Source organism: Sebastes umbrosus, chromosome 6, assembly GCF_015220745.1.
Source record: "Sebastes umbrosus isolate fSebUmb1 chromosome 6, fSebUmb1.pri, whole genome shotgun sequence".
NCBI classification, from domain to species: Eukaryota; Metazoa; Chordata; class Actinopteri; order Perciformes; family Sebastidae; genus Sebastes; species Sebastes umbrosus.
The window spans coordinates 17,049,544-17,193,722 of record NC_051274.1 but is presented as its reverse complement, the minus strand read 5'-3'; the positions used below and the strand labels follow the sequence as shown (position 1 = coordinate 17,193,722).

General features: G+C 41.0%; 5 protein-coding genes across 15 annotated transcripts in view; 1 reads left to right on the top strand and 4 right to left on the bottom strand.

Annotated features, from left to right (window-relative positions):
* The window catches only part of LOC119489529 (serine/threonine-protein kinase WNK2-like), a 49,160-nt gene extending 22,535 nt beyond the window's left edge, over positions 1–26,625 (bottom strand). For 7 of the 11 annotated variants that reach the window (XM_037772072.1, XM_037772078.1, XM_037772079.1 and 4 more), the window contains exons 1-10: positions 25,997–26,624; positions 24,805–25,634; positions 7,248–7,420; positions 6,824–7,044; positions 6,573–6,730; positions 4,715–4,803; positions 4,043–4,262; positions 1,652–1,928; positions 1,448–1,563; positions 193–1,104 (exon numbers count right to left, since the gene is read on the bottom strand). In XM_037772072.1, the coding sequence (XP_037628000.1) occupies positions 193–1,104; positions 1,448–1,563; positions 1,652–1,928; positions 4,043–4,262; positions 4,715–4,803; positions 6,573–6,730; positions 6,824–7,044; positions 7,248–7,420; positions 24,805–25,455 (2,817 nt within the window). In that variant the 5' untranslated portion in view covers positions 25,456–25,634; positions 25,997–26,624. Of the gene's footprint in view, positions 1–192; positions 1,105–1,447; positions 1,564–1,651; positions 1,929–4,042; positions 4,263–4,714; positions 4,804–6,572; positions 6,731–6,823; positions 7,045–7,247; positions 7,421–24,804; positions 25,635–25,996 lie in introns of all 11 variants that reach the window. The other 4 variants (XM_037772074.1, XM_037772073.1, XM_037772075.1 and 1 more) reach the window with 2 other exon arrangements.
* Positions 26,626–33,858: 7,233 nt separating this feature from the next.
* LOC119490413 (ninjurin-1-like) lies at positions 33,859–38,185 on the top strand. Its single transcript, XM_037773778.1, has 2 exons — positions 33,859–34,054; positions 38,043–38,185. Exons 1-2 carry the CDS (start codon positions 33,901–33,903, stop codon positions 38,183–38,185), a joined length of 297 nt encoding a protein of 98 aa, XP_037629706.1. The 5' UTR covers positions 33,859–33,900.
* Positions 38,186–40,179: 1,994 nt separating this feature from the next.
* LOC119490411 (caspase recruitment domain-containing protein 19-like) lies at positions 40,180–47,407 on the bottom strand. The gene is made up of 6 exons (XM_037773777.1): positions 47,250–47,407; positions 44,564–44,709; positions 44,236–44,392; positions 43,124–43,189; positions 41,467–41,532; positions 40,180–41,244 (listed from the first exon to the last, which is right to left on the bottom strand). The coding sequence occupies exons 1-6, from the start codon at positions 47,254–47,256 to the stop codon at positions 41,138–41,140; spliced, it is 549 nt and encodes a 182-aa protein (XP_037629705.1). The 5' UTR covers positions 47,257–47,407; the 3' UTR covers positions 40,180–41,137.
* A 785-nt stretch (positions 47,408–48,192) lies between these two features.
* On the bottom strand, positions 48,193–54,268 carry LOC119490410. Its single transcript, XM_037773775.1, has 5 exons — positions 53,808–54,268; positions 51,240–51,434; positions 50,359–50,506; positions 49,149–49,316; positions 48,193–49,039 (listed from the first exon to the last, which is right to left on the bottom strand). The coding sequence occupies exons 1-5, from the start codon at positions 53,881–53,883 to the stop codon at positions 48,709–48,711; spliced, it is 918 nt and encodes a 305-aa protein (XP_037629703.1). The 5' UTR covers positions 53,884–54,268; the 3' UTR covers positions 48,193–48,708.
* A 15,347-nt stretch (positions 54,269–69,615) lies between these two features.
* Positions 69,616–138,900, bottom strand: fgd (faciogenital dysplasia). Its single transcript, XM_037772304.1, is given in 21 exon segments — positions 69,616–70,977; positions 70,980–71,190; positions 72,235–72,375; positions 73,787–73,915; positions 74,089–74,190; positions 76,424–76,477; positions 76,946–77,050; positions 77,816–77,846; positions 78,318–78,397; positions 78,507–78,599; positions 78,714–78,860; positions 79,404–79,462; positions 81,765–81,903; positions 82,132–82,288; positions 83,271–83,407; positions 87,282–87,371; positions 91,183–91,786; positions 92,057–92,510; positions 94,849–94,923; positions 96,654–96,818; positions 138,550–138,900. Coding segments are annotated over 21 exon segments (3,096 nt in total). The 5' UTR covers positions 138,641–138,900; the 3' UTR covers positions 69,616–70,945.
* Positions 138,901–144,179: the final 5,279 nt, after the last annotated feature.

Genomic DNA, 144,179 nt, shown 5'->3' with positions numbered 1-144,179 from the left:
TTGTCCTCCGACAGGAGCAAGTGTATGATTTTTAAGAGGACAGTCGGCTCTGTAGGCCTATGCAGGCAGCAAGACTCAAGATCAGCTCCATGCAGAATAATGCTGTACCTCCTACAGGCTGGGAGCAATCAGTTAAGCAGGTGTTGGCCCCATATGGGAAACCAAAGCGACTTGTCTGCTAATGTGACCTACCACTCCCACAGCCCCGGTAACTTGCTGCTCTCTGGCACAGAGACTATCCTCGCAGTCCTGGAGGGATTCTTGGTCCCCAACCAAACCGCGACTCAGGAGATGACTCTTCAGGCTGCCGTCTCCGTCACTGCGGGCAGGCCTGTGGGCGGCTGAGGGGTGCAGCAAGGAGGCTTGGGTGGGCGTTGTGTGACAAGGCGCTGCTTTGCGGCTGATTATATTGAACAGGGACTGCTGCAGCAGTGAGAAATCGGCAAAATCGCTCAAACCTTTCAGCCGTCCATAACCAGGGGTGGTCATTGTTCCACCGGAGGACGGGTTTTGTCTAAAGTCATATGGACAATGGTGTGTTGGCATGGCAACAGAAGGACGGCGGTAGCCTCCTTCTCGTGACCTTAGAAGAAGCAAAGCGAGGCAGGCCTGGCACACGTGGCCTCTATTCATTGCAAAATGGTGGTTATGATGAGAAGTTAGACTACTGAGGTCAGAGTGTCTGCGTCCACTTGGCACAGGCAGGGTGAAGTTTTCACTGGAGGCCTCTGATGACGGTCTGATAATGGTGTCACTAAAGCGGCGGTACTCAGAAGGTGAAGAGACGGGGAAGACCTGCAGTACTGGCTGAGCACTCTGGGAGGGGAATCCATCCTTAGCCTCTGAGTGAAGCTCAGGGGGGCTGACCTCCAACTGGTTCTCTGGCACGTGGGGGGTGGGACTGATTGATCTCTGCGACTGAATGAGGGCATGGAGTTGAGCAATGTGGTTTGCACTGCTAGTGTCAATAACGGGGGCACTTCCTCTCCGGGTTGCAGCTCCTAAACGAGTCCTGAGCTCTGGGCTCCGTGTTGACCCCCATACTTCAACCTTTTCACAGGAGTGAGGTCGATCTGTTAGGAAAGGGCTACTGCTGCTCTGGCACTGATCGAGGAGCAACCCAGAAGCAAAACATATGTTACTCAAAATGAACAAATCATAACCAAAAAACTCTATGATGAGATGAGGACAAACAAACTTGCTTGCAACAACACATGAATGTATGAGAAAGACATATGTATGTAATGTGCATGACTGTGTTAATGAAGACTGATCTGCAAATGTAAAGAAATGTGTTGACTGTGCAGATTAACATTGTTTTTTTGGATACAGCGCCTGGATTCAGCCCCAAGGCCATTTGAGCAATGACTGCTTTCAAAGAGTGTGGGTATTTTAATAAATCCGAATGCATATTGTCCACCTGGGTGTGTATGCTCCTGATACAGACCTGCTGTGTTGCCATAGTAATAGGCTCCAGCAGGGACTGGTAGAGGACACTCTGCTGGCTGCTGTGGGAGTCTGAGTACACAGTGGAGCCCATGCCACTATCAAGCGTGCCGTCTGCTGCAGAGACACATAAATCATGCACTCATAAAAAAAGTCAAAGATTAATCTCATGTGTTTCTGAGTGGAGGAGAGCAGAGTCTCTTACACGTCACTGAGGTGACACTGGCTGGCAGGTTACGCATCCTGTTGTGCTGGTCTGCCTCTGCCTCTTCTGGTTCCAGCAAAGGCTGTCCTACATGTGCAACCCCAGCAGAGACGCCCTGAGATGGTGTCATCTGGACCCTGTGACCCCCTTCGCCTTGATCCACTGGAACTGCAGCAGACACGGTTCTCTCCCTCCTCCATTTGATCAGTGCCACGCGATCCCTGATCGACTTTCCCACGGTCTTAGCATCACTCTCGTGGAAGAAGCCAGACTCCACCTGACAAAGAAAAGGGAAGAGCATGACTTCCAGGATATTTTTAGCATGGAGCATGTGAGAGAAGAGAGAGCACATTGTGTGACGGAGGGAGGGAGAGAGAGAGGGCAAGAAAAGGAAGGAATAGAAAATCTATTTCAAGGGGATCAGAGCGGTGGGGAACTATTCCCTTTGTCAGCAGCTTGGTTCATTGTTCACAACTGTCTGGACTGTTACATCTGCAAATAACACATATGAAGACACAATGCATAGTGTTGACAAGCAAAAAAAAGGGGAGAAGACAACATAAATCCTTGTATAAATTGGCTACAGAGCTTTAGCTCCTTCCGTAATTACGATGACACAATTCAGCAGTACAAAACAATAGCTGACGCATAAAAATACAAGACAAGCAGTTATGTTGTGCATATCAAAACGAATGCTATTTAAATAAACCATGTTCATTCATCTAATGTTCAGCATAAAGTACAGTATGCATGGTATAAAATAGGATTTATAGTGGTAAACACACAGTAATTAGGCATCATAAGCACACAAGCCAGAATGAATGACCAAAAAAAAGGGAGATCCTGGCCCATCAATGGAGACAAATCATATCTCTGTTGCCTGTCTGTGGGGAAATGACTCATTACAGTGGATGAGGAGTGAGCTGACATGGAGGCATGCTGGCCATACCATCTCCTTGTTGGTCCACATGTCTGCTCTCATGCTCAAGGCGATTGTTACAGAGAGGCCTTACATTTTTTTTCCCCCAGCTTGACAGCCTGGTCAAGGCCAAAACAACACAGATACATGGAGGGACAGAGTGCAGACAAGAAAGAGGGGACGGGATGTGTGGGAGAGAGAGAGAGAGAGAGAGAGCAATGAACAACGAAAAGGAAGACTATTGTTTAAAAACCAAGAGGCAGATAAAGAGAAGGCCAGGAAAGCAGCTTCTCACTCACTGTCTCAGTGTCTCACTGTCATGGACCAGTTGCCAGAGTATTAAACAAAATACTCCTCTTCGTTAATAATCTGAGGGAGAGTAATCAATATACAACTGACACACCTCGATCCTTTACTCACACATGATGTACACTGTAGACTTCTTTGTGCAATATCTGATAACTCATTGCAGATGCTCCTCAGTCCTGATGCAATAGATGGGCCTAACATAAATCAGTTTCCAAGCAAGTTTGTCTGAGGCCACTTTGAATATCTCGCCAAGAGGACAATCCTGGAAAAAATTATCTTCTGTTTAACTAAAGACTTGGTCTCTCTAGTATTTCTGATGTACCCATTTCAGATTTTTCCCACCAAAATGTGTTTAAGGCTGTTAAAGAACAAAGCCTGGCAATGGCTACGTTTCTATTTTCAATCTGAAGTCAAGCTGTGTTAACTCAATCTCTCTTAATCCCAAACCCCAATAAATGATTTCATGGTGCTGCAGAATGTTAGAGGTGTGATATAAAGGCTTGAGGTTGGTAAAATCATGGCTCCAACAGAAGAGAAATCTTTTTCTGGTCTGGGATTTTATTGCAGGGCCTGTGGGTGCCTTATCTGATGGTGTTCACTGGAGAAAACCATGTAAACAAAAAGGAAAAAAACAAAACAAAACCGCAATCACTGTATTCCTGGAAGAGCAAAGTAAGTTATCACCAGCAATCTGCATTTGAGTGCATTCCCCAATGATGAGATATGAGTAATGCCAGCAGCTAGACATGCAAAGCGTTGACATAGCGGGGCCGGCCGAGTGTGCTTTTAATGCATGTTCACGCATGTGAGCGTGCCCCACTGGCTAGCTCACGGTCGCCGCACTGCACTGCTCTCATACGGTGGTTACAGCTGATAACACCGTCACCGACTGACAGCGCCGTCGCAGAATGGTAGCACCCACCCTCCGGTCCCTCCCCCCGAGGTTAGCACTGTTAGCACCAATAGCTACGAGCCCCCGGCTCAAGTATCGCCAAGTTGAGAGCCGTGCAGAACAATAGAAATGCTCCCAATCTCGCATTTAGCACCTTTAAGGTAGACGTCACAATGTAAAATAAAGAAGTACAAAAGACAAGTCACAGGATTCCACATATTTTACATGTATGAATAAGTTCTTCTTGCTATACCTTCAATTGTTCACTCACCATTTCTTGTGCCACAACCTCAGGGACCTCCTTCTCCAGGTCAAACGTGAACTCGATGGCTCCGCTCTCCTTGTACTTCCCTTTTAACTTCTTGTGGTCCTCCACCCACAGTTTCAGGGCTATCGAGTCCTTTTTCCCATCGTCCTCCTCAGCTAGCTCCACCCTAACGCCTGTGTCCTCAGCAAAGAAAGCATGGTTCAACAGATCTTTGATGGTGTACCTGGGAGAAGGAACACCAAAGCTCAAGACTCAGGCACAAATGGGTACTGCACACACTGCTGCCATATATCTGTAATGTACAGCAATTGCAGATAGTGTGTGTTGATAATGTAAGGTCATCTTGGCACAGTAATTACATCATACGTGGACATGAATTTGCTGCAGGGACAGAGCCTCTCACTGAAGTCACTCACTGAACCCAATCATGCTTCAATAAAAAAAGCCACTGGAAGCTAATTAAGGGTTATTTTCCCCTCTGTACACAAACTCATTATGTAACAGAAATTGAAAGACACCCTGCAGATATGGTGGGGGACTGCAGTGCTGCTGAGAGCCCAACTGTCAGTGCCACAGCAATGAAGCGGGGGAGGTGAGACAAGGCATGAAAGATGACAGGGCACCTTGTGGACCATATTGGCTGGACACTGGACGATGATGGGTCCAATCACTCACCGCTCCTCTTTCTTTTGGCAGATACACTCCCCAATAATCTCCTTGATTTCAGGATCCACGACCTTGTTGTAGCTGGCTGGCTTCACTCCCTGAGGAAAGGGAAATATAAACAAAATGCTGAGGACACGCCATGAAAGGATATTGTATTGATGAGAAATACTGACGAAGGAAAAACAAAGGGAAAGGGATGTTTTTGGGACCCCTAATCTGATCTTTTAAGTATCAGACACTCACACCCTGTAGGCTTGTCAACGTTGACAGAGTACGGCAGTTGTGGTCAGCTTGAATCCATGTCAGTTGCAATGGATTCCATAAGGCACTCAAAGAAACCTTCAAAATCGCTCCTGCAGCATAGTCAACTTCTCTTTATACGAGGGCTCAATATATTCACCAAATGATATCTTAACACACAGCGTGCATCTTAATCCTCCGACACGACCTTGGTCTGTTTTTTGTGTGTGTGTCTGTGTGCTGATTTGCGCATGTTAGAGCATCTCCTGCTCTTAAATTGGTCAGGAGAAGCAGCGGTCTGGAGTCTGCCCTGGTTCCTGATGTTGTTTTGTTAGTGAACTACAATTAGAACATTGTTGGCCTTAATTACTATGGTTCATAACATCATGAGCATATGGATGGACAGTGACAGCAGGAGTGGTTTGACAAGTTTCTATAGACATTTTCTTACTCTATTCCACTGTGAGTGTTTCATACTCAATAGATTTTGGTTATATAGAATTACTTTTTAAAATGGTAGCAATTTTGGTGATATACATTTTTCTTATCTCAGCACCATGATCTCACTTTCTGCATCCAATTTATAAAATATATGCATCCTCTGGATTAACAATCCTACCAATTATGCAGCCGCATGCTGTATGTGCTCCGGGAGTAGTTTAAAGCTATCAGGGTTTCTCTTTGATCAATCTCCTATTAATATCCTGCAGTGGTCCCTGCAGGGCACTCTAATATGCATACAGTAACAATGCAGAGAACAGTATCTAGAGACAGCTGCACTGATGCTGCCTGACCGTTATCATGGGTATAGAGGCCTTCTCTAACAGCAGGTAAATGAGGCATCTCTCAGATTCCCTCACTGCCAAGTCTCAAGCGTGGAAAATCAATACTCTTCATCAAATCAGGAAGACTATCATGACTTTAGACACCCCCTGATCTAAAAAACGTTTGCAGTATGTTTTCTTTGCAGAGACACACTCATTGAAATGAAATGGAATATAGCCCCTCAGGCTTTATCTAAAAAACAAAGGAGATTTGGCTCCCTCTGTGACTCCATATGGCTCATTAGATTCTCCACCCAAGTAACAGAGTAGAGCAGATCATGTACTCTAAATAAAATGCTGCATTTCTGCAATTAAAATCTCCCTGGACTTGTTATGTGGTGAAGCAGCTAAAAACATCCCTGACATCATAGCCCCCTATCTCACAGGTTCACTAAGCACGACTCTGAGTTATTACAAAAGCAGGGTCTCTTTTAGAAGACTGCGGCATAAACAAGATTGTTTTGCTGACAATTTTAGACACACATAGTTATACTGTATGTACGCTAGGAGAATGAGGAGGATATTTTTGTCAGTTTTGTTATTTATACTTGATATTCTTCTTTATTTAAATCATTGATAAATGTATGGTCTAAAAGTTGTTGTATACAGTGTGTGTGAAGACTAACGAAAAACTTGTGCATTCCCTGTTTTGTCTGTACAATAATAGCAAAATTCATATTATTATATTTTCAAAGCTGTTATCATTTTGGGCTACTGAGCTTACAGTATCTATGTTAACTTTGCAGCAAGTCAAACATTCATTTCTGAAACAAACTGGAAAAATGTACAGTATATGGACTCACGCTAGTGACTTTGCGGTATATCTGAGCAGCGTTCTGACACTCAGAGTAGGGGTATTCCGACGTGGCCATTTCTAGCATACACATGCCAAAGGCGTAGACATCCACAGCCTCATCATAGTGCTCTTCATACATCTCTGGAGCCATGAACTCTGGGGTGCCTGAGGAGAGAAGAGTGCCCAGTGGATATGTCATTTATCTCTTTACTGTAAGAACCATTAATCTGCAAGGTTTCATATTCTGAAGTCTCATACCTATGACGCTCTTAGCAAAGGAAGCCGCCTTGAGTGTTGCGAGTCCTAAATCCCCTATTTTGACCGAGCCTGTAGGTCCCGTGATGAAGATGTTGTCACATTTGAGGTCCCTATGGATGATGGGAGGGGTCCTGGTGTGGAGAAAGTGAAGGCCTTTCAGGATCTGTCTGCACCAGCTCCTCAGCACCTTTGGCTTCATTACTTTGAAACGTTTTAGATAGCTGTAGGAAGGAGAGGGAAACACATTACCTGACAAGATAGGATGACATTTCTTAGACACACTATAGAAATGGAAGAAGTGAAAAGGTCACTTTAACCTGTGCAAAAATCTGTCTATGGCATAAATAGTTATTTGAATGTGTGATGTTTTCTTATTTGTCAGAGGAGTTGTCTTCGTACAATATCTGCCTTCAAAAGTACTCACGTTTTTAGCGTCCCTGACGTCATGAGCTCCGTTACTAAAACAATGCACTTCTTCCCTTTAAGGGGCGACTCCCAGAAGTCATAGAAACGGACAATGTTGGGATGTTGAAGACCCTTCAACATCTCTGCCTCCTCCTTAAAGCGCTGACGTTCCACTTTGGACAGCTTGCGATCCTAGAGGAAAGACGACAGATGCAGCAGAGAGAAGTCTTGAATATGAAGCCCTAATGGTAAGATACTTATTATACTTATTAACATATTTGCTTCACAGGAACTGCCAGATGGAAGAGGCTTTCACCTTGAAGGCATTTCCCTGCACATTTTAAATTCATGCATCCAGTATGTTTTGGCAAGTGGGAAAGAGGGAGGGAGGTTAGTGTCAGTCTTTGAGCCATATATACATCTCTAATTGGACGATATGTGTATCAAACAGTTTGTGTGTTTGGGAAAAATCCAGATCAACGAGAGCTAGTTAACGCTAGCTGTTAGCTCTGTGCAGGACTGTGCTGCTTGGTGAACTCTCTCCTGCTGATTTCAACATGAGAAGGGCAATTGATTTACATTTTGATGTGTTCAAGCTCTATTCAGGAAAAATTGTTTATTGGGCAAAGGTTAATTCTAACATTATCATGATATTTTAAAATGTAATCTTGTAAAATGTATTTTTGGTGAGAAACTTGAATAATTTATTGTTTTACCTTTGTTTTTACTAAGGTATCAAATTGGTATCGAGAATTGTGGTATTGGTATCGACTACTAAATTTCTGGTATTGTGACATCCCTACCTCTCACTTGTTAGCTTTAATTTATCAAGAAATACAGAGGCTGTGGAAAGACACATGATTAAAGGGTGAGTGGGGGGGAGAATGACCCACACATTAACATGGTCACACCCACTACACACTGCAGCTAAAGGTTACATGTCATCGATCTCTTACATCTCTCTCTGTCTCCTTCACTTGCTTGCTCACTCTCTCATCCACTACCTTTTGCTCCTTTACCCCCTCCCCCCATATCTGCAATCCGTCTCTGCACCCCTAACACCAGCCACTCCCTTCTCCGTAACCAAACATCCCTCGCACACACAGAAACGCATCTTCAGTAAGTGCTCTCTATACCGTCGCTCTCTGGTTCTGTGTGAGGCTGACCCCGCTCTGAAAGCACCTTGCTCTAGGTAGTGCCAAGGGGTTCTTCACTGCGATTTCCGTTTTTGTTAAACCACCACAGCACGACTTATGTAACAAACGTACACTCAGCACTAAGCACGGAATGGAAGCACGACCCCACCCCTCACAGAGACGGACGACACCGGTGGTGGAATGCGATGAACACAACGTAGCGAGATCTAATCTATTTAATTATTCAACCACAGTGAACTCCCTGTGAGATGAAACTGCAGAACAAATACGAAATCAGCCTGAATAATCTAAATATTAACAATGAAGCAAGATGTGCTGTGATGCAATGTGTTGAGGAGTGAATTGATATGATGATAGAGCAGGGTGTGTGGGTGTGTGTGTGTGTGTGTGAATGTGGCATATTAGGTTTTGTGTGCAAGTGTGAGGGGGGGTGGGGATTTTCACTGCACTCTTCTAAAGTCCCATGAATAATTCAGTTCTGCAGAGAACCTTTTCTACTGAGCCGAGCTGAGCAGTGGAGGGCTGGGGCCGCCCAACTTAGGCTGGGTTATCCCCATGTGCTCTTTGCTGCACAAGAGCAGCACGTGGACTGAAGTTTACCTGAACCACAGGTCTAAAAGGAGGAAAGAGACAGACATCTTAAAGCAGATTTTAACCCCTGAGCACTGCAGCTCTCCTCCCTTCAGGCGACGCTCCTCTCCTCTCCTCACATTACCATTTTATCTTTCTCGCTCCCTCCTCCTCTCATCATCTCTGCGCTCATCTTTCAGGAATCCTGCTGCTATTCATAAATAACTCCCCTTACCCCCACCACAGAGTGTTCCCCAAGTCCCAATCACACTCCCCACACAGACACACACACACCTCCAGTCACTCTCCCACTTCTGTTTTCCCTCACAGCAGACATTGGGGCTTCTGCATAATTCAGAAGCCACATGTAGGCTCAGAGGTGTTGTGCACAGCATGGCGAGATACACAGACAGATACATATGCACACGGAGGCAGACACTAGAAGAATGCCACTCCCAAGACACACATACCAGACAAAGGATATCACGGTAAGCATCGGTATATGAGATTCGCTAATTGCTGCGTCGTTGCTGTGAGGGATGTGAGCTTTTAACCAGTGTGACTCATTATTACATTACAGTTGAAATCCGAACAGCGCTGCAAATAGATCATAATATTTGTGTGTGCATGTATGTTTTCAGAGTCTTATCAAGCCTGTACTGTACACATGGCTAAAGAAAAGGCTCAGCTGGAGTGTGGAGCCGCCCAGGCGAGGTTAAACACACACACACACAAACCCATACCGGGCCACAGGGACAGGAAAATAGATTGTGACATAAGCAGGAAGCGATCTATAAAGCGGTGCTCGATTCTGCTGCCACCCACTACATCTATGTGCTGGACCATATTAGTTCCACAGCTCTGGTGGCTTGTATAGCTACACAGACATATCAGACCAGGTAATGGATTATAACATTAGTCCTGGGAACTTTGCAGGCTAATATACCATGAAATTGCAAAACTATGTGTTCAAATCAAGTTCCTGGCGTAATGTCACATGTTCTCTTTAGTGCATGCAGTCCATTTAAAAGAGAGCGTCCTTATTGTGGAGAGATGGCTCAGTGACTTGAACACAGGCTTGCAGGAGATTGGAACGCAAATGGAATAAATCAAAACTAGAAGTTAACTACCTCTTTAAATTCCAAACGTGCTCTGTCCGCTGCAAAAGCAGCATGTTTCTCTCATAAACGCAATCCTAGATTTCTATTTGCCACAGTAGCCAAACTTCCCCAAAAGATGACGTATTTCTGTAGGCCAACCAGGACGTTAGCATCGAACTGGTTCCCTCGACAAAAAGCCAATAGGATTTTTACATTGGGTTTTGGATTATTGCAGAAAATAAGCTCTGTGGCAAACACACGTTTATGACACTTACACGTTTTGTTCAGCAAGATAATCTCCACAAATGAACACCACTTTTATGAGTTTTAAAGTGTGAATGCAAAGTAAAAGCTAATGTTAGACTATAAATTAACTAAACCACAGTCGAATGAGCGTGAGTATACATAACAAGGCTGGAAAGACGGACGAGTTGACGTCTTGTAGTCTCATTTAGCCACTTGTTAGCAACCGCCTTTTTTTTAAGATACATTAAGGCTTCAAAATTCATGAGTGGGATATTTACTAACGTATTTTATATCGTAGAACAAAACATTTAACGTTCTTAAGCTTGTGTTAACCCTAAACCTTATTTCAGGCATCTAACTAAAAACCTATTAAAAAAAACCATCGACTTCGAGAAGAGGGAACCGGAAGTGCTAAATTGCTAACTCATTTCCGGGTGTTAGGACTCATTCATGCACCACTCAGTACAGGGCTCCTGTCTGTCCCCAGAGGGAAAAAGAAGTCAGCTGGCCAATCCTTATCAGAAGCGAGAGTTAGGACAGAGGGTGCTGTACAGATTAAGTCCCGTGAAGCAAATTGTGATTTGTGATATTGGGCTGTATAAACGAAATTGACTTGACTACTTTACATGAGGATCTAAGGGTAGATACAATAAAGCTGTACGACTAGTTCCCAGTTACAGGTGCTAATTAGATTTTATATAAAAGGCTCTAGCTGTTTTCCTGTACCCTCTGTGGGCAGAGCATGGCACAAACACTGAGGCCACCTATGCTACAGAAGTTCAGAATGTACGGTATGTGCTGGTAGATGGCATCACTCCATGTAACTTACAATGCCAGCAAAATGAACATTTTGTTTTGTTAATCAGCACAATTCCTTGCCAAGTCTACTTTTAAGTACCAAAATTAATCTGGACACTTTGAGTTTCTAAAGTGCAACATACTGGATAAAGAAACTACCATGCCATTGGTGAACTTGGTGAACCTTTAATACATAAATATCTTAGATAATTGAGGAGTGTGATGTGGAAGCTAGTCTGTGTAATGTAGTCAGCCTTGCTAATCAAGCTTAATTACTGGCCTATTAAACTCATGCAGGGAGCAGAGAAAACACACATAACACAGCATAAAAATGTCAAACAATGAACATCCTTCATGTGAAAGTAGTTTGAGTATCCTGCTCTCCAACAGACACGAGCACTGACAGTAGAGAGCTCTGAAAGCATGTCAAATGATTTATCATTTAATTGGAAATTCTGCCATGAACAGAAGCATAAAATAACCAACTTGTTATGCTCAAACAATGTCACAAACACTAGTGAGTCAAAACATTGTTTCACTGACAACAGAATGACACAGCCCATTTTTCCTGCAGTGATTGCACTTTTTCCTGGATTAAAAAAAAGCAGTGAAGTGCCACGGGGATTGAGGTGGCTATATCAGGATGAGTGCCTACTATTGATTATCCACTAATAGAATCAGACTGCCCCTAGTGGGGGAGCTGCTGGGCTAAAGACTATTGAGGCAGGCCGCCTCTCTGGAGCATCAATCTAAGAAACATCTGACACACTCACACGAACACACACAAGATGATAGATGCTGATGGTGTTCTCAAACTGAAAAAAAACTTTATAAGTATAAATTCTGAAGCTGAAAACTTGTGGGTAGTGTATTATCAATAATATCTCCCACCTGTCCTCATACACGACATTCAGACACACACTAGCATCACCCACAAATTGCTTTAGATATGCAAAAAAGGTGAGTCATGACATTTATCAAGATGGATTCTTCATATCTCATAACTGAAATTACACACCCCAAATTAAGGGTGTGAATAATCTTACACAAGCCTTTAGTCTAGAGAGATACACACAGATCTTAGTAGGCTTAGAGCAGGTAGACAGACAATAACCACTTTTAATTAAATCAGTTTCACACTGTAAAATGTGGTATAAAACAGCCAAATGACTGCAACATAAAATTGATGACTGAATTATAAACGATTACAAATTTGAATCAGGGTTGTTAAATCACTTGTGATATTCTTAAATATGGGAAAAGCAAAAACTAAAATTTCCAAATTCTGTTGATTAGTCTCTTGTGTTAATGGAGCTTTACGAGAGGATGCCAGGTACCTTTTTTTCATCAAATAAAAGGTTGGTACTATCGCCTCTTTGTGCGTTGCTGTCTGTTGATTATTTTCTCAATTAATCGTTTGGTCTATAAAATCTCAGAAAACAGTGAAAAATGTCTATCCCAGTCTCTAAAAGTCCAAGAGGATGTCTTCAAATGTCTTGTTTTGTCAGATACTTAGTTTAATATGATATAAAACAAAGAAAAGCTGGAAATCTCCATTTTCGAGAGAATGAAAACAGCATTTTTGCATGAAATCTTACTTTAACGATTAATTGATTATCAAAAATAGTTGGTTATTTTTCTGTCAATCAACTAATCTATTAGTCGACTAATTGTTGTAGCTCTACAAATGATCAAAAACAATCTGCCCTATACGGCAAACATACGGGACTGGATCATTATTATCAACTCCAGAAAAGTCCACTCTATGATAAAATGAACAGTCTTTTACTTTTGTCTTAATGCATTGTAGTTAACACCCAACATAAAAGAGAAAAGCACAAAGGCAAAGATAACAAGATGTATTCTCTAATAAGAAACCATAGGACCATAATGTTTTTGGACATTGGCCAGGATGGGTCTATAAAATGACCAAGCAGCTGACCCAAGTCTCCATCTAGACACCATCCAGTCTGTCTAATCTAGTGCTTCTTATTCTCACAGTACCCCTGATGAGGCCAGAAGAGTTCACAGGTTCTTACTTAATATTCAGATCTCTAAGATCAGTCAACCAGTGAGATCCACAACCGTATGAGTAAACTTATTAAGAGAGCAACAGGTTTCAGCATTAGTCCTAATTATGGCAGTCAAATTACATGCTCCAAAAAAAATCAATTGTCAATTTAGTCTCTCTCCACAGCTTTGTGTTCCTAATTACAATTTCCTCTTTCCCCCATTAACTTGGCCTCGTCTTGATCCTTAGTTAACAAGGAGCAGATTAGCATCATTTGGGTTTAGCAACAATAGTGTGACAGCGATTTACTGTATGTTCAAATAACTTGTCAACAAGCTCTACTGTAAAACTTACTTATGTGTCACAACACTTGGCTAAAGAGATCAAGAAAGAATTTCACTCCAGGATTTACTTATAACACAAACTAAAACCAAACTCTGTTGAAATCATAAAGACATTTAAAGGTAAGCCTCACACACACAGAAACCACAGAGGCCTTAGTATAGCTTTTTAACACTGCAATGAAAAGGTTCAGTCACAATGATAATGTGATGCTTTATTGATCCATGCAGGATGATTCTCTTTACTGGAGGTCAGAATGATACAGAACACCATCCCTAAAAGCTGCGTCTTATTCACAGCTTAGACATTTCTATAATGAGGATGTTTGGAATAATTAAGGTTGCTAGGATTAAGGAGGTATGCAAAATTACTTGGCCACCCTGCCACCCTCTGCACCCATCCTAAATAACAAATGACTATTGCAGCACTGCTGCCGTGACAAAAGCTGGTGCAGGGCGAGCCATGAGCCAGCACACTGCCCACAGCTAGATGGTGTCCCATCAGTCATGACTGCGGGAGAATTTGACCAGCAGCTGTGCCAGTCACTCTGTTATCTCTATTTCACTGTTACCCTCACACACTACACCCAAGCTGTGTTAATTGGTACACTGGCACTCAGGGGGGCACATTTTAAACAAGGAAGAGCTGATGTGACTGCTGTAAGGCTAAAAGGAGAGAGTTATCACCAAACATTGTCAAGGAGGAGCCTGAAAGACAGGAACAATGTCGAATATGTGGGGAGACAGATAAGGAGAAGCTATGAGGAGGAGACGTATGACTGACACCACCACACCCCCAGCACCCTTAGTTAACAGGAAAGAAACAGGAAAACAAAAACGCATTATGTCACAGCTGCGATTATGACTAAAACTAACTATCAGCAGACTACAGTGAAGGTTTGCGTAGGTGTTTAAGTGTATAACTATGCGTCTGGCCGATTGTGACCGGGAGTGAGCCAATTTGGATTAGGCCACACAAACCTCCTATAAACCTCTTTCCTGTCACAGACTAACTGTGTAGGCTGACGAACAAACAGTTCTTTGACACCGAGATAAAGAAACAAAAATTTCTGATTACACACTTGCCTCCTCAATAGACTAAAGCTTCTTATGCAATGGCCATGACAACTGACTGATCTTTGTTTAGAGCATGATTAACGCTGGGTTTTTAGAGGTCAATGCTGATATTAATATGAGTTTTAAGAATCAGATGAGTCATCGGCTGACCTTAATTATCAAAGCTGACTGTAACGGAAAATATAAGATAACAGCAAATTTGAATTGGAAACTTTACTGGAATTTGGAAACTCAGTTCTAGAAATAACTAAACAAGTAAAGTCAAAATGTTACTGATGAGATAAAAATGGTATAAATATGTATAAAAAAGCAGCATAAAAATATATAAATAAATATATGTATATACTAACTGAATACATCTGCAACTAATAAAACTATTGATTAATCCGTCCATTATTTCTTTGATTAACCAAAAAATCATTTAGTCTATAAAAAGTCAGAAGATAGGTAAAAAAATTTGAAAATCATTTGGGCATTTCCCATAATAACCCAACGTGATGTCTTGCTTGTTTTGTACATCCAACAATCCAAAACCCAAATATATTCAATTTACACACATAACACATAACATAAACTAGAGAAAAGTGGAAAATCATTGCGTTTGAGAAGCTGGAACCATAGAATGTATGGCATATTTGCGATTTGATTTGAATAATCGATTAATCGCCTTATCTTTTCAGCACTAAAGCCAATATATACGGATAATACGGGCCTGTCTGTGTGTTAGCTGGGCTCCAATCTTAGACACACAGTGGAACAGAGAAAGAGACAGAGTGAGGAGTCCCACTGTGTCCTATTGGTTGTCGCAGAAAAACAGCAGAGAAAAGTTTACACTTTTATGAAATAAAACATTAACCTTCAGGGAAAAAGCAGCGGGATTATTTCACACAGCAAATAAGTGTGATTACTGTTTAGGCCGTAATCTTCTGACTAAATTGATTACAAGACAAGATGCCTGATCCCCAACCCAAAGTCCCCAAAACCTTCTGCGAGAAAATTGGTTTCGATCAGATGCACAGCAAACAGACCTGTTAACCTCCCTCTCCCTGCTAACAAGGTAAGTCACTGAGATTTAAAGTACCGTAAATAACACTGTTTTCCTTGATGCTCCTCTTCAGTAGTGCTGAAACTAGTTATATGAATGCTTATACAGCCAAGCTGCAAAAATCAAAATAGGCCATGTTTTCTTAACTTTTTCATTTCAAATTATCAAGACTTCATAGTAGACCTGAGGCCCGACAGCTGGTGGTGACATCTTCAAGACACACGTTCTGCACAGACACCAAACATCCATGCTTAATGGTAACACACAGATACTCGGACCCATTGTAAAAACCATAGAGTAGTTAATATGAATAGCTGTGGTGCTATGATACCCAGGGTGGCAATTTCACCCAGCTGCTTGAGTCAAATATTCACAAATGTGCTCAATGCCCAGCGAGGACTGGTGCAAGCCAGAAAGTGAGAGTGTGCAGGGTGGACAGTCTTTTTTCCCACATCACTGATGACAAGGATTGGAGCTGAGACAAGGCAGAGAAGAGTGGTGCGCTGGGTAGAAATGTCCTGAGACAAACTGGGCGGCCTGGTCTACCACCCCCTCCCTTGATCATTTCATCAGTCGCTGCAGTGTGGGGGCACAGGGCCAGAGAGACAGCCTTGATTCAGCACAAAACCCTAAACCAGACTAAACACCACACAGGCAAAACTCAAGCAAGGGTTTTTCCCCGCATGGAGAATTTAAAAGCAGTCTTCTCTTTTAATGTCCGAGGTACTGTTAACAAAACTTGTCCTGGTCATCAATAATAAAACCAATTTCAAGAATGCTGTGTTAAATGCATCAAATTGCCAACTGTACAGTAACTGCAACTTCTACTCCAAGGTTGTCATAGGTAAAAAGACAGCATAGCAGCAGGAGGATATGCTATCTTAACATTGCTGGCCAATAAAGTCATAATTCACTACATTAACAAGGTGCTGCCAAATTTGTCAAGTTTGACCGTAGACAGAATATAGGACAACTGCTGCAGGAGGACGGAGCCAATGATGAAGGGGAGAGTCAAAGTACTGGTGAAACAGACCAACTAGCAAACAGAAAGACAATATCCACAGTAGCTGCCCTTATGGAGGACCCACTGAAGTCCAACTCTACTTAATAATACACCACAGTTTAGAAGTTGATTCATATTTTGTTTTGTAAGAATCTGAATCTGCAAAGTAGCAAGTAACTAATATTATCAAATAAATGTATTAAAGTTAAAAGAACAATATGTCCCTCTGAGATACAGTGGAGTAGAAGTGGGCTATAAAGTTACATAAAATGGAAATACTCAAGTAAAGTACAAGTACCTCAAAATTGTACTTAAGTACAGTACTAGCCTAAATGTATTTAGCTACATTCCACCGCTGCTAGAGCACAACATTGTTTACAAGAGCACAAGGTTCTTCATAGATCTAGCCTCTTCATTTTGCTCTCAAAGTGCACCAGATTGATGCATTTAAATTTAAAATCCAACCAGTACAGTCTCATCAAATTCTGGATGGTACCACCTCCGCCTCATTTTGAGCCAGGAAAAACCCTGATCTGATTTTTTTTTTGGAGTCCTATTATATATAGGCTGTGCATATACAAGCTGTACAGCTACCTGTCTATATACTGTATTATAAACAGGACAGCCAGATGAACAGATCATTTTGCCTTTCTCCCTCATTTTTCTAATATTTTGCCAATGGTGCACATAATACAATAAACACCTTTCAGTACAAGTCAACCCAGTGCAACATCACCACTAACTACAGCCTTTAAAATGACCACGGGCTTGAATCAGCAACTCTCTGACGCAGATGAATATGATAAGATTCATAAAGTTAGGATTTACTCTGAATTTTCGGGTATTAAGTATATATTTCATGCAACATAGCAACTGCATGTGCTTCCTATCTAGGACCTGGTGCATTAACTTGTTTGTTTCAGTGTACTTTCCATAAAAATAAATAAACTAAGGTTCAGTAGGTAAGCCAGGGAAAACCTCTGCAAGCTCGCATACAGTGAAAACCCCTGGGGAGGTGCAAGACGTGTACAAATTGCACGTATAACCCAGCCACACAAACTTCACAATTTTAACAGTGATGATTAGCTCAACAGCAGAAAAAATTCAGAGAGAAACTCTGCTCATCTATCAAACAGTGATTGAACATAAGAGACTTTACATATAAAATGAGCTGTCAAAATAAGCGCTAACAGATTACAGTTAGTAAGGGCTACTGTGTGGCCATTTGTTTTTCACTCATTAGTATGTAAACAGCTTAGTGATGCAGAGGTCAACTAGAGTGCGTATTAAAAATAATTCTTGTGTTCTTACCACAGAGCCTACAGTAGGAGGCTTTAACAGGATACAGAGGTGCTCCAAATTCATTCATATATATAACCTGCTTAAATTCCAAAAGGGATTACTCGTCCTAATGAGCTGTTGAGACACTTTCTATTGCTGGGTGAGGAACGAGGGAGGTCAAAGGCCGTTTAAGCTAGTTACATTTTCCTGAGTTCAAAGTTGTATGTATGCCAGAGGTGTGTCTGGAGGTTGCTCAGTGAATCCTGGTATGATCACTGAAGACAATACGATAACAATCGATCAGATATGAAGGCACAGCAAGCATAATTACATATTTTTGGACACTTGATATAACTGAGAGCAGTATGTGTCAGCTTTAACAAAAGTCTGTTTTTAAGTCAAATTAATGGAGCACACAGGGATGCAAGAGGTCAGATTGCCGGTGCATTAATGGTTAACATGGTAATGTAGTAGAACAGAAACAATTGACAGAAATTTTAATCTGCAACTATTTTGATCAATAAGTAAACTGAAAAGCATTTGGTTTTGGACAGGGTGGACTGTTTCAGGCAAAAAAAGACATCTCATAACGTCACCAATGACTCTGGGAAAAGTCTCAAGTATGAAAACACATGCCAAATCCATCGGCAAGAGGAACAGTAGGCCCACACAGATCCTCAACAAAACTGACTGAAATACAGAACAGATATTTGCTTAACAACACTACAAACTGTGGCCTTAAAAGAGACAAAACAAACCATCCTACTAGCATTATGAGCTTCAACAACTGGATACTGGGCTACTGCAGTGTGCTGGAAGGTGTTTCTTTAATTATGTCCAACTCTGTATATTGAAGCTTTTCCTGCCAAGCATATCAAACTTATATAAGCGTTCTGAATTATGCATATTTTCTTACAAATAGCTATAACTGTCTGAATAAGTAAAACCTTGCTGGTGGGCTCTTCAACTTTAGTAAATGAGGAAGAGAACTTCCCGAATTTCACAACGCTCTAATTTTCAAACCAGTTTTACTGTAAGTGTGGTGTGTGCATGCTGGGGTTCCCACCAGCTGTTGCTAAATATATACAAAAATTGGTTGCACAAAGCATAAATTAGTTTAGATTAAAAGTGAGCAGTTTATGGAACATTATTCCCTGGCATCTTTCCCTTTTCGACAATGTGTGGGACTAAGGCCATGGTGTCAGACTAAACCAACATGCCAGGTTATATTGTTTTGTGTGAGCCCGTACAAAAATGTAAAACTGATAACATGACACTGACAAGTACGCTTTTTTAAAATCATAAATTTTTCTGATCTGTGCAAGAATGTTTAATAACGCTAACCAGCGTATGATTTAGATTCCATTAACTAGCCTCTTTCCAACAAGCCTGTTGGAGCGATACCACAGGCCACATTGCTGTGGCTCTAACAGGCCTGTCCTCCTTCCCTTTTCAGTTGGCTGAGTGACACGAGAGCTCAGGCATGCCTGAGGATCTGGCCGCTGGTTCTGGCTGCCCTTGCTTCCCTGGGCCACTTAAAGCCAAATGGGCTTTAACCAATGACCCACTTGAGCATCTCCAACTATGTTTTCCTTTTGCCATCTGAGCAGTCAAGAAGGAGTTGTTGTTGTTAGCACTATACATGATAATCCAAAGAGACAGACACAAACTATGCTCACATTACCATCCTTGTAGCATGGCTCAATCTAATCTGCCATTACTGCAAAATCCAGTGTTTGGAACCAAGACATTGACCTAGTGAGTCATGGTGTCATTTGCTGGGTCTGTTTGCTTCAAGGATGCCCAGATCTCCAGCAAACACTCACTGCCATAATATCATTGCCAGCTCTGCAGTCACAAGCCGAGAACCAGATCTAATCTACAGAACAACAAGCTCACTGCCAAATACCACAGAGAAGTCTGAACAAAGTCAGAAGTAAACTCTGTGTCTATGAGTGTGCGCCCACACAGCATTCAACACCAAGATAATAATCTATACACAGAGCCACAATTGGCAGAAACAGGAAGTTTCCAAAGTTGACAAAATAAATTCCAGTGAGCAATAATAAAATGAGACAAAGCAAACAGAAACACAAGAAGGGTTTCTTCTAGAAGAAAAAACTCCCAATAGGTATCTTTCTCTCAGATTAACAACCTTGCCTGTGCCAGGGCCATCTGTGTTATGCCAGCAGCCTGGCACGGAAAGAGATGTGGGGGAGATGGGGATGGGAGGAAAGGGGAAGGGGATAGAGAGAGAGAGAGGAGGGAGGAGGAAGAGAGACAGAAGGAATAAACACAGAACCAGATTAAAATTTCTAGGAAGAAAGCCATGTGACCACTGGAAGGAGGGAAAACAGTGGAAAATCACAGAGTCATATCTGCCTCCACAGAGAGCTCATCTGTCTTCCACCACAGTTAACTGAGCTAGGTAAAAAAGCCATTGTCTATATGCAACACAAGAGTGATGCATAGCACAGGCATCAAATCTTCACTATTTTGGGTGCAATCTTAAGACTAGTTGATACCCATACTGTACTTGCAGTATGTTATTGAATATGACTGAGAAGATCTGGTGTAATTGTGGGCAGCGTGAGTTCTTGGCTCAGACCACCAGTCTTTAAAGTGACTTCTTACATGACGCACAACAACATTAAGCATGCTGGTAAATCCCACTGGAGCAACAAACTCTAAAATTTCTCTTTAAGAAAGTCAATAAAACATCTCATTTGCTGCACATTCGCCGGCCGAACTTAGAAAACCTACTCTAATATAGGATGTGTTCAGTGCTAACCATCACACAATGAAGCAACTCTAAACCTTGTCTAAAAGGCTTAACATGAAATGGCTCTTTGATTGTGGCTTTGTGTACTAACATACACTGAAATATCCAAAATGACTGGAGCTGAAACAGTTAATCAACAGATTAATCAAATGTTGGCGATTACTCTTCTGTCAATTTGATAATCAATTAATTGTTTAAAGCTGGAGTGTGGGACTTTTACATATAAAATAACGCCTGTTGCATTCAAGCCCTTGCCAAACAAGTTCACACAATGCTGATTAAGCCCATCGCCGCCAGGGAAATGTTTGGTGTCTGTGGCGACTTTCCCGCACTAGTGATGCGTTATCCGTCAATCAGCCAGAGCTAAAGGTGTCAGGAAGGGAGGGTGCGGTGTGTTGGGGGGGGGGGAAGAAACATAGAGAGAAAACATAGCGATGGAGCAGCAGCTAGGAGTATGGCAGAAAATCCTAAGAAGCGTCCAAGAAAAGTTTCAGGAGTGGACGCTCAAGATAAAAAAGAATCTCTGTGTTCAGAGGAAGGATTAAAAAAAAAAGAAAGCAATCAACGGTGAGAACAAACACTACTGGGGGTGGGGGAAAATGTGGCAAGCTCATCTGCAGGCATACGTCTTAAGCATGTGTTGACAGTGTTCAATTATTCTCACTACCATAGACAAAAGTTCTAGCTTCTCAATTATGAATATTTGCTGTTTTTCTCGGTCTTTCATTTTAGCAAACTCAATTACTTTTCGGTTTTGGATTGCTCATCGGACAAAACAAGACACCTGACATAAGGCTTCATTTTATTCTCATTATCAATTAATCCATTGATTATTTTCTCAATTAATTGTTTGGTTTCTCAAACACCAGAGAAGGGTGAAAAATACCCATTACAATTTCTTAGAGCCCAAGTTTTGTCTGACCACCAGTCCAAAATCCATAGAGAATCAATTTACTGTAATGTAAGGGACAAGGAAAGGAAATCAACAAATCAATTAATCAGCAGATTACTCAATAATGAAAATAACCGTTAGTTGAAGCCCTTAAAGCTGGAGTAGGCAGGTTGGAGCAAATATGAAAATGATTAAAAAAAAGTTATTTTTATTAAATGGTCACTATATCTTGACAGTAGTGCATGAGACAGATAATCTGAAAAAAAATCATGTTCCTCTGTGTCTTCTGGTGCTCCTAATGGCATCTGCAAGATTTCACTGACTGGAGGTAAACAACCAATTAGAGCTGAGCTAGAGCCTGCCGTCTCTGAGCAGCTGTCAATCACTCGCGAACTCCGATCAAACGGTCAAACTAGGCAGCGCTGATCAAATATGAATCAATATTCTGTCACTATAATGCCTATTTCTCGCATAAAATGTTTTCAGAAACATCTTGTAGTGTACTGTTTAGCTGCAAAGTTTGTGACCCAGCTGCCATGTTGAGATCCGTTGAGGAAATACCAATCACTGCCCACCAGCCGGAGCACCTGAATATTGATTCATAGTTGATCAGCGCTGCCTAGTTTGACCGTTTGATCGGAGTTCGTGAGTGATTGACGGCTGCCTCCGTTCAATGAACAGCCAATAGGAACGCTCTCTCTGAAATGACCTGTGATTGGCCAAAGTCTCCCGTCACTGGCTAGATTTTTTAAAGCCTGACAACTGAGCCATGAGGAGGTGCAGAAGTCTAGTTATCTCTCAGAACACTTGAATAACAATATGCTGAAAGGTTATTATGGAATTTATGCCCAATGATGCCAAAAATATTCTGCCTACTGCCACATCAAAATTACAATTTCATAAGTTTTGTGTTTACAGATCTACCACACTTCATTTCTCTGACCTAATTCAGCACCACTCTAATAGTTTAATATTAAACAGCTTGTCATAAACCACTTAGAAGGTCCAACTCACTGGACAGTCAATTTTATAAAGGCGGGGTTAATCGACATGAGATCACAGGCAGTTCTTATCAACTGAGGAAGGCAGCACATGGGACCTTATTGACTCAGGCACACAAAGTCTCAATTAATGGTTCTGATCCGCTCAGCAAGCTAATGAACCGGAGAGCGCTCTGATGAAACACATCGATCGGCTGAGCATAGTATTTTGCTTATCCAACCGTTTTTAAGGAGGACTATGAGCTCAAAGCTACAATATATGAAAGAGCAACTAGATGAGAACATGAACGTGAGAAAGGAAGATTTGAATTGTGATTAACATCCGTTATTGACAGTCCACTAGAGGAAGTTTTAATGTGTCACTAGGGGAGAATAAAATAGAGTAAATTGCATCCTGTAGGACATCCTAATCATCCGCTGAGTCCAATTGCAGTTCAGTGTTGTCAAGTTGAAGGATTGCTCACCGCTACTATCAGCCTGCATGACATCATCACTCAAATGAAGTCATCATGTCAGCGCTACTCTATCTGTACGCATGCCTAGCCAATGGCATGTTATCTTCAAAGTCCTTTCCAGTGATGAGGTGTGTCACTGCCTTTTTGTCGGACAAAACAGGTTTCGTTCTTTCAGTGCATTCTTTAGTCACTGAGGTTACTGGCGTGGCGCAGCATGTTTTCAGTACCTTAGGAATTAGTATTCATTGAGGCCACAGGACCGCCACACGGTTCCCAGCATGCTACAGCGCACTTCAGCTGCTTCCTGTCTGCCTACCTCCTGTTGCACAGAGGGAGGGAGGCAGGGAGTAGCACGGCTCATAACATGCAGACACACTGCTGGGACAGAGCACGCACAAGCATCTCCTGCACTGTCCACTGTGTTCAAAACCATTACTGTACATTATCAGACGGGCAAATGACAGGATAAAAATATGAAGGATGGTAAACGTGTTCGAAATTAATCCTCAACTATTTTAATCTGAACGTTGAAAGAATAACAAATCACAGTAGAAGTTCTCTTTCTTTGAGGGGGCCAGTCATGCTTACTGTACTCCCCCTTAAGCCTCCTGGGAGACAGAGGCAGAGAGAGGTAATCCCTGCTGCAGTCTCCAAAGGACGGAAATAATTAGTTAATACCTTTGCACAGTCTAAGCTGGTGATTTTCCTGCGCCTGTGTAATGCAAGACAAGATAGACACTCCTTGTGCATTTGCAAAAACTGCTGATCGCCATTAGTGGTGGTATGCGTCTCCACGTCAGCAGCTAATGCTTGTTGTCAATCACTTCTCCTGTGTAAACCATTTAAAACTTAGTGGTAACCCATTTGCAACTTGGCGGACTCCCTCGCGGGGCTGATTGACAGCTCCCTGAAGACATCACCATTATGCTGAACGTCATGTGTGAACCTTCACCGACAGAGCGGGGAGCACAGAGAGGGGGCTTCCTGTGAGAGTCGGGCATTCCTCTACCAATATAAATCACTCATTGAAATGAAACTTGTGTATTTCTTGTAGAGAAGAATGTGAAGATAGTTATTACTATAATTGTGGCCCACGCCCATCTGCAAGAATAAGAACTAGAAAAAGGGTGGTATATGTTGCTGCTGAATATTAGGGATGCACCTATACCCTTTGCCTTTACCTATAGCACTTTGAATTGCATTTGACTTATTTGAAAGGTGCTATATAAATAAAGCTTGATTGATTGATTGATTGACTGATATACCGGATCGGATATCGGGCCGATATTGACTCAGATAGCTGGATCGGGTATTGGTGACAATGGGGCCGATCTATAAATTGAATTCTATTGTTTATATACTATATTCATTATATACGGGAATTCCTGTTTAAGTTTTGAACAATTTGTTGTTGACCTGAATCGTAATTCCTGTTAATTTTGAAGATTTTTACCAAGTTTGTGGTGTACTACTTATTATTTGAATAATACATAATAATTCAATAAATTCATATCTATGTATTTATTGGATACATTTTGTTTTACAAAGTTAGAAAGCAATATTTAAGTCCAGCCTGATGTTGCCTTACACATAAAAGATTCCAGTCACTTCCACACAGAGAGTCATACTGCTTATTAATTTAGTTTAATTTATTAACACTAGTATCGGATCGGTACTCGGTATCAGCCGACACCCAAAGCCCAAGTATCTCTATCCATATCGGGACTGAAAAAGTTGGATCGGTGCATCCCTACTGAATATACTTGGGGTGTCACATAGATAGATTGTAAATCAGCTGCACAGTTTTAGTACTTTACCTGCAGCTCACACCAGGCAACTTCTACCCAGGTCTCGGTATCCAGGCCCTTGTAGACCGTCTTGAAGGACCCTCTCCCCAGCTCTATGTCAAATTTGAGGAATCTTCCTCCCGGGGATGTGGAGACTGCTTTCATCTCCGCCTCCTCCTCGTTGTCCTCACTGGCTGCCTTGATAGCGGCTTTACCACCATCATTGCATGTAACAGTCAAAGCATCTCCACCTTTATCCTTCTCCTCATCGGCACTGGCGCTCTCTGTTGCACTGTCCTTTTGCCCACCTTGACTTTCAGTGCTGGAGCCCTCCTGTATCCCAGAACTAGTCCCCCGCGTCCTGTCCACTATTGTCCTCAGGTTTATGTTCAGGACCTTATTCCTGTTATCACACTCAGGTGCCTCAAAGGCCTGCTCGTCTGCGTCTGAGAACCACAGGCTCCTCCGGATGAATCTCTGATGCACATTCCTCTGATAGCTGGAGGAAGGGTATAAACTGGGGTCACTTCCGCCTCTCACTAATACTGAGTCCACATGATTGACATTTCCATCACCCATGGCCTCATACATGTTCATGGACAGTTCACACTGAGAGTCGGGTACAGGTGGATACTTCAGGAGCTGATCAGAGTTGTTTGAATTAGGCTCCTCTGGCTCCATAGTGGTGATTTTACAAGTTCAGTCACTTTGGTTTCCAGGTCATTCGTGCCATGGCCACAAACTTCCTGACATGCAGCAGATCTTTAGAGATGAATACCTGCAGCAACCACTCGGTGACGCAGTTTGCCAGCAGAGAGATGAACAGAGAGGATGGATGACAGACGAGATCTCATCAAGAGCTGCAAAAAAAGAAGAAATGTTGCCAGTTTAGTGGAACAAAAATCACACAATTTCAGGTGTGTAAGGCAATGTAGAAGCTATGTATTGGGTTTATACAAGTGTAAGTCATTTAAGTTTAAGTTGTCAATAAAAGCAAGTGGATTAAAACACAAAACCCACGAGTTTAAAAGCATATTAGCAGCAGAACATCAACCAGGTGAAGAGAAAACTAGCAAAGCTGCCTCTGACGACACAAGTTTAGTTCAGCAAATTCAAAAACTAGCTTGGTTTGTTGGTGCTAATTTACCATTAACACTCATTTAACAATAAGTTAGCTTATCTTCAAACATTTTATTACCTTAGAACAAAAGATGGGACTTACCTATTGTTGAAAAAGCGAAGAAAACCCGACTAAAACCACCTCAGTGTGTTAGATACACGACACAAACCTCGCTAACGTTAGCCCAACTGTCCACAGGCAGAAAGGTGGACTTTAAAAAAAAAAAAAAAAAACGCCCTTATCTGCATAATATCCCCATTTTCACCTACAAAACGACACTCAAATGACCACAAACAACTCAGTGATTGCTAAGTGAACACAGACAGCATATTGACGAGATAAAAAATGCTGAATATGTTGTATTTATCTCCTTTCAAGTCCTCCTTCGCATCCCTCCTCTTCGGGTTGCAGCAGCTAACGATGCAGACTCCTCTTCTCTCTGTGTGTGCAGGTTTCTGCTGGTTAATGCGGAGCCGCTTTAAAAGACTGACTGGAGAGATTTTAGTTTGCCTCCTCCACTCGGGCAATTAATTCACGCCGACAAACTGTTTTCGCTTGTCATCGTGTGTCTCTCTCCTTCATTATGGTTACAACGGTGTGAGGAGGCACACAAATGTGTTTCCCATTCAGCCTCGCTGTGGCTCCACCACGCCCCTGGTAACGACTGAGAGGACCGGACCGGCCAATCACACGGCACGCTGCCGGGACACCACACAGAAACAGTCATATACTGCTGCTGCACTGGTTTAAACATTACAAGAGGGACACCAGACTTTTTATAATCAATGTTATAGTGGATGATAAAGCAGTTAAATGATTATTCCTTGCAAAAGCCTGTTATATCATCTGTAAAACGCCCTATGCCAACTCATCCAATCACATGTCTCTCTCTGCCCCTCACTCAGAGCTCAACAGCCTGCTGCTGCACACTATCCCTATATAGATATATATATATAGATATATAAACTGGGGAAAAAAAGTTTGGAAACTTGTGTTTGGTGGATTATTTCTCTGTTGTTACAATGCTAATTGGCATTGTATTTTACATCGTTGGAAAGCCTGTTTATTTACCTTCACAATGATGTCCAACTTGTAAGGATCATGCATTTGTGGGATGAGCAGCACAGCTGATTATGTGGGTAGCGCCCAAGAAAAATTTGCCAAAATGCTGATCCCTCAAGTGTTGAATTGGGTTGAGGTCTGGACTCTTGGCAGGCCGTTCCATTCTCTCTACTCCCACATTGTGGAGGTAGTCTGTGATAACCCTGGCTCTGTGATAACCCTGGCTCGGTGATAACCCTGTCTCTGTGATAACCCTGGCTCTGTGATAACCCTGGCTCTGTGGGGGCAAGCGTTGTCATCTTAGAGGATGAAGTTAGGTCCAAGATTGTGGAGATATGGGATCGCCACTGGCTGCAGAATCTCATCCCGATATCTCACTGCAATGAGATGGCCTTCAATGATGACAAGCCTTGTTTTGTTAGTTAGCATTTTGGCAAATTTTTCTTGGGCGCTACCCACATAATCAGATGTGCTGCTCATCCCACAAATGCATGATCCTAACAAGTTGGACATCATTGTGAAGGTAAATAAACAGGCTTTCCAAACATGGAAAATACAATGCCAATTAGCATTGTAACAACAGAGAAATAATCGACCAAACACAAGTTTCCGAACTTTTATTTCCCAGTTTATATATATATACACTGTTGTCATGGCACATAATAGACAAACTGCGTGTGCATCTGCTACTGTCAGGTAGGCTGTGCATGCAGGCTTCTCTCCCCCTGTACAACAGGACACTTTGAAGCTCAGTTTCTCAGCGCTGCAGCCTGCAGCTGAGGTGCAGTACCATACACATGGGGAAAGGATGAGCAGCAGCAACAGGGTAAGTGGGACTGAGGTAAGACATTTGAAACCATGCTCTTTTTTTTTAAAGGGAAACAGGTAAATCGTGTGCTGTGCAACACTAACCTTTATATGTGACCATTTTTTTTAAGTAGAATAGATTGTGGGTTGCAAAATTACAACTGCAAGAAAATGAGAGAATGCAACATTTCTCTGCACCACCACAGGGTTTTTCATACATGCTTTCTTGCAAATAATTGCATCTAAATCCAAACATAGGAAACTCCAATAAGTGCCAAGCAAGTGCTCAAAGATGGACCTGGAAAACTGTATGGAATTCAAAACAGCAGTCAAGTTTTCAAGCTTACATTGTTAATTTTTTGTCTGTCAAGGCGGTGTTGATTCAACTTCGTGGTAATTTCCGCAGCCTTAGTTTGTGGTGTTGTTGCATTTTTGTGTAAGGTGATCATGTTGAAGTATCCACCCCCTGTGGTTTTTCTGCATTTTCATCTCTTCTCATATTGCATGTTGTCTATATGAGGGGTGGGGGGGACTTTACATAAACTTTGCAGAACAGAAATGATGCACATCCACACAGAAACAAGTCAATAAAAGAAAAACTTCACGTCTGTTTCAGGCATGCACGGTCAGATAACAGTCTGCTGAAGCATTGTTAGCACCTGAGTGACCTTATAAATAATGAATGCCCTCCTTTGTTTCCACTTCACTAGCCAAAACGCACACACGTAGTTTCACTTTTACATAATGTCATCCTACGTCAAGCCACAACGAGGGGTGTTTGTTGTGTTTTATGTGGCGATTAAAGTTGCCATTTGACACGTAATTACAATATATAGTAGTTCAGATGCAGTTTTACAGGGCAAGGAAATGGGCATTGCTATGTCATCTCCGCTGTCTTTATAGCATCATTTAATTTCAGATAGATGTTTAAGTGTGTGTTTGAGGAAGAAGGGAGGAGGAAGAGAGAGAGAGAGAGAGAGACCCTGGCAGCCAGAGACACTTCCTTGTGACTGTCAGAGCTCAGCCAACAGATGCAGAACCTAATACCCTTACGCTCAATAAAATGAGCAATTGGTCTCATTTACAATGTGTCTCGCACCAGTGTGAGTCAATAGGAATGGAATCAATCCATGGTGTGGCGCGAATATCGTATATATGCAGACTTTCCACAGGCTTTTAATACCTGTGCTGGTGTTGCACTGAAATCTGAGACCAATCTGATTCTGTCTCAGCTGTCAGTACAGTGCCAGCACATTCTTGAGCATGTCCTTTTTGCTAATCAGTAGGTTTTACACTTCTCTAGAATGAGAAAGTCCTACAGCGGGATAGACCACGCTATGAAACAGCCATGTTTTCTTTGCACTGTGTAAGGCTGTAAAACTAAAAGCCCTACAGAGAATCATGGAAATTAGATTTACAGCTGGGTCGATCCTCATATGGACGAGGGCCAGAGTTTGAGGTGAGCGAGAGAGGGAGGCTGCTGATAGGACGTGATGGATGGAAGGCAAAGAAGTGCTGATGTATCAGAAAAAAAGAAACAAAAGGAAGGGAAACACACACACATCCGTGCAGTTACAAATGCAAGTTCATTTGCTTTTTCATCGTGTTGCTGAACAGCAGCAAGTTCAATTAGCTAAATAATAAATGCAAGGTCTCACCATGTCTTAAGTGGCGTTTTGCTGCAAAAAGCTTTCTACATGTCAGATGCAAAGCAATAGTCATGACATACGCTCACAGTAAGTGACATGCAGGTATTTAGCTTAGCGGTAATCATTTAGTGTGACGATGTGGGAAATGGGGAAATATTTAGGATTAGACGTGCAAGTTGAATGAGTTCATTTCTTTTGCTTGGAAGTAAGCCAAAACTTTAGTTGGATTTTGAATACACAGGGTAAAACTGTGGTTCATCTCAGGAATATAGAAACTGCAGCCTTTCCAGAGGCACTGTACCTATAGCTATGAGGCAGACATAAAAATAGTTATTTATGATGGGAGACAACTATATTCACTGATGTGTGTTGTGGATGTAAAGAAGCAGTCTTTTATTTGTTTTTAAGACACTGCATAAATTGGCACCACTTTCCCCGATCTCTCCCTAAATGACCTCCAGGCCCTTTAGTGTTTCAGCCCAATTACCCTCCATTCCACTGTTAACAGTGACCATGCATTTTCAGTTTTTCTCAGTTAACTACCCACAAGGACAGTGGCTCCCAAACTGGACCCCCACAGCCTTATCAGATGAACATAAGTATCAGGAAAAACCTGCCATGTTCCACATATGGATCATTAACTGGATGTTATGCCAATGCTTAGTTTGCTTTGGTCAATTGTATTCGTACTATTAGCCTACTATTAGGAGTGGCAGAAGCTGGATGTTTCAACCACTTATTTATTATTTTAGCTAACTATTTCAACTGTTTATTGATATTCTTAGCTAATTATTTCATCCATTTATCCATTGCTTTTAGCTTACTGTTTCGACTTCTCTGCTCACTGTCTAACTAGTTTTTACACACTCTCAATTGCAGCATGTTAATGTGTTACAAATGAATTAGCATGATGGGCATCTTACTGGTTATTGTAAATGTACTTAAGATCAGCATCACAAAATTTGTAATCTTATTTGGCTGTTTATTTTCCTCCTAACAAAAACATGTATGCATATCTTTTAAAGATACAGTGTGTATGATTTAGTGATATCTAATGGTGAGGTTGCAGATTGCAACCAACTGAATACCCCTCCACTCACACCTCCCTTTCCAAGACTGCAGTAACGTGAGCTGCAGAGTGCAAAACTGATAACACTGTTCGCCACACTCAGAGGCCATCCTTACCATAATAACACTACTTTAGGAGCAACAGAAGTCAGACGGTGGCTGGCGGTACCACGGTTTTGCTCTCTACGGCTCACGTTACCGCAGTTTCACAAGCATGTCGGAGAACTACGGTGGCCTTCAGGTAACGTAAAAACGTGAAAGGCTCTCTCTAGAGCCAGTGTTTGGTTTGTCCGTTCTGGGCTACTGTAGATTCTTAGTTTCAGGTGATGATACACTAATGAAAACATAGTTATGAATATTATATTCCATTTCTGCCAATAGATCCCCTGAAATGTTACACACTGTTCCTTTAATCAAGTCATAATTTCTGTTGACATTTAGTTGAGTTAATGAGTTGAGCTTTCCTCGTACCCCCATCAGGAAAATGCAGAAGTACCTCTGGTTGGGAATAACTGCACTATGAGATTTTATTCCTCAGATTACTTTTAAAATCCTGTCAAGAAGATCTGTTTCATTACTCAATCTACACACATGACTGTGATTGTTCCTATTGTATCTGTTTTGTGTTCTTTGAACTGTGCTTTCACATTTTATGTAGGCCTATATATAACAAAAATATTATATTCAAACAATTTTAGAATAAGAAAATGTTCTATATTTCCTAGTTATGGTACAGGCAGTCCAGGTTGTTTGGGAGGTATATATTTATTTTCATTAATTGATTCATTCATCAATTTATAGAAATGTACCTGATCTTCTCAGTATAGCATTTTGGTCAACATTAATCATTCTTTCGATAAATGACTTACTTAACCATCTGATTTACTTTGAACCACGTTCTCTTAAACCCACATCCTGTAATATTAGTGACACCTGATCTGATTCTACGGAGAGGCAGATATGTTGAATATTATTATGTGAATCTATCTGCTGTTCCACACAGTGACGCATTGAGCTGACAGTTAAAACAGATTCAAACAACTTTTCTATCTCTCTCTTCCTAGTATATATACAATACTAAACTATATGTATATACGTCAAAAAAAGTTCTTTATTTGCTGGTGAATCTCTGAGAAAATCCATCTGTTGTGTTCCTAGACATACTGACTGCATGTTTCCAACCTGTGATCTCACAACAAGCATTATCTCACTGTTGACTCTGGGATAAAGGGCTGTCTCTGAAAAAGCCTCTGTCAGTGTTTGAGAGCAGATTGGCTGACCCTGACACGTCATGACAGTGTGCCATTTGGCACAAATCACAGTCACAAGGGCGCTACGCCACACCACGTTGCTTTTCCCGTGGAATGTAGGGAAACATGTTTTGAAGAGCTGTTTGATACCTTGTTATGAGTCTTACCACGGGGCATTATGGCTCCAAGTGAAAAAGATTTGGAAAACTCCCCATGGAGATGTTTTTTTTTTTTTTTGAAGGTTTGCTGGATGTTGTCGGGATGCGGTGTTCACATGCCAAATTATAAAATCTGAAATGATAGGTACGCTGCCAGATGAAGAACTTGGCCTGTGACACGTGTAATCCATGTCCTAAAAAGCGATGGCTTATTAAGAGAATTAAACATGGCTTGTCCAGTGGTTATCACAAGATTTAAAAAAAAACTCATCAAAATAATTACTGCACCCAGAGCTCTTCTCCAACCCCCAGGACCACACCTTCTGTACAGTTTGTACTTCCCCCTCATACATCAACTTAACCATGCCAGCTGACTGTTGTGGATCTCTTAAATACATTGTAATTCAGCTGTAACCGACCCATGTAGAAAATTAGAGGGTGCAGTTCTTCTTTCCTCTATCTCTGGAGCAGTGGGAAGACAGTTCCTACCAGCTCTGTGGTTTGGTTAATCCCTGACAAACTATGCTCTCTGCAGCTGCAGGTGGGGGGATGTTGTGAGAAAAAACGGAAGGCTTCAGTGTCAAGGACGAGACTGATTATTTTATGTTCGCAGAGAGTGCGCAGGTTTTGGCTTTGACGACTGAATGTTCAGTGATGATGCTCAGGTGTTAGCCAGGCATCACTGAAAGGTAGCTCCAAGTGGATTGTTCATTCAGCAGCAGTGCTCTGAAGGAACATGTATTTTCAATCATTTTAAAAATGAGTGATTTCTTATTCATCAACAAGCAGACTGTTTATGCAGCACCTGCTGGCCCAGTAGGGGAGAGCGGGGTCGGTTGGGACACTTTTGTATCGACACCAAATAACCTTCCATTACTCACAGACTACAGTAATGAAAATATTTAGGTCCCTGAACAGATACAGGTGTCTGATAACAATTCTTCAAGGTTTTTAGAGCTCAAACGCGAAAGGCACTATTTAATGTTAAAGTTAAATGTACAAGGAGTACATTTTCCCAAAATGTACTCCTTGTACTCCCTAGGTCGGTTGGGACACCTCGTTCTGGGCTAAAAGGATATCATTTAAATTTAAAAAAATTGCATAAATTGTTTAAATTTGAACACTTTATATCTACAATGTCACTTGTTCACAAATTGCTGAGATATGGAATTAACAAGGTAGAAACTATAAACAATACTGTCCCAACTGTCCCCGGGAGAGCAAACACAATTTAGACTCCTGTGCTAGCTACCAACAAAACTTCAGACAGCTAACACTAGCATCAACTGATATAGGCCAGCAAATAAGCTCTCCAAGACACTTAAAAGTATACTTTTTATAAATTGCAAAGTGGGCCAATTTAGTCAATTGTTACATCCATTAGTACATTGATATTATTACATAAAATATACTTGGGATTATACTTGACCTATACTAAATTTACTTCATAAAATAAACTTGAAGTATTCTTTTTTTGTAAGGGATGACCCATAACTCATATATCAGACACAATGCTTTGATTTGATAAAGTCAACAAATAGTGGAATAGAGGGCTCACAGCAACACATATGATATAATACACTCAGAGAACAAAAACATGTGCAGACTGAATGTGATCATTTCAAACCATAGAAGCCTTGGACACTGTGCATGCTGACTCGTTCATGTCAATGGTTCTGCTTTCAAAGGTCACTCCTCTGTAATGGCTGCTTGTTGTGCTAATTAGGTCAGAATGATAACCAGATCCTCACCATCAATGAACAGGAAGCACAAAATTACTCATCAGCATGCTGCCTTTTTCCTATACTGGGAGAAGAAAAACGCAGCACAGAAGCATGCCTTTCTGTTTATTTCCAAGCGTTCTTCTTTTAGGCGCTTTATCTCAAATCCATAAACATTATCTATGTTACTTTCTTCTCTCCCCCCAGGCCTCTCATCCAGATGTTGGGCCCAGCAGCCTGGCCCCTCTGAATATAAATCACTATGCCAATAAGAAGAGCGCAGCTGAGAGCATGCTGGATGTGGCTCTGCTGATGGCCAACGCCTCCCAGCTCAAGGCCGTGCTGGAGCAGGGGCCAAACTTCTCCCTTTACGCCCCCATCATCACCCTGATCAGCATCTCCCTCTGTCTGCAGGTCGCTGTCGGGGTCCTGCTCATCCTCATAGGTGAGAAAAGAAACAGCCCTTTTGGTATATATATCTGTCGACCTTCACCAGCCCTCTGTGTGTCCCTCAGCAAGATTCACCAATGTCAAGTCCACTGACTCTTGACAAACATCCCATTACCGGTTGGTCTCTAGCCGTAACCACGGCAACCAGGCCTGACACCAGGTCAGAGTTCACAAGGTTTTAGTGCTGCTGTCAGCACACGTGGGAGTTGAGGGAAAGAGGTTGCTTCGATTCTCTGCTGTGTACGTGCCTGTAAATGTGTCGATAAGTGTCAGCGCTCATGTCCATGTGCACATGTTGGAGTAAATAGAAAATAGACTAAATGTAAAAATGCCATTTATTCACACATCCAGAGATTTTGAAGATGTCTGCATTTAACAGCCACATGGAAAAACGGGTCCATTGAGAGGGGAAGATGAGTTAGGATGAGTTGAAGCGTTGTTGGTTAGACTGACTGACCAGCAGATCAGTGAACTTTAGCCAGGTCACACTGACTCATCTCAGCTCTGACAGCAGGAGTAAATAAAAGACTGTTTGCAGTGGTGAAATGTATCTAAGTACACTCAAAGTTCTGTACTTTAGTATAAATTCCAGGTACTTGTACTTTAATTGAGTATTTACATTATATGCAACTTTATACTTTACTCCACTACATCTTAGAGGGAAATATTCTACTTTTTACTCCACTACATTTATCTAAGTTTAGTTACTTTTCAGTTTACAATTTTCCATATCTGTCCTGTCCTGTGTGTGAAAACCATGTATCTCCAGATATGTTGTGTTCCTTTATGTGTTGAGAAAATTCTCCTACTTCTTCAGCTAAATAAACGATTTAAAACCCATCGTGGATCAGCTGGAAAAAATGCATCAAAGCTGAAACTAGGGCTGTTTTTCTGAGCTCATGAAAAGTTGACTTTTTAGAGATATGTGGTTCTTGCTGGACAGCGACGCTAAAAAACATATGATGAAGTTATAGACCATGATGCATTGCTGTAGATTAAATTACCCAACAGTATATAAAGAGTTAAAATTAGCACAATCTTAAACATCTACAGCAGTAAAATACAACATAGACATTAGTGCAGCAGTAATATTAATCCCAAAACATCATATATAAAAGTAAAACACTGACAGTGCACAATCAATACTTTTACTTTGCATACTTTACATTTTGCTGATAAGATTTACATACGTTTTACTTAAGTAAAGTTTTGAAAGTAGGACTTTTACCAGTGGAGTAATTTGACAGTAGGGTATTAGTACTTTTACATAATTAATGGATCTGAATACTTCTTCCACCACTGACTGTTTGTCAGTATCCTCTCCATATCTGAAATATAACCACCCTATGGTACATACTAACTTATCTCTTTTGTAATATATAATCGTAATAATCCAAAAAATAATGAATAAGATATTTTAGGCCATAATGTCATGAATGTTTGGTTGATTTTCCTTCTTACCTGAACCTCTCTTTCTATATATTTCTACAATAGAGGTATTCATTATTTACCAGGTTGTATGTTTGTCTGTGTTCACAAAACTCACAATAGCCGTAATCAATCATCATTATTATAATCAATCCAAATTAATTGTAAAATAAGATTTGCACATTTTTGTTTCTTGCATTGTGAAAGATCACGGGTCAGAAAGGGGGTCGGTCAGCATGTGAGAGTCATCATCACACTTTCATGAAGACCTGCCCCCTCTGACCCCCTCCATCCACCAAATCCTATGACTCCACCGGCCCCCCTCCATCGTCTCCTCCCCCAGAATATCAAACACATCTCATTCTCATCGCTCTTTTCATTCCTCCTCCTTCATTTCCTTTGGCTGTTCTGAACCCCGCTGCCCTCCCTGCTCCTCCCTCTCCCGTGGATCCAGCTCTGTCTAATGGAGCCAGTGGTGCGTGATGAGAGTGGCCTACATACCACCGACCCCCCAACCCCACTCTAACCCACCCCACACACACACACAACCAAGTGGGGTCCTTACACCGTTTAACCTTTGGTAACCTCCCACAGACACACACACACACACACATGGACACATGTGCCTGTAAAGTCACAGTTACTGTATACTCCCCACTCCCCTACACATTTCCCTGAAACTGACCTAATTTACCGTCATTCACAAGCCGATCCCCGTGATGATGAAGATGACAACCTTTATTAGTTGCTATGTCATTATCACAACATGGATTACTTGTTTTCTTTTATCATTTTGATTACATCAAGGTGCTAACAAAGCACAAATGAGGCAGGGAACACAAGCTTCCCTTGATCAGGTTACTCTTCCTTGTATTGTTCTTTCTGTTTATTTCCATGTGCTTTGAATCAAAAGCTTGTGTGTCTGTCTTAAGTGACTGAATCCACAGCAACAGACTGATGCCGAACATATAATAACAGGTATTTGGATGTTAAGTTGAAAATAAAGACACTAATGGCTCCACAGGTGAAAAAGTGATAAAACTATATTTTATCAGTCATACCTAAAAATAATCAAAACAACCAACAGACAGTTGTTGTTGTTGTATACCATACATGTGCACTACATCTCTGAAAACTAGAATGAGTTACGGTCAAAAACATGTTTTGTGAGGTCACAGTGACCTTTAACCTTTGACCACCAAAATGTATTCAGTTCGTCACTGAGTCCACGTGGACGTTTGTATCAAATTTGAAGAAATTTGTGTGGTATTTGTACTTTTACTTATGTAATGGATCTGAATACGTCTTCCTGTTTGTAATCTCCATACCTGAAATATGACCATCCTATGGTACATCTCTCTTGTAATCTCTCTTGAAATTGTCATAATTATCATATGAATTCTTGAGTTACGGCCAAAAACGTGTTTTGTGAGGTCACAGTGACCTTTGCATCAGTTCATCACTGAGTCCAAGTGGACGTTTGTGCCAAATCTGAAGAAATCCCTTCAAGGCGTTAATGAGATAACACATTCACGGACGGACATACGTAAGGACAATCCGATAACATAACGCCTCCGGCCACGATGGCGCATAATGACATTCGTCTTGTATGGTAAACATATAAGCACTAAATTGTACATGGAGTTTATTGTGTTTTGTTGACATTAGCTTTACCACTACTGATTGTTTGGGGTCACACAGATGTATAAAAATAGCAATAATAATTTCACAATCACCATTTTTCTTCTTTTCTTCTGACCTTATTAAAAGCAATAATTACAATGGTAACCCTTCCTTTTCCAACTGAGCTTGCACATTTGATGAATGTGACAAGAGGTCGAACTCCCTGTTGTAAACAAACTGTGATAAAACTCCAATAACAGAAATCCAAATTTGTGATTTGGGAGGGTAACAGCTACTGTCAACACAAATCACAAATATATAAAGCAGATGAATCCAGTGTATCTAACCAGGTTTTACAGCTGGAGTCTCTGAGACAGAAGTTATGCAACATCTGAAACATTTCATCAGATCAAAAAATCATGTTTATAAGCAATGCTCATAGAATTGGAAAAGTCATGAAGTATCAAGGTGATAAACAATGTTAAGTATATTTTTTGAACTACTAAAGAGGGCCAAAACATTAGTATTATATATTTTGTACAATATTTTTTTTACATACTGTCATGTTTGTTGTTCTGTTAGCTATTCATTAAAAAAAGCTTTATTTATTTGTGAAAATTAAATGTTATTCTGCACAAATGTTATTCAAAAAGTCGTCAAAGGAAAATAACAGATTGCAGAGCGAAAACTGAATCATGACTGCTTTATCCTCATATGTCCTTGTCAAAATTAAATATTTGATACTCTGCATTTTTTTGTGATTACTCATGGACATGAGAATTAAGTATATATAGATTTATGGTTGACAGTAAATCTGTGTATAATGAGTTGGCTTGAGTCCCAGAATCACGTAGACGGCTGGTGTTTGGTTAGACATCCACTGAGTGTGTGTTTGTGTTTTGTTTGATTGTATTTCCTTGTTTTGTCTGCAGTTCGATGGAACCTGAATGATGAGCAAAAGCACTGGAGGCTGAACATTATGGAAAACGTGGCCACAGGCCTGGTTTTTATCATAGTGGTAGTCAACGTCTTCATCACGGCCTTTGGAGTTCACAGGCCATTCCGCCGCGACTGACCAAGAACACACACACACACAGGTATTCTTTCTATTTCTGCTGCTCACATAGATCCTTTATGCTCAACTCTCTCTATACAAAGGTATTTATCTCCTGCTTTACTGTGCGGTTGTCTCCTATAGACATCTATGTAGTCAGCATGTTTTTGGGCCCTACCTGACCTACAAACACACTGACCTCTCCAGGCTCTCAGAGAAATTTCCAACTCACACAAAATCCGACTGTTCATTTACCAGAAAAGCATTGTCCTGCAGCAAACAAGAGAGAACCGGCAGTAGTGACAAAGAGGTCTGGTACATCAACAACACAACATTTGTTCCTAGTTGGACGAACAGGAAAGTGGAGACAACTGCAGTCACATGTGAGCTCACACTGTCTGTCTCTCCTGCTGCCCGAGAGTGACCCCGAGCACCGGCCAGACACAAATCCACAGTCGCACACACACACACACACACACACACACACACACACACACACGCACACACACACAGACAAATGCTGACAGCAGGACAGGCTTCAATTTTTAATAGCACTGATGACGTTCGAGCAAGATGTCATGGTTCTTTTCCAGACAGCTCGGATCAGGAGGTTTGACAGACAGAGCAGGGTGTGCCTCATCTGACACAAAGCTCCGTCTCACCTCCACAGCGTTCACCTTACCAACACATCTGCCCCCGACCACAGGCGTCATGCCGAACATTCAATTATAACAATGTTTGGTTATGCCATGACTCTCGGTGCTCTGAGCGAAGCTGGAGTGCGTCTGTGGTTCTCTGGACTGGCAGCAGCTGGTGAGTCAGAGTCAACACAGTACAGACCCCAGCAGAACCGCTTGTTAAAATGGAAGCCTTAATTAGACCCGTGTTCAAGCAATGTCAACGAAAACCCCAATTAGAGCCCTAGCAAATGCTCATTTAATACACTTCAGTGGTTTAACACAAGAACATAAAAGCAGTTTGAGCCTGTTTCACATAATCATCTGTGAAGAATATTCATGTTGCTATCTATAATTTCCTTCAACGCGATTGTGACAAAGCACCTTTCAGATGACAAGCCGACGTCACAATCTGATCCTTTTCCTCCTCCACAACTATCATCGGTAACCGTGGAAACAGCCAGACAAGGCGAGAGCCAGATTGATGACACACACAGCTCCACTCAGGGCAGATCTGTGGACTGATATAAATTATATATAAAATGTATGTGTTTGGCTCCTACACTGCTGGCTCCGTCTCAGTCCTGAAGTTGAATATGACTGGCTTTATGGGGGTCCGACATCAGAGGAGGCTGATGATCATCGAGGTCGTGCGCAGCAGGACTATTAATAGCTCCCTCGTGGGAATGTGGATGCCAGTATTCGAACTGAACAATAACCCTGGTGACACTTCCAACCCCCTTTAGCACCTCCCCATCCCTCCTCTCTCTCATCTGTTGCTCTCTCTTTGTAGAGAAGAAAGATGGGGAAAAGTGCTGCAAATCTCCTGAGATGAGACACCTGAGGTCTCCTCCCCCCCAGAGCTGTACCGTACAAACCATCATTTTCCCCACTGATTCATTACTTATACTGAATACTTGAAAGGGCTTCAAAATGATCCGCCCTGCACACAAGTCTTTCTTCAGCAGTTAACAGCGCTTAATGTAGCGTTTAATTAAGTTGACTCCATTCATTCAATCAATTTGATTGTCATTATTAATTAATGAGGGCTGTCTGTTGCTCCAGTTTGTCATTGTTATAGCACACCAGAACATTTTCCATCATCCTTGTGTTTCCCACTTTGGTGCACTGAATGAGGGAGCAGCACCCTCTAGTGTCTTTATGGATGCTGTTCAATCAAATGTTTAATCATCTCATCTCCATTTCATGTTCAAAGTGCCAGACACAAACCTATAGGACAGCTAATCACTGTGAATTTTGTATTTGATGCTGATTAATTGCTTACATTTCTGTGAATGGCTTTGTCACAGTAGATTAATAACACGATACAACTCCAGGTGATGTCAAAATGTGCTTTAATGGAGCAAAAACATTATTATAGTGCACTTTAGATTTTTCAAGAGTCTCTTTATCACAGTATTAGAAGGCACTGAAAGTGGGTGAGCGGGTGGAAATGTCTGTTGTGCGTATGAGAAACTGCACTGTAGTGTGTGTTTACGTGCACGGCACTGTTAAATTCAATTGAACCCTTACCAAAAAGAAGTGTATTCAAGTGTGTGGTGTAGTATACTTCTTTTAAACTTAAAATAAGAGAGTATACTTTCACTTTACTTTCTATGTACTTATCAGAGATCAGAAAAGTCTAAGTATTCTTGCCTTATAGGCCTACAGAGAGGTATACTTGGCTTGTAGTTGTGCTTACTTTTTGATAGAGTAGCCTATTAAAGTGTGTGCTACAGTACTTGGTTCCTGCACTCTAACACAGGTGTTTTCATGTATGTTGCCTATTTAGTTCAGGACAGTGTGTGTGTACAAACTGTGCTTGACTGACATCTCCCTTGCCCTCCTGTTGGTTTAGTTGTACCTTTTAGGGCAGGACAGCTTCTCCCTTTACTATTCGTATTAGCACATAGAGTTTGGTGACACGATGTAATAGCTCCGACCCAGCTTTAAGCTGAGCAGTCTAATCAGCCAGAGTGACTGAACACAGATGTTCATATTACGCTTCATTTTAGCTGATAATGTGATTGGAATTATTATTGTTCTGTACACGCAACAAATCCAGATAAGACTCATTAAAAAAAAATGTTTTCATGTAAAGAGATGTCAGCTTTGGGATTTCAAGACAGGATGACTTGCGTTGATGTCAGCTTCAGATTAAAAAACAAGTCAATTAGTGCTTACAAATTCATATAATTCTTAGCTCTCCAAGTGTGTACGAGTTTGGCACAGCAAAGTGGCACAGCGTGTTCTTCTCACAGGGATACTTCTTAATCATTTCAGCATCTTAACGGCCTCATTTTTTTTGCTTTCCAACCACAGCGTAGGAAATTAAAACATCTTTACTAAATCTTGCTGCAGAGCCATGAAGAAGCGGACCAGTGCCTCTCAGAGTCTCACCCTCTGTGGGCAGAAAGAGTGGCAATAAAGAGTTTTTGAGAAATATGGAGAGAGTGGTTTAGAAATGATAAAACACAAACACAGTGGAAATATGTTTTAAATGTGAAATAAAAGAGTAAGAAGGGGCTTTGGGTACTTTTGTACAGTGGTAATTCTTGATATTCAAAAGAGATTTCAATGCCCAAGGAAAGTCTGAACGCTTCTCCATCTTTCTGTATGACTCACCTCCGTAATAGTAGAGTATCGCGATACCGACTGCAAAACTGAAACAGCTCAGGAAGAACATTGGTCCTGCAGAAGGAAAGAGAAGAAATAAAGTTCTCATCAATATAAACATATGAATATCTGATCATTTCTTTGTATGACTCATGATCGGGAGTCACCACTGATGACCTATTACCCTTCTGACACACCTTTGACCCAGTGGATGCCCCCTGACTGTTCAGAGGAATGCAGGACAGGACAGAGGAAACCATTTTGGCCACGTGAGCTTAACTGACCCACAAAGCCAGAGCCCTGGATGTAATGGGATGATGAATGGGCCCACATTCAGATGCTGGGGGTTAAAAGGTTCAGCAGACAACTATGTTTGTTGAAGAACAAAGCTTAGTTGGGCTTAAGGGGCTTATCTGAGGATCAGAGAGGGGTACAGAGGAACCCTGACACACGCACACAAACTGTAAGACCACCACATTAAAAAAGAAAACACCCTATAGTCATGCTGCCAAATTAAACTTCTACAACTGCAGAGTAAAGGGCCATTAACTACAAATTATTATAACATTACACTACTGCCCACAATTTCCCAAAGTTTTAAATTGGTCTTACGAAAGACTTCCTACTTTTCAGGCAGCCACCGGTTTCTGTTCATGGATAAAAAAAGAAAATTTGCAAAGACTAGACACCTTTCTTAAACAGGTAATGCATCACAAGGCCCATTGTCTGACTATATTTGTATTCACTTATTTTATTGTATTTAAGTTGTAAAAATTGGATGCTATTTTATTGTTAATCACTAATTTTATTGTATTTAAGTTGTATAATTTTATTCTATTTTATTTTTATTTTATTAATCGCTTATTTTATTGTATTTAAGTTGTAAAATTGTGTTCTATTTTATTGTTATTTTATTAATCACTTATTTTATTGCATTTAAGTTGTAAAATTGTATTATATTTTATTGTTATTTTATTGATTACTTATTTCATTGTATTTAAGTTGTAAAATTGTATTCTACTTTATTTTTATTTTATTAATCACTTATTTTATTGTTTTACTACTATTACTTTTAATTAAATTTATAACATTTTTATAATGAATCAAATTGTTAAATTGCTGAATTATTTCATCTTTTCTGTTGTTCTCCTGGTACACATTTGTACTTTTTTTTATTTGTCTGTTTATTTTTCTAAGTTTGCACTAACCTGTATGAAAGGTGCTATTCAAATAAAGTTTTATTTTGAAAAAGAACATGAAAAATAGTATTACAGATTAGATCATCCAGGGCAATATATACATTGGGTTGGGTTACTTCCCCCATTTCCACAAAGAAAATCAATACACATGTCATTATTAAAGCCTTTACCACCTCATATAAACATACAACTCACATTGCCCATTTTTTTTGTCTTCCTCTAAAAGTTATGTAATCACATTTTAATGTAGTTGTGAATAGGGACATTCATGTTTGAGAGATGGCTGCTAACAGTTTTGCACTTATAAGCTCTGTTGTCATGGAACCAAATCAAATATACTGTAAATGAATGGAAAAAAAATCATGGATTGTACTTTATGTTGCACCAACACTTAAATAGTATATGTCTGCATATCAGAAACATAAAGCTCATATTATGCTCTACTGTACGGTGTTGATTAGACTTACCTCTGTCATTAAGCACAGCTCTCTCTGGGTGGATTGCAGTCTTAATCCATTTTGGATCGGCCACTTCTAGAACAGAGAGTGAAAATGGTTAATGGGTAAACCCCACACTTTAAATAACAGCCTGTGTCATGTCACATCCACTACTTGAACTGCAGTCCAGGCAGCACATTGGCTTCCGTCTGTATCTTGGGATAGGATAAGCCTACATAAGGCCAGACAGGGCTATTACACAGCAGGGGATCCACCGCTATGGGACACCGGGGAAGCTGCTAGTGACATCTGCCAAACCATCTCACTTAAAATATACTGGGTAAACTGTTCAACACAACTTTGAAAACGGGCGATATGCTTATCTCCTGACTGATTCAATACTATCAAGGTACGCGGGTGCTGATTTGATATGAATTGTGACTCTACAAGTATTGCGATTTGATATTACTATTTATTGTGATTTTTGTTAACTTTTTTAACACTAGACCATGGGAAAACGTTGCATCACACACTTTTAGGGACTTTTACGTTGGAATATCTCTAAATTGATACAGTAGAAATGTTTGATTTTCAGCATGTACTGTATGTTGTCAGAGATGTACTGAAGTCATATATATCAGCCATTGTCAGGAATGATGGCGCAATGTGTCGTTATAACACAAGCATTCAGAAATGCAGCTATTTCAAGGTACAAATACGGGACTTTTACTTGGGAATATATCTAAATTGATACAGTAAAATGCTTGATTTTGTGTCTGTATGTAGTCAGAGATGTCCTGAAGTCAAATATATCAGTCATTGTCAGGAATTATAGGTTGATTTTTAAAAGAATAAAGACATTTCCCTCACAAATTAGTGGTATTTTCTTTTTAATTTATAAGTGACAAGTAGCCATGTTTTATACTTCTGGTCAATATAATCCAATTAATCTTATTTCCATATATGTATTTTGTATATACCCTTTTGTTAACACCTTTTTTGTGAAAACAGGACATAATCACACATGTGCAAGACATTTCTGCATATCAAAAATATGTTGAGATGCGAGTGTGCGGGGTCACATCCCTGAGAATAGAGGGTTCCCACCTACTTGGCCACTAAAACCTGCTCAGTGTTGGTACCTCTCTGTATGATTCTGGTGGGCAGGTTGGAGTAGACGTCCTCAGCGTGGATGTGAAGCCCTCTGTAGAATTCAAGACATGCCTCCTTGCCCTTTCCATGCAGGTGCTTTAATAGATCAGCTAACCTCACCTTGGTGGGCACGCTCAGCTTCCTGAACTGCAGGGAGACACATGCTGAATCAAATCACTGCACACCTGGATACCTGCACACTGAGCTTCTGCTCCAAGACCAAATTCAGTTTAGCAGATTTCAAGTGTAAGGACATGATGACTGTTGAAACTGGATGTTTTGTTTGTTGGGACGGTGTCAAATGTTATCTGTAGTGACCCTGTGGGCCTCCTTGTCACTGAGTATCTGTGGGTGGATCCTGTTCAGCTGCAGCACCAGTCTGTCAACCAGTTCAGTGTCCATCCTCTGATCTGAGCACAGGAACTGGGCGTCCCTCTGGAGCTGCTCGTGGTCATCGTCAGTGTCTAGTCAAGAACGACACAAATGACAACATTAAAGACGAACAGAGTGTATCAAATAAAATGCACTCTACACTAAATGTACACTTTAATTCCTAAATTTATTTTCATAAAGGCATCAGTTAGAAACAAGGTTATGACCCTGTAAAATTAAAGCATGCTACAAAAGTCTAATTGACGGCCGGCAGATTTTATAAGTAGTTTTTTAGTAAGCTGGTCTTGGCATCAGTCCTGTTCTTAAAATAAAAGACTAAGAGGTTTATTCTCCTGTTTAGAAAGGTGAATACAGTTAAAACTGTCCATTTGGCAACACTTTATGTATGAACACCATGTTTACTGAGTGAGGATGTGCATAAATAACAGACGTGTTATATTAGAAAGCCTGTGAGGCCTGCAGCAAATACCAGTTTGGTAATATTCTTTGTTGACTGTTAAAGGTGCTCGTTCAACTTGATGGTCATTTCAGGCTGTATTTTGTAGACATTTTTAAACGATACAGCGCGTGATTTCACTATAAAATCACACAACTCACTGTTGATGTCCTCCCCAGATCACTAGATCAACACTGAGGTGTGAAGGAAGACTGGGGGCATTATGCCAAAAATGTGATGTGCAGCATAGAAGCAGATCTCCTCTTAGTGAGGGTTTACTCGTGAACATTGCTTATCTTTGCCTGTGCAGAAATGTGTATAACATCCGTCATTAGGATTTCTGAAAAATGTCCACATTACATAGGCAAATGTGTGTTCGCAACTGATCTTCAACAGTTAGTAGAGATGCAGCAAATATATTAAGTAGGTAAGAAACTAAAGAGTTAAGGGGAGACATCCCAGGCAAAAAGATCATTTTCATGCACTTTCAGACTAGTGGAAAGAAATTATCCAAAATACACATTTAGCTGTTTATTTTACTACTTTGTCTGTCTGCGTCTGCAGATTTCTCCAAAATTCAACAAAAGTTAGCATTAGATAATGCCTCATTTGCATATTCAAACATACAATTTTAAGAAAGCTTGATGTACAAAAAGTAATTGTCTTCATGTACCTAAGTAATCAAATTGGGAAATGTCATGGTGATATCTATTAGTTAGAAATGTTTATTCTATTCACCTGAGGTGTCTTCAAAATGTATGGAATCTTCCAATAAATATATTTAAATGCCGTTTTCTCAAAATATTTTTTTTCTCACTCTGAGCCAGAAATATCCACTTCAGTAGCACTTTCATACATCAAACTTTCCAGTTTCATTCCTATCTATATTCTGAAGGGTTTTTACAGAGTGGTTTGTTCATACAGTATATCATTCATAGCCTGATTTATAGACTAATTTATTCCTTGCGAAAAACATGGCAAAGTTTATTTATGCCTATGGACGGTATTTTCTGATTTATGTAGTGCTAAAAAGAGATGACATATCCAAAATTCCCTCTATAAAAACCATTGACTCCAATATAATTTATGTCAACAAAATGAATCAAGAATTTTGAACCTGGCTTCATACAATGGTCAGATTAGTGTTCTGAAAATGTATGCAAATTAGCACATATTTCATTATATATTGCCTCAGTTTGCATATTTAAACATAACATTTTCAGAAACTTTTTTTCATGGCGATATCTATTTAAGTTAAAAATGTTTACCCTATTCACCTGGAGCGTCTCCACTTGTTTGTCCTGTAACATTTATCGTAATTTAATCTCTGTAAAACTGACAAGAACTGCACTTTACTGTACGCCAACTGTCTATCAGTACTACTCTGGTGTAATTCACACTGTGCAATATCATTTTCCACTTGTGCAATTTTGTTAATAGTCTGTTTATTGTCAATACTGTATATACTGCTCCTTTTTTTATACTTCCTTCTATTTAAATGGTTCATATTTTGTTACACTTTGTTTAGCTCTTTTTTTTTACTGTGTTAGCTGATGCATCTTGTTTTTTGCACTATCCCCTTTGCTGCTGTACACTGCACATTTCCCCACTGCTGGACTAATAAAGGAATATCTTATCTTATCTTATCTTATGTTATGTTATGTTATGTTATTTTATCTTAATCTATTGGCTAGTTTTATTTTTCTTTATTCAATACAACTGACAACATCTTGTGTATAGGCAGAATATCTTGCTACAAACAAACAAACAAACAAGATGAAATAAAAGTGCCTCATCCTATAATGTCAGATTTAAGTCAGCTCTTTAAGAGACATTATTCTTAAAACCAAACTTCAGATTTAGATGTGACTGACAAGAGGAGCTTCATCATGCATATCTTAATTGGCTGCAAAGCTCTATTACATAACATCATGGAAATGCACCTGTCTATCAAACTGCTCATGGTTTATTTATACTCTGGATATCTCAACAGAAAAGTAGGTAGTAGTAATTAATTCATGTAGTCCTATCTGATCCCACATTGCTGTAGCAACAACTAAACTTATAGATTTGATGTAACAGGTGGCGCATCGACTCAGCACAGCGGGAGGTCAGCGCGCATTGATTTCAGTAAATGATGCAAAAACGAGCCATAACATGCTGTGATTCACAAACCTGTCATACTGACAAACAACGTGCTCTTTCCAGACCGACAGCCTCCCGGTGAAAACTTCCTGGTCCCCCCGGTGTGACGGTCTCTGTTGTCCCGTTACATCCGCACCACATGACCGCACCTCAGAGCCACATGGTGAGTATCAATCCGCAGACAGACAGAGACACAGTGGAGCAGACTGAGCTGATTAACAGACAGCAGCTATTGAAGCTTTCTCTTGCGATGAACACTCTACCAAAGAGGTGTCATCATTATCACTTTATTTTATTCCCCTGCTTCCATTTATACTGTCAATTAGCTCTGTCAATAATAATAATAATAATAATAATAATAATAATAACAACAATATAATAATAATAATAATAATAATATTAATAATAATGATAATGATAATAATAATATTAATATTAATGATAATAATAATAACAACAATAATAATAATAATAATAATAGTAATAATATAATATAATAATAATAATAACAGTAACAATAATAATAATGATAATAATATTAATATTAATGATAATAATAATAATAATAATAACAATAATGATAATAATAATAATAATAATAATAATAGTTATAATAATAATAATAATAATAATAGTTATAATAATAGATTATAGTAATAGTTATAATAATAGTTATAATAATAGATTATAGTAATAGTTATAATAATAGTTATAATAATAGATTATAGTAATAATAATAATAGTTATAATAATAGATTATAGTAATAGTTATAATAATAGTTATAATAATAATAATAATAATAATAGTAATAGTAATAATAATAATAATAATAAATAATAATAATAATAATAATTGTTGCCTTTTTCACCATTTCACTTGAAATCCCTAGGTGTGTATAAACAATAAACATTTGGTCCCTCAAAATGTACACTGTTGCACTCCTTCCACCCCAATATAGTCTCACTCATAATAATCAGTAGAAGTCTTTAATTTATTTACATTCTTTAAAAAAAAATTATATTTACATACTGGTGCCAGTGCTTTTCAGCTATACTCTCCTCCACCAACAAAAGGACTTTCCAGTTCCTCAGACAACTTCCTCAGCTGCCTACAGTGAGTTATCCCAATAAACACCTTAATTGTAAACTTTAACCAAAACATAACAATTTGATGGGCTTGTGAAAAGCTCAGTTTGAGGGCATGAAAGTCCCTGGACCTTTTAATAACAGGGAGTGACATCCAACAAGGCCGGTGTCCTCAAAGTGCAATGACTCCCCTTTTCCAACAGAGGGCAGTGTGCCATTACAGTTTACAAAAAGGCACATGTGTCTGTCAGATCAGTATGCCTATAGAGCCTTTATACTGTGCAGAGCTGCAGACATTATCATTTTCAACAAGATCAGGAATGTTCTTCTCGTAGTCCTCATCGTACCAGACCAGCATCTGGTCAGTAAACAGGGTATTCACCTCCTGTGTTATAATGCGTCCTCACACTGATATAATCCGAATGTTGAATTCTTTGGCAGGGTTCATACTCCTCGTGTTGGTCTCATCCGTGTTTGATGGCTTCACCCCTGAAAAAGTGCTCTGCTGTCCTCCATACTGCCACACCACACCAGGCCCTACTGCCGAGATCTGGACCAGGCCTGGGCTGGTGGTCTGACAGGAGGACTGAGGAGGTCCGCTGTATTCAGGTGGACCAGGGATCTGTGCAGACTCTGGGGTTCGGGGTAAGAGAAGCTGGTTGTAGTCGTAGCCGGGGAGATTAGACAGCGGAGGAGGGGGGCCGCATGGACCGTAGGCGTCCTGCTGGTGACATCTGTGGAGGAAAAGACAGGAAGTTGTTTCTTTAAAGTTTCTACTGGTGTGTTCAGGGACATTTGCTCCCCTTTTTTGACTATTTAAGCAAAATTCAGTCCACATCTCACCTGCACGGTCGCATGTTGTCACACATGGCCGGGTTACGGGTGTCCCACAGTGAAACCTTCTCCTGGCTGTTGTTGTTGTTGTTGTTCCTGCCTTTATGGTTGTAGCGAGACCTGTCGTCCTCCTGATGTTGGGCCTGCTCCTCCCACTGCCACATACTATCAGACTCCCTGTTTTAAAAAAAAAAAACACATTTAAACCTGCACGTCAGTATTTCAGTTTGTAAATGCATCGCAGGAAACTGACTGATAACTCTCTTCTTTGTTTCTTCGCCATTCTTTGCTTCGAGTGACAGAAAGTAGCTAAAGTACATTGCTAAAGTAAACACAATTTTGAGGTAGTTAACTTGAGTATTTCCATTTTATGTTACTTAATACTTCTACTTCATTCCATTTCAGAGAGGAATGTTGTAGTTTTTATTAAACTACATTTATTTGATAGCTACAAGCATTAGTTACTTTACAGATTTTGTATACTTTCAGTACATTTTGCTGATAATACTTAAGTACTCTTACATAAGTATTATCATCAAATAATTTGTTTTACCTCCAGTAGCTATGGAGCTATTTCGTTTGTCTCATGCACGAGGATGCACATGCATGTTCTGCCACTAGTTTCACACCAATCCACTGATCCACACGTAGCGGGAACTTGCCAATATATGCAGCAATGCACCAACAAAGGCAGGGAAGAAGAAGACTAACGGCTAGTAAACAATACTTAAAAATCAACTTTGCAAATGTTTTATTAGGAAGGAAATGCCTCCAACACCTTTGTTAGATACACTCACCTTTAGTTACTCACCTTTTGGTGAGTAACTTTAAAGGTGCAATGTGTCTACAAAGATCTGGTACAAATTTTTGTTTAAAACATCGTCCTGAAAAACATTCCAAATGGCGTCAACATTTGGTTTTGATGTGGCTGTTTTTGCAACTATGTTCTTGCTAAAACTGAGTTAAGCAAACTATAACATAAATGTAAATTTTTGCATATTCTTACCCTGCTTTTAGTTAGTAGTTGGCTTTTTTTTTTATCAACTGATGACTGTAAATGTAGATTGTATGGACCCAGTAGTAGAGCTGTAATGCTGCCCCCTATTTGTTTGGAGCGTGTGGCCAGGTATTACACAGTGCACCTTTAATGCTTTTAAATGAAGGACTTTCACTTGTAACAGAGTACTTTTACATTGTGGTATTGGTACTTTTAAGTCACCTCTCATGCTTTTTCCTTTCGTCCTCTTTGATGCAGTCGAGCAAACAGCAGGTGATGAAGGCCACGGACATGAAGAAGATGATGGCCGAGCTTACGATGGACGCCAGCACGGCCACACGGAAACCATAGTCCTCATATGGAGTCAGAGCTGGAGGGTGAGAGAAGAAGACTGTTGACGGATTTATCGACTTTATTTCCATGTCATGCACTCAAGGTATGAGACAGCTCCATTCATCACGCTGCAAAATCTATGTACAACAACTCCTTATCAGACTCTGCCACCTTTACAAATAAAGGCCGCTGTATCACAAGTCTTTCATTAACTGGAGGAGACTGGCAGCAATAAATTCGTTTTACATGCCAGCTCATCATGGAAAGGACAATAAAATATAAATTCCATTTTAATTTCTTTCAGTTTCACAGCGTCTTCTCTCCCATGATGACTGACCCTGAAACATAATTAAGATCCGGCTCTCACTTTTTTCCACTCACTCATCAAAAGAGCGGCTAACTGTGCACCTGCTTGAAATTATTCCTCTCTGCCTCCATTAGCATTAATATTCTCCTTTAATGAGCTTCATCCCCAAGCAAGGAATTATTTTCTCTCCAATGTGTCCTCACATAATTTAGAAGAATTCATTATTGCAAAGCCAAATCATACCTCAAGTGTCTTCATGTAACATTGCCCACAGCCACAGTGCCTATCACATAATGTTTAATATATATCCCATCTCCTCAGAATAATGAGCAGACAGTTCAGGGGAAGTTTTGCAGTCGCTGCAATTCTCCCAGTAAAAGCATTTGGAATATTTCGGTTCTAAATGAATGAGTGCCACTCATTCTATATTAACTGTCACATCAAGGTCTTAGTTCCTACTCACGTTTACAGTAGTTCTCCCCCACCCAGTGGGTGCTGTTGGTGTCCATGACGCACATCAGCTCACCTCCTACCAGTCTGTGTTTGGCGGGGCACTGCAGAGAAAGGACGGTGCCCACAGTGGTGCCGTTGCCCTGGATGATCCTCTGGGTGCCCAGGGCTGGCAGGGGCATGGGTCTGCATTGACCCTGGGTCTGACCTGTAAGAAAGAGCACTTGATGAATACATTTTACTTGGGCGGCTCACATGTCGATGTGTCCTTGAGCAAGACACTTAACCCCAAATTGCTCCCGAAGGCATAGCCACCGGTGAGTGAATGAGTATTTAGATTAGATCCTGATGGGCAAAGTTGGCACCTTAGCAGCCTCTGCCATCAGTGTATGAATGTGTGTGTGAATGGGTGAATGCTGACATGTAGTGTAAAACGCTTTGAGTGGTCGGAAGACTAGAAAAGCGCTATATAAATGCAAGTCCATTTACCATCCATTCAAGTCCCCACACTGACCAAGTACGGAGTGTGGACTGGTAGCTGGAGAGGTGCCAGTTCGCATCCTGGGCACTGCCAAAGGTGCCCTTGAGGAAGGCACCTAACACTGCTCCCCGGGCGTTGTATAGTAGTTGCCCACTGCTCCTAATATACTAGGATGGATTAAATCTAGTAGCTAAATTTCACTGTGTGCTGTGCTACATTTACATTGTGTGCATCAAAAACAGTGGCTGTGATTGAGTTATGTTGCAGATGTTAGATGTGTATTCATCACCAAAAGTTCAGCTAAAGTTTGAATTCATGTATAATTCATGTATCCTCAGAAGAAATGTGTTTTCACAGAGATGATCAGACAACTCAGAATTCACAAAACAACTATTCAGGGTGTGGACAACAAAGAAGAATGGAGCACTGCGGATGAGATTCAATGTGGGATGGGACAATCATTCCACTTGAGCTATCAGCGCTGAACCCCTGTAGGGCTGCATGACAAAACTCTGCCTCCCTGTAAACAGCCTGGTGCTGAGCTGCATCCAGTTCTAACAGTATCGAAGCAGGAAATGTGATAAATCATTAAACAAAAGGCCTGCGAGGCACACGGGCCATCTGGAGCCATGCTAAACAACCGGTTATCATACAGTTGCTGCTCGGCATATTACAGGAGGGGAGGTTTCTCTCTCTGTGTCTACTCAGTACGCCAGCAACCTACAAAATAAGAGTATCACTTCATCATGACACAAGCTGTGGGAATGCATATAAACACAATGACATCAAGTCGGTGATTTCCAACAAGGACTGGGAGGGATGATGTGATCAGGCGTCAGGGAAACCGGTTGTTAACTGAGGGGAACCTCCTAAGAAAACAATGGATTGTGGCATTGGAGAGATTTGGGATTGTTAAACATCCAAGAATGCGAGGAGGAGAAACATGTGGTGCACTTTTATCACCACAAGGGGTGCCGAATCACACCAGAAGTTCAGACAGACAGTCAGAAAGAAAGACATGAGGTTAAGTGAAGCCCATTTTCTTTTTAAAGAATTACCCACACTTCTGATTAAACTTTACTGTGACACTAGACCAGACTCAACTGGGATAAAATGCTCCCCTGAAGGCTATTAGCATTTATATTCAAGTTTATGTAATGACAAATAGAGAGCATCACTTTTATGTAACTTGTGTGCATGTGTCTGCGTGAGCTCCAGATGTTAAAGCCACCAGTGACCTCCCCTTTTTCACTTCCTCTTTCATAAAAAAAATTTAAATAAATTATGACATATGGAAGAAAGGTGTGCGTGCATGAAGTTCATTTAATTGAAATAATAATAATTTATCATGTTTTATTAATAATCACAATTTAATGGAATAAAAAAGGTTAATTTTCCCTTAAAAAAACAAACAAACCAGAGGACTCACTGTATGATGTAAATTGTATTTCTTAAGAAATGATCACACACCCATTAACAAAAGATACAAATCTGCAAATGCATTACATGATATACACCTTGACTATTAATCCTATAGAACAATTGTTGGGAAACTGCTGTCACAGCAAGTACTGTAAGTCCCTAAAGGGATATTACACAAGAGGAAATATATAGGTCTAGCTTTAAGGTAACACACAGTACATCTCTACAAAATGTACTTTGAATAAAAGACACAATTTACATATTACCCTCTCACAAAATATGTTTAAGTAAAATTCTAAAATAGCTACAGGCTTTTATGTTAATACTGGACCATAAGAGCAAATTTTCTAAGTCCCTGAAGGGATATTGCACAAGAGGAAATATAGGTCTAGCTTTAAGGTAACACACATTACATCTCTATAAAATGTGTAGTGATCTTTGAATAAAAGACACAACTTATATATTACCCTCTCACAAAATATGTATAAGTAAATATGTAAAATAAGTAAAATCCTAAAACAGCTACAAGCCTTTATGTTATTATACTGGACTATAAGAGCAAATTTGCTAAGTGCCTAAAAGAAATCCCCATCCCACACACATCCATACACACGCTCAACTCGAGTCTGCTCTAGACACCACACATGCACACATTTGCTTCGCTGTTTCTTGTCTTACCTGACTTATTCCGCTCATCTTTGTTTGTAAAAGCAGTCCTGGACACATCTGCTATTGAAGCTGTTGCAGCTGACATGGTTGTGACAGACAGACAGACAGACAGACAGACAGACGCACTCCTCGCTCCTGCTCTTTGGGTTGTGCGTAAAAGCTGCTGCGCAATGGTGCAACTGTGTGCCCGGTACCGAGTAAACAAGTCAGGATTCCGTGCGCCTCTGTCTGTCTACCGTCCACTGAGCAGCTTGTCATCCACAGAGTCCTCCTCCCACAATGATCTCTCCCTCACTGCAACATGAGGCTGTGGCTGCGGAGCGGATGAGAGCTGGAGAGGTCGAAGAGAGATGAAAGTGATCGGTCGAGACCTTGTCTACCAAATGCATCAATGACTTTGTGGATTACACACCAGGTCAGGTCAAGTTGGATATCAGAGCTGCTCTTATTGTGGGCAGGATGTCGCACCCCTGCTCTGAAACAGTCAGGATGTGGTGCTTGCTTCAGACACTTGATGAAAAAAAAAAAACATCAGTGATGTCAAACTCATCTGTAATAAGGAATATGAGGCCATTAAAGCAGCAGTGGGTAGAAATGGAGCAAATATGGTTAACAAAAAGTTATTTTTATAAAACGGTCACTATATCGTGACAGTAGTGCATGAGAGAGGTAATCTGAAAAAAAAAATAATGTGCCTCTGTGTCCCCGTTTCCTCTGGTGCTCCTATCAGAGCCGAGCTGGAGCCTGCTGTCTCTGAGCAGCTGTCAATCACTCGCAAACTCCGATCAAACGGTCAAACTAGGCAGCGCTGATCAAATATGAATTCTGTTACTGTAATGTCTATTTCTAGCATAAAATGTTTTCAGAAACATCTTGTAGTGTACTGTTTAGCTGTAAAATTAGAAAGTTTGTGATCTGTTGAGGAAATACCAAGCACCGCCCACCAGCCGGAGCACAGCCAATAGGAACGCTCTCTCTCTCTCTCCGAAATGACCTGTGGTTGGTCAAAGTCTGGTAGATTTTTTAAAACCTGAAAACAGAGCCATGAGGAGGTGCAGAAGTCTAGTTTTCTCTCAGAGCTCTTGAATTACAATATGCTGAAAGGTTATTATAGAATTTATGCCCAATGATGACAAAAAAAATTCTGCCTACTGCAGGTTTAAGAGATTCTGTTTGCCACTGCACAGCGTACAATCAGTATCCACATTTCTACAGCTAATGTTTGTACACACACACATCAAGTGTTTGAGAGAGTGAGTTCCTAATGGAAGAGAGCTGATTTATAAAGAGATTTGTTGCTTGATTGTGTCCAAACTGATATTCATCTTCGGCTTCAAAGTAAGATAAGATAAGATATACTTTATTGTCCCAAGGGGAAAATTCTGCTAGGGCAATAGTGCTGCACAGAGCTGCAATCAGCTTAAAACAATACTTAGCCAATAAGACATAACAGTAGTACACCAAGACACAGCAGATAAACATGTCAAATATTCCGCATTCCCTGAGAAGTAGGAGATACAGGATGCTCATTTAAATAATGCAGGCAAGTTGCAACAGTAGTGGAGCCAAATACAGAGTGATATTAGCAGTGCATGGGAAACATTTGACTGTACGATGTCAAAAGTGCTGTTTCCCTGTAAGTAACAAATGTTACCACACCTCTGTCTGATAACACGTCAGGCTGATTTTCACTTCTCTGTCTGTGTTTCCCTGTGACACAGTTTGGTTAGGCTTGTGGTGGTGAAGGTGATAACCGGTGACCTGGATAATATGAATCATCTAATTGCTCTGTTTTACTGACATGTTTTTTAACCTGTTCCACTCCCCTCCTCTTTTTCATAGACACATTTTTGTCTTTCTAGGGGGGGTACAGGGGGTCTTTAGGGGGAGATAGCAGGTCAACAGTAGATGTCACATAGAAGTGGTGTACATCATCTGAAAGCTGGGAACCTGAAGAGTAATTTGAGATGCAGCTCATCACTGTGTGTCAAGGTCTTCTAGTCATTAATCAAAAAATTTAGACAAATAATTAATTAATTAAAATAAATTGTTAGTGTATAAAGGGCTAAGAACATTATGATGGAAGTACATGATGGTCATTCCCATGCTCTATTATGTCTCATAAGTTGTGGCAGCAATGTTTGGGTTGATACCATTTGTTACACAGATTTGGTGCTAAATTTAAACATTTTTTACCACTTGAGAATTGATAAAAATGATCAATAATCCCTCCAAAATACCACATTAAGACACCAAGAGCTTGAGGAACACCATAGAAAAAGCCATGTTGTGATTTGGTATCATATGATTGGTATGATTGGATGGCAAGCACTTCTGTTCTCCCCCAGAAACCCCCTTATTGTCAATCTACCTAGGAAATCCATCCATCCTCTGAATGCTCTAGGTCTTATAGATTGTGACTGTAAAGTTTCATGAGGCTGTGATTATCCTAGAGGTCACAACAGGTCATTTTATACAGTGAGGTCAAGTTTAAAAAAATGGTTTCACTACAATGAAATGGCTACTATGGGGACTAACGTCATCACACATGAATACAGTTGGGCTCATTGGATCCACAAGAGTCTCAGTTTTACAGTCATACCCAATTTATGTAATTCCAAGACTGTTTAGGGACAAGAAATATTGAAACACCATTTTAGAAAAGGCAAAAATATTATAATAATTTATACTGCATGTAAAAAACTGCATGGTTTTTGCCCCAAACTGCATGTGATTATCATAAAGTGGGCATTTCTGTAAAGGGGAGACTCGTAGGTACCCATAGAACCCATTTTCATTCACATATCTTGAGGTCAGAGGTCAAGGGAGACCTGTGAAAATGGCCATGACCTCTACAACCTCTGAAAAAAGTAAAGTCGGCCGAGGAGTGACCCTCACGGAGTGGAAGAGGTTGAATGAGTTACCATGGGCAGTTGCCATGTGGAAATGTAATGATGATAAACAGCTATGAATGAAACAAAAGACAAAATACCTGGTCCATTATCTTTACTTTAACATTGAGAAAATCTATCTACACACACAAACATAATAGAACACAAGCAACACACAAACACTGCACACATAATGTGAAGGTTCCTGTTTTCACTCTGCATCCTCATCTAAAAGCAGCACTTCTCCCCGTGCTCAAGCTGCACTTTGGCCGGTCTCACGTCATTGAGAATTCTGGGCATGCATGAGACTGTTTCTGCTGTGGGTGATAAGTGTCTCCACAGGCGCAGCCCTGTTCACCTGAGCAAACCCCCACACACCACCTCAAACACACTGGGAGCCTCTGTTCAGACAGCAGTTTGCCTCATCACTCATGAATATATTAGCATAGCTGATTAGTGTTCATACTTGAGACTTAAGGACTATGTAAATGCTCAAGAGTTATGTTCAAGACTGTCCTGAAATGTGCTGCTTATTGTGCCCTCCGTGTTATTTATCAACACTGTTCTTTAGGATGCATTTATCGATAGAGAAAACGTGACAAGTTAGGAAGCCGAGTGTTACGGTTTCAAGGACAAACCTTAAAGGAACAGTGTGTAACATTTCAGGGGATCTATTAGAAGAAATGGAAAACAATATGTTTTCATTTGTGTCAACGTTGCAGATGTACAATAATTATTGCATTTGTGAGATCATTTTGCCCTCTGTACTACCACAAATAATGCCCAAAGTGCCATAATATACGATAATATGACCATTTTGTGATGGTTACCTTTAATAGTTGGTTTTTCGTCTGCACTGTCATTCATTTCCGGATGATCAATCTCTTCTCATGTGACCTCTTTCCAGCCAATTATGCTTGGTGTAGGCTATAATGTTGATGAACGTGACTCGCGAGCACGGCTGTCACTCTCTATCCCTCCGATCTTGTGATTTCATTTTTTGATAATAGGCTACAAAAATTGTCAGACTGATGGAGTTATGGACACATACCCCCTTCCACGTATCATAGCTAAGTTAGCTCGCTTTAAAGAAAAAACGATGCGGGTAGATTTAGAGGTTGGTCAAAAAATTGTTTAAATACATGTTTTGTAAAATTACATTAACATATTTTTGTTCTCGTGGTTATAACTCGCATATACTGTAGTTTAACATTTCACATCTGGCAATGCTGATTAGTGTAAAATCCCCTGAAACTAAGAATCATGTTTTTGTTAGCTTAGAATGAGTCTTTCATATCTACATAGGGAGCGGTTCCTCATTACAGAGTCTGCCATATTTCTACAGTAGCTCAGAACGGAAAAAAACAAACACTGGCTCTAAAGAGAGCATGTTTCATGTTTTATGTTACCTGAAGGCCATCGTAGTTCTCTGACACGCTTATGAAACTGCAGTAACATGAGCCGCAGAGTGCAAAACCGTGGTCCACCAGGCACTGTCTGACTTCTGTTGATCCTAAAGTAGTGTTATTATGGTAAGGATGGCGAACGGCGTTACCATGGTTTTGCACTCGGCAGCTCACATTACCGCAGTCTAGAAAAGGGAGGAGTGAGCGGAGGGGTCCACAGTTGGTTGCAGTCTGCAAACACACCACTAGCTGCCGCCAAATCCTACACACTGTACCTTTAATTGTTTCTAACTCTTCATCAGGAGACATGAAACAAGTCTAAAAAAAAAATTCTAAATTTGTGCAACTCTGAAAAACAGGCTCAAGTTCCCAGTGCTCCCAGATGTTGTTGAAAGTCAAATCCCTTAAATAAACTTTTTGTTAAATCAACAGCTGAGTGTCCACAGTTACACCACTTTGGATTCTACGAATTCAGTGTTCAAGGCTATGTTTAAATTACCTTCAGAGGAGGAAGGAGATAGAGAGGACGAGGACATTTTGAGAAATTAGTCTGCTTAAAGTGTTCGAGTTTTCTCTTGTAATTTAGAGACGGTTGCTACAGCAACAGTTAATGTGTTCTGGCATCGTCTCAGTGGGTACAGTTTGGGCTCTCAGTGCCTTCCACTTTATTCTCTGCCTGGGCTTGTGTGCTCTGTAATCTGTGCAGTTCAATAGACAACCAGGAGGCTTTCTAATGAAGCCCCGGGACAGTCAATGATGCCTCTTTTGCTGTGTTAAAACTGGATAAAGCTGATATTGAGTATATTGCTTACCGAGTGAAAAGCAGAAATGGACGTCGTAAGATTCATTTGACCAATAAGAAGATGCTCTACCGGCTGTTGCTGTTTTATTATTAACCTGATCTGACAGCGGAGACAGAGAGAAGGTGAGGCAGGTGAGAGTGGTCAGCTCGGCGTGTCCGCACTGCCCCTGACACAGTGTGACACAGCGGCTCCGCTGGGTGGGGAACCACTCCATCACACAGGTAATTAAGTAGAGCAGGAGGGACATCATCTCACACCGCCATCAACACTGCTGCTCCAACCAGGCCACATATGGCCGGAGGTCTGGGTGGAGGAGACTGAAAGTGCCCTCTCTGAAGTGCCCTTGGTTAGTTAGTTAGTTCCTAAAGTGTTAGGACAGTTAGATGTTGATGTTAATTGCTCGGCTGCGGTGCACCATCCATGAGGCAATTATTTTATTCAAAGGTTTCTTCTACACGGGCTGAAGAGCTTTATTGAGTGGGTCATCATAAACCTGCAAAATAAGCTCTATTTTCAACTGAAACATAAAGTTGTTTTAAAAAATAAATTACTTAAGGCTGAAATACTTTCCAGAAACCATTTAATGTTAGCACCATAGTCTCATTAAGGATGGACTGTCTCTGTCCTGCTGAGAAATGCATATGTTTGAACCCCTTGTTAAGTAAAGTAGAGACGACTTCCAAAATGACACCCACATTATCTCTCACTCTTTCTCACACACACCTGGCGATCTGTTCATAACATCATTATCGCTCCTTTCTCTGTTTCCTGTGTCTGTAATCTCTGAACAAGTTACTTGCTCAGGCTGGATTGTGGCCACCAACAACTGAGACCCTCCATAAATCTGCACCTCCACACACACACACACACACACACACACACACACACACACACACACACACACACACACGCTGGGAGAGAGCGGGGAAATAGAGGAGATGGGAAATGGGTGGCAGGAAAGAAGAATGAGACTTTAGGAGGAAATTGAGGTGATCAAGCATCTCTTTGCCACAGACGTGCACAGCTTGCAAGGCATGGGTTGCAGATGCACAGCATTTCTCACACAGCACAGAGGCTGAGGGACAGTATTACTGTGGCGGTGCAGGCAGGAGAAATGGAGTCAGTTATGGCATATACTTATTTTTGTGAGGGATTTGTTTAGTAAGGCAGATTGAATAGCAACCTTTGCTTAAATATCCATAAGTTTATATGATATAGAACTCCATTTCCAGCTGGTGATTGGATTTCATCACACAAGTGCATAATATTTGAAGCATTAAATGTAAGAGGCACTAAAATAAATAGCCTTTTGAGAAATTGAGCGGTTAGACTGACTTTGGCTTTTGGCACTGACACTAAAACAAGAGCCATGCCGGTGGCTCTGTGAGGCTGTAGGCTTACTTAGGCTTTGAGCTAAATGCTAATCTCAGTAGTGACAATGTTAAAGGAACAATGTGTAGGATCTGGCGTTATCTAGCAGTGAGGTTGCAGATTATAACTTCTCGCAAGCATGTAGGATTGGTGGCCGACGCAAAAACCCGAATGTCCCTATCTAGAGCCAGTCTTTGTAAGTGTGTGTGTGTGTATGTGGGAAGTGAGTGGTGAAGCTAGAGAGAGAGAGAGCGGCAGCGACGGCAGCGAGTAACGTTATCGACTCCAGCTGAAGAAGGAAAAGTTAACTTCCTCCAAAGCCACTCCCCCCAAATTATTAGATTAACAAGAAAAGTTATGAACGTATCATAATGAATGTAAACAACGAACATGGCTGTTGTTAGTACTCACAGCTGTCAAGCTAGTAGCTTGTAGAAGACTCCATTGACACGCAATAAATGCAATGATTGGACGGGTTTCTTACAGTCCTGCGACAGCCACAGATATCGATTTTACTCTTTTTTTCGTCAGAGCATTTGATATATTGATTGCTGTCGGGATGTAATGATATATTCAACAACATATTCAACAAATATAGCAAAAAATGTCTCCAAAATCTTTACCAACCCTACCTTTAACATGCTGATGTTTAGCAGGTATAACGTTTACTATGTTCACCTTTTAAGTTTGGGATATCAGCATGCTAACTGTAGCTGATATCTGATATTGTCAGATTGACAATTACTCTTCAAGTAACGCAAATTTCTGTCTACGTATATGTTTCTATTTGTCTTTTACGAAAAAAAAAAACACACAAGCACACAGGCTACAAAAATACTTTTCCTAAGAGTGAGGAGCATAAATTAATGTTCATTTGATGTGTTAATATCACACACGAAACAGCATTCTGACGGAGTGTAAGAGGATGTGGCATATAGGCTATTGTATGTGTGCAAAGTTTCTGTGTGCATGTCATCAAAGGTTACTATAATGTAGTTTTAGTTCCACTCCTTTTAATTTCATGTTCACTTCCAGTTTTCACTTCAGTTTAATTTATGAATAACGAATGAAGATGGAAGTTAGGATTGATTTGGTATTCAGTTGTCAGCCTGAATTCAAACAGTGGTGCTATGAGACAAATGCTAACATGCTGATGTTTAGCAGGTACGGTTACCATGGTGACAACACAATAATTCACCAAAGTTATTACAGTTCATTCTGACAGGAAGATGAATGTCATGTCATGTCATGTTGGATGGACTGACATGACATTCATCTTCCTGTCATGACATGACATGACATGACATGACATGACAGGAAGATGAACGTCATGTCAGTCCATCCAACAGTCATTTCACTCAAAAACACAAATGTCGACCCCATGATGGGACAAGAGAAAAAAATCAGGGGATCACAAAAATCAGTCAGATTCATCATCTAGGAACAATGAATGTCTGTACTAAAATCCATGGCATTCCTCCAATAGTTATTGTGATATTTAAATCTGGACCAAAGTGTTGGACCGACTGCCATTCCAATCCCTAAAGCCACACTGGTAGCATCGCTAAAAATGTAAATATTGTGAATAATGTATGACTTTAATGACCAATGAAGAGAAATTCTTATTTTTTGACACCCTTCACAGAGATATAGAGTGGCCAGTCAGCTGTTATATCACATTGCTGCAATACTTCCAGTTAAATATTCCTCCGACAGCCCTCCACCCAGAGGCTCAGTTCCTTTCAGCATCCCCCGTCACCAGAGAGGAAGAGCAGCAGACGAAGAGCAAAGAGGGAGAAAGTGGAGGAAAGCACGAAACATAGCAAGAGAGTTGCAACAGCTTCATTGTGTCACAGCTACCCTGCAGGTTCCTTAAGTGTTTGGACTTCCATGTGTGCCAAGCAGTGTTAATATGACTGGGGCAACCGGGGATGGTTCCCGCTGAGGTATTGACAGAGAGCTAACAGCGAGGCGCCCCGGCGGTGCTGAAGACAACAAATGAAAGATGAGAGAGTCTGGAGGGAGGCAGGAATGAATGTACTGAGAGAAAACAGGAGAGAGAGGAAAGTGATAAGGTGGCTCAGCCTCAACGTAGAAGGTGGGGAGGTGAGAGATTGTGAAAAATGGAAATCTCTGAGTTCAAGTGAGGGGGTAGTGCGCTACTGCAAATACAGGAAGCTGTATCACTCTTCGAGAGTTTTGCAAAGGAGAGACACACCAGAAAACAGAGAAACTCCACTGTGAAGTTCATCTACTTCTTATCTTGGGTCTGTCTCTCTGTATGTTCATCTTCCATCATTCACATGACCAAATTTACAAGCTACACCTTATTATCACCCGATTCGACTCTCATCAGGCCATTAAATAGGCGTTATCAGTCGCTATAAGCACCATAGATGTGGGTTATTAGGGGCCTACTACGCCCACTATGTTGTAAAAGTGACAGTGAAACTTAAAAGCAACACGTTCCAACACGTAAGAGTGAATGAAACGTCACTTTTTAAACACAAACAAAAATGTTTCTTTAGGTTTAGGCAACAAAACTACAGCTTCTTTAGGTTTAGGCAAGAAAAAACACGTAGTTAAGTTTAGGGACAAATATTGTCTTTTGGGTTAAAATAACTACGAACACAAAGACAACTACACTGCTCCTGTCATAATTACTATGGTCGCTAGAGGTCGCTGTTGTGTTCTTTTATACCTTCTTTCAGTGATCTACTATGTGAATAGATGATAAAACCTACTAGTGGGTGTAGTAGGCCCCTATTGGACCACATTTATGGTCCTTTTAGCGACTGATAACGCCTATTTAATAGCCTGACAACGGTTAATCGGCTGTTATTATCTAGGACATTTGAAGAACAGGGTCGCAGCAAACAGTACATAATGTCCACACAGACCTCTGGGTCCAGCAGAGCTTTCACTAAAACCTCTTCATGTTAAGTGTCCTCTCCAGGGTGAGTAATTGCTCCAGTATAGTGACTGCATGCGGCTCTATAATAAAAATGTGTTGTGTATCTTGGATAAACAGTGCCTTTCTAGGTTATATTTATGTATGTGCACATTGTGATTCTGTTTAGCTGCATTTCCCTTTACTTTTCATTTACATGCTGCTGCCAAATGACTCATTCTGAAATGATTGCTGTTATCTAAAATGATTTGTTGTTTCTTTCAGGGAGCTTTAGACACTGCCACATCACTCCACAATGTTCCACACAAGCTGATGAGATATTAGATGTTCTGTGTGTAATAAGATATTCAGGTGTGGTGTTTCACAACATCATTTGTTCAATGGCCCAGAGTAGACAGTGTTCAGTTATGGATGGTGTTTTCAGTCATTAGATGTGCTCATTTAGGCTGCAACATAATTAAAATAGTGCGAGTGCATCCAAGTTCACACTCGTTTGCATATCTGTCAGAATAAAAACAGGTGAGGAATAAATTAGATGTTATGTTTACTTGGGAGTGAATTGAGAAATAATGCTGCTTTCTCTAGAAGAATTTGAGGAATGGAGCTTTAGATAATGCAGCATCTCCGAGGCCATTCTGGTCATTCACTTAAATAGACCTCAAATCATGATCATCAAATCTATCTTAATGATTTCTAATTAGCATATAATGACAGGATGAGCAACCATCTCCAGTGGATGTGAACCTGAATGAGATTTATTTTGTCCCACCTCCACTCAGACTGTGAATGAGACAAAGATGTGAATGATGTTGTCTCTGGTGATTGATTGTCACTATTACAGCAATTCATCATCATCTGGTAAATCTCTGTCATGTACCTTTCGATTCTGTAATTACAAGTAGGACATTTTCCCCAGGGCGTCTTGTTGGACGTGTGTTTCAGCGAGGAGGAGGCTGGCGTTGTGACACGTTCACATTCTACCAAGAACAATGGTTATGAAATTTGATTTTGAGTAGCATTTAACCTTCAGAAAGTCATTTGTTTGATGAGCTATGAGAAAGAAAACTGCATCAACTTGCGTCGACCGCACCCAGGATATGAAACTCAGGGGGCAGGGGGACAAAACCTCATCTTATCTACAGAGCACAAAGCATGAACATGCCAGGAAACAGTTGCAACCACTTCCTTTGCAGTAATAGAGAAGTGTTCGCTTGCTTTCAGCATTTGTATGTTTGTGTTGCTGCATATATGATGGCTGACGGCAGCATGACACAACAGATTCTTACTATGATATGTATGGTAGGTATGTATGACCCATGGTTATCAAATGCATTTTTAACCAAGGATGAATGCTCCAAGTGGAAAATGAACCCAAACACTGAAATAAAATTGTTTGGATGGATGAAAAATTTAGACTTTGCTATTTAATACTACTGGTAATACAAAAAATGTACAGTTTGACCCGAGGGTGATGTCAGAGGAAAGGTGTATCTGCCGTACAGTGGTTGTAGAGGACACCTCAGATTCAGCTTGTCAGGCTCCGCTGTATACAGCCACACTTGCCTCACCTTTCATTAGTCTAAACTGTAATCAACTAAAAAGGTGATGATGTCAATCAGTGTTACTGCAGTCTTAACTTCTCAGCCTCCTTGGGCCGGTGGTTCTCAACCTTTCTGTATTATGACCCTTTAATGTGATACAAAGTTTTCTCATGTCACCACCTTACGGGTCCCATATGTCTATGTGTTGAGCTCTTCTCAGATTGCTTCCTTTTGATTGCTTTTAGAGGCCTGCAAAACTATCCAGTAGTATACAAAAAAACGAAACAAACAAAAACAAGATTCAAGAAAAGTCCGAAAAAATAACCAAAAATCAAAAAACTCTAGAACAGTTGTTCTCAGCCTGCGGGTCGGGACTGTTTATTACATTAGATCGCCTGTAGCAGTGATATAATTTGCCTCAAAATAGATTTTATTGAGTGTTTGTGAGAATCAAAGTGTGTCTGCAGATGAGTTTCTGAGGGGGATTTCTGGCGGGTCAGAGAGAAATGAAAAAGTCAAGAAACGCATCAAAAATCCACAGTACCAGGAGCACATTGGACAACGCCTAGGTGCTAGCTGTTCAAGCTAAACAAAACTGGGGGATCGCGACCGCCAACCTGCTTATTCTGGGGGGTCGTGACTTGAAAAGGTTGAGAACCACTGCTCTAGAAAATGCTAGTAATTGGAACTTGAGTTAAAGGTGCAGTGTGTAGGCTTTGGCGGCATCTAGTGGTGAGGTTGCAGATTGCAACCAACTAAAACTTCTCCTGTGTACCAAGCGTGTAGGAGAAGTATGTGAAAACAGGAATGGCTCCGTGAAAAACGGCTCATAAGGTAACAAAAACACAACAATTCTTATTTTCAGGTGATTATACACTAAAGAAAACATATTTATAAATATTATATTCCATTTCTGCCAATAGATCCCCCTAATTTTTACACACTGGTCCTTTAAGAATATTTCGTGAAACTATCCCTGCCTTACATTTGAAATGGGAAGTCGGAATTTCCAAGTTCCTAGTCGGAAATTTCAACTGGAACGTCCCCTGAAGTTGGATTTCCAACTCGGAAAGTCGGACGAACGTCACCAGCCCCGACCTCAAAATCCAAAAAAGGCTGCTCTGTGCATCAACAGTAATAAAACTGTAGTAAATACTGTTTATTAGCACTTCTGCCTTACTTTAGTCTCACTAAATCAGTCGTACACACAGTAGCCTACTATGTTACTTCTACCTGCGGACGTGTTGCTACGTTGTTTGTATGCACAAAATGTGACAAAATGTGACGTAATTCCCGGCTCCGACCTCCGATTTCTGAGGTAAATGGAACGCAGCATTAGTCCAAGATCAAAAATGAACTGTTTCCTTTTTCCTGTTTTGTTGATCATCTTTCAGCTTCTAATACTGACCTTGTAAATCCCCTGGGAGCTCCTGACCCCCTAAGATGGGAACCACTGCCCTAGGCTAAGGCTGTGCTTTGAGCTGAATGCTAACACGCTACTATTATCAGCCAAACAGCTACTCTTAGCATTAATCTCAGAGTACAGCTGAGGTTAATGGGTATTCAGTCATAGTTTTAGAGGTGTTGTTGGCACTACATAAAAAGTCAGGGTTCCTATGACTCATCCTCAAGGGACCAAGAACCGAATGTCATGTCTATCCATCAGTAGTTCTGTCACTCTGGACTAAAAGTGTTGGACCAACAGGCCAGTCAATCTGGACCGCTGGTGCTTGAGTGGCTAAAAAGAACTTAATAGAGTAGAAGAGAAGAGAAATTGGAGGCACTGGATGTGAAAGGCAGGTGGTAATAGGTTCTTCCTACTTTCCTCAAATAGATAGGTCAGCAGGGTGGTGCATTCAGAGATTTGGGAATGCAAAATGCAAATGTTTCTGGGCCACACAGATGCACACACACACACAAACAGCTGGTAAGAGGCTTACGCTCCAGCGGCATACGAAAGCTTTCCCATTAAAACCATTCCCCTCAGCTGTTGTGGGAGTGGTACAAGCCTCACAGAGTCGTGGACACAACCTGAAACCCTAAACAAATATAATCATGGGAGGTGTTCTGCTTTGCTTTGCTTTTACCCACAACTGTTCTGTAATACATTTCTAGCGACAATAACGGCTCGTCGGTTCAACAAACTATGCACTTTGTGCTCATTCAAAGAGGTCCGCGCCCTTGATGAATAGAGCCATTGAGGGAAGCCTTGGAGGTAAATTTTATATATTTACAGTTCCACTGTAACCTTGGTGGAGCTGTTACTGCAAACACACATAAAGAAGTGAAAGCAACAAAGAGAGGTGCGATGCGCGGTAAAAAGTAACTTCCTGCCACAAACTCAGGTTGTTAGCCTCAACTTTATTGTTGAGAAAAGAGCTGCTCGATATATTTTCAAAAGGAAATAGAAAGTCAAAGATTAGTTGGAAAGAAAAACACAGAGACTGGAGTTTTCTCGGAGAGGACTCTGGAGAGATGATGAAAGCTTATCTCAGCGTGGTCTCCGTCCTGCAGCAGACACAGTACCCACCCTGCTCCACTCTGTTACAGCATGTAAAATGACAGAAGGATGCAGTCAGCACTTTGCTCTCCAGCTCTACAGAGACACCAGCCTTCCAATTCATCATTTTGACACCCAGTGTTGACTCGCTAAATAAAGAAGTTACGGTTCACACAGCCTATCAATAGCTGTCCGCGCCTTTTTTTCCTGTAAATGTACATCAATAAGTTTATGTCTACAAGAACTGCAAAAACAAGGGTGATGACGACAAAGTGGAGACAAAACAGAGGGAGGGAGGATGAAACTGAATTAAATCAAGATGTAGAAAAATGGACAGCTTTTACACACACACACACACACACACACACACGCACACACACACACACACACACACACACACACACACACACACACACACACACATATCTGAGAGTTGAAATCAGCCATAACTCAAGAACCCAACCCTTTCAGTAAATCGGATATCCCTATAATTTATACTTTCCCTTTCTCAGTTTTGCATTGTCCTGTCTTTCGAGGGCTGCATAAATAAGTTTTGAAGTATCCAACCACTATACACTCTGCATACTATACATTGTTCAAACAAGCACGATATATACTGTACAGCTGTGGCTCCCTGGAGTCATTATCCTCTGACATGAGATAGAAAAAGCAGTAATGAGATGATGACCATGAAGGGATCGGCCTGTGTTCAGAGTTTCAGTGCTGTTCTCATGGTGACTGCTACAGTATACTGCTGCACACAGCAGTCAACGTGTGTACCTGACTTTATGTCCCACCATTGCTATATGGATCTGTTATTGTCCAGCAGTTTGAATCCATATTAAAACAGACAATTGCATGCCAACAAAAAAATTCACTGAGCCAAAGCAACTTAAAATTGCATGAAAAACAGTAAACAAGGAGGTGGAAAAACCTGAACTCTAAACTGAGAAATATTTTTCATTATCCATGCTAGTGGCATGACTCTAGGTGAAGGCAGTGTCTGTCTGTCAGTCAACCACTATTAGGTGGATTGCCATAAAATTTGGTGCACACATTCATTTCCCCCCAGGATGAAATGTAATCAATTTGATGATCCCCTAAAGTAACAGTGTGTATCATTTAGGGGGATCTAATAGCAGAAATGAAATATAATATTCATAACTATGTTTTCATTAGTGTATAATCACCTGAAACTAAGAATCATTGTGTTTTCGTTAGCTCCTAAAGTAGTTGTTCAGTTTTGCAATCTGCAGCTCACGTTACCGAAGTCTTAAGGGAGGGGTGAGAAGAGGGGTACTCAGTTGGTTGCTATCTGCAACCACACCACCAGCCATATCCTACACACTGCACCTTTAACTTTTAATGTAGCGCCACCATCGGGTCAAATTTTAGTTTTTGGAGAAACAATTTTGGAACAATATTCCCATCGGGTTTACTTTGTGTTTAGTGATAATTAGAAAAAATAAGCATGTATGTAAAACTATAGAATTGTCAAGGTGAACACACCTGCTAAACATCAGCTGATGTTAGCATTTATCTCAAAGCACCACTGTGCTTAAGTATAGCCTCACAGAGCCTCTAGCATGGCTGCAGACTCTTAGTCCTGTTTTTTAAATAAACATTGTTTTTGTTTTGTCCTCTGATATTACAGTGCAAAGTACAAAGAGAGTCAGGCAAAATACTGAATACCAAATTGTAGTGAAAACGAAGTGAAGTTAAAAGGAATGGAACTAAAACTACAGTATAGTATCCCTAGATGACACAAAAAAACTCATTTGCACACATACAATATACGCCACATGGTCATTAATCCTCTTACATCCCATCGGCTTATTAAATCAAATATCTGCTGGCAATATTTCATATGCTGTTTTGTGTGTTATATCAATACAAGATCAGTGGTGTCTGGAGTGAATGAGCATCAATTTATGCCTGTATGTGATTGGTCTTTCTCTCACTCTTTGAGAAAGTATAATATCTGTAGTGTGTGTTTTATAAAAAGACTAGGGTTGTCAAAGTTTTAACGCAAATTCGTTTTAACGCCACTAATTTCTTTAACACACTTAGCACACTGACAGCGTTGTTGCCTGTTGGGCTGCAAGTTTCTATTTGTCATTGTTTTGTGTTAATTGATTTCCAATAATACATGTATACATACAGTACAGTTGCGTAAAGCAAGCATATTTACCCACTCCCATGTTGATAAGAGTATTAAATACTTAACAAATCTCCCTTTAAGGTACATTTTGAACAGATAAAAATGTGTGATTGATTCCCAATTAATCATGGACAATCATGCGATTGATCACTATTAAATATTTTAATCGATTGACATACTAAAAAAGACAAACAGAAACATATCTGCACACAGTAACTCATGACACGTGAAGATCTTGTTGGACAGCGCGTACTGAATGAATCACATTGTCTGTTTATTGATGATATGCTTGACTGCTTTTCCACTGTGCACAATCCATGTTTAAAACACTCACTGTGGCTCACTTACAGTACGACAAGAATGAATCCTGGAGCATAAAAAGAGGGACAGGGGGCAGGATTTCAGAGCACGGTACATAAATATGATGAGTGAGTTTACATGCACAAAAAGATCCAAATGACAAGGTTTTTTTTGCTACTTTTGCTTAAAGGCTGGTGGCTGATAGGAGCAAGGGATGGGGGGCAAGGCAGAATTAACAGTTTTACAGTACAGTACTTGGTTTCCATCACATCACCAAAGGGGGAGAAAGCAGGCAGACGGTTGCTATGCTAAGAAAGAGAGAGAGAAGTATATGGAAATGATTTATTAAGCATGTGTGTACAAGTGGAGTTATTGAGGGACTGAACCTGCAGCACAGGGTCAGATTGAGGCCACTTGATCCCATTCTGGCTGTGTCCACTCATCTGGATGAGTCACAGACATGACAGAGTGGAAATGTGGTGGATCAAACTCAGATTAGAGGTCTCAGAGTCCAAGGACAATGACGGGAGGGAGTTATTACCTCTATAGATGAGAGAAGTATGAAGAGAGGGTCTGTAAGATGGGAGCTGACAGTGGGAGCATCAGGTGGCCAGCCACAAGCGTACACATCTCTGTGTCTTCTTAAGTTAAAATGTCTTTTTTTCTTGTTTTCTTACATCGCACTATAGTATACATACTGTACAATATATCCACTGAACTGCCCTTGTGTCCCCAGCAGGAGTGAAGAGAACAGAACAGAGGTTTCTTACACTAACGTTCAATACTTAATAAACACGGGAGGGGACTCGCACTCAAACATACATACTTTCGCACAAATGGAAAGACGGACACATAAGATTTAATGCTTCACAACACAGTCGCGTAATGTACAAGAAACTTCATCTTTTAAAAAAATCATACAGGAACCTTCTTCAGCTATATTACAAATAAAACATTTAGTCCTCTCCACCGTTTGAAAAACACTAAAATATCCGAACCACACATACATACATACAGTGGCGTTGGTGGCTTGATAGCAAAGTCCTTGTTATTCTGTGTGTTCAAGAGAGACAGGGAGATAAAAGAGAGACGTAGCTGTGTGGTCATGAGGAGAAGATTGAAGTGGCATAGGAAGGATTGAGTGGTCCTTTCAAAAGGGGGAAAAAACAAAAAGTGCCAAGGTAAAGTGAATTCAAGTAATGTGTGCTCTAAACACACGAGAAGGAGGGAGGGGGAGCGAGTCCTGTGGCTCCAACATGGCCGCTACTGTCTCTTCCTGTGTTCAGTCAGCCTCACGATGCGTCTGTGGGCGTTTCTCCACGGGTAGCTTTGGAGAGGACGTCCACCCACTTGGCCTGAAGTTCTACATCTTGGGCACTTAAGAGCACAGTTTGCTGGGCGTAACTGAGCCGGAACGCGTATTTGATGTCCGACTTCTCGCCTCCCGACGGCGGCAACACGCTCACTTCGAACCCAGGGAGAGGCACCATCCGCGCCCCCTTGGAGTCCTACGGAAATGAGCAAAATAGGTCAAACCAGAAGAAATCTGGTGGTGAGTTTCTCTTGAATAGAGAGGAAACATACTGTATATGCAGCAAGTGACAGCTTGTCTCTTCAGCTGGAGGAGAATATATCCCACCAGGCATGTATAATGCTCTCTCCCTTCCCCCTCTTTCTTTCTGTACAATCAGGAAATGCTTGTCCAACTCCCATTAATCCTAATCTTTGGAATGGCAGCTTTCTGCAGTGGGATTGGGATATTAGTCTTGGAAATGAAACCGGGTGAGGCTTTAACAGGCTCACTTCCCTTCTGTGCCATCCCCTATGAATGACAGAGAATCACAGTCTTTAGCAAAAAAGCCTTCCAAACATGATTGCTTTGAGGAATCGTGTAAACCACTAGTGAAATGCATCTCCTTTTGATGTTCTGAGCAGATTTACTGCTACAAACAGAGCCAAGATTTCAAGGAACGACTTTAAATCCAAAGAGTTGCTTCATGTGGTTGGTGCAAACTCGTCACACAGTGGAGCAGCGTCGCCGACAGCAGCAGCAGCAGCTATACCTGAGGTCAGACTCGGGACAACCAAATCCTCCTGGCCCAAATCTACAGAGCACAGACAGTGTGCAGACAACCTGGCGCAGGCAGGATTGGATAGATCGGACTTGCACATGCTCACTGATGTGCCCAGGCGCTATACTGTACATATGTCCTGCTTCGAAAGGAGGAAGCAGGCGGGACGTATAGAAAGGCCAGGTGTAGCAAGAGTTTATGACGCACACGGTTTATGTGGCCATGTGAGGGGAACTTGTGTGCAATGTTTATTGTCCCTTTATTTCTACAATGCTTACTTTAACAGGGGGAACACATGTTATATAATATATGTATTGTAAGTGATGACTATCGTAAGTAAAATAAATAAAGGGTAGATTATTTATACATAAAATATATAATCCCTAAATCTAATAAAAAAAAAAAAAAGGTGGGATATTTTGTAATGAACAGCTAGATCGTCATCCTATCTGCAGATGTGTGTGTGTGTTGACCTCGTACCTGTCCGCTGCTCTGCAGGTACAGCACCAGTGGCTCAGCCTTGGTGACAGCCACCCACATCTTGGACCAGCTCTTCCCTTTCTCCTGCACTTGAAGGTGGCCACATAGCAGGCAGTTGTCCCCCGTTAGAGATGTCTGTATCTAAAAAGATGATACGACAATATAGAAGTTTATATGTATATGTATATGTATATGTATATGTATATGTATATGTATGTATAAGAGGACAACCACTGTTATATCTGTATATATAAAACACCTAAGGTGTTATAAAATACTGTTTACTATTATCGATTTGGATAAGCTTGCAATTGAAATCCGTCTGAATCATATTTTGGGGATTTGAACTTGACGAGCAACTGACAGCGCAGATCTTCCGCTGTTCACCGTTACGTAACGACAATGTAGGACACAGTGAGATTTGTACATGGACAGGTGTTCAAGCTCCTGCTGCCTCTCGTCTAATCCCTGTATGGCCTACAGCTCCCTCATCTGGTCACTAATCTCACTGCAGATAGATGAGCTCTTTTGTCTCTTGTCACTGAGGCAAACCGCCTGAATGAACCGCCCGAATCCTAAACAATTTCTACAATATATATGAATAGTATGGTTGTCATCTTTTCAATATAACCAGAGTAGACTGTACTGTACATCCATCCACTAAAAGGAAATGTATAAAGAAATGTATAAAGAAAAGAATACAGAAATAAATAAGTTTAGGGAAATAAATAGGGGGGAAATGCAAAGGGAAAAATCCTGCAAGTACATAAATATATAAATAAATAGATACAATTTAATAACTAATAAATAAATCTAAAATAAAAAATAAATGCAAAAATAAATACATACATTTAAAAGTTAATACAAATAAATAAATAAAAGGGGAAATTAAATCGAAGAATAGATAGATAGGGGAAGTAATACAAAGATTAGAAAATTAAAACAGAAATATCAGTTTACGTCACGTTTTATCAAAAAAATGAATGCCTACATTTATTTTTAATATTATTTTTGTTTCATTTAATGGCATATTTATTTATTTATAGAGTCATTTATTTATTTTATTCTGGCAGGTTCTGTCCTCCATCCCCAACATCCCAGACAGACGGACAGACAGAGACACCTGAAGCCGCAGCTAGACTGTGGAGTCAGCGGAGACGACTGGTCATCCATAAGCTGAGATCTCATTATGATATTAGTCATCAAAGAGGGATTAGTTGATCTTTCAATGTGAGTCTGTGTTAATTCAGAAATGCACATGTACTGCATGTGTATAATGTGTGTTAATGTGTGTGTCCGCAATGATTTCAGACAACACAGTGACTTTAGTGTTCAAGAGAGAGAGTGGACTGGACTCAGTAAGTAAACTATTGTGTTTCCTTCTTTGTTGCCAGCAGTGCAGTCTGGCTGCTGAACCCTGGTTGACATTGACGGTTGGTTATACTGGGAAACGTGGTTCTAACTGAACTGGCATGAATCGAGGCAGAAAAATAAACTAGTATGCACATGCTGCTAAATGTGTGTGTGTTCTTGTTTTTGTTTGTGTCTTCACCTCAGGCACAGCTTTCCTTTTCTGTTCACTAACACCTCGAGTCTCAATGCTGAGGCTGGCTTCGAAACACTCCGGGCACACTCGGCTCGTTTTGTTGTCCAAGGTCTTTGAACACTTTGCACAGATGGCCTGCAGAAGGACAGAGAGAGAAAGAGACGGCATTGAGAAAGCTGCTCAGTTGCAAACAGTTAATTGTCCGAAAGATTTTTTCCACTTGTCCTTCCGACTTCTATCTCTCCATCCTTGCATTTTTACATCCTGCCAAACAATGCCCAAATGTCTTCTGTTCCATCTGTGCTCACCGCTGCGCAGGACTTGCAGTGGTGTTTGCGCTTTGTGAAGTTGAAGGTCTCGTTGCAGCCTTTACACGTTTGCTTCTCTTTCTCCTTTTTCCTGGAACTCTTCTGGAAAATGTAAAAAAACAAAAAACACACAGGAGTCATGTGTCAAGGTCTTCAGTCTGTTCGGTTTCAGCTCAACTGAAAGAATGTCTGACGGCTTCATTCTTTGTTTGTCTGGCTGCCTGTCTTTCATTTCTCCTTTCTATTAACAAAGACACAGACACAGTATCCCTCTCTTAAAGACAACTAAAATGGAGGTCAGACGGAGGTGTCCACAGGCTGTCAGATTGTTATTATAAATGCATTGTGGGATGAGGAGTTAAATTCATCTCCTTTTTTATACAGATAACAAGAGAGCCCTCTGTCTATTTGCAGCAGGCTGGTCAATGAGGACAAAACCTTTAATCATTTAAGCCCATTTATCAGCAAAACGTTCTTTTATTAAGAGCATGGTTACTCCAAAAAATGGACAGATGCACTGTTGCAGTTTTAAACTTTCTGTTTGACTTTAAAGCCTGTACACACCAGTGGTTAACCCGCACAGGCCTCTTCTCATCGTCTATCGCATATCGTCTTAGGTTTTGGATATCGTAATAGCATATGTGTTGTCTTTTCCTGTTTTTAAAGGCCACATTACAGTAAAGTGATGCACTTTTTCTGAACTTAAAAGACTGTTTTAGCTGTTCTATTATTTGTATTTTACACTTAGTCATTATATCCACATTACTGATTATTATTTACTAAAAAAAAAGTAAATTAAAGTGTAAATATTTTGTAAAAGCACCAATAGGCAACCCTACAATATCAATATTGAGGTATTTGGTCAAAAATATTGTGATATTTGATTTTTTCCTTGTTGCCCAGCCCTAATATAAACAAACAATATTTCCTGAGAAAGAAGTCAATCCCACCCGCTCTCTCAAACTGGCTAGACATCGGAGAGCCTCGCCGTTTTGTGTGTGTCAAAGTTTAGGCGAGTCAAATTCGTGTCTGTGCTCGATTGGCATCTCCCTCCCTCTTTTGTTAGTTTTATTGCGCGTTAAGGCGGGACAACTTATAATACACAGACTTGACGTCACATAATAGACCTTTTTCACAGCCGTCATTTTGACGAACACAGGTGTAATTGATGACATTAAAAATGGCCGCATTCCATTTCGATGAGCTTGTTCTTGGGTGGTGGTATTGTGCATGCTGACTCACTGTCATGGCTTACTAGGACACTTAATACCACTTAAGAGCCATCGTTAACTAAATTAGTTCCACCTGTGTTTTTCCTACTATGACACGTCAAAATGTCTGCTATGAAAAAGGTCTATTACCAGGACAGCTCTGCCCAACTCCACCCTGAGCAGAGGTCTAAGCAGCCGGGAGGATTGAAAACACCTGTCCTTTAAAACCATCATCAGGAGCAGGTAGAGTTACCAGGAATTAACAGCTAATTTATACCAGGTGTGCTAGCTGATTGCATCAGTTAGGATGATGATTAATACCACATATATGTACATCAACACAAATCAAACATCAAATCTCAACATCATGTCAACAACTTTAGTTCTTTAGAAGCTTTTGGATCTGTTCAAGGAAGATGTATATCTGCTAATAACATGTCTATCTTCTCTTTTCTCTATCATACAAACAGCAGTGTGGGCTTCATCAGACTGATGCAACTGAGCAATCAGCTGGCACACCTGCTACACCTTTACCTTTAGCTTTAAAACCAAAGCTTGGAACTGCAATACCTTTGTCCTATTTTGGAGTAACTCTACTTTACTTAAGAGTTGTTGTTTTCCCACTGCAATAAGACACTAACCCTGCCCGAAGGCTTCACGTTCAACATGTGGCAATTTGTTTGTGGTAATTTAATTAACTGCAAATTAGTTTGGTGCTGTGTGCACAGTTAAAGTACATAAACCAATAGGCACCTGAAGGCAACATCTGCATGATTACATAATCTTGAGACGCCATCTTTTAGAGTTAAAAATCTAGTTTTAAAGAAGTTTATTATTTCTGCATTTACATGGTGCATATTCCTGAATAAATTAGTGCTTAATCAAGTTACAAGCTTGTTACTAATGACTAACTAATACACACACAATACACAGATAATACACAGACAATGGGAGAAATGGGGCAGACAATAGGGGCCCATAACTAATTACTGCACTGGATTAACCCGGACCTGCTGCAGAGACGGTGTTCACTTGTTTATAGTAATTTATAATCTAATAACACACTGTGTAAATGAGTACTCATCCAAGCACAACCATATAAAGTATATATACTAGTATCTTACCCTTTCATGCAGTTTTTCACCATCTGAGTCAACGGATGCGTTGCACCAGGGACCCTGAGGAGAAGTAAAAACACATTTAGCACCAGCAGCTCCAGCCTGATGTCATACATCATCCCCACCACTAGGTGTCAGTGTAGACCCTCTGAATCAAGTCCTCTGGCTTGTGTCACGTTACGTTTGGCCAGCGTCCAGCTCCAGCCGGCCCAAAGTGGGTCAAAGCAGATCCATAAGAGTTTTGTATACACTTTGACTTGGGCCTTCCCTATTAGGTCATGAGAGAGTTCTGGGAGAGGAGACTCACAGACGCTACGTGTGCAACTGTCAGGGATGGAAAGACAGAGCTTCTTTATGTGTGTGTATGATACTACCACATCCGTAGATGGGAGAGCTGTTCAGGCAGACAAAGACCAGACTATGACAAACTTGTTTGGTGTACCACTCGTCTCCCGTGATTCATTGCACAGGATGACCCACTAATTGACTGATCAATGAGCTGATTGATTAAGGGAGAGTGAGACTGACCGGTGACTCAGGGGGGTGGTCATCTTCCCGGGAGAAGGAACTGTTGAAAGCTTTATTGAATGTCTCGCTGTTTTGTTTGTGCCGTTCGATAGTGGCCTGGATCACCTGAGAGTCAGAAGAGATTTAGAGGACAGAGGAGGAAGGATGGAAAGTGAGGGAAAAAGAAAAAAGAAGGGATAGATTATCAATCAGACACATTGAATGCATTTATTCTCACTATGCTATGCTAAATTGCAGGATTACAGCGTGATGTAAAAGTGTCTGATCTGATTTAATGTATCATACATTCTGTTACTTGTAGGAAGTGAAAAAATAAGATTTAGGGAGGTAGAAAGCCAACTTTCCTTTCCATGTCTGATTGGGGAGCAAAGACAGCGTGTGTGGCGTGCTGTCTGGCCAGACCATGCGCCAAACGAATGACATCACAGCTCCAAAAGCATCATGGTCCTACTGAGCCTCACAGCCAGTGTCTCACTCCAAGATCTTTTAAGTTTACATTCCACTGTCTTTTCTGAATGATCCCTCTATTCATCTCATCCCGTCTCTCATGCTTACACACAGACTGAAAACAAACCTCCCAAACCTCCTCTGTAACACTCCCACCCCCTCTTCCAACACGCAAAATGTTTTAATCAGCTTTACTGTGCTGTAATGGGCTAAATGAGCAATAATGAGGGGCTTTATTTTCGAATATAATTTCCAAACATACTGAATGAGTGTGGGGAGGAAATCTTTGCTAATTCTATTCTCTAATAACGCAGAACTAACAAAGGCACGGGTCCAAAATGCTGCATGTGTGCACAAGAGACCGTGTGCATAATGTGCGTGGGTGTACTACTATATCTATACGAGCATGTGTGTGATCCTTGCCTGAATCCAATCTTCTTTCTCCTCAGCTGTCCTGTAAAGCAAATAAAAGATCATGAGATTAGATTTATCTTAACAAAAAAAAACACAGACATCACAATGAAATGGCTTGGACTATTCAAATATTCACCTCAAACAATGCAAGAAGACATTATGAAATAAATAATCATAATCCGAACAAGCTTAGTTTACTTGCTAGGTAGGTAGCACGTGCAGCTTTATGAAAGTAAAAGAATGGATTGGTTACTGTGTCTGTCCATTTACAGAAACTAATTGGCTAATTGTGTGTCAAATCTCCCTTTAAGGTGCATTTTGAACAATTAAAAAATGTGTGATTAATTTGCGATTAATCGGGATTAAATATTTTAATCAATTGACAGCCCTACTTATTTATTATTATTATTATTTATTTAATACTGAACACTTTTGGGCTTCCATAGGAATCAACTGCATTTTAAACAGAAACAGCACATTTTCAAATGGCGGGGGATTCAGATGTCTTTACCTTGCTTGCAGCTCCAGTGAACGCTGCTTGCCATTGATGGCAAACGTGTGAGGAAGGTTCTGCTTCACTTTCTCCTGCACCTGAGGTCAAGAAACAGAGGAAATTGGATTTGAAGCCACCAGAATAAGTAAAAGGCTAGAGGAGAAGAAAACAAAAGACATCTAACAGAATGAGAAAGCGGAGCTGCACCTCCATGCCAGCGATGTCGATCCTCTCTCTGACACTGAACTTCTGTCCCATCAGTCTGAGTTTAGGCACGCAGTATAGCACCATATTGTTGAACTAGATCAGAGACAGATGATGCAGTTAATGAGAAGTACAGATAACAAGGCTCACATATACAAAAATCCTCCAGCAGTCTGACATTTCTCTAATTTAATACTTGAGTCCTCTCACCAAGTAGAGGTATCGGTCTTGTGCTGTTCCATTTTTGGCTGACATCTTCTTGATATGTCCTTCTTTGATGAGCTCATTGGCTGGGTTAATCATGTCCTCCTCTCCTCCGAGCCTCTCGTAAACCTCCAGCAGCTTGTGCATCTTCTCCTGAAAACACAAGACAACAGGAGGGTGAGGAAAGCAGAGGTAGAAAAGACAAGAAGACACTTGAGAGTGGGACGACAGATGGAGCTATAAGCCACACTTCCACCAGAGGGAGTTATTTTGTTATCAGGTAAGACTCTCATTCATTCATGGGTCTTCCAGCAAGGCAGGAAAGCAGGTATTATATTCCCTTATTGATTCATAAACACATTTAAGTTGTTTTTAAGGATGTAAGAAATATGAGTAAGATGGCCAGACAGAGGAAAGAGATGAAGAGGATGAAATAGTCAGGCTTCCGCAAGCTGTGAAACTCGAGGCAGGAAACGGCAACTTCCTGTCTGTACTAATTCAACTTGTTCACTCCCTCAGACGAACACTTGCAATGTTGCTGTACAGCATCATCAACTCTTTGAGTAATTGAGTAACACATTAGCTGTTTTTCATAAAGTTCAATGAGACTGAAACAAAAGAGTTTAGAAAGAGATGACGACAAAAAGAAAGAACAGAAGAGTGAAGCTTACTGTAGTGTTGAGTCAAAAGTCTTACCATTTTCCTGATTGCTGCATTGGAATGGTTTGCTGCTGTAGAGATGAGCTCCACTGCCTCTGTAACAAGCATTCACATAGACAAATGTAAGCATGTTAGCAAAAAAATACAGAATTAACAACGATAAGATCATGTTTGAGTAAAACTGAATCAAACTGCAGATATAAATCAATCTCTCTCTCTTTTAACCACAAAAATAATGTGTCTGTTGCGCACTAAAAAATAAGAAGATGTCACACTAGCTATATTATATAAATGTAACAGGATCAAAGGCTTAACATGCACTGTCTTAACATTAAACACACTGCCTGCATTAGGCTGGCTTTTAGCCAGCGGAGAGCCTTGCAAGCACCTGAGTCAGCCATCTTAATCATGGACTACATAAACAGAAGAGACACACAGCCGAGGGAAATGAGGCCAAAACAACTGTGATGAACTGCTTTTCAACTCGAGTGGAGGAGAGAAATCCCCCTCCACAGACTCCAAACAACACCGTGTGGTGAGGTTAATGCTCAGGTAAATGGAAACACGGATGTGGGAGGACATCAGATCATGTAAAATGGAATTTTTTGGCATTAAGAGTGACGCATCGACGTGAAGTGTGTAATCTGTCTGTAACAGGCAGCAGATGAAACTACACACAGAGCGTCAACTGTGTAACAAGAGACACTGGAGCTGCTGGATGTCCTGCCATGATCTCCATGATAGATTAAATGATCCTGTTATCCTAATGAGGGCATTGTTGTCTCCACACAACAGATGAACTGTTTATCTTAAAGAAGAACAATTCATTTTGTTCTCTCATCACATCGATTCTTGTTGGTGTATGATGTGACTTTTGCTCGCTTGTGCAAGTCTCCTTGGATTTGAAAGGTCAGTTAGAGGAAGCCGTGAGTCAGCTTTACAGTCTATGTTTCCGACAGGGAACTGAAGATGTTATCTATACTCTTGCCAAAGCAACCAGACTCCATAGAAAAAACAGTCATTTTTACCACGCAGAACACAGAAGTTGTGAGTCTACCGCTGCCTCAATCGGTTAGTTTGTTTGTGTTATTGTGTGACTTTGGTTAGTTGGGATTCACCAAAGTCACACAATAACACAAGTAACCGATCGAGGCAGTGGTAGTCCAGCATCCTCCTGTAAAATTACAGTTTTTTTTCCAATGGGGTCTGGATGCTTTGGTGAGAACATAGATGGATACAACGGTTTCAGTTCCCCGTCGCAAAGGGCTGTCTGACGGCAAGGTAAAGCAGTGAAAATATTCTAAATATAGTGTACATTTAAAATTATATTGATTTTTTGGGTTGGGCCTTTCTTTTAGGTGGCTAAAATACGTTTTGCTGCCGGCCCCGTCCACAGCAGTACATTGCTTTGCTTCCGTGCGGTAACTCCTGTCTGCTTCTCTCAAGCTGGGGGCGACCTGACCGTCGGCTACTGTAGGTAACACACTGACTATGGATAAGTACCTCATACAAACCCACTTCAAAACACCCAAACTATCTCTTTAAGCCAGATTCTGTGGGCTCCTCATCCGTGATGAAGAAGCCAAGACATATTTTGTTTGTTGCAATTTTAAGAAAGTAAGTTTCTGAAATCAAATCTAATCTCTATCTAATCTGGAACATGTGACATATTAACTTCTATTGTTTATAGGTGTGTAATGACATTGTCTAATGTAGTACGATGCACAAATCCGAAAATGTGATGATAAACGTCACGGACAATCATGGAAACAATGAATCATGGTATCATGTAGGCTAAATCTTATCTCAACTAGCTCCTTATCAGTTTCACTCATTTTCCTCCAGAGCCGCTACTTTTTACTCCTCCTCCTCTTCCTGCTCTTCTACAGTTACAGAGCCACTTAACTCAGGATGAACACAAATGTTCATCTGTGCATTATCAACTCCAGTAGACGTGTCTTTGCTTCACCTGCGCTTTCTGGAATGTGAATCTGCATCGCTTCACCTACTTTCAGTTCTTTTAATTGACCTTTTTGTGTTCGTGCCACCTCTAATTATTGTCTCACTTTGGCAGCACACTCCTTTGCAATGGAAATCTTGTCAAACCAAGTTCAGACATTTGCTCCTTATCTTAATGAGGACTCTGTCATCTAGACATTGCTTATTCTTGTATTTAGGTTAGATAATGATTGACAAGATAATAGTTTTACAAGTCAATCATTCAACCAAATTGTTTTTGACAGATATGGTAACATGATATACATGACACCTACGCGTCATTCCTGTGGCACAGGTGAAGCAGAGGTAAAAACAGTTTGACAGGAAGACAGAAAACTGTTACTGGAAGAGTTCTCAGTCGTGACCGAGCAGTAAAAAACAGTGGGTATAATGTCTCACTCTCTGCGTCTTTTCGGTCAAGAGCGTCATCAGGCAGCTTCTTCAGGTAGTCTTTGAGCAACAGCTCATAGCGAGGAATCCTTTGGACCGGCTCCAGCATGTGGTGCTGCAACGTCAGGTTCCCACACACATCCTGTTTCTGTAAGGTTCAAACACAAAACAAAGATTTCAACTGATTGAAAAAATCTACTTCTAAAACCGGTTACGTATCAGAGAATACTCGTAATAAACAATGGTTAGATACATATGACAGGATTTTTTTTCCAGTACAGGCAGTTGTGCATGACAAAATTGAAAAATGGTTAAAAAAAAGCTTTGAAATCTACTGCTAATTAATGGACAAGGTATCCAATACGGAGACACCTACCTGTATATTGTGGACAGTACTCTTGAACACCGAAGACCGCTGTGTCCAGACGCTGACCAGTTCCATGGCTCGGTCAAAGTTCTTCACATATTCTCCGTACATCTTCATGAACGGAGCCAGTTTCTGGAGAATGTCTCCAATACGAGGCTTGGAGTCCCTAGAGACAACCCGAACAACAAACGGATTAATACAGTACAAGCAGGGTGTGATTTGCTGGGTGGATGGGGGGAGGGGTCTATTTTTTATATTGTCTCATATGAACCTTGGCGGGTTGAATGTACATCGGTAGATCCTCGCTCGTCTCCTGTATGAAATGGCTGTATCCTCACTGTCCTGCATTATTATAAACTATAGTAACCTGGTAATGGGTCAGCCATACACTCCCTCTTCCTCTTCTCACAATTCTCATGCTTTAGCTCTGTGTTGCTGACTGTGGCTGCTTCGACATACAGTATATTAATGTTCAAGTTTGCTTTTCTAAAATATATAGATGCAAACGCTACGAGTTACAGCTGAGGAGATACAATCCTCAAAACCTGTTTCCAACTTGGTGAAGTGAGGTTGGTTATAAAAGGTTTGCTTTAGCTGATTCAATTACATCTTTTCTCCTGACAATTCACAACCACAGGTTTACATGTTGAACAAGGGTTACACATCACCACAGATATAAGACAGGAAGCGTTGATGTTAATCTTTCTCCCTGAGGTGCACTTTTCTGACTGGTTGTGTGGTTGAGTGTACCAGTTTTGAAGTCTTTCTATCAGAGCCAATTCACTTTAATGAGTTCCAGAAAATAATGTGGGGAACCATCATGTGACAGGTGATTTCCCTAAACACATCTCTCTAGAGAAGTCATTATCTACCAAGGGTGGCTGATGTTGGCACAATAACACACTCGGGGCAAATTTAATGCTTACCGTGAAAAAAAAATACTCTGACACACAAAAAAACACACAACCTGGCAACCCGACACCACTGAAAACCTGACAATAATGCCCTCCACTGCCGTCCAGCTGTCGGAGTATTACAGCCAACACCAACTGCCTAACCGACCACAAACGGAGCCGAACCATCTTTACAATGACGTCACACTGATGCTGTTTGGAAAGCCGTTGAGCTGCCGGGTGTTTATTCCTCACCATTCTCCAGTGATGCGTGTCTTGAGCTCAGGCAACAGGAACTTGTCATGGAAGCAGTAGATGGAGGAGATGTTGGAGAAGATCCCTGTAATCACATCCTGAGGGATTCCAGCCTCTGTGAGCTTAGTGCAAAATACCTGCAGAGAAAAAAGACACACATATCTATACAAACACTCGTGCAACGGTTTCCAAAAAAAACAAATCTGGCTCCTATTCATGGAGCAGGCATGTAAACATGGACACAGAAGTTTCCATGTTGTTGTTTATCCACATAAACATCCATTTTCTCCAGCTTTCGCTTCTTAACTGTGACCAGCAGCAATGGGACACGCCTATAAGCTATAAACTTGACGGATAAATCACTTTGAGTTTAGTTTTGATCGTAAAACAACAGTTGACATTTATAATTGACATGTTAAAAAATGTTTGCGTGACCAACAGTCTAAAACCGAAAGATATGCAACTTACAATGATATAAAAAGCAGCAAATTGTGCTTGATAAATTACTTTAAGGGGCACTAATCAGTGGTGTAATGTAACGTACTTAAGTATTTTTTGGGATTATCTATACTTTACTTGAGTTTTTATATTTCTGTCAACTTTCACTTTTTTTCTCCACTACATTTCCTAAATAAAATGTATACTTTTACTCCGATACTTTTCCCCTAAGCATCTTTGTTACTTCGTTACTATTACAAGCAAGCATCTTTGGTGAATCAGTGGTCCTAGCTTGCAAGTCAGATCATTCACGTGACGGGCAAGTGCAAACCAAGTGCTCTCAAAGCCGTAGTTAAGTTTTGATTTCTGCTTAAGTCCAGGCAGGCTGTGACTACGAGAGAAGGTAAAAAACAGAATTTTGCTCTTTAAATCCTTTAAATTGTGGAGACCTCGTTTTTCTTAAAGTGTAATGTAACTTCCATTTTTTGAGGTGGTGTGCATGTAAAGAGGAACAATAAGGGCACGGTGACACATGCACGAATGCAAGCGAGTGACCATCAACTGCTGAGGTGATTTTCGAACTGAAAGTTCACCAAAGTGATCTGCATTTTGAAAGAAAAGATGCACATTTGGTTCACAACGGGAAGCAAATGTTTTTTGCACAGTCGCTCGCATAGAATGGAAGTAAACGGGAGGTGAATATCAATTTTGCGCATGTGTTACCGCCCTATACTGTAAACTTCATAAATCTCAAAATTCTCTCAAAAAAGAGCATTTACTTTTAATTTTACTTTCAATACTTACGTATATTCAATATCAGACAATTACTTTTGATACTGAAGTACAGTAAATATCAAACTCTTTAAGACTTTTACTGAGGTAATATTCTAACACTTGACTTTAACTTCTTCTAAAGTCATTTTCTGGTTAGATATCTGTACTTTTATAGTGTGGCTTTCAGGTACTTCATCCACCACTGGCACTAATACAGTTGTATCATGTCCTTTGTGGCTCTGGAGGAGCATTGTCAAGTTCGAGAAAATAACCCTGATGATGTCATAGTGATGTCATGAGGGTTATCTCAGCTTGGAGACAAATTTGTAACGGAAAACCTGCGTGTTAAAAACTGGAGATGCGTTGCTTGAAAGGCAGGGAGGATCTAATGAAGGAGTCTATGGGTTTGGTTGCATTATGGGAAATGTAGGAACCAATGTTTTTGGAGATTGAGGTCAGGATATCTCAGCCTTTGTGAGTCTCACAACGTTATGGAAGTGCAATACTAACTCATTTAAGTTATTAATCGATTATCAGAACTGTTAGTGATTCATTTTCTGTCAATGGGCTGGTAGAATTAATCCAGCAATTATTTCAGCACTATTACCATTTAATGTCAGCAGGGAATGAAATCTAATCTGGCAGAAGCACTCTGCTCAGGTTCAGTTAATGGAAATGATGCATCATTATAACATAACATACAGTAACCCCTGTGATACAGTGCTTCACCTATCACTTCCATCATCTGGTGCTTCTTCCCTGCCAGTCACAGCAAAGAACTGACACAATCGTTTCATGCGAAAGTGCCGTGACAAAAACAGGAAGCTATCTGTGAGAGTTCTCTGCCCTCAGTAGCAAATACACCGTGTCTGTTCTGTAATAGTGTGGCTGTGCATCTCTGTACCACATGAACTGAACATTGAGGAAGAAGACTCAACCACTGCGAGTAAATTCCCATCACAAACGTGAGAGAACACAAATAGAGGTCAAAATTAGGCTGAAAAATATATAACCCATTTATAAAAAGCAGAGATGATCAAACAAAAGAGCCAACAGAGCAGAGTGCAGGATCAGGTCATGACTTGTGAGAGTAAAGAAGATGGAAAGCTTGGTTTAAAGCACAATGAAAAGAGTTTATATGTGATGGCAATTAGGCATACATGCTCATGAGTCAATTTTTGTAAGTCCAAGTCAAGTCTCAAGTGTTTGAGCTAGAGTCTCTTATGGTTGTAATGAACATTTTATCATCTGCTGCATGCCATCCGGTCTGCTTAGATCACAGCATAGCTATATCTAAGGAATTAAAAGCATGTACTCTATCATCACTCCTTTGTGTATTAAAAAAACTTTAAAACGTTTTAGTTGTTTGGTATATGATCAGTTTTAACAGGTTATTGCAATGCAATATGGAAAAACACACACAATGAAAACGTTCCTGTCAAGTAAATAACTGTATTTTGCCCTTAAAAATGGATATAGACTAACATTACTCAGGGTAACAGGAACATATTGCTAACATTATTGTTGTTAATTAGATCAAACAAGGAATTTGAATATGTCAATTTTGGAAAATTATCATGGGCATTAGTGACTATTTCCTGGTATTTGATCAGGTATCGGAGACAATGGGGCCGTTCTAATCAATTCAATTCTATGTTTATATACTATAAACTACTACATACTGTAATTTGAATTCCTGTTTAAGTTTTGACTAATTTGTTGCTGCATTAAAAAGGTTTACACCTGAATTGTAATTCCTGATAATTTTGAAGGTTTTTTCCAAGTCGCTGATGCATGATTTATTATTTTATTAATAAATAACAATACAGTAAATGTATATCTATGTATTTATTTATTTATTTGTCAGGAAAGCAATGTTTAAATCAAGCCTGATGTTGCCTTGCACATAAAAGAATGATCCCAGTCACGTCCACAAAGAGAGGCACACATCTTATTAATTAAACACTAGTATTGGATCGGTACTCGATATCGGGACTGAAAAAGTTGGATTTGCGCATCTCTACACCAAGAGACTAATGGATTAATCGAGAAAATAATCTTGTGAATCAGAGCCTTGATAGAAGTTTAGCTCAGTGCTAAACATGGAGGCTACAATGATTAGCTAAATTGTCTTGAATGGCTGTCACCACAATTTAATCTCACATCCTTTTTTCAGTAGCGATTAATACATAAGAGTAAAAGAATCGGAGAAGTGCTGCTTAAAACTCTACTATAATGTGTGTATATTGTTTATAGTGCTATTCTTAAAATGTATGGTGCAGAATTATCCTTCAGTGACATCAAAACAGTTAAATCTGGGCATCATGATCGAGCCCAAACTGTGTTTTTAAAGAGCTTTCTAATTATAAATCCAGCTATGAGTCAGGAAACGCATCTTTAATCCACAGGATTTACATACAACGTGTCAAAGAGGGCACCGTGAGGGCATGACACCGCAACACACACACCAATATGTGATGCTTTATACAGTGGACACATACAGTGAGTGCACATGCTCTAGTCTGTGGTGACAAAGCTGTATTTATAAATATAAAACACACAAACAAGGAGTTTCTCACATGACCGTGCAAACGCTGCTCTGAGTAATCCAGTCAACAGAGGAAGGGGTTGTTGTTCAGTGGCTCACACACAGTGCCAGTTTTTAATCCAGCTCAGCCCTGATCTCAATCACTAAGACCACTGGCACACAGATTGAAATGTGGACCAGTGGCACCCAAAACACACTGTGTCACACTTACAGACACGCTAACGGAGAGAAACACGGAGGCACAACGTTACCTGGTCGAGGAGGTTGAGTCTTTTGACGTAGGCCTCTTCAGTCTGGAGAAGCTCTTTGGCGATGTTCAGGAGCTTCTGAGTCTCTGAGCACTGAGGGAAACAGACAGACATCAAGGATTACTGTACGTCTGAGGCATGAAAACAAAGATATATATAAACAGACACTCCATCATCGTGACGAAGGAAACCTTCCAGTTCTTCAGTATTAGAGATGAGTTTTAAGCATTGACAGAGTTCAAGGCAGACGGGCCACAAAGCGTTCTTTGAAAAAAGATTATATCAAGGCACTGACTTTTTTGTTGTATTAACTAAGTTAAACAAGCTCCACATCAACGCATTCATATTCATAATCACGCACAGTCAACCAAAACACACAATACACTGCAAAACTATCTTCCCTCCTTGACCTTTATGCTACTTCTTGCAGCAAAGTCTTTTTAAAATGAAATTATTTGGTGCCAAATATTTAAGGATTGTTGATACATCAGTGTAAAACAAGAATTATATAGGTCGGTTTGTTCGACTGAATTTAAATGTGTGCTGTAAAAATAATCACCAGCTTGTTTAGGGCAAATTTTTATCACTGAAATGATTTTGTTCAGCTGTACACTGTGGTCCATTTAAAGCTGTTGTCCCAAATATTTGAGGAAATCGTCACTTCATATTTGCTTTGTTGGCAGCTCGACATTTAATCCTCATTAGGTGAAAGGCTGTCTGCTCTCCTTTCATACAAAGGATTAATGAGGTCATAATGTGTGGTTAAGTTGATCACTTATCGCTGTCTTACTTCATTCATCTATTTTTTTTTGTTGATTCATTGTAGTTGTATCTATTTATAGCCTTGAATCCTTTGTATTTCTACACCTACAGTATGCATTTGTAATATAAAGCGCTTACAGCAATATGATGCACTTAGTTTTTTCAATTAAATGTGTGAACATAAACATATGGAGTCTGCTGTTTAACTGTAAAATATGTCTAATTTTTTCTTTTCTCTGTCATTGCTGTTGTCTGCACTGATAATACTGTTTAATTGGCATAAATTAATAAATAAAGTGTTCAAAAATGACAATGTTTGGGGAAAGGTGCACAATGGAGTCAATGTTAGCGAACATGAGCTTACTTACTGAAATGTATTTCTCTTGGTAATGTTAGTAAAGGTCAGTTATTTGTATGTAGACTTGTATGTAATACTATAAACAGTGTTTCATGCAGACGCCAATTATTTATTAACCAAACAAGGCTATATGTTAACCTCTTAGAGTTAGGGTTAAATGATGATCAACAATGTCTTGAAGGATGGTAAAAGTTTTTATAGAGAAAAAGGTAACGCCTGCACACTACTCCATTCCACAATATTCTTTTGACTAAGTTTCGATCCTACTTGTATCTTCATCAGGTCAAGGTAAATGGCTTTTTAGTCATCAAAAAGCTTCTTTATGTTTTCCAGTGTCACAAAAGTGAATAAAAGCAGTTGGCACATATTGCATTTTGATGACTATAAATCTTTTTACCATCATTCAAAACATTGTTGATCATCATTTAACCCTAACCCCCCTGTGGGAATAAGGCTGGCAATATTCTACATTTGTGTTCATTGTCAGCAAACCCTATGAAAAAACAAAACCAACAGTGTAATACTCCATCTCCCAGTACTTCCCATCATCCCCAGCATGTCTGTGGCTCTCAGCTTCAAGCCCATTCGTTCCAACCGAAGATGTAAATCCTCATAAATGGCCCAGTTTCATTTAAAAAAAGTAAATGAATAATTTATCAAAACAGCTGGGCACTCTAGTCCTTATGAAAAACAGGAGTAAATTGTGGATTTTATGCACTAGTGAGTATTTACAGCAGCAGGATGGTGTATGTGGGCTTGCCTCAGTGCCCACGCTCATTGTAATGAACAAACATGTCAGCCAGTGCAGAAGTAACAACAATATAGCTCTATGGTATAGAGAAATAACCTATATCAGGCTTTGTCTACACAGACAAGACAATACTTGTTAGTAGGATGAATTCATTATTGCTTTTTTGTTTTTTTTCCACGGGATGTCTTTACAATAAAGAAAAATATAACATATCAGCAGACTTATTATGGTTGAGGCAACAGTCAGCAGCATCCGGAGCAGATTACTGTAAACTGACGTTCACAAAGCTCTATTCTAGTCAGTGGTAACGTGTGAAACCGATGTGAAATGTTATTAGCTGAGGTGGTGAAAAGGAAGGTCTGTCTCTTTCTCTCATTATGATTTGTCGAAGCTGAGATGATGTTAAAAAAATGTATGATAAGAGATTAGAAATGATGTTGCTGATAAAGTTCATCCCAGTGACACGAAACACACTTTAGGGTCATGTAACACGTAGCCTGTTGCGACAATGTGGGTTTCACAACTGCTGTCGTCTCCTACGTAGTTACACAGCACAGATGGGAGGATTACTCTTTCACCACAGATCATGGACTTTCTGAAAATCTAGCATTACCAGAGATATTAACTAGGCTACCAAAAGTGAACCTCAAAATGTTCTTTGTTTTCAAAAAGAAAATTCTCTTAACCTCTTGCAACGCTTGAACGTCACTGACAAGTTGTGTCAACCCACATCCTCTACTGTGACGAGGTTGTCATTATAACGCCATCAACATGACAGCTGTAGTGCCACAAACATTCATGCGGACACATACACACATAACAACACACCCAGCTTCCTCTGCACAGCAGTGTTGGGATCAGGAAGCACTGGAGAGCGGAGATATACCTTTCCCCAAAAGACTATGGGTGTGGGCGGTCAGCAGAGGACGCATTCGTGTGAGCTTTGGGCGTGTTTTACCGCATTATAACAGTGCTACGAGAGACATCTTCAGCTAACACCCACAGTAGCAATGCTATTTAAATCTACATGACTGCCCTGAGTTTCTGCTAACATTTTCTATTTGTCTAGTTGATACATCACCTCCAGAATCTCTATTTCTTTAGTATGCTACTTTAAAGGGTAACTTCGGTATTTTTCAACCTGGATCCTATTTTCATGTTTTTGCAGCCGGCATTCGCTAAATGAGCTGTGTGTATCATTTTAGGGCAAGCGAAAGGTAAAGAAAAACGTTTAATTTCACTGTAGGGTCCTTTCCATAATGGTGTCAGACACTCATATTAACAATCTGAGCCTGTCAGTGGTAAAAACAAGCACTTATAGTGGACGTAAATTGACGGTACCAGGCTGCCCCCATTAGTTACTTAGACACAAAAACATGGGGAAAATAGAGTCGAGGTTGAAAAATACCAAAATTACCCTTTAAGACTTTACCCTGATGCTTTTATCAGGGACTTTGTGTCTCCAAAAAGGACACAAGATGTAGTATGTGCACTGCTTGAGGTATCAGTGTTGTTTACAATCAATAGTCAAACTGAAGGACAAGAGAAAAGTGAAACTTTAGCCCAGCTGTGGGGAGATATCCGTCTCTGGACTCTTTTATCTAGCAGCCATCACAAGCTCCTCTTACAGCTTTTGGACAGGTATTCATCCTTTTATGTAACGACGGAGCTGCTTTTAGATACAAGCCAGTCACTTGTGACCGGCAAACCGAGGCTGTAACAGTGTCTAACGTTTCATGCAGAAGTATTCTTTGAAACTGTTCACCCAGGCTGAGATAATAATAGACACAAGCTACTATTTTCCACTACATGAAAGGCAGTCTGACTGTCTGAGACGAAGCTTTTAAACTTTCAGGATGTGCTCAATTCGAACATGAAAATTCCTCAAAATCATGATGTAACATGAAATATAGATTAAAAAGTGTACCGCGGTGGGGGGGGTGGAGGTGCGGGAGGTTTATTCAGACTTTAAATTATGGTAGTTCAGGTTTATGGTTATGACTTGATGAGGCTTAAGCATGTGAGGTACTCACTTTGTGTGCCTCTGAGGGTGCTTCTGTCAGATAGCCAGTCTGTGTGTCTGTCAGAGAGTGGATTTCTCCACTGCTCCCCTCATCCAAGTCACTGTCCTCATCCTGCGTTGAGTCTCGCTTGTTGCCAAGGGTAACGCAGGACACGCTCTCCGTTTCAGTGACGCTGTCGTAATGGTCCTCCTCGTCGATGGCGTCCTCGTTGGGAAACACTTCCCCCTCTGCAGCGCATGACGGGCTGTCGATGCCACTGTCCCGGTTGGGAATCTTCCCGTTCTGCTCCGAAGAGTCCGGATTGTCTAGGAGCTCGTGGGAGGAGCCTTTCTCCTGCTCCATGTCGTCAAGGCAACCGACGCTGTTTGTCATGTCACATTCGTCCAACGGGGCGTCATCTGAGCCGTCGATGTGCACAGAAGCCAGAGAGGAAAGTTCGGACACGTCGTGAGTCCGTTCGGAGGTGCCAAGTGAAAGTTTGTCCACAGGGGAGGAGTCTCCTGCGACATCCGCCGTGGTGTCCTGGCCGCAGGAGGAAGTGATGTCAGACACAGTGTCCATTCTCAGACACAGGTGCAGCTGGGACCGTGGGAGCACCCCCAGGATGGGAACCCTGGGAAAATAAAATAACACTGTCACACCTGCTTTGATAAAAAATGTGTATCAATCATAGCCGAATGAAGAATCAATACACCTTTATACTGGAAAATAAATGAGAGGACAAAAGTCTTTTAGGTTTTCTTAAAGTTGATCCTCAAGCAATACAATTCAAGCAGACCACAAGAGAAACAGGTACAAGTTAACGTGATTAAACGTCTCTTTGTATGTTGACACACACATCAACACATTTCCAAACCATTACAGAGCAAAATATCGATCTTACTTTGAATTCTCGAACCTCTCGATGAGCAGCCCCACCTTCTGGGCCTCTTTCTGTGGCTGTGCTCCTGATATCGGCGGGGTTAAAGGGAGCTTCGGTGGCTGTGCTCTTGAGATCGGTGGGGTTAGAGGGACCTTCGGTGGCTGTGCTCTTGAGATCGGCGGGGTTAGAGGGAGCTTCGGTGGGTGTGCTCTTGAGATCGGCGGGGTTAGACAGAGCTTGGGTGTCTGTGCTCTTGAGATCGGCGGGGTTAGAGGGAGCTTCAGTGGATGTGCTCTTGAGATCGGCGGGGTTAGAGGGACCTTTGGTGGATGTGCTCTTGAGATCGGCGGGGTTAGACAGACCTTTGGTTTAGGCGGAGGAGGGGGAGCTGGCAGAGGCCTGGATGGCGGCGGAGGGATACTCTTAGGTTTCTTGTCTTGCCCAAGGGCGAGCAGGTGCGAAGGTTTAGGGGGCACTACAGATGCAGAAATCCAGAAGAGCAAGAGAGAAGCATTAGGCTGCAGACAGTAACAAAACCAATCAAGTGACACGTAGAAATCCGAGTGAGAAAACCTCCATGGCTGAGTGCATAAGTGAAGCCTGCTTGTTTCCTCTTAAAAAAAAAAAAATGAACAACCACAAACTCCAAAGGGAACAAAATACAGTCCAGGGTAGAAACAAATAGTAGCGCTGCAGAGCGAGTCTAACAATGAGATTCAGCTATCTGACAACTTCCTTATTTCAGAACAGGATGCTGAGATGAGCGTGTGCGTCAAGTCACCGCAGTTCAAGTTATGTTGAAAAAAAAAAAAAAGCAGACAGAAATGACAAAGCGGTCCTTAAAATGCACAATGCACTCATGCATGCCAGCACACTATGTGCTTACAATTTTACTGTCTAGTCGGTATATTTGCATATATTTGCGTTTTCAGAAATCTAGAGGTCTGAAACAAGGACATGTGATGATGTGTTACCACTGGTAATTTGAGCACTTCCTCTGTGTGTGTGTGTCACTGATACAAAAAAAAAAAGGTTTTCTTTACAAACATGAAATGATAAACTAAATGACAGGACTGGTCCATTTTCTCCTGAGAATGAAGGTGAAGATGTGACTCTGTGACATCTTCACCTTCATTGTTCTGTCACCTTCACCTTCTTTTGTCATATAAGCAGTTATATACTTTAACATGTTGTTTTCCAGGAACCTTTTGAGGGACTCAGGATCTCGCGGGACAGTATCTGCCATTTCACCAGAGGAACTTAGGTCCAATTTTAGTTCCTGCCGCCCCTGAAAAAATCCCTGCTCCAGAATTACTACTCTCTCAGGAGGAGATACAAGTGGAATAAAAAGGCTTTGGAGAGGAAGTTGGGAAACACTATAAGTATTAAAATGCGCTGTCATTATAAGGATTGTGCTTAGAAATAAGGTGCCTGGTCTATTTTGATAAAGGGTTTTATTTCCTCCTTAACAGAATACTTTCCTTTTTAAAAGCCTGTTTATATTACTGGTGGTTCATTTTGATATATTTTTTAAAATGGTACAAACACTAGTAAGGAACTATCTGGATGCAGCACTAGACGTGGCAATCACTGGAATTACACACAGGTGACAAATCAAAGGTCAAAGGTCAGAAGCACAGCAAATGCAGATGATCCCATACAGGGAATATCATTGTAAATTGATTATCGCTCAAAATATCTTTTGATATTGTTTTACCTCCAGAATCTCTATTTCATTAGTATGCCAGTATAGTTTAAGACTTAACCCTGATGCTTTATATCAAGAATTGTGTATCCAAAAAAGGGCACACTGACAGCTCATATAGGGCACAAGATAAAGTATGTGCACTGCTTGAGGTATCAGTGTTGTTTATAATCAATAGTCAAACTGAAGGACAAGAGAAGAGTGAAACTTTAGCTCTGCTGCGGGGAGATATCTGTCTTTGGACTTTTACACACGTAGGCAAAATTGTTGGTACCCTTTCGTTAAAGAAAGAAAAACCCACAATGGTCACTGAAATAACTTGAAACTGACAAAAGTAATAATAAATAAAAATTTACTGAAAATTAACTAATGAAAATAGAGACATTGCTTTTGAATTGTGGTTCAACAGTCAAAATAATTTGACCATAGGGACATATTAAACTAAGGTGTGTCCTGTAATTAGCATCACAGGTATCTTCAAACTTGTAATCAGTCAGTCTGCCTATTTAAAGGGTGAAAAGTAGTCACTGTGCTGCTTGGTATCATGGTGTGTACCACACTGAACATGGACCACAGAAAGCTAAGGAGAGAGTTGTCTCAGGAGATCAGAAAGAACATTATAGACAAGCATGTTAAAGGTAAAGGCTATAAGACCATCTCCAAGCAGCTTGATGTTCCTGTGACTACAGCTGCACATATTATTCAGAAGTTTAAGGTCCATGGGACTGTAGCCAACCTCCCTGGACGTGGCCGCAAGAGGAAAATTGATAACAAATTGAAGAGACAGATAATATGAATGGTAACCAAAGAGCCCAGAACAACTTCCAAAGAGATTAGAGGTGAACTCCAAGGTCAAGGTACATCAGTGTCAGATTGCACCATCCGTCACTGTTTGAGCCAAAGTGAACTTAATGAAAGATGACCAAGGAGGACACCAAATCATAAAAAAGCAAGACTGGAATTTCCCAAATGCATATTGACAAGCCACAAAGCTTCTGGGAGAATGTCCTTTGGACAGATGAGGCAAAACTGGAGCTTTTTGGCAAGTCACATCAGCTCTATGTTCACAGACGCAAAAATGAAGCATACAAAGAAAAGACCACTGTACCTAATGTGAAACATGGAGGAGGCTCGGTTATGTTATGGGGCTGCTTTGCTGCTTCTGGCACAGGGTCTCTTGAATCTGTGCAGGGTACAATGAAATCTCAAGACTATTAAGGCATTCTGGAGCGAAATGTGCTGCCCAGTGTCAGAAAGCTCTCAGTTGCAGGTCATGGGTCCTCAAACAGGATAATGACCAGAAACACAGCAAAAAACACCCAAGACTGGCTAAGAACAAAACATTGGACTATTCTGAAGTGGCCTTCTATGAGCCCTGATCTAAATCCTATTGAACATCTGTGGAAGGAGCTGAAACATGCTGTCTGGAGAAGGCACCCTTCAAACCTGAGACAGCCGGAGCAGTTTGCTCACAAGGAGTGGGCCAACATACCTGTCGACAGGTGCAGAAGTCTCATTGAGAGTTACAGAAATTGCTTGATTGCAGTGATTGCCTCAAAAGGTTGTGCAACAAAATATTAAGTTAAGGGTACCATCATTTTTGTCTAGGCCAGTTTCATTAGTTTGTTTTCTAAAATGATTCTTTTGAACCACAATTCAAAAACAATATCTGATTTTCATTAGTTCATTTTCAGTACATTTTTATTTATTATTACTTTTGTCAGTTTCGAGTTATTTCAGTGACCATTGTGGGTTTTTCTATTTTTAACGGAAGGGTACCAACAATTTTGCCTACGTGTGTATGTGCACTGCTTGAGGTATCAGTGTTGTTTATAGTCAATAGTCAAACTGAAGGACAAGAGAAAAGTGAAACTTTAGCTCAGCTGTGGGGAGATATCGGTCTTTGGACTTTTATCTAGCAGCCATCACAAACTCCTGTTACAGCTTTTGGATACAGGGCATATCACAAAACTGGCAACTTTGAATACGTCACCTTTAGGTCGTCACCTTTTACTGTAGAATATTTTCATGGGCATTTTTCACAAAAAAAAATACTTTTGTTTTGTTTTTGAGAAAACGATCATCAATTAGGCTGAATTTTCCTTTAATTTGTCACCCAACTGTATATGTTGAGATTAAAGCTGCAACAATTTGAAACAAAACAAAAATGCAAGTAATTTTTCATGCAAAAAATGTCAGAGAATGCTGCTTTCACCGTCTCAAATATGGAGATTACCTGCTTTTCTATATATCATATTAAAGTAATATGTTTGGGTTTTGGACTGACAAAACGAGACATTAAAGACATCACCTTGGACTTTGAGAAACTGGGACGGACATTTTCCCACTCTTTCTAAAATTTTAAATACTAAACAATTAATCGATTAATTGAGAAAATAATCGTTACATTAATAGATAATGAAAATAGTCGCTAGTTGAGATGCTAATCATGATCGAATGATCATGAATAACAACCCTGACAATACAGTATATAGTAAATAATGAGGATGATCATTCTTGCTATAATCCTGCAGCAAACTTTGAATAGTTGTGAGCCACTTAAATATCGGGGCCATGTCTGTAGTGTAATGTCCTACAATGTCTCTCAGTAAATCCCAAAACACAACACATGTTGTTCATATTTAGCATTCTTCAAATGATGCCCAAACATCAACACTGGGGAGCCGCTGGCCTGCTTTACAACAGCAGCTCTTTCAGAGGTGGCCTACTGAGCTGTGTGAGTGACAGAGTGAGGTCGGACAGCTGACATGTTATAGAAGAGTGTTTGTCAGAGCAGAATAAATGACAGTTCAATAACAGCAGTCTGATCTTGCTGCACCTTTCAATTACAGTGACCGCCCCAATGTCAAACCTGGCCTTGAAACGGGGCCACACTGTGTCACAATATTTTACCTTGAGGTTTCTGTGCGGTTGGCGGTCTGGGCAAGGTGGAGGACTGGGGCCGGGGTTTGACGGCAGGCCTGTCGTGACATGGTCTGGGGATCGGAATTTTCTTTACCAGCCGTGGAGAACATACGTACTCCACCGACTGGTACGGCAGAGAGGAGGCAGGGAGATCTGCAGAAAAGAGACAATATCAAGAATTGATCAATATGATGAGTTTCATCTAAGTACACATTCACGAGCCAGCGTAATCCTGCTACAGCGATGCAGTGGTGTGTGCAGCGATAGCGGCACTGTAGGTGAACGACCTTGAGCTCAGTGTGTGTTTCAGGATGTCGCCCTCGGACAGAGAGCTGTGGGACCAGAGAGGAGAAGAGAAGCTCTGCAGCATCGATCGTGACACCACGCCTCAGGCAGCAGACACCGAGCTGCATATTGGTTTCTCTCACGCCCTGTATCTGATTGACTAAATCTAATCTTCTCTGGACACTGTCTGTAAATAGATTGTGTGTGAGTGAGAGAGAGAGAGAGAGTGACAGAAAGTAGCTTGTGTGTGAGCCACATCAAAAACAAATCTCCATTTGGACAATTGCTTTTTTCCTGATTCTGATTGTGTCCTTTTGGAACCTGATTTTGATTTGATCAGTCCGACCTTTACTGTCTTCTGAAGAGCCTGGACTGTATTTCGTTTCATTCATTTTTATAATGATTTATACCTAAAAACACACAATTTAAAGACAGATTGGTTTTAAGTTAAAAGACTAAAACCAACCCCAAGCACTAAGCTCATTCAGATGTAAATATTAAACCTGTAATGACTGATATTTTGGCCACAACATTGAAATATCATCACATTTTCAGTTGATATGTTGACCTGAATTGTCAGCAAGCAGTTGTTTACACATCCAGCAGTCACTAAATCTATAGCTGCAACGATTAATGGATTAGCTATCAACTATTAAATTAATTTGCCAACTATTTTGATAATCAATTAATCAGTTTGAGTACATTTTTAAGAAAAGAAAAAAAGTCAAAATTCTCTGATTGCAGCTTCTTAAATGTGACTACTTTGTAGTTTCTTTACTCCTCTATGACGGTAAACTTAATATCTTTGAGTTGTTGACAAAACAAGACATTTGAGGACGTCATCTTGGGCTTTGGGAAACACTAATAGACATTAGTTGCAGCCCTAACTAAATCTGTACCCTAATTTGAGTAACGTAGCATGTACAGCATTTCTTGGGGACCATTTTCAGCTGCGGATTTGGTGCGCTAGTGATGATTTACGTCACTAGAACGGTGCATATAGGATCAACTCAAAATAAACTACAGTGCTCATGTTTATGGTAATAAAGGAGCATGCCAGATAGGAAATCTTAGAAGTCCATTCAAGGGGAGGGAAATCCAGCTTTTGCAACAATCACAATGCTTTGTGAGTGTCTGTATGTGCTCTAGAGCCACACACCTTGGCTGCCGTGGCAGTCGGTGTTTTTGGCAGTTATCTGATTTGTCTGTCCATTAGAACAAAGTGACGTCCCTCAGTAGATTATGTTAATAACTATGCAAACTACAGTCAAACACGTCTGTTTCTTCCGGCTCATGGATTCGTTCTAGTCACCCCGACTTTGTCTCAACTGGATTACAGCCCCGAAATTGCAGAGAGCCCCCACTAGAGCCCGGGCACATCTAATTTGGTGTTTTTCAGCCGTGCTGCAGGCAGAGGAAGGAGAGAAATCAGTCAGTAATGAGTCCTGTTACGCTGTCTGCCCCATGTGGCACACTGCAGGCTTTCCCTTTCCCACCATCTCTGCACCACAGAGAAATAAGAGTAGGCAGGGGGAAAAGATGAGGCTCTCACAACTCTATAGAGTACACAGATGAACAAAAATGTGTTTTTTCCCCTCAGAGGATCACAAATCCTACACTATGTAGGTTTTATAGTCACTCTGACTATCCTTGAATTGCCTTGCCATGGTCTGTGCTAATACTATCTGTAAATCAGACATGACTCGAGGGTTGAGTCAGAGGAAACGCTTGACCTATGATCAAGTGAACAGGCATGAAAAGCCAAATGGCTGCCTAGTGAAGAGCTATGTGACCCAAGACTGGCTGGGGGTCGCTCCTGGGAAAAACAAACAGCAGAGGAAAACGGAGGCATAGGGGCTGGTGGTACCTATGGAAACTCGGTGTAACCATGGTTACCTGAGAGCAAAACCTGGCCCTCATATGAAAACTGCCTAACACCAAACAGGAACTTGACGACACAGCAGAGAGAGAGGAGCTGACACTCACAGTTTCTCTTAATTAAAATCTCACAAGCCCAGGGAGAAAACGACACATCATACTTCCCCAGTAACCAAGAAATACACAGTGAAATGATCTCTAAACTGTGTCTAATCAAAAGGTATGTTGGTATTAAAGCTTATGTTAATGCAGAGTAGAAAAGAATATATAGTTGTGCAGTATGTTCTGAGAAAGGAGCTGGGTAATTACCTTGCCTCCAACCGGTCAGTTTCACATATCCAAAGTCCAAAGAACAAGTGAACGGAAAAATCTCCCACAAGACCCAGTCAATACCAAAACAAACCCTGCCCTTCCCGTTTGTGCGCGTGTGCAACTGAGACTATAGCCTTTGTGGCAAACTAAACACACACACCCTAAAAACTACTTCAAAGCTCAGTGCTACATTATGCCCAAACACACATTCAACTATCATTTCCCCAGGTGTGTCTGTTCACCTGCCAAACCTGATCCAAGCACCTCCTCCCAGAGCCAAAGTGACGTGCATGTGAGTCACTGTGGAGCCCAGCGATCCCAGCATACTCCTACAACTGAGCCACCGCACATAGCTTTTCCCATAAACACACAACTCACCAAAAAATGGCAATAACCAAAACAATGTTTGAAGTTCTGAGTCAGTCACCTAATTGATTTGGACTCTGAGGGATGCATCAGATGAGATTAACATTGTAATTGTGTAATTTCTAAGAAGGCTTTTGTGGAAACACACAGGAGATTTGGGCTCATTAATTTCCTCCGCTTATTTCCAGTTACCGAGGGACGGATGAATAGTACAATTAGACCAGAATTACACATCCGAGGACATTATCACCACCGCACCCAGTAAGGATATGGGTTACCATGACTACCTTTCCCAGTTTCAGCCATTATTAGTCACTGTATATCCCTTAATTTAAAAGACAAATAACCTTCCTATCTTACCTGTTCATTCATGTCTGTGATGCAACTCAGATGAGAACAGAACGAACGGGAAACGGAGACAATATTTTGGTTCGTAACCTGAAAGACTGCATTACAGTGTATTTCTTAACGTAGTCAAGGGCTGTTGTGTACCACTACTCTCAGAAATATTCAGATACTTTCAGGTATCTGACAGGGATATTTTTAGAATGTTTTCATTTTGTCTGAGTGAAAAGCACATGGCCTTGCCAAATGTCTGGTGACACTGTGATTCTGCTGTCACAAGAGAAACACCTGAGGAATGTCTCTCTTATGTCACTGTACATAACAGCAATGTGTTTGACTCTGAGTGTCAGTGTTTTCACCGCTTCTCCCTGAACCCCAACTTTTCGGAAATGACATAATAATAATAATCATTCTTAATACTTTCAACTTATCAGTCACATTATGAGGCTTGAGGTATTTTTGTTTGAAATGGCTGGGTATCATTTAAAAGTTTTGATGCTAGTGCCGATACCACACCTGAGTTTCAGTACAAATACCAAAACAATTCTTTTTTCTACTCCTTACATTAGATACAGAAAGACATTCATATCAGGATGAATTGTATATAACTTACTGTAATAACTTTGGTTAACTTTCCATCTAGCGTCTCGATACACTTCGCTCTACTTGTGTTTATTGCTGGTTAGCAAATGATAGTAAACTAACACAATAAACTAAGTTAGGCTATACCTGCTGAACATCAGCCTGGAAGAATTTTGCTTGAATAAAGATCAACATTTTTATTTAAATCAGGATTTATCTCATCAAGTAATAAGTAGACAAAGTATGAATTAATACTAGCTTTCAGTACTTGTTTTTGATACTCAGAGTTCTGTCAGAACCAAAACCGTACACATCTTTGATACCCAGCTATACTTGCAATAGGTTATTAGTAGGTTCTGCATTAAATAGTAATTTTTTGTCTAAATGAATATAAAGCATTCTGGGGAAAAGTGCGACCTGAAACAAATTAAACAATATCTAGAATTACTGCCTTAAGGTTGTACTGTATGCCTCCACCAACTGATCAAGTTGCAGTTTACATCCATGTCTGTCAAAAAGGTCATCATTTCATCCTGTTAAACGTTTGTGTGAAATTGTCATAATTAGCATATGAATTCTTGAGTTATGGCCAAAAACATGTTTTTTGAGGTCACAGTGTCCTTGACCTTTGACCAACAAAATCTCATCAGTTCATCCTCCGAGTCCGAGTGGACGTTAAAAACGCCAAATTTGAAGATATTCTCTCCAGATGTTCCTGAGGTATCACATTCACAAGAATGGGAGCGATGGACATAAATACAAATTGTTACAAAATATAACCTATTTCCTTAAAAAAATGGTCTTCAGTACAAACCCATAATTTGCGTCAAGATTTTCTTGCCTTTCATGGCCGTAGCTGATCGGACACAGGATCTGTTCTGTTTTTAAAAAGCATTTTGGAAGAAACTCTTCACTTGTCCTCTCTCCTTTTCTTTAAAACACCCAAGAGACACGCAGACTCAAACACACGTCCTCAAAAAGTGCAGAGAGCTAGCTGGCTGTCAGTCACCGTCAGCCCTGAGGCGACCCCCTCAGAGTCATTTATTACCCATCATCCCTTGAGTACAGCCCTGCTCTCGCCCCAGTGCTGTCTGGGAGACAGATCACTCAGATTCAGCAGAGTCTCCCCAGCCAGGCAGCCAGTCAATCAGGTCTCCTACCCGCCAACCAACCCCTGGTGAGGCTGAGCTGACAACCCCGCTCCCGTCACTTCAATCGCCCGCCGATTCCCAAGCAAGACCTGGCTGAATCCCAATGACATTCCTTCTGAGTATGGCACCTCATTATTCCCATATCACCATCATATACCCCAGTCTCTCTGCCTGCATTAGCCTGTACCTGCTCTGCTCCTCTCATTCAATCTGTGACCATGTCTCGTTCTCTCTAAACCATATTGATCCGTTTTCTCTAGTCTGTTACCCTGAAAGACTCAGTCAAAGACAGGCAGTCTCTCTCATCTAATGGCTCTTCGATTTATAAAGGCAATCGAGCCACAGAGCTTAAAAGGACAGGTTCACAATCAACACTGAAACATGTTTTTCTTGCTGTAATCATTCCTTCTGCTCACAGAACCACGACTGTGGATTTTGTTACCCCATTAGGAGGGGATTTTTTAATGGCCAGTATGAACAGGGGTACACTTGAAAAATGTTTACCTGTCATTTAACTCGTAAACTGTCAGACACACACACATATTGGGCTTGACTCACTCAATATTGTATTTAGACATGATGAGGAAAACAGAGCAACACAGGGTGAAGAGTAGAGAAAGCAAAACCAAAACAACAGCTAGGAGAGAGCAAAGATGACGGAGAGGTTAACAGCCACCATTAGTTTTAACAGCATGTCATCTCCTGCTCCATATCCACTCCTCTTCCCTCCCTGTGCAGCTTTGACCTTGACCTACTTTTCAGTTATCTCCCCTAAAAAACCTTGAGCAAGAAATCCACAGAAAAACACACACACACTTGAATACACGCTTTTGAAGTGCATCGAGGTATCAGAGCTAGTAGGGACAGAGAAATGGGAACGTCATACTGTTAAATAAAGTAAACTGAAAATTGAACAGGTTCCCAATCACACAAAAGGCAATGAAATGATCTACACAGCGCACAATACAAGCCCTATGCCTATGAACAAGCTACGCCTTTAACAACACCTTTCAAGCCTACAGGGTTTTGGGTGGAGCATCACTTTATAGGACCAGTGTGTAACAATTAGGGGGATCTATTGGCAGAAATGGAATATAATATTAATAAGTATGTTTTCTTTAGTGTATAATCACCTGAAAATAAGAATCGTTTTGTTTTCGTTACCTTAGAATGAGCTGTTTATATCTACATAGAGAGCAGGTCCCCTCTCCACGGCGTTCGCCATGTTTCTACGATACCGCCAGATCCTACACACTGGACATTTAAGAGGATCTATCCAAATGCACACACTGGGAGAGGAAATAGAGCTGAGAGCGGAAACACTGGTGTCAGTACAACAACAGCTGCTCCAGGATCTACAGTAGAGCAGATCCTCAATCTCTGACAATCAGCAGATTTCACTCATAGATGCTCTAACTCCCGCTTCACCACAGGGTTTATTAACACACACACACACACACACACACACACACACACACACACACACACATATATATAAAAGGATCAACAGCTATCCAATCATGTACAGAAGCATCTGGCCCCAGATTACAAATCTATATTCATCTATTTCTCATCATGCTCTGTTATCATAACCAATCAAACCCTCCGTTAGTGAGGAGCCTCCTGTAGAGACTATTTGTTGTGTTGTTTACGAATTAGTGGCGTCTTAAGTTTCACTAGTATCATGGCTTCCCATGGGCTGGGGGCAGAGGAGGGGGGGTAAGTCATCTTGTTAGGTCTGTCCTCTGCCTCTAAATCAGGTCAGTGGGCACAGCGGGCTCACTGACATGTCTCCCACACTAAGTGGGAGGATTTCTGCAGCTCCCACAGATTAGGACCTGCGATTTCAGGGGGGATGAGACGGGAAGTGCTGGAGAGGGTGAGGAGGCAGCAGATGGCTGGAAAAGTGTTGAAGAAAGTCATAGCCTGCTCTCATGGAAGCACAACACAAATAGAGAAAGGAAATGAGTGCAAAAATAGGGGGATAAGATAAAGTACAGTTGAGCGGTTTTGCTAGAAAGTCTGAAGCATGACAGCGATGAGTTGCGTGTCAGCAAACATACAGTAGTGAACGCTGTAATACAGTGGGGAGAAAATAGGCCCATCTGCTTTCAGTTCCTGTAATGATATGCTGTAACTGTGGAGAAAGCTAAACATGAGCACAGACTGACAAGTTAATATCAGAGTAGCATTGTTCTTGTGGATTCCCAAACTAAAACACTCTAGACAGGATTCTCCGTCACTGCGCCCCGAGAAACCCAAAGAAGAGGCTATTGCCATGGCAACAATGCTGATCTATATTGCTAATATAGTAGGTAGGTCATGGTGAGCTATAAAGAACCAAGTTTACGTTCAGTAGATGCACAGCTCTGACAAAAACAGACATTGGGTCTCATGCAGCAACATTCCTTTAAATTTCTTTTATATTTTCTGTTAAATAAGAGAAGTCAACTTCAGATGCACCAAATGTTCTTAACCATCCAAATCTGCTCTTACCAAGCTGTGCTGCATCATGAATCCCACTTGATTGTTAAATGGAGGCGTGTGTTCTATTGTTCATTATTAGCATAGGAAACGCCCCCAAAATACAATATAAGGGCAGGTGTTAGCATAGGTAATGCCCCCGTAACACAATATGAGGGCAGGTGTTGTGCCGTGTGCCCAAGAATTGTACAGATGCCACCAAAAAATGGTGTAAGAAGAAATAAAGAAATAAAGAAATAAAGAAAGACAGAAAGAAAGAAAGAACAAAGTAAACATGTGATTTTCCAGACCATCAGTACTGGTGTTTACAGGAAATTTGAAAAGCATTGAATAGTAGTATGTAAGCCTCGCAATATCACCCAAGGGTTTTTATAGTCTTAATTGGGATAATGGACCAATAGTGTTTCTTTGGCCCTCAAATTTAATAATACACTCATTATAATTACTCTGAAACATATAATAATCTAATTTGATTATATGTTATTCATGCATTTTTTTTATGTTACTCAAATGTTTCCTTGCGTTGGACAAACAATTTATGGACTATGAAAACAATAATTTTTTTCTTATCTTGGTAAGCGTGCTCTCAATCACACAAAATGTTCTCTTACCTAAGAGAGGAGCAAAAATAAGAAAACACTGGTGAATCCTAGAAATCAATGGGTACTAACTTAACAAGAACAAATCGTAGATATGAACAACATTTGTTGGTATATCGCTTCCTGCATTAGCCTGTGACTTGGCAAATTAGTAAATCAGGAAGCATCCTGGCTGTTGTCCATTAAATCTATAGCTGGAAGAAGAAACACCTCCCAGCACTTAGTCAGAGCCAGTAAATGTAACACACGCACATGAATATATTGCAGACATGCACATGACATGGGTCAAAGAGCAGGCTGTGTTCCCCAGGGAGGAGAAAAGCAGGGGGTGAGGTATGACACAGTCACTGACCTGAGACCTTCTTCCTACAGTGTGACTCAACGCCGTTTAACCCAGCTGTCAAATGCACAGCGGAAGTCATTACAGTAGAATTTACAGTAAGTAACACAATGATGTGAGGACGTGACAAGGGGGTGATTACTATTTCATATTCATCATCATCAGTCACATGACTTAATAGCATGGCTGCACACACAGTGGCGTCTCTAACTCACAGCCTCCCCCACAACCACAAATGCTTCAAGAAGGACTTTTATGAGGCAGAGTGCAGAGAAGTGAGCCTCTGTTTGTCTGGATGCAGCGCAGTGCAGTCGCCCAGAGCATTACTGTAAAGGAGAGCAGCCACAGATTGGCAATTAGGGCAACACACACACACACGGGAGAACAAGAGGGGGTTTACAAACCTGCCTGTGGAGATGACTGCCCAACTGTCCCAGAAACTACTGAAGCCTACTGTAGCAGCTCTCAATGGTGGCTTTCACTGTTAAAACCCAAATGGCCGTTTTGCACAACAATCAGGGCAGAGCTGAGCAGGAGCGTCCATCTTTTCCTCTCAGTGTACTTACACACCTTCACTAGCAAGGGAATATTTTAACTGCTACTGGTGCTGGAAAAAATACTCCAGCTCTTTCCATTCCCACTGGGGACGGGGGTGGGGGGTGGAGGTCTTAACAAACACAGGTCTGCTCCATGAGTCATCATCAGCACCCAAAGCCTGAAATAGCATTTTCAAAACAAATTTCAATCATTCCCTGTCCTAAGAAGGCCATATTGTAATGAGGATTATGCCGTTTAATCTTCTGGATCGAGGCTTGATCACTCTTCATACTGACTAAGGGTCTCTGAAGTGTGAAGGCATTGATTATTTTACCATATATTGATTGGTTGGATTAACCAATCATTGAGGTGGACAGGACCAGTTAAAAACCGGCCATGAGGTTGACTGCATGATTGATTCATTGCTGACTGATTGATGACTCAGACGCTGAATAATATTGAGTACAGTGCCTCCAGGACCAACCTCCACACCAACCTCCACATGCATGCAGACACACAAACACATGTATATGCATATAAACATGCACATGCATACATTTTGCTCTGCGGCTAAGCCTGCTCGCTTAACTTTATAGAAACCCATCCGCAGCACAGACCACAAAATTACTCTGACACTTAACTCGTGTCAACAACGTTGTTACCAACAGAAAAACATTCAGCAGCTACCAGATCATTCCCTTTCCCAAATAAAAAAGCAACCCACACTGAGAGAACATTTCACAGCCAACCAAATCACACCTCTCACGGCCACAATTACACCTCTGGAAAAGCCAATCTCCCCCAACAGATCAACAGAGGGAAGTGGTGTATGCAGAGCACGTACACTGAAACCAGCGTTTCCACTGAACATATACGCTTGTTTGTTGGAAAAAAGGCTGTTTATTGTTATGAGAGGAAAATGGGAAAATTTGAGGGAGGACAGGTTCCCTGTGGGTGTAGGTGTCTAGGGTTATAACTTTAAATCAATGAATAACCTATGGATAATTCAGTGTTTCACCTAAATACATTCCATAGCCCACCATCCAGCCGAAGGTACTGTATTACATTTACTACTGCATGTGAAAAACAAGAAAAAGGGTTAATACTGCTTGAACACAGCCGATTAGACGGCCTACTACACCCAATAGTAGGTTTTATCATCTATTCACATGGTAGATCACCGAACGAAGGAAAAATAACACCACCATAGTAATTATGACAGGAGCAGAAGTGGAAGTGGAAGTCAGGTGCTGTAGTATTGACAGCGTAAAGGGTTTGCGTCCCTTGTGAAACCAACAAAGTGTAGTTGTCTTTGTGTTAAGTTTCACTTTCACTTGTGAAACATGGATATCTTAAGCCAAAACACAATGTTGTTCCCTAAACTTAACTAGGTGGTTTTGTTGCCTAAACCTAAAGAAGCCTTTTTCTTTGTGTTCAAAATGTAACATTTCATGCAGTTTTACAACAGGTAGAATATGATCCATGTTTTGTATTTTTGCTTGATAAATAAAAGCTTAAACACCATCAAAAACTGTTGTCTATTCATTTTCTGTGCTGATATACAATGGACTCTTACACATATATACACACATATACATGTAAATGTATTTCTTTACGCCAATGATTTTCTTTTGCTGATGGAAAATGAGGAAGATTGCAATCTATGTTGGCATGTGTTGGTGAGTGTTGTAAAAAGTCGAGGCTTAACATAAATAAGAAAAAGGTTATGCAGTAGAAGAAGTAGTTATCAGTTTTAAGTCGGTGACAAACAACTTGAGTTTACAGATAAATATAAGTACAGTATATTGGTTTTCTAGATGAACGTATGTCACTTTAATGAAGTTTTGAATCGATTTCCAGTAGAAAATCGACTCATTTCATGACTATTTCAGCACTACGTCTTCTCACACACTGTCTCCCACAAAATTAAATTTCCATACAACTAATTTGCATTCTCAATTATGTTTCGAGGGAAACGTATTTTCTCCCGGATTACGGTCGCAGTTTTTAACAGTTTTAAACACGATTATCATTGTAAATTGAAACAAAACAAAACAAAACAAAAGCTACAAAACTAATGTATCTTCTGGGGGAAAGTCCGGTGTTAGTTTGACCCATCCAACACCCCTCCCTCACGCCCGTAGTGGACTTGCTCGCTTATTATACTTGTTATTATACCACATAACTTTCATTAACGTTCGCTGAATGCACTCAGCACCTGCTCTGCGCGTTGCTTGCTGTACTGCGTCACTTGCTGCAGCCATCCGCAGGATTTGTGATACGTCAAAGAAAAACGTAATCCGCAACAAAATACGTTTTCTTCTGAATGTAACTGAAAATGCACTTTAGTTGTATAGGAACGTAATTCTTAAGAAGCACGGCTGTTCTCCCACATCTTTCCACCACATGCATTCACCGTTTACAAACTTTATCCAAACTATAAAACTATACTTTGTCATTTCGGGCCTCCACTCTCAGAGCTGTGTCCTATAGGTGAGGTGGAAGGGTGCCCACCGCACCACCCTGCATCTGTTCCAGGCAGGATGGATGTCAGCATGCGGAGGGGAGTGTCTACAAGGCTGCTGACAGTCAAAGTGTCCCAGAGCGGCACAGCCCTGCCCAGCACAGGTCAGTTCAGTCCAGTCTGGTTGGTCTAATCCAGAAAGGGTGTAGATATAAAGGGCTGGGTGAGGAACCGGGGGTAACTCAGAGCCTCCTCCCTGTCACTGCTCCTCTGTGCTGATACACACTGGACTCCTACCAACATACACACAGAGACAAAAAGGTCACTGTGCACTCAACACCGCCGCGTCTTCTTTGACGTCAGAATCATTTTTAAATGTCACTTGGCTCCTGAATGGCAGCGTCAGCAATGGGAGCTCTCTCCGGCAAGGAGCATCGGAGGCATGCAGCTCCTGTCAGTCTGTCTAACAACTTGTGAACAAAGTGTTTGACACTCGTTCACAGGGCTGCACTTTCTTAGATGAGTCACTTTACTTTGAAAACTGAGACTACCTTTCAATGCCAATGAGGGAGAAGCTTAAATTAATGTGTGTAGGAATGGAAAGCTAAATCACTGACAGCTTGTCAAGATGAGGTTTGCGGAGGGCAGAATTAGCTAAGACATGAGAGCAAAAAGCCAAGACATACCAGGAAGCACACACACACACGTCACTGTACAACGAGCGGCCTGTTATAGAAGCCAGGTGTACACTAGACAGACTAATAAAGGCTCCCGTTTCCTCTCTAATGGCTCCAGTATTTCCCCTTACAGCAGCGCACTGCAGCGCTCTGAACCATGTTAGTGTACCCACACAGGAGACGGCAGGACTGCTAGAGCCCACTTCTTATACACCGACTGTAAGTCTAATATAGGATATGATATAGGATATAGGCTGGTGTCATTGCTCCAACCCAAAATAGAGACGCTGACCTACTGCCGCATCTACATTAAAATCTTCAGAGCTCCAGAGATTAAATCAAACAGTTCAACGTGATTGTGCTATAATCCAGCCGACCCTCTCAGCCTACATCAATTTACAGATAACAGCTTTTCTCCTTTGGGAATAAAATCTGCAATCATTACAATCCATTATGTGCTTCATACTTCAACGTGTAAGTCACACGCGCACAAGACATCACAGGATCCTTTTGTAATCTTTATGAATATTAAAATATAGATCCAATTAGTGATGCAAGCAACTAACCGTTATTTTCATTATTGATTAATCTGCTGTCAGAAAAAGGTTAAAAATACACTACCACAGACACTTCCTAAAGAGCAATGTGACGTCTTCAAATAGCCAAAACCAAAATATTTTCCTTTTACCATCACATAAGTCTAAGAAGAGAAGCAAATCCGCACATTTGAGAAGCTGGAACAGGGTAATTTATGGCATTTTTTGCACAAAAATAATACTTAAATGATTAATTGATTATTAAATAATCAATTTTCTGACAAATCTAGTAATTGACTAATTGTTCACCTCTAGATCCAAGCATGCAGATTTCATCAAAGTAAATTAGAGATTCACATTCAGCTTTCACACAACATGCTATACTATATACAGTTTTATAGAGCTTTATGAACAAGCTTTTTGTCTTAACTTCTCACAATTCTGTTTTTTTCCCCTGAATTTGTGTTGTGCTGTTCTCATCTATTACCACCAAGCAAATGTGCATTCACTGTCACCTCTCCTTCGCTGAGTCGAGAATAAAGGAAAGCCTTGACTGATGCTCTAAAGCAGTTTATCTTTTTCTGTGCCAAAGTCAACAAGCAGAAGCAGGAAACTAAAGTACCACAAAGGACCTTTACCTCTGTTACTAATGTAAGCTACAGTATATGGCTAATAGCAACACAAAGTTAGCTAACTTAACATAAAAATAAACACAAAATCCTTACAAACTCAATTTACACTCTTCCATTCAGACGTTATAATTACAAATCTCCATGAGCTCAAAGTTACCTTTCTATACCGTCAATACCTTTTTTTCAGTTATACTGTTTTATTACACGGCTTTGTTGAATACTCGATTCTGATTGGTCTTTTTACAGCGTTCTATGGTCTGTTGTGATGTCGAACTCTGGCGGACCGTTTTTGTGTCAAGTTATTGATTTCTTAAGTACGTAGCCGTGTAATAAGTGAAATAATGTACAGCTGGCGGGTCATTGTTGTGAAATAAAACCCTTCAGGGTAATGCAAGATCCTGAAGGGGTTTATTTCACAACAATGACCCGCCAGCTGTACATTATCCTTTACTTGTTACATCTGATTATAGTCCTTTCCAGTTTACAGGAAAGGACAAAATAAAAGAAAAAATAATAAAATATGCTTAAGAACTCAAAACACGTTTGTTCTACAGTCTACCTTGTTCACATCATCTTTCACATGACCAATGGCTAAAACATAGCCCTTGTTTAATCTCTTTATAATGAGCTGCAGAGAACCACAGTCGCCTGCAGCCGGCGGCTCTGCCCACCTGTCATCTGTCACCTGTGTTACCTGCAACAGATTGTCTCTCAAGGGGGTCTGAAGGTTGAGGGAAGGAATTATGGAAGAGGGCTTAATTAGAGGGCTGATCTTATTGCTGCTACTTTGTGAACATCAAGGATCCACCAGGGATGTATAGAAACTGCCCTGGTTCGAGAGCTGTTTCTATGCATCCCCTGGGGTGATGTGGCACAATAATGCTGCATTTGCCGCACAATTTATACTTTTTCTAAAGTGCTGCACAGCCACAGTTGGCCTAGTAAGTAAGTATTACAACACAAAAAATATACATCATATTTTTCCTTTCTCTCCCATTTCCATGTTTCCACATTTCCACATTTTTGCTGCCGAAAAACATCAGTCAAGCTTTGTGAACTACAAAACTGGGAGATCACTTAGAACAGCTTACTGTCCTGAAATTTACCATTTATGGTAGTTCCCCAGCTACTGCAAGCAGCTCCATGTGTGCACAGGTACTGAGTGACTTTCTACTTTACGAGGAGACATTAAAGTTCTCCCCTGAAGTGAATATGGCAGGAAAGGAAAAACATCCCTAAAGGAAAATAAATTTAGTCTGTTAGCTCGTGTGCACGAATGCATGCAGACAAGCACATAGACATAAAAACACATGCACACGTGTACATGCACTCACAATATGCCCTGCAGCAGAAATTCATTAAATATCTTGTTACTGGCCTCTGGAAGCCATCCCTCAGCCTCTCCAAAGCAGTAGGACACAACTACAAAGACAGTTCCAGCGTTTACACCGAAACCTTGGAAGCGTTTGAAGTGAGCAGCGGTTTTTAAAACGGGAGGTGACAATTATGGCCTCTCCTCCCTGAAGGAGGTCAAATTAAAAAAAGATGTTACTCATTGATTAAATCTGCCGAGGAGGGAGAGTGTTGCTTGTGAACGTTTTGTTTGCGTGTGATTTTTCTATCCCTCTCAAGTCTCTTAACAAAGACAACACACATGCTTCACTGGAGACGAGAGAGCTGCTAACACTTTCCGACTGCTTGCCCCGATCACACGGGGAAGTAAAGGACAAACAGGCATATGCACGCAAAGACGCCAAGGACACAGTAGAAAACAACACGCTTTGTGTCCTCTTACTGAATGTAAGCGAAAGTTCAAACAGAAAGTGTAACAGACAGCAACTGTGCTGCCTTCAGACGCCTGCAACACCGGTTAAAACAGTGGCAGCAGTGTCTTCTGATCATGAATTTATCACTTGACTTTTTCTTTTTGCTGATTCCTATAATTATCATGCCAACACCACCACAGGAAATGCCATCACCCGGTCTAAGTGGAGGAAGACCCCAGGTGCCCTGGGTAAAGAGGAAGTTGTGGGTGTAATTACCAGTACACTAATCGGGGGTGACTGTTAAACATGGTATCTGCATGTGTGTGTGTTTGTGTGTGGCTCGGTTAGGATCACCGCAAGTTCTCCAGCTTCTCTGACCGATATTATGGAGCACTTCCTTTCTCTTGATCCGACCGAGGAATGAAGAGAAAACCACCAGCGCGACTTTGAGTTTATATGTACAATAGGTGGACAAAATAATAGAAATACCATTAGAGAAAAGAAGGAAGTGTACAGCGCAATAAACTAATGACTCCCACAGAACTTCTACCCTCAAAGTAACAGACCCACCCCTGTATTAAATATTTGTGGACACTGTGGGATAAATACATCCTTTCCTTTGGCTTTCTCTAAAAGTAAACCTGTCCAGACGTTGGAAAAAGGGTGAAACATGACTCACTACTTTTTCCACTGCCCAGGGGTTCTAGGATTTTTGCCTCTCACACAAGGTTACTGTGTGAGTCTTTGTGTGTCGGCCTTGAGTAGAGGAGGTTTCTACACGGCAGCCGTACCATAAACGCCAACTTATGGTGTTTATGGCTTTTACTGACGGCTCACGATGGACTGTTTTTGTTGAGACTGTGCCACAGAGGTGCTGATTCAGTTAATTTTTCACTTTTGACTTAAGGTCACTACTCTTCGTTGCTGATTGTCTGTTTTAAGGCCTCTCACCTTTAGCAAATTAAATAACTTTGCACTTGTTGTTGTAAAGCAACAGTGATTTGAACACTTCTTTGAAAACTCAGATAAAAGCTAATGATTGTAAGACATTGGTAAACCGTACTGTTATCCTATTATAATTTGGCAGCGTAGCTTTTTTCCCATCTGTACTGTGGTTTTAGTTCTTTTTCATGTGGTGTTTCTGTGATTTTGTCCATCCTGTGTATATGTAAAATGACCCCACTTCAAGGACAGCGAGATTAGAATACAAGTACCAGCAGAGACTTGGATATTCAAAGGTCACACTTTAATTACACTTTAAATACATCCATCTAATTTGCACGATTATGTCGATATACGAGAACCCTGTTTCTACACTAATACTCCACCAATCTAAGAGGATCAGACCGCTCTGACGCCAGTGAAGCCTGGCGTGATCCAGGAAATGTAAGCAGCTGTACAGCTGTACAACACCGGCGTCGTACTACTGTATATGTGTCAGCCAGACCCTGTGGCTGCTTGGCTCAGCTCCATCGCATTGATCTGGGTCAAAAGGTCGTTGATTAGAGTCTCGCAGTCTCTCTAGGCAATGCCACAGTGTCTGCCACACACTCAGCCTCGGCTCGGCTCACACAGCTGCTGCCGGTCGTCATGGAAACACTCAGACTCCCCGCTCCTTAAGACAACTCCCTAGTCAGCTAAATTATAGTGTGCCAAAAAAAAATCCTAAGAGACTGAATACAAACATACCAGCGCTGAAGAACTGACAAAACACAGAAATTGTGGCTGCGCAACCGTTTAGGCTTTAAATCATCTTTGAAGTGGTTGTTATGCAGTCATGTAATGACATCATTGAACTAGTGGTGGTCATCACCGTGACACATATATTCAACAGCACCTCAGCCGCTCCTTTAGTGAGCATGGATTAACTTAATGTTGTAAAATTGTCAGAGGAAAATAGTGTGTTTTATTGGAGAGACAGCACAGGGGGCAATGAACTGAAAAAACATTGGCGCTGTTCGCTGCTCACTACGTTACTCACCACACATCACTTGTTCAAGGAGCCACAGGGCTCAGCTCTCACTCCCAATTACCCACCGTAGAGTAGATGAAAGAGAAAACCAAACAAACTAGAAGCAAAACACACGTCCCACTCAGAAATTCCCTGAAAAAACACTGCAGGGAATCTGAGAATCAAGGCAGCAGAAAATTGCCCCCAATGTACATCCTCAATAAAACATGCAGAGCGGCATGTATATTTCAGAGGGCAGTGAGAATTAGCCCACATTCAGCAGACAGCTGGAAGCCCACCCAAACATAACCCAGACAGAGGTTTGGTTTGGATAACATGCATTTTGCAAAGCAGCAGCACCTGCTACAGTACATACACTCAAACTAGAATACACATAAATCAAAGGCAGACCTGCAGGCAAGGCTCAAGTGTGCACATGTTTATATACATCTATGATTTAGAGACGATGGAGCGCCATTAGTAACTCACCAGCTAAACTCAGTTTGCCATCTGCTCTTTGATGTTTTCACTCTCTGTGTGAAATCTCTGTAGATCCTGTCGTCTCTTGCTGTGCGACACCGACATAAACACAAAAAGTCCGAGCCACGAGCAGGCTGTCTGAGGAGCCTGGATGTTTTAGTAGCGCTCTCAGGGAGACGGCATGTACTGTTACTACTCCTGTTCCCTCATCGACTCTCTCTACCCTCCACCACGCTGCCTCTCTCTCCTCCTCCTCCTCTTCTTTCCTCTTTCCTCCTCCCCTCTTCCTCCTCTTCCTCCTCCCCTCACCCTCTACAAACGCACTGTCGCTGCCCCCGAAAAAAAGGGCTCCCCCTGTCCTGTGCTCTCCCCGTCCTGATCCCCGCACCATTCAGAGCAGCGGACTAAACAATGCCTCCGCCGCCGCCGCTCTGAAAGAAAACCCAGGAGCAGTTCTCAGCCGGCAATAATGCTGCCCAACTGTCACCATGGAAACTAATGACGGGCCCGCTGGAGGGAGGAGGGAAAAAAAAGGGGAGATGGAGCGGGAGGGGAGAGTTAAGTGAGAGAGAGAGAAGAGTGGAGGAGGGAGAGAGGAAAAGAAGTGGCTGAATGAAAGATGGGGGAAGTGTGTGTAAGTATCAGAGGGTGTGCCTGCGCAGTTGTTGCATGAGTGTGTGTGTGTGTGTGTGTGAGGATATGAGTGAACTGGAGAGGAGGAGGGAGGGGAATTCTTCAGGTATTCTTGGAGGTGGAGAGGCCCTTTTAAGCCTGCAACTAATTATTCTCATTACCTATTAATTGTTTAGTCTATAAAACACGAGGAATTAGTGAACATTTCCAGCCAACGGGCCAAACACTGAAGCTATTTAATTTACAATAATGTAAAACACAGAAAGGGCAAGGCAAGGCAAGGCAAGGCAGCTTTATTTGTATAGCACATTTCAACAACAGGGCAATTCAAAGTGCTTTACAGAAACATTCAAGAACATTGCGACAAAATGCAAAAGAACATTAAGAAATAATTAAAACAGTTATAAAAACATAAAAACATTAAAACATTAAAGATTAGAAAATAAAAACAAGCTAAAAATAAAAGCTAGGATAGAAGCTAAAATTGCATAAAACTCAAAAGAGTAAAAGTTATAGTGCAGTGTCAGAATAAAAGGCACCCGCAAAGAGGAAAGTTTTAAGCTTTGTTTTAAAAGAAGTGAGAGTTGTAGCGGTCCTGCAGGTTTCTGGGAGCTTGTTCCAGATATTTGGTGCATAAAAACTGAATGCTGCTTCTGCATGTTTAGTTGTGACTCTGGGGACACTAAGCAGACCTGATCCAGATGACCTGAGAGGTCTGGATGGTTCATAACACAGCAGAAGATCAGAAATGTATTTTGGCCCTAAACCATTTAGTGCTTTGTAAACCAGCAGCAGTATTTTGAAATCAATTCTCTGAGAGACAGGCAGCCAGTGTAGAGACTTCAGAACTGGACTGATGTGATCCACTTTCTTGGTCTTAGTGAGGACTCTAGCAGCAGCGTTCTGAATCAGCTGCAGCTGTCTGATCGATTTTTTAGGAAGACCGGTAAAGACGCCGTTACAGTAGTCAAGTCGGCTGAAGATAAATGCATGTACTAGTTTTTCCAAATCCTGCTGAGACATCAGTCCTCTAATTCTTCTTATATTCTTCAGGTGATAGAAGGCTGTCTTTGTAATTGTCTTAATATGGCTGTTAAAGCTCAGGTCTGAGTCCATGACTACACCAAGGTTTCTGGCTTGGTCTGAGCTTTTAACATCACAGATTGTAGGTGAGCACTAACCTTTAATCTTTCTTTTTTGGCTCCAAAAACTACAACCTCAGTTTTGTCTTTGTTCAGCTGAAGAAAATTCTGGCACATCCAATTATTGACTTGTTCAATGCACTCACTCAGTGCTTGTATTGGACTGTAGTCTCCTGGTGATAGAGTTATGTAAATTTGTGTGTCGTCTGCATAGTTATGGTAATTTATTTTGTTGTTCTCAAAAATCTGACCCAGTGGGAGCATGTAGATGTTAAACAAAAGAGGCCCCAAGATGGAGCCTTGGGGAACTCCGCATGTGATTTTGTTCAGCTCAGATTTGCAATTACCTATAGACACAAAGAAGTCCCTGTCTTTTAGGTAGGATTTAAACCAGCTGAGTGCTATGCCAGAAATACCCACCCAGTTTTCCAGTCGGTCTAGTAATATATTATGGTCAACCGTGTCGAATGCAGCACTGAGATCCAGTAAAACTAAAACCGTAGTTCTACCACTGTCTGTGTTCAATCGGATGTCATTGAAGACCTTAACAAGAGCAGTCTCAGTGCTGTGGTTTCGTCGAAAACCTGACTGGAAGACATCAAAAGAGTTGTTTAGTGCCAGAAAGCTATTTAATTTTTGAAAAACTGTTTTTTCAATTATTTTAGACAAGAATGGAAGATTTGATATCGGTCTGTAATTATTTACTATTGATGAGTCCAGATTGTTCTTTTTGAGGAGTGGTTTGATGACAGCAGTTTTCAGGGCCTGTGGGAACACTCCTGAAACAAGAGATGCATTAACAATCTGTAAAAGCTCTGAGACCATACAATCTGATACTTTTTTGAAAAGGCCTGTTGGCAGAATGTCAAGGCAGCATGAGGAGGATTTTAGATGTTGTATGATTTCCTCCAGGTATGTCTGATTTATTGGATAAAACTGTGTCATGGTATTTGCACCAGGTTTAAGTGGACGCAGGGGAAACAAACATCCTGTACCTGCTATGGAGGAAGTGACTGCTTGTCTGATTTTGTGAATTTTTTCTGTAAAAAAGGAAGCAAATTCATTGCAGGCCCTGGAGGATAAAAGTTCAGAGGCTACTGACACAGGAGGGTTTGTTAGCCTGTCGACAGTAGCAAACAGGGCACGTGCATTGTTATTGTTTTTGGTGATGATGTCAGAGAAGAAGGACCGCCTTGCATTTTTCAGTTCTGAATTATAAATGCAAAGTCTCTCTTTATAGATGTCATAATGAACTTGTAGATTTGTTTTCCGCCACTGGCGTTCAGCTTTTCGACACTCTCTTTTTTCATTTCTTACCAACATGGTATTTCTCCATGGAGATTTTTTCTTACCAGAGACAATCTTCACCGTGGTGGGTGCAATGGTATCAATAACATTTGTCATTTTAGAATTGAAATTATCTACAAGCTCATTGACAGAGGTCCAGGGGAGGGTGGGTGTGGAAGAGAAAGCCTGAACAAATTGATCACTGGTATTTTCAGTGATATACCTTTTTGTGATTACCTCTGTCTTATCATTCCTGTGCACAGGAAGAGTACTCTCAAAGAATACACATGAATGATCAGACAGAGCAACATCCATCACTACAACCTTGGAAATGTTCAGGCCCTTTGATATGATTAAGTCCAAAGTGTGTCCCCTATTGTGTGTGGGCTCTGTCACATGCTGACTCATTCCATAGTTATCAAGAACCTGACACAGTTCTTTGGCCCCTCTGTCCTGTTGGTTGTCAACATGGATGTTAAAATCACCAACAATGACTACACAGTCAAAGTCAACACAAATTACAGACAGCAGTTCAGTAAAATCATCAAAAAAGTTTGCACAGTATTTAGGTGGCCTGTAGATATTGAGAAACAAAGCTCGAGAAGAGGAGTTCAGCTGAAGAGCGACATATTCAAAAGAAGCAAAATGTCCATAAGATATCTGTTTGCATTGGAGAGAATCATTAAACAATATGGCAACTCCACCTCCTTTCTTATGCATTCTAGCTTCGCTCATAAAACTAAAGTTGGGAGGAGTTGACTCGATAAGAACAGCTGCACTGTTATTTTGGTCTAACCAAGTTTCAGTTAAAAACATAAAATCAAGCTTGTGCTCAATAATAAAATCATTGATTAAAAAACTTTTTCCTGCCAAAGACCTGACGTTTAACAGGGCTAGCTTTAATGTGCTAGAAGCATTATTATTATTTTTTGGGACATGGTTTGGCTGGCAAGGAATCAATGCTAAATTTGATAAATTAGCACAATCAGTAAAAATCTTCCTGTTTCTTTGCAGATTCACCATTCTTTTTCTACTACTTATTAGAACTGAGATAGAAGAAGCTCTCATCACACAGGGCCCCAGCTTTTCCTGGAAACAGTCACGTGTATCATTAGCCTTGAAGCCTGGACCCAGCACATATCAATCTGTGCTTGCAACATTTTGTAAAGGAACATCCTTATCAGACTGCGGAGACAGAGGCTGATTCCATTGTGGAGGGGATGGAGGTGGTAGGTGTCGTGCTTGTGGAGATAGTGCCAAAGTTGTTCGAGGTCGACCTCGTGGGGGGATCATGGGAGAGAAAATGGGTGTAGGGCGGGGAGTAAGTTTAGTTCCAGCATTGACCAGCTCCTTCATGTGGTCAGTGAACTCCAAGAGGGGGGAGGAGGGAGAAAGGGTGATAAGCGAGGATGAGGACGCCTCCTCTTGTCTCTGCTGTATCCCAGGGCTGGCTTGTGGTGGGGGGTGAAATGATTCTCCTTGAGGTCCCCTGGCACATTGTGTTGTGTCTTCCTCCAGTGGTGATTCCTCTTGTCTCGCGTCCTTGGCAGAGGGAACAGATGAATGACGCAGTAAGTAGAATAGGTTGGAGTTGAACAATTTTACTCCTGACTTGTTTAGGCAGAGTCCATCTGCCTTGAAGAGATGTCTGCGGTCCCAAAAAAAGTTAAAATTGTCAATAAAATGCACTGAGTGGGATTTGCATGCTGTTGAAAGCCATGTGTTCAGTCCCAGCAACCTGCTGAATCTCTCGACTCCTCTTCTGATTGGCGGCAGGGGTCCACTGATAAACACCTGAGCATTCACAGAGCTGACCGTGTTTAGCAGACCAGTAAAGTCCCGTTTCAGCACTTCAGACTGTTGCTTCACAACATCATTCGACCCAATGTGCAATACCACATTTTTCACATTTGGGTGTGCAGTCACAATATCCAGGATTCTTTCTGCCAGATCAGAGACCATATCTTTGGGAAAACAGAGTACTTTGATGTCTTTACTCCACATGCTTTTCACATCTTTAACAGCAGCATCACCCACAATCAGAGTTTGAGTTTGAGGCCCAGTTGTTAGCTTTCCCTGTAGCCTTTTACCTTCAGAGTTGCTTTTGGTTCTTACCCTGCTGTGTGAAGAGTTGAGATTATCCAGGGCATCAGATCGAGATCCAGGGTCCTGCAACAGTGGAGCAAATCTGTTCTCCAGTTGCAAACTTCTTTGTTGGGGAGGTTTGTTACTCATCCTTCCTTTCACAGTTGTCCACGGTTGGACCTTACTTTGTACAGGGGTTGATGAGGCACTATGCTCGGATGCTAATGCAGGCCAGCCGGTCGCATCATATATCTGAGGGTGCTGGGTTCTGCCTGTAAGTTTTCCTCCCATTTCCCAGGGACATGATTTACGCTTTGGCTTTGCACCAAGAGCGTTCCAGGGAGGACTACTAGTCGATTTATTGCCCCCTTCTTGATTCTTGGTGGTCTTGTTGGTGCTAATTAGCTTTCTATTAGCCTGTTCCAGTTCACTGTTTTGAGTCAGTGGTAGAGTGGTTTCATTCCCACATAGTCCATTCACCTCCGCATTCACTTCGAGCCGGATAATCTTTGTTTCCAGCACTGCTATCTTCTGTAGAAGTTTGTAGTAGTCATCCGTGGAGAAGGGAGGCATCTTGCTGCTGATTAGCTTTAGCCAAGCACCTCGCTCCCGTTCACTATAGTACAGGCTTGTGCTGCTGATAGGCCACGCTCACAAAGTAAAACAGTTTTTAAAATAGTGGTAGCCTTCAGTTTCTTTCATAAATTAAACTCCCAGTGATTTGTAAGTATCCAGGACCCGTTTTCCAAAAATTTAGTAGCGAAAGATAAGCATAGCAATGATAAAAAGAAAGCAAAGCGAAGAGCAACTCAGCGAAGCGTCTGCACAGGAGGAAGAGCAGGAAGAAGAGTATTAGGGCAGCAAATTCTCACATTTAAGAAGCTGAAACTTGCAAATGTTAAGTATTTTTTTCAAGTCAGTTAATCAACTAACCTGTGGAAAGTAGTTCTCTAGAACTTTCCCGTAAATAATTTGGATTTCGAATGCGTAAATGATTATGTAAAACAGAGAAAAGCAACGCTTGATGGATTGCTCAAATGATTGTCCGTTTACCAAAATTTTTGTTCAAATATTCTTCTGTCAACTGACTAATCGACTGATTGTTTAACCACCAGTTCTTCCCTTAAAATAATTTGCGTTTCTAATGTGTAAATAATAAATGTTGTTATATCCCTCGGGGAGCCACTTTACCACGAGTCTCCGGGGAGTACATCCGTGTCTCTGTGCGACTTCCCCCCACAGACATGTGGATCACAAAAGCTGCCAGGATGACGCACCCAAGCTGCTCCAACCCTCTTCATATGCACATATAATTACAAAACCCCCCCCTCTCCATATCTCCCTGTGCACCCCCTCTTCCCACTCAATAGTTGGAGTGACATCGGCCTGAAAGACAGGCTGACATCGCCCGACACCGGCTCTGAACCCACAGACGAATGTCACTGATAACCATGGAAACACTGCTGGAATATCCCCAGTTCCTAAACGATAACAGGGCTTTAAAGCTGGGTGTGAGGAGAGGAGCGGAAGAGAGGGAGAATGTAACGGGGGGGATGGGTGGCTGTGTTCGATTTAGATTCAGGAAACGCAGGAGCTTTTAAATTTGAGAGTGCTTGGAAGTGGGTTAAAACGGGCCCCGATTGATCCTCTTGTCTTCGTGTTAAAGCAGCGACAACATAACAACATCCACCTCCAGCAACTCATTGTAGGCCACCTCTGGCTGAACTGATGGAAATCCTCAACACAGTGAATTATGCATCGTACTGGACGGGGGGAACAGGTGCTGCTCTCCACGGCAATAAAGCTCGCTGCTCAACCCGGCAGAGGTGAAATATTCTCACGAGGGGAAGACGAGATAGAGAATCGGTGCTGCAGCCACCCTGCAGGGCAATCCAAGAAAAATGGGGGGAAAACCAATTTCAAATAAGAATAGGAGCCTCGCCTTTGTGGGTTATCTAATGAGGCATGGTGCTCGTGCCCCCTCTTTACACCAAAGGAGGAATGCGAGCTGCGGGTTGGGAGGAATGTTGAACCTCTCGCCATCTTGTTCATCACGTTTTAGCTCATGTAAAGCAGAGATTGATGCTTTAAAAAAAGGCGCAGCTGGAAGTCTTTGATTTCCCGTATTATAGCCTGGAATAAGCCCGGAGATAGAGGTGCATTCACTGACGGCGACTAGACAGGAAACACGCTGGCCTGCATGGCACAGTTCTTCTGCCCTTCTGTCACCCTTTACCACTCTCACTAATTACAACAATGATCTCTTTCCATCTGTCCACAAAGAAGAAACTTGTGTGATTATTCTCAGTCCCTGTCACACACACAGACACGCCGCAATATTGACGACTAACACTAGTCTAAATCTTCCTCGCTCTACTAACCTAAGGAGGGCATCTGTCACACATCTGCCCGGTGGGATCACCAACTCCCTTCCATCCTGTCAGTTATACAGGGATGGAAAATACCACTCATTGCCTCATTTTTAACCTAAAAAAAGATGTTTCTTTCCATATTTAATGTGAAAAATAAAGGTCAGACAGTGAGGCCAACTAATCTTGTACCATCCCGTCTGTCTACTGAATTTATGAAATTGAAGCATATGATGATGCGGTTCATCACCCACCACGCAACAAACAAAGAGACATGAACAACAATGCTGTCAATAATATGCAAAACACTGCATCAACGCTGTTTGAATGCTTGCCAAAGTTCTGTCAACCAGCTTTCAAAGGACTCTTGATCTAGTCCCGGCCTACTGCAGGGACACCGAGGACGTAGCCCAGTTAGAGTCAGAGGGGACTTGGTACAGAAATCTGCATAAATAAACAAGTCTTTTTTTAAATAACTCAGATCAATCCGCGAGCTGATGCCATGATGGCACCCTTGGTTTGGCTGCCTCGGCACGCACCCTTCGGATGAAAGCCGGAAGCAGGACACTGGGCTGTTGTCATGGAGACAATTCACATTCCACAGCATGTTGACCCAACTCCAGGATTTTTCCAAAAAGCCCTCACACAGAAAGACAACACAGGCATGCATGCATATGAATAATTCCACACACTCAGCGCTCAGGCTGACACACACACACACACTAGACAGATATACACAAGCTGTGAAAATGAATAACTTTTACATTTACACGCGTCTCTGAAGGTCCTGGAGTGCCAGCAAGACACAACATTCAGACAATCCTCCGCAGAAGACAGAGGTCGGTCGAGGAAGGACACACAGCCGAGGTCTTCCACTGTTACTGACACACATTCATGTTGACTCGGATCGGCTTTCTCCGAGGGGAATTGCACACCAATAGAGGGATCAATTAGAGCTTTCAGAATCGAATAAGGTTAGACTGTAGTTATGAATGAAGACGGGTGATCTCATGTGTCAGATTTAATTGGTATGCCTCTTATGTCCTTGAATAAAAGTATCTTTAATGGTCACTCCCAAACCTGCTCAAATATTGACCCTGACAGCCACCCTTACTTTAACTCCTCACACATTCAGCAGCTAAAAATCAAAGAGATGTTTAAAATCACTCTAACAAGCACACTGCCATCCTCAAAGCCTCTCTTTAAAGAAGAAGGCATTAATATTTCACCCAGAGGAGAATCTTTTAATTCATTATTAATATTTAAACCTGCTGGTGTGGAGAGGTCTTATCTGAATTACAAAGAGGCCGGAGCGTCTCATAATCCACGTATCTACTGTATAGTTACCACCCTGACAGAGAAGCAATGCACTAGAGCTGCTGTCTCCCTCTGTTAGAGCAGAGCAGGCTGCTGGAGGTGAGATCTGGAAATTGTATTTCTATACTGGTCCCATGCTGTCTGAGGGTGTCTGGTGGCCCAGGGGCATGGTGGGGATGGAGGGTGCAGGGAAGAAATCAAAAGGAGAAAATATGAACTTGAGGGGGGAGAAAATGAGGTACTTTGTCCTGAAAAAGCTAAACAAAGTCTAGGAGCTGAAGAAAGAGATCCTGAAAGGAAATTTTACTTAAACTAAATACAAATCGTTGCAACAAACATTTTTTTTTTCTAATATCAACAAGAGGATTTTTTAAAGAATAACCTTGCAGTAACTCATGTTGGACAATATGATGACACATACATTTCGTTATACTACTACTTATACAAGGTAAATATGAATATCCACTTATAGTATATTTGCAGGACTGTTAGTAATCCAGGAATTGCATTAAAAATATTCAAATAAAATATTTTTTTGTATATTTTTTAATGTAAATTAGGGCTGGGCGATATAGCCAAAATCTTCTATCACGATATAGGTCATTTCATATCTTGATAAAAATATATAATGTATCACAATACAGCATGTTTCCTGGTAATTCAATAAATAAATAGTCTATGTGAATTAAATAAATACTTGACAAATGAGAGGTACTAGGTATTTTCTCAATTTAAAAACTTGAGTGCAAAATGAACACAACAGTTTTAAGTGAAATTATAGAGAAAAGGCCGATATCGTGATAGAAACGATAAAGAAAAATATATACGACAGACATTTTTATATCGTTTTGACGATACATATCTTCATATTGCCCAGTCCTTATGCAAATCCTGGATTATATATGTATAAAAATAGATTTAGAATGTAATAAAAAAGTATTGCATTTGGTTAAAACATCTCAATTTAATATAACCTCAATATCAATATAATATCGCTTTTCAGATATGAAATGACAGATTCCAAGAGAAAGGATTTAGTCCATATTGCCCAACCCACGCAGATACTTTGACTTTATTTGACTTGGTCACTATCCAGTCCAGTGGATCCTCTCATGGTGCACTATGTATTAAATCTTACTGGATGTAGTTGCCAAAAATAATACATGCTGACTGATGTCCAAGATTATCAGAGCAATATATTCTTATCTTATGTATCCTTCCTCCATCTGTCCAATGCACCAAACAAGGCATGTGGACATTTACACTGATCAGCCACAACATTATGACCACTGACAGGGGAAGTGAATAACATGGATTATCTCGTTACAATGGCACCTGGCAGTGGGTGGGATATATTAGGCGCATTTTGTCCTTGAAGTTGATGTGTTGGAAGCAGAAAAAAATGGGCAAGCGTAAGGATGTGAGCGACTTTGACCAGGGTCAAATTGTGATGGCTAGACTACTGGGTTAGAGCATCTCCAGAACTGCAGCTAATGTTCCCGGTCTGCAGTGTTCAGGACCTACCAAAAGTCATCCAAGGAAGGAAAACCAGTGAACCGGTGACAGGGTCAGACTCGAGGCTCATTAATGCACGTGGAGAGCGAAGGCTGGCCCGTGTTGCCCAATCCAATAGAAGAGCTACTGTAGCTCAAATTGCGGAAAAAGTTAATGCTGGTTCCGATAGAAAGGTGTCAGAACACACAGTGCATCGCAGTTTGTTGCGTATGGGGCTGCGTAGTCGCAGACCGGTCAGGGTGCCCATGCTGACCTGTGTCCGCCGCCAAAAGCGCCTACAATGGGCACGTGAACATCCGAACTGGACCACGGAGCGATGGAAGAAGGTGGCCTGGTCTGATGAATCACGTTTTCTTTTACATCATGTGGATGGATGGAGTTCGAGGTGTTGACTTAGCCTCCAAATTCTCCAGATCTCAATCCAATCGAGCATCTGTGGGATGTGCTGGACAAACAAGTCCGATCCATGGAGGCCCCACCTCGCAACTTACAGGACTTAAAGGATCTGCTACTGACAGCTTGGTGCCAGATACCACTAGCGTACCTTCAGAGGTCTAGTGGAGTCCATGCCTCGACAGGTTAGGGCTATTTGGGCGGCAAAAGGGGGACCTACTCAATATTAGGCAGGTGGTCATAATGTTATGGCTGATCGGTGTATATACAACAGACAACTAAACAGATACTGATACTGTGGGTGCTGCTGGTGTTTATTGTGGCATCAAGATTAAAACTTCTTCTTTGCTTTAATTCATTACCTCCTAGGGAGTGGCTTTGCTGATGTGTGGAATAATTATAATATAATAAGGGGGTCTCAAACATCATTATGGTATAATATGTTTTTCACACTGCAGCATCTATTAAGCCAGAGGGGAAGGTTTCAGAATGAAACTAACCAGCAGTCAGCATTTCAGTAATGATGCCCTCTGAGAAGATGAGCAGGGAGACAGTAAAGCAATATTAGATATTATAAACAGCAGACAATAAATACAGTGGACATGGTATTGGATTTGAATCCCTGTCTGGGGGTCGGATTATGAAAAAGCAAAGACTGGCTGGACAATGCAAAAATGATGACATTTCCAAAAAAAAAAATTTGGTTTTGGAGACTCAGATAGTAAAATTGTGTTTTACTATAGTTGTGTTTGATCAGCTTCAAAGCGCGACATTCTGCTTGTTGAACATCATTATGTGGCGTTGAACAAGGTGTGATTTGCTTTCAAATGACTTCCTGTTTATTCTCACTGTGTTACTATGTGGTTCTGTGGATGGTTTTTATGTCCTTGAGTTAGGTCTCGAAAGGTGTGATGGGAGTGAACATCCCCGGGATGGTTTGTAGCTATTAAAAGGTGTGACTGTGTGTGTATATATAATTGTGTGTATGTGTGAACGCGCGTACACGAGTGTGTGTCCACCCACGGCGGGTCTGGTCATCTGATGAGCTGCGGGCTCATCTCTGCCTACAGCGCCCAGATGGCCTGTGATTATGCACGGCTCAGTGGAGATTACTGTGAGTGCAGCACAGATAGAAAGAGATACAGAGAGAGTAAAAATAAATAGTTCATATGAAGGAAAAAGTTGGCACGAAATTAAATGAAAATGTGAGGTATGTGGATGTGGAGGTCAAAGAAATAGAGCGCGGGTGATGATGCATCAGCATCGACAGAAGGCAAACATGCACAAACACCTCCTTCTGCACAGGAGCATAAAACATTTCAACTACATTTCCACTGCAACACCTGCAACCAAATACTATAAGCTCAGGTTTCATGCGTCATTCTTAAGAGGAAAAGGTGTGTAGGTGATGGATGGCGAAGGTCTGCGTACATGTGTGTTTGAGTATCTGATGGGAATATCTCTAGCAGGGGACCCACACACACGAGGGCATTGGTCACCAACAGCGATGTGACATGATGGATCACACACTGGCAAGTAAAGCACACCCAAAAGAGCAGCGTGAAAAATGATCAACGCTTCACTGAACCAGCATCATTTAACTCTCGATGTGTTCACTAGGAGAGCTTCCTCTGGAGGGAAATCTATAGAATCTGTTCAACAATGACATCTGGTTGAAGTTCACGTGCCTGTAGGCTAATTTGTACCTCCAGAAATACATTTTTACATAGAATACTGCTATCAACAACTTTTAAGCTACAGTCACCTCTAGACTGTTTCAACCATATACTGTATAGATGAAAGACAAGTCTCCACCTCCTCCCACTGTACTAAAGTGAAGCCAAAATGGAGGAGGTCGAAATTATGACCTATGTGGTCATATGGGGTGGCTGTAGCTTAGTTGGTCGAGCGGGTCGGCCTTTAACCAGTAGGTTGGCAGTTCGATCCCCGGCTCCTACTGTCCGCATATCAAAGTGTCCTTGAGCGAGACACTGAACCCCAGATTGCTCCCTCGGTGCTTTACAGCACTTTTTCATGTATGTACCTGTATGTATTTGATGGTTTTAATAAAGTTTCAGTTAACTTGTTGCAGCCAGCCACCAGGGAACGATCAAGATATTTTGGCATCACTTTAGGGAGCCTTCATGTCGTCCATCTTTACATACAGTCTATGGTTTCAACAAAATTGCATTGCTAGGCCACAGCTTGGGTCCATGTTTACTTCCTGTTAGCTGATGAAGGAAATGAACTGGGACACATTTGGTATATTTACACCTGTGAAACGGTCTATAGAGGAGCAGCTGCAGACAGTGACATGCGTGTGATTTAAACGCTAGAAAAACAGTGAGAGCGATGGCAGAATGTAAAACATCCAAAGCTTCCAGCTGTGAATGAGGCAACGCATTCATGCTTCCGACAGTTTGGCTATTCGGCGATCACAAACAGTGAAACCGAGAGTGGCACTCTCCTATTTCTCACACTGGATAAGAAACAACAATGATGCAATCCTTCACTAAGAGTCATTTAGAGAAGCAACAAGCCCACAAGCTACTTATTGCAATAGGGCTGAAGCTTGTTGTGGTTATGAGTGCTTTACCTATAAGTGTGTTGCTGGCATACTCTCCCAGCTGTCAAATAGATTAGAGGAGGATGACGCGCATCTAGATGTTTTGTTTTTCTTTATCACTTACTGAATGCAAACAGACAGCAGCAGAGTCATGCAGCGGAAAGCCAGCGTGTGTGTGTGTGTGTGTGTGTGTGTGTGTGTCCTAGCTTAATGAGACTCATCATTCAGCTTTGAAGAGCTGCAAAGTGATAGATGGCAGTTTAACAACCTGCAATATGAGCATTTCATATTTCAAGGATGTTTCTGGAAGGAACAATTCAGCTTCAGGCATCAGCAGACGAGGAGCAAGCTTTTCGGGGAATCAGCTGACGCAAACGCACACACACGGAGACACACACACGCACACACACATGCACTAAAACACAGCTGCCAAGCAGCCTGAGGCAGTTTGTTGTATTATTACGTTTTGACCTTTCAGGATCGATGTAAATCTAATGAAGTGCTTATTAGTGAATTAGGGCCTCGACGAGAGAATGCTGAAAACCCGAAATAACTGTTTGAGGAAGATAATCCACAACGGGCCACCACGGGAACAGGATCCATCTGTGTGGATGTAGCTCTCATCTCCTCATTAGGCGCAGGGTGTTATGGCTGTCCTGTGATGAGAGCTGATGCTGGTGCAAGGCATGCCGGGAGAGGGCGGGAGTTCAAATCCCTGGGTGACGGTTTAAAACAAAGGGAGGATAGGTGTAGCACCTTAACATCAGGAGGGAGAAATTCTCAACTATACTGTCGAAAGTCATCTTATCGTGTCGTTTTCCCCTGCAGCTATTAAAGCGGTAAGTCCAGATCTCGCTCCCATGAAACGGTGCTATCTGGTTTCACAAAGTCATTACAGAGGCAGAGCAGTATAGCATGATAAATTGCTGACAGGCAGCGCAGACTATAATAGGAGAAAGGAGAGGAGACAGTGGAGAGAGTCGGCCTGCTGTTGCCAGGGTGACCTTCAGTTTGAAGCACCTCCATGTCACCCAGAATGAGAGCAGCTCGGCCGCTGAGCTCCGGATGTGAATGGAGCACGGAGAGAGTGAGACAGCGAGCCAGCACGGAGAGTGGTAATGATGACCAGAGCACAAAAGCTGTTGTCAAAGACCTTTAAAAGGTACTATATGTGACAATTTACATGTATTAATTGCTTTGTATTGCCATTGTGAGAACAGATTGTAATGTAGGCCGAACTTAGAAACTGAGACCTTCCCTTGACTTTTTCGGTTGCTTATAGCAGCCTGTAGTCTGAGTTCTATGTAAAGGATAATTTTGCTTTGTAACATTAGCTGATGAAGTAATTTGCAAATGGCAAGCTAGTTAGTATTATGGAGATTACAGATAGTAACGCTATTCTATGATATATGATTGTACAGGATGATCACTCACGCCTACAGAGTGCGAGCAACAGCAGGATTCTCTGAAAGTTACATATAGTTAAGAATATGGGTATAAAAGAAGAATCTTTTTGGCTTGTGACCTTTTAAAACAAAGCAATGTCTACTTGTGACCTCTCACTCGTTGCATATCTCCAAAGAGCAATTTGTTTTCCTAGGCCTGAAGAGGTGAAATCATCCAGTAACTCACAAGGGAAAAAAAAGTAATGTGAAAAATAAACATAATTTTGTGTTGCAGAAACATTTTTTTTCTGCTTTCCTCTCTTGAAATCATCTCACAACCCCTCACATTTAATTAGCGACCCCTTGTTGGGGTCCCGACCCCCAGATTGGGAACCACTGCTGTAAACTACACCCCTAATGTAAAAAGTCTTAAGTGAATATTTGCTAAAATCCATCCTAAAGAGAAGAAGGTCATAGTCTCCTGTCTCTTGTTTCAACTGCTGGGTGAAATAAAGAAGTTAACAGGAATAACGTAACAGTGCCATCTAGTGGTACAATAACTGTTGCACACTCAGCATAGCATCAGTGCAGTACAGAGATTTCTTTGGGAAAACATGGTGAATAAAATCACTGTTTGTGACATTATAACTATCTAAATAAATAAAAAGGTTCAGACAGTGTAGGACAAGCCGGTTTCTTCTGCTTTATATCACGAGTCAGCATTTTATGGATGACCGTAAAACGAGCTGAGATTTATAGAGCGACAGGATTACTCTGAAAGCAGCCGGGTTTAGTCAGGGCAGATAAATCTACATGGGATGTGAATTATAACACAAAGCTTTTCCACTGACAGCAGCATCTCTCCTCATCGAAACACCAAATGACTGTATTAATACCATACGTTTACTCAGGAAGAAACAACATTCAGAGCAGTGTGAGGACCGTTGACATCCAATACAGAAAGGCTGCAAACAATACATCTTTCACTCTCCGGCGATGCCTTATAATGCACTAAATGAGAGCCCTGTTCAAACAGTGGCGCCGTTTAAAAAGGAGCTAATCTGTGTCAGGCTAAGAGACTAGTGGTGGTGGTGGTGGAAAGAGAAGAGGAGAATAGAGCGAGGAAAAGTTTCCTGCTGACCGACATAGTCTGCGTGTGCGTAACTCACCATGAAGTGTGAAGTGTTTTTAAAAAAGAATGTCAGAAATGTTAAGCAGGTCGTGCAAGTGTCTCTGTCCGATTTATTCTGTAACAATAATACACAACGGGCTTAAAAGGGAGGAAGAGGAAAGGGAGAGACAATGGTTAATGACAACAGAAGGGCAGAGCAAAGGGGGTGGTAGTGGTGGTGGTGGGGGGCACCCAGGGGAGAATTCAACACAGACCGCCTTTGTTGTGCTGCAATCAGCCAGACTAGGAAGACGTTTACAACATGGTTTATGGCCACGTCAGGTGAGTGAGTGTGAATGGTGGAGTGTGTGTGTGGTAATAGGGGAGTGGGCTAAACTTAGCTGTAAGATATCCAGGATGAAAAGTGACATACAAGACATGTAGTTTACATTACTGCTGACCATCTTCTGCAGCATATCATATCAGGTTTTAAATTGATTTCCGCACCTTCCAGGAAGCCACGGGTTTCATTTCACTGTGGTATAAAAATCACGTTCTGGATATTTGAGATGGGTAATTGATTGAATTGTCGTAGTTGTATGATCAGCATGATGTGGAAATGCAGCTGCAAGCAGGCACTATTTTAATAAAATCATTATGGGACGCTCTAACGTTTACAGTAATAGCTGACTGACAAACAAAAAAATAACCAAACTCACCCTGTCCTTTTAACCACTTCAGTGTTTGGTTATTGGTTAATACTGAACTTCTCAGCAGCTGACTCTCAAAACCCCAGATGAGCGTCCTTGAGAGCACGAACATAGGGAGTTACTGCTCATAAACAGAATGACACATACGATAATGTGACCTTGACAAAAATAATAAGCTGTTTCTGTAAGTTTTTTATACCACAGAGAAATCTATGGCAACCGATTTCTGCCTGGAAGATAATAAATAATACATCTAAAAACTTACTATATACTTTGGGGAAATGGTCAACACTAGAGCCAGATCATTACTGGATTTATATCAGTATTTGACCATTCAAACCTGATGAGGATCCCTTAAGTATGTTTTTTTTCCTATATTATTTCTTATTGTTAACAAATCGCATGAAAAGGCCAAAACCAACAATGCATCAGTCCATCTCTCAATTATTTCTGACTTTCCCAGCCTGTCTGTGGCACTCGGCCCAGCCCAGTTTGATCCTACAGAGGACGCAAATCTTTAAAAACAGGTCATGAATATATAACCTGTAGATTTTAGCAAACGTTACTTAAACAGGGGAGACTAGTGTATTTATTGGGGACTATTTTCAGCGGCAGATTTTCGTGCACAAGACAGTATTTACAGCAGCAGGACGCTTTAAGTGGAAATCATAATTTTTCACAATTTTCTGATATTTTATAGACCAAATAACTAATCGATTAATCAAGAAAATGATCCACAGATTAATCGACTATGAAAATAATCGTTAGATGCAGCCCTAAACTACAGTGCCGAGGAACATGTCACCCAGTAAGATGATGTGGCTGATTGATGTTTTTAATAGTTTTTGGACAACAATGAAGTGCTGTGGCACAGAGGAATGAGCTATATTAGGGTTTGGATACACTTGTTAGAAGAATACATTCATAGTTGGCTTTGTTATTTTCCACAGGATTTGTTGGAAATATAGAATATCACCACATTCAGGATTTAGTGTCGCCATTAAAGCTGCTCACGATCTAACCTAGAGGTGACCTCTACCTGGCTCTATCTCTCTCTCTCTCTCTCTCTCCCCCTCCTCTTCCTTTTCCTCCCTGCCTCCCTCCTTTCCAGATCCCCCTGCCTCACCCCAGTGTGTACAGGAAGCCCCGATTCCAGCGAGCCTGCTCTTCTGATGATCAGAGAGGAAAAACACAATGCCTTCAGTGTGCTAGAAAGGAGCTCTACTCATAAAATGCACACACACACACACACACACACAAAGGCAGAGAAATAGAATGGAACATGCTTTTACTATTAAGACTGTGTGTGTTTTTTTTTTCTTTCCATATGACTTTCCCAGGAAAATCCCCCTCATCAGGGTAGGTCCGATCCAGACAGACAGCAGACTGGAGAAGAGACACACAGACAGACAGACAGACAGACAGACACAGAGGGCTGTGCAGAAACTGACCTTCCCGTCCTGTGACACAGACACAGACAAAGACGTTTATGCTTCTGAACTGGGCCCTTTCTCTGTCCTGTTTACTAGATTTCTAAGCAAAAAATTGCTGATTACAGATATATTTTTTTTCCCATTTTTAGACTAAGTCAACGATCCGATGAGCTCTCCCACTCTCTCACAAGCTTAAACGTTCTCCAGGCTGGCATCTGGCTCACACACAACAGCTCTATGTAGACGACCGACCGGTCCGGGATGAGATTAATTTAGTCTCTGGGGTAATGCTCAACATCTAACATGTCACTCCTTTATTGGGTGACACCAAGTGATTCTATTCATTTCTAGAAGGCCCCAACAGTTGGTACCATTTAGGAAAACTAGGTCACTTCCGCCTTGTGTGCCTGTGTGTGTGCATGTGTGTGCATGTGTGTGTCAGCCAGACCCTACTGTAAGCCAAGAGACCTCCAGTATAAACATATTGTGCAGGAAGGAGCGCGACTCCTGAACAGAAACATCCTAATACCAAACAATATTTGACTCATAACTAGTGCTACTTTCACTCTTATTAATCTGTAAAAACACTGTTGGTGGGATCTTTTCATGTGGCTTCTGATATAGACAACACTTACGCTCTCAGCTCTCAAAACTGCTTTGTCACAGGCGCCAAAGTTTAGACTTCTGCTAAAAAATGAAGAAGTCTGTTGTTTATAGTGTTGTCACAATACTGGTATTTCTTACTTTGATAAAATAACTTGAAAAATATCAATATTCAATACCATTTTCGACCATTTTTAATTGACACACTTTGAGGGCATACAACTTTAGATTTTTATTAAAAGATAAAAGGTGATGTGCGTGTCAACTCGCTGTCAGAGACGAGAGAGAGAGCAGAAAGCGCAGCTGTACCCGTGTATCGATACTGCAGAAAATGAGCGTTAAAACCGTTTCAAATATTCAGTATTGATATGTATCGATACTCGATATAATACTGTATTGATATTTTTGAAAACACTGGTTGTTTAAAAGGCCAATTTGTTTGTTGCTTCAAACTAGGGCTGTCACAATATCAGATTTTCACCACACGATTATCATGGCCAAAAGAATTCACCATAACAATATTATTGTTATATCATAAGACAATCTATAGTCATCTTTAACTTTGTTTATTGTGCGTTTTGTCTCTTTTTTGGCAAACAAATCACATTCAAAATCTGAGTGTAGGGGGGTGGAGAGAGAGTCTATAACCATTACTGTATATATAAAAAATTATTTAACAGGTGCTGGATTATTTACACAATATTATCACGTGTGTATTGTTAACATGATATCATTTTTTAAATATCACGGTTATCGTCAATACCGCTATATCATGACACCCCTACTTCAAACACTACTACAAGGCTGCCTAACTGTGGCTATGATTATAATACAGATAATTTTTCTACGAACAGTGTTCATTATTTATTAAGTATAATATATATAAAAACACTTGTATCATCATATTGCAGTGGCTCCCAACCTGGGGGTCGGGACACTAAGGTGTCCCAAAATAAATCTAAGGAGCCCTAAGATCATTAAAAGGTAGAACAAAACAAAGAAAACTTTCTGTTACCAAAACTGTATTCATCTTTTTTTTTAACTTCAGGCCTTTTAAATCTTTCAAATGAAACAATCACTCTTTGGTTGAACTCATGTCCACACTATAACGTATGATGAGGGGGTCAGAAGCAGACATTTAACTTCACAGGTCATACGTCAAAGAGGTCAGGAACCACTGTTTATAGGCCATCTCCAACTAAAGAGGACAGATAGGTGTGGTGAAAAGTACCGTCCTTGTTCCGATACTCTTTTCCAATTACTAATAGTACACAATAATAACTGCATTTTAAGAAACACACCTCTAAACGCAGCGTGCCCAGAAATGAGTCAAGAACCTGTTAAGCAGGAGGGCCAATATAACTCCACAAGCTGTGTGGCTGCAACAGTAGCAACTCGTCCACCTCCACCAAAGTAATTATTGGTCGGCTGACACTCGTACAATTTTGTCGAGTCATCGATGAGTTTGTTTTATCATCAGATCTGTAAAACTGGAATGGACTGAAAAAAATAATCACACAAAAGCACCAATTTAAATCTTGTGTTTACCAGAGACGTGCTCATAAGTTTCTTGGAAATAAATCATATCATAAAGCATGAAAAAAAGCATAAAAAACAACTAATCAACTAAAGAAATCTTAGTCGACTGACCAAAATAACCAATTAGTTGACTAAGCGGGAGCAGCCCTACTAGTTTCTACTCCCACTCCTGCGTAAAGTCAGTTCTGGGCCACACCAGTCTAATGATGATAAACCAACAGACCTAATAAAGTATCTTATCTTGTGCAAAGACAGACTTGTAGTAATTTAACACAAACACTCTCGAAACTTGACATGATAACAGACATTTACAGTCTATTGGAAAGCTCAAGCAAAGAGGAAGAGGAAACTTCCCAAAATGGCCTGACGGAAAAGGGGTCAATCAAATCAGAGGCCTCTTTTCTACACACACAAACTGCAGTGCCGTCTCAGCTGAAGCCTTTGGAACAGCAGGACCCACACACATGACCACCATTAGGAAAATCAATGTGACACTCAGGCAGGCCCTGAAGCTCCTGAATGGGCCGGGAACTGAGTCATGCTGTCTCTCACACACAGAATGAGACACAGAGAAGTGTAGGGGATGTAAGGGAGATTGGGGCTTACAGGAATACACCAAGTTGTCGGGTGACTGGTCCGTTGGTCACCTTGAGAACTTAATTTAGAAACATTTTTGCCATTGTGATCTTTGTGACTCCGCTGTCTGCAACGCTGTCGGAGAAGAACGGAGTATTCAACATTTAACGAAATGCGCTTTCGCTCTAAGAAAGAGATGAAGACTCATATCTGTGTGTCATACGTACGGAGCTGGAGTTAAGACACCTTAAGCCTAGCTTAGCATAAGGATCCAAGCAGGGGGAAACAGTTTAGATCTGTCCAAAAGTGAAATCAAATCCAACACCTCTAAAGCTGTCTAATGCGTTGTATCTCATGTGTTTAATCTGGACACAAACAGATATGAAACGTGAGAGGGAGGTGGTTGTGGTAGCTATTTCATGGCAAACAACAGTTTTCCCATCTGCTCAGTGCTTCTGTTAGGGCTGTACGATTTTAAGAAATTATCCAATTGTGATAATTGTAACTGATAATGCAATAGCGATATGATTTTGCGATATTAGAGGGAATGATGATTTTTACATCATTATTCTCTTTTTTATTAAAAAGCGATTTTTGCAGGGATTTGTACCAAACACAGATGTTTTCTTGAGTCTGTAGAATATGATGTGTAGGCCAGGACATCTCTAAACATTTAAAATGACACACATTTCACCTTTAACAAATACTGCACCTCCTGCGATTTGAAAATTGCAGTAGGCCATATTGCGATTTCAATAAAATTTGGATTAATTGAGCAGATCTAGGTTCTGTGCAGCATCTCTGGCAGCAGTGTGTTGTTGTTTGGTCTCTGTACAGGCGACGGTATCACCTGCACACCATAGAAACCTCACTGTGACAACAACACTTCGGCATGCTGTGCACACAGTCACTGCACCTGGCTGTTGTTCTGCAAAGCAATGAGCTAATGTCTGAAAATAACCAGTAGGGTTGCATACAACCCAAAACAGCTAAGCACTGGTGATATTATAGGGAATGCACCGAGAGTGGAAAAATGTTCCTCTTCCATCCACCAACACATTTACTTCTTAAATGGAAAGGAAAACTACTTCCTACTCAAAATTGTCCATTTGTGTGCATTTTATAGATATAACAAAAAAGCTAACCCACTATATTTCAATCAAACCCCTGCCTAATGATTTGGATTCAACTTTCTCCAGACATTGTACCACCTGGATGATTGAGATGGACCTTCAGAAACACATCTGGAGCAGCATAGGTCTGCATTGCATGGATAACTTCTGTGTTAACAGGTAAACTGAACAATGGAATGAGCCAATTTTCGAAGATTTGGCTGTTAACACAAGTTCACAAAAGTGTGGGGGAGCAACAGCAGGGTCATCCGAGCTAAAAAAGAAGTGGGAACAAAGTGGGAGCTGGATAATATTCTCACCATCCTCCTCTCTGACTCCCGTGCTCTGTGTTTATCTAACACCGAGGGGAGATGTTTACATTAGCTTGGTTAAACACAGACGGGCCCAATAGCTTTTGTTAATAATAAATAACCTAAACAGCCAGCCAGGAAGGTCCACGCCGGAGCATCTAGCTGCTGCCACACGTGGACCACCATTGTCCTGCATCTGTGAGAAGAGGTTAAGACATTCAGAAGATCACGTACAGTAAAGAAGACAGAGAGTGAAGTCTGTCAGAAAAGTTTTACGGAGTTGGAAACATGTCTGAGGAATGAGGTGGAAGAAAACCGAGAGGCATGCCATCTATCCCACCGCGGTTTGTTTGTGATGTGGTTTATTTTAATAGATTCTCCGATGATCTGATGCGAGCAGCCTTCAACCCTTTTGACCCTCCCATCGTAAACACAAAAATAAGCATTAGAGAGTGCAACACAGGCTGGTTGGGTTCCCATGTGGAAGGAATAGAGTTGGGGGGAACTTCAGAGAAGAGAAAAAAATTAGATGTATTTCATTTGACGGCGGTTGCAGTGTGTATGTGTGTGTGTGTGTGTTGGGGAGGGGGTTTAAGGCAGGCAGAGAGATTGATCGGGGACAGTGTGGGAGAGAAAGAGGGAACTGCAAAAAAAAAAAAAAAAAAACGAGCAAGGCCTTGGGAATGAGAGTGTGTGTGGGAGAGAAACGATGCTGGACTGCCGGAAAAAGAAAGTCAGCCAGGAGGACGGCAGATCGATTCCTCCCCTGAGCCTCACAACAAACACACTCTCCTTTTTCTCTCTCTCTGCATAGCTCACCTCTGCTGCTGCAGCCTGATATCATCCCATCAGCACTTCATCTCTATCACTATACAACCCTCCCCCTTTCTTTGTCTGCATGCTATAGCACTTTATTCCAAAGGCCTCTGTGTGAAAGATCTTGAGATTTAGCTGAATTTTCTATTGGAGTTTTGGTTCTCACAGTCACTCATTGTGGTTAAACTGATATAAGGAATATTAAGCCACATGCCCCAGATCTGTCATCTATAGGACATCACGAACAATGATCTGGACACGGCGAATAATGAATTTGGAAAAAAAGAAAAACAAAAAAAGTCCCCCCCCTCTTTTGTGATTGTGGTGGTATGGTATAGCATCTTTCTCAGGGCCAAAAATATCTGCAAGTAATGCAGAGAGGAAACCACACACTGACACACACTTCCTCAAAGACAGACAAAGCTGTCCTCATATACCAGTCAGATGGAGAGACAGACAATTTAAACACAAATCCTAATCTCATGAGCATCGAACACACTCTCTCCTCCACTCGAATACCACTCTACACTGTGACAGTGGAGCTGTTTGGCATATATATATACAGACACTACAGTAAGGAGGAGGATGAATGACTCCTGTTCTACTCACCATTATCAACTCTAACATGCTCAATGTTTCATTCCTGGTCATATATATATTTATATATATATATATATATATATACTATACAGATAACTGTGTGTGTGCCAGTGTGAGGGGCCTCTGTCAGATTGAAAAATTATGGAGTAGCTTTTCAAAATCTATCAATAAACTGTTCATCTGTAAAATGAACATCTTCAAAAGTCGCTTAAAGGGTCATTTAATTGCTGTTTTGTAATTGCATTTCCCCCATGTTGTCCATGTATCTGTTTTATGTTTTTTTTGTTTTTTTTCCCACTCACAATGTTGTTTGAAGAAGGCTTTATAGATATCTCAATCAATATCCTCCTCACAAACACTAACCATACACTTCCATGCAACACACACACACAAACACTTGTCTTTTTTGATATATTTACTGTATTGTTATTGTTGTTATTATATATATATCTTGTCCTAATTGTTTGTTATCACTATTATGTAGTCATATTATTTCTTTATATTAATCTTGTCTCTATAGGTGGAGGCTTCAGATAAGCCCAGTGGGGTTTTTGCCTCTTCCTGCATTTTATATCACTTATTTATTTTTTTGTTATGTTGTATAGTCTTAAATTGTGCAAAACAAATAAACAAAAATAAACAAATTGGGCCAATTGTGAGGTCCTTCTTCTCTCAGGGTTTTGGCACAGCTTTGCTCCTTATTCTTGCCATGTCAGCTCCCCAATAACACCATTAATTCCTGCTCCTCTCAGTGTGTCTCTGTGTTTTGTGAAGCAGCAGAACAACTCTTTTAGGTTGTTGTCTCTGAGAGTTGATGCAGGCCTGCAGCAGCTGCCTCGTTGACAGCTGGCAAAAGCATTTTGGAATTCAAATCCTGTGCGCAATGCGAGCCAAGAACAAGAGAAACAACTTCAAGAAAAACGCATTTTGTTTCTGTTTAAAGAGGACAGAGAAGAAGAAGAGCAAAGCCTTTATTTATAAGGATAATTCACTCACCAGTAGCTGAAACCCCCTGCATCTTGCACAAAGTTCTTCTCCGGGCTTTCTCTGCTGGATCCCGTCTTTTTCTCGGAGGAACTGGCAACATCAGCGGCTCCAGATTACTAAACTCAGGAGGAGCGCCTCCACTTCAGAGATCCTCTTTTCCTGTTTGTCGATAATAAAAAACAACACTCTGAAACACTGCACGGTTTCCTAACGGACGCTGGAGACTTTAGGTCATTTTGTTAGTGCAGAATAAGAGCAGTGTAGTCCTCCATGTAGTCCCTTCTCCTCCCTCTCCTGAAACCAAACTCTCTCCTCTGAGCTGCTGGAGAGAAAAAAGAGAAAAAGAAAATGCGCGCTCCCGTGCGAGGCGCGAGCACGACAACCCCATTCATTGAGTGCGAATACTAGTAGTATATATATATATATATATATACTAGTTTGAAAGATTGGAAAGAACAATAACCAAGTTTTCTTTTTTCAACATTATATTTATTGTTTTTTGTTCATTTTGATACAACAGAACAAACATTCACAAACGTCCCCAATAATAACATTATATTATTATAATATTAGTATAGAATAAGCCAGTATAGATACAGGAAAAACATATTATATACAAAAAATAGATATATAAGTAAAAAGAATATACACAAGTAAAAAAATAATAAAATTAAATAAAATTTAAAACAATAAAATAAAATAAAAATCTATTTATATATCCTCCCCGAGTAAAAAAAAGTCTCTTCCAATTTTTTTTGTGTGTAATTTCCTTCCTATTTAGGGTTAAAAGAAAATCTTACAATTTAGAATTTTTAATTTTTATTTCTAATTTTGCAATATGTTCACTGTAGTGGACCATAGGACCATTTCAGTGTGAAAAGACAGCCGAATTTAGAAGATACAAACAATAATGGCTATAGAATGATATTAAACCAAGAGTACATTCAACTTGATTTAAAAAAACACATGACATATCACTGGAAAGCCCATGATGTCCTGTTTACAATACCCCAGGGGTTGATAGAGTAGGTCAAAAGAGTAAGAGGATATGCACGTGGACAACATTTCCACTACATAAGACACATGTCAATGGGCTGGGTCTCAGGAGGATATACATATATATACTGTATACATATATACATACATACACATATACGCACACGCAGTACATACACATACAGACACACATATACATATAATCAATTTTTAAAAAATCAGTGTACAATTCAGTCATCATCCTATTCTATCTTCCTATTCACAATCATCCTGCGGTGATAGCACCAATCCTTATCTGATCACAGGGATCTACAGTCAGGCCGTTCATAAAATGTATGAAAGGTTTCCACATCATATAAAAATCCTCAACTTTACCTCTTACTATGAATGTCAGTTTTTCTAATGCCAGACTAGAAGACATCTCTTTAATCCATTGACTAGTGTTCGGTCTCAGAATATCCTTCTATTTTAAAGCTATGACACGTTTGGCTTGTAGAAAACAGAAATCAATCAGTTTACGTTTCCTTACATTTACAACAATAACCAAGTTAATGTTATCCTTTAACCCACTACTCCACTTTAAATTCCTTTCATAGATATTTTCTTTAATCCACCGTGTCTTCTTAAACTCTAGTTTTCTATCTTCAATAGTGCATTTTTCAGTCATGCCATGCCCATCGGCACAGAGGCATGTCATGAGCTGTCACGTGGAGTCATGAAAAGGATGAGGCCTATTTCAAGAGATAGCTGTGTGCTTTGAAAACTACACAGCATGCCTATTAGTGTGGAGAAGAAGAAAAAAAAGAGCCAAACTGGCACACTGTGTTTCCATGTCACTGCTCATGGCTTTCTCCTCATCTTTTAATTGATTATCTTGAGTTTCCAGCCAGCTGAATAGATGCTGCCCGGCTCCCTCTGTGGATCATTGTACGGAGTAATAAGGAAGGACAAAACTTTTGAATTTGGAGATTGTTATAGTCATAAAATGTAGTTTTATGTTGCTTGTATTGTCCTGTTGAAGTTCAAAGTCTGATAGTATTATTAGGTCACATTACTGTTTGAAAGCAGTGACAACTCTCTTGTCTGCAGTGGTGCCAATAAGTCACATGACATTACAGTAGCCTGCTGTACATTTAGCTAATCAAGTAGCTATCTGCTCTACTTCTTTCTACATCTTCTACATTTCAGATGGAAATATTGTATTTTGCTTTTTTACTTCACTACATTTATCAGCTATAGTTACTTTTCAGGTTATCATTTAACATAAAAAAACATATAAGTTTATCGTGCAATGAAATATAGCATTGTGAGCATTTCTGTTGCCTCTCATCAAATTTCAACAAGGCAACAGCAAGAAGGCGGTTAGCAGCTAACGGTGCTTACCTGAGAGGGAACCGGAGGGTTGGTGCTAGCTTCCGCTACGACGCCCTGGTCAAGACCATATGGTCTAGACAGCGTTATCAGCAGTAACCGCCATATATATGAGAGCAGTGCAGAGCAGCAGCCATGAGCTAGCCAGTGGGCAGCCCGGCGATGTAAACAAAGCAAGGAAAAACTCTGATTACAACACATACAGAGGGAGAGTGACTTCATTCTCTGCTCAGGTAGACATTAAACCTTCATATCCTTACATAGTTGTTTGGTGCTATATTAATGCTCTGAATATCAAATTTAGCCAGATTAAACCAGTGGTTCTCAACCGTTTTGGCTTGTGACTATTTACAAAAATGTAGTTGTTTGCATTATCCACCAAAACGTTATTTCCCCTCTAAATGTCTTAGATGGTTTCATTTAAATAACTGTTGGAGGCCCAAAAGATACGATTATTTAATATTACACCAAAAACGCCAAGATTGCAGAAAAGTCCAAAACATAATAGAATTTTGTGTTGCAGCTTTTTGGTTTCCAACTCTCATTAATCATCTCATGACACCTCAGATTTATCTTGGATTAAACTTGACCAGCTCCACCTACAACAGTAAAATGATGCTTATACACAGGGTCCATTTTTCTGCAGAATTAGCACTTCTACATTTGATACCTTACATACATTTTGCTGATAATACTTCTGTGCAGAACTTTTACTTGCAATGGAGTATTTTGTAATGGGACTTTTACAAAGGTAAAGTAATACAGCTTTTCTGTATATCAATGTATTTTGCCTCAATGATGGGATTATTTTTAACTCCAGGAGCACAGCTGTGTGGCCTCCAACCCGCCTCACCCCTCTCTGTGTCCGTCTACATCTGTGCAGCCCCCTCATCTTTTCGAAACACGTGTCGACTCAGCTACGCATCATTAACCCCTTTTGTGAGTGGCGCTGTTGCTGCACGCTTTTCATCTGCCTCGGATCAACACAGACAACAGCAGGGTCTCTAATGATAATGCCTCCCTGTCTGGCTGCTTGCCAGTCAACAGGCCACTTCATTGACCTGTACTCCTCTCTAATAAGCTGTATCTATATAATTTATCACCTCTTCCCTCAGTTATACCGGCTCACACTAATTACAAATTTGAAAAACTTTCATTTTGCAGACACAAGCAAATACAATAATAGAAAAACACATCCCCTCTTTTGCTTTAACCTCTTTTTTTTGCTTTAGTGAAAAATTCTGAACATGTCATTGCAGAGTCTGAAAGGCCAAGTTTTTTGTGGATGACTGAACTGGTGTTTTAAATAGACCAGAGGCCCCTGTTAGTGCCTCCGAGTGCATGGAGCTGCCTGTCAGCCCGTCTGGGGCATGCTGGTCCACAGAAAGCAGAACACCAAACAGCCCCCTGGGATACATCCTCTCCTCCGCTTCCCTGGGGCTCCTCCGGTCTTTGCCACAGAGCAGCAGGGTGAAGCAACAGCATTCACAGACAGGGAGGAAGGAGGAAGAGAGAGGGGAAGGGAAATAAAGGGAGAGAAGGTGACAGACGGAGTAAAATGTATGAAAAAGACAATTAGGATTAACAGAGAAAGGTGATTGAGTGCTGAAGGATAGGTGTGAAAGTCGACGCAGATAAGTGTGAGATGAGCCACGTAGTGCGTTTACACTCATCTGAAAGCCTCATGGTGTAAACGCCCCAATCACACGACTAATCACACTCCAGTCTGGGGTGCCAGTCGTCATTCATTCACTCTCTTTCAGGTGCAAATTAAAGCTTCGTACTGATTCAATCAACACCTCATCTGTTCTACGGCACAGGCGATACTGTGGCAACCTGCAATTCTGACACCACACCAAAAGTTTGGTGGAGATAATGCATGAGTCACGGCTGAGAGGACACTCACACCCTGCATCCAGTGCCAGGACGGAGGAATGTTTTAATGCCATGTGGCTGAGCTCACACTCCACAGGTCATAAATTACTTAACATCCTCAGTGGTATTATTTCTGCTCCAGTAGAGCTGTTCAGAAATGTGTGTGTGTGCAAATCCATGTGAGGGATGTGTCAGCTGACCGCGGTTCTCTGTCTCTTCAGGCTCCACATGGATTCATCACGACAGAGCTGGCTGATACACATAAAGAAGACTCTTTGTAAGTGCAAACACACACTCTTGTTTCTCTCTTTTTTTAAGGCCACAGACCTAAAAGCAACTTTTAAAGCTGCTCGTGAAGAAGTCAACAGCTGTATTGTAGTGCCCCCAAGTGGTGAAACTTAATAGTGCATCACAGCTGAGATAGGAAACAGCTGCACTGCTGTATGAACCCCTCCTCCATCCAGCGTATAATCACAGCACCTGCATATTAATAGAGCAGGACTGATGCCATGGAATGAATCCCACTGACCCATATTTCCAGTGGAGCCCTGGTTGGGGAGGATATAAGAGGAGACTGGCACCAACAAAGGCTCCACTGTGGCTACGGTGATGTCATCGGTGACTTGACCTCTTCCGGCTGGCTCTCATTAATACTCTGCCATTCGAATTCAATCAGCAAGGCATATGGTAAATGGTGGCAACTGGTTTCGCCGTACTAAATCACAGCGATGATGTGTGGCTGTCATGATAATTAATGTAACGGACACCATGGTTATTCTGAGAGGACTAGGAGCGGTTAAGATTGAAGCTGTATTGTATGATAAGAGGTAGAAAGTACTTAATTACTGTATGTGAAATACCATTTTATGTATGTTTGAGAGCACTTTCTAGAATCAGTTATTGTGCATTCACTTAAAGGGAACCGGTTTTACACAGGAAGTTCAGTTTACTCGTCATGAGGAGTATTAATCAGCTGATGTCTTCTGTGGCTCTGGAAGGAGCTTCCAAACTTGAAAAAAAACATATCCCTGATGACTCAACCCTATTGCATTGCATTATGGGAAGTGTAGTATCCTGGATTTTTAGAGCTTGACCCACACTAGAGACTAAAAGTTAGGATATCTCGGCCTCTGCTGCTTCAATTTGGACCTTTCTTTTGAAAATGTGTCTCTTGTGTGTCCCACCAAACTTTATGGAAGTGCAATACTAAATTGCTGGAGGAACCATTCAAGAACATTTTCGTTGGACTACATTTGGGAGGTCCAACTTGTGCCGTTTTGCTGTTAAGGCTCAGTCAAGATGATATTCAGTTTGTTTGGTTTGAACTTAATTTATCAAGTAAATCTCTCAAATAGCTTCGGGAACCCCCTTCACCCTCAACTGTCAGATTAGGGGTG

Coding starts and splice junctions, on each gene's coding strand:
- LOC119490410 (XM_037773775.1), bottom strand. CDS start 53,883: ATGTCAGCTGCAACAGCTTCAATAGCAGATGTGTCCAGGACTGCTTTT. Junction 51,435..53,807: donor AGATGAGCGGAATAAGTCAG/GTAAGACAAGAA, acceptor TCTTTCTTACAG/GTCAGACCCAGGGTCAATGC. Junction 49,040..49,148: donor GACAACATGCGACCGTGCAG/GTGAGATGTGGA, acceptor TTTCCTCCACAG/ATGTCACCAGCAGGACGCCT.
- LOC119490411 (XM_037773777.1), bottom strand. Junction 44,393..44,563: donor GTGACAAGGAGGCCCACAGG/GTCACTACAGAT, acceptor GTCTCCCTGCAG/TTCAGGAAGCTGAGCGTGCC. Junction 41,533..43,123: donor AGCTGTGCTTAATGACAGAG/GTAAGTCTAATC, acceptor TTCCTTCTGCAG/GACCAATGTTCTTCCTGAGC.
- LOC119490413 (XM_037773778.1), top strand. CDS start 33,901: ATGCTGGATGTGGCTCTGCTGATGGCCAACGCCTCCCAGCTCAAGGCC. Junction 34,055..38,042: donor GGTCCTGCTCATCCTCATAG/GTGAGAAAAGAA, acceptor TTTTGTCTGCAG/TTCGATGGAACCTGAATGAT.